This window comes from Phyllobates terribilis, unplaced genomic scaffold (assembly GCF_046119375.1).
Source record: "Phyllobates terribilis strain yellow unplaced genomic scaffold, ASM4611937v1 Scaffold_2__4_contigs__length_985480577, whole genome shotgun sequence".
Classification (NCBI taxonomy): domain Eukaryota; kingdom Metazoa; phylum Chordata; class Amphibia; order Anura; family Dendrobatidae; genus Phyllobates; species Phyllobates terribilis.
The window spans coordinates 28,967,955-29,112,133 of NW_027362762.1; the positions used below are offsets into that span (position 1 = coordinate 28,967,955).

General features: G+C 48.0%; 1 protein-coding gene across 1 annotated transcript; it reads left to right on the plus strand.

Annotated features, from left to right (window-relative positions):
- The first annotated feature begins 36,866 nt into the window (after window positions 1-36,866).
- Window positions 36,867-82,409, plus strand: LOC141249128 (olfactory receptor 56A4-like). Its single transcript, XM_073669540.1, has 2 exons — window positions 36,867-36,986; window positions 80,146-82,409. The coding sequence occupies exons 1-2, from the start codon at window positions 36,983-36,985 to the stop codon at window positions 81,120-81,122; spliced, it is 981 nt and encodes a 326-aa protein (XP_073525641.1). The 5' UTR covers window positions 36,867-36,982; the 3' UTR covers window positions 81,123-82,409.
- Window positions 82,410-144,179: the final 61,770 nt, after the last annotated feature.

The following is a 144,179-nucleotide window of genomic DNA, read 5'->3' on the forward strand; positions in this document are numbered from 1 at the left end:
TTGTGAGCTCTGGGGTCAGGGATGATGGGAGTAGTGATACACTGTGTGATAGGAGATTAGATTGTGAGCTCTGGGGTCAGGGATGATGGGAGTAGTGATACACTGTTTGATAGGAGATTAGATTGTGAGCTCCTGCGATCAGGGATGATGGGAGTAGTGATACACTGTGTGATAGGAGATTAGATTGTGAGCTCTGGGGTCAGGGATGATGGGAGTAGTGATACATTGTGTGATAGGAGATTAGATTGTGAGCTCTGGGGTCAGGGATGATGGGAGTAGTGATACATTGTGTGATAGGAGATTAGATTGTGAGCTCTGGGGTCAGGGATGATGGGAGTAGTGATACATTGTGTGATAGGAGATTAGATTGTGAGCTCCTGGGGTCAGGGATGATGGGAGTAGTGATACACTGTGTGATAGGAAATTAGATTGTGAGCTCTGGGGTCAGGGATGATGGGAGTAGTGATATACTGTGTGATAGGAGATTAGATTGTGAGCTCTGGGGTCAGGGATGATGGGAGTAGTGATATACTGTGTGATAGGAGATTAGATTGTGAGCTCTGGGGTCAGGGATGATGGTAGTAGTGATACACTGTGTGATAGGAGATTAGATTGTGAGCTCTGGGGTCAGGGATGATGGGAGTAGTGATACACTGTGTGATAGGAGATTAGATTGTGAGCTCTGGGGTCAGGGATGATGGGAGTAGTGACACATTATGTGATAGGAGATTAGATTGTGAGCTCTGGGGTCAGGGATGATGGGAGTAGTGATACATTATGTGATAGGAGATTAGATTATGAGCTCCGGGGTCAGGGATGATGGGAGTAGTGATACACTGTGTGATAGGAGATTAGATTGTGAGCTCTGGGGTCAGGGATGATGGGAGTAGTGATACATTTTGTGATAGGAGATTAGATTGTGAGCTCTGGGGTCAGGGATGATGGGAGTAGTGATACATTGTGTGATAGGAGATTAGATTGTGAGCTCTGGGGTCAGGGATGATGGGAGTAGTGATACACTGTGTGATAGGAGATTAGATTGTGAGCTCTGGGGTCAGGGATGATGGGAGTAGTGATACATTGTGTGATAGGAGATTAGATTGTGAGCTCTGGGGTCAGGGATGATGGGAGTAGTGATACATTGTGTGATAGGAGATTAGATTGTGAGCTCTGGGGTCAGGGATGATGGGAGTAGTGATACATTGTGTGATAGGAGATTAGATTGTGAGCTCCTGGGGTCAGGGATGATGGGAGTAGTGATACACTGTGTGATAGGAGATTAGATTGTGAGCTCTGGGGTCAGGGATGATGGGAGTAGTGATATACTGTGTGATAGGAGATTAGATTGTGAGCTCTGGGGTCAGGGTTGTTGGGAGTAGTGATACACTGTGTGATAGGAGATTAGATTGTGAGCTCTGGGGTCAGGGATGATGGGAGTAGTGATACACTGTGTGATAGATTAGATTGTGAGCTCTGGGGTCAGGGATGATGGGAGTAGTGATACACTGTGTGATAGGAGATTAGATTGTGAGCTCCTGCGATCAGGGATGATGGGAGTAGTGATACACTGTGTGATAGGAGATTAGATTGTGAGCTCTGGGGTCAGGGATGATGGGAGTAGTGATACATTATGTGATAGGAGATTAGATTGTGAGCTCTGGGGTCAGGGATGAAGGGAGTAGTGATACATTGTGTGATAGGAGATTAGATTGTGAGCTCTGGGGTCAGGGATGATGGGAGTAGTGATACACTGTGTGATAGGAGATTAGATTGTGAGCTCTGGGGTCAGGGATGATGGGAGTAGTGATACATAGTGTGATAGGAGATTAGATTGTGAGCTCTGGGGTCAGGGATGATGGGAGTAGTGATACATTGTGTGATAGGAGATTAGATTGTGAGCTCTGGGGTCAGGGATGATGGGAGTAGTGATACACTGTGTGATAGGAGATTAGATTGTGAGCTCTGGGGTCAGGGATGATGGGAGTAGTGATACATTGTGTGATAGGAGATTAGATTGTGAGCTCTGGGGTCAGGGATGATGGGAGTAGTGATACATTGTGTGATAGGAGATTAGATTGTGAGCTCTGGGGTCAGGGATGATGGGAGTAGTGATACACTGTGTGATAGGAGATTAGATTGTGAGCTCTGGGGTCAGGGATGATGGGAGTAGTGATACACTGTGTGATAGGAGATTAGATTGTGAGCTCCTGGGGTCAGGGATGATGGGAGTAGTGATACACTGTGTGATAGGAGATTAGATTGTGAGCTCTGGGGTCAGGGATGATGGGAGTAGTGATACACTGTGTGATAGGAGATTAGATTGTGAGCTCCGGGGTCAGGGATGATGGGAGTAGTGATACACTGTGTGATAGGAGATTAGATTGTGAGCTCTGGGGTCAGGGATGATGGGATTAGTGATACACTGTGTGATAGGAGATTAGATTGTGAGCTCCGGGGTCAGGGATGATGGGAGTAGTGATACACTGTGTGATAGGAGATTAGATTGTGAGCTCCGGGGTCAGGGATGATGGGAGTAGTGATACAGTGTGTGATAGGAGATTAGATTGTGAGCTCTGGGGTCAGGGATGATGGGAGTAGTGATACACTGTGTGATAGGAGATTAGATTGTGAGCTCTGGGGTCAGGGATGATGGGAGTTGTGATACACTGTGTGATAGGAGATTAGATTGTCAGCTCTGGGGTCAGGGATGATGGGAGTAGTGATACACTGTGTGATAGGAGATTAGATTGTGAGCTCCTGCGATCACGGATGATGGGAATAGAGATACACTGTGTGATAGGAGATTAGATTGTGAGTTCCGGGGTCAGGGATAATGGGAGTAGTGATACACTGTGTGATAGGAGATTAGATTGTGAGCTCCGGGGTCAGGGATGATGGGAGTAGTGATACACTGTGTGATAGGAGATTAGATTGTGAGCTCTGGGGTCAGGGATGATGGGAGTTGTGATACACTGTGTGATAGGAGATTAGATTGTCAGCTCTGGGGGTCAGGGATGATGGGAGTAGTGATACACTGTGTGATAGGAGATTAGATTGTGAGCTCCTGCGATCACGGATGATGGGAATAGAGATACACTGTGTGATAGGAGATTAGATTGTGAGCTCCGGGGTCAGGGATGATGGGAGTAGTGATACACTGTGTGATAGGAGATTAGATTGTGAGCTCCGGGGTCAGGGATGATGGGAGTAGTGATACACTGTGTGATAGGAGATTAGATTGTGAGCTCCGGGGTCAGGGATGATGGGAGTAGTGATGCACTGTGTGATAGGAGATTAGATTGTGAGCTCCGGGGTCAGGGATGATGGGAGTAGTGATACAGTGTGTGATAGGAGATTAGATTGTGAGCTCTGGGGTCAGGGATGATGGGAGTAGTGATACACTGTGTGATAGGAGATTAGATTGTGAGCTCTGGGGTCAGGGATGATGGGAGTAGTGATACACTGTGTGATAGGTGATTAGATTGTGAGCTCTGGGGTCAGGGATGATGGGAGTAGTGATACACTGTGTGATAGGTGATTAGATTGTGAGCTCTGGGGTCAGGGATGATGGGAGTAGTGATACACTGTGTGATAGGAGATTAGATTGTGAGCTCTGGGGTCAGGGATGATGGGAGTAGTGATACACTGTGTGATAGGAGATTAGATTGTCAGCTCTGGGGTCAGGGATGATGGGAGTAGTGATACACTGTGTGATAGGAGATTAGATTGTCAGCTCTGGGGTCAGGGATGATGGGAGTAGTGATACACTGTGTGATAGGAGATTAGATTGTGAGCTCTGGGGTCAGGGATGATGGGAGTAGTGATGCACTGTGTGATAGGAGATTAGATTGTGAGCTCTGGGGTCAGGGATGATGGGAGTAGTGATACATTGTGTGATAGGAGATTAGATTGTGAGCTCTGGGGTCAGGGATGATGGGAGTAGTGATACACTGTGTGATAGGAGATTAGATTGTGAGCTCTGGGTTCAGGGATGATGGGAGTAGTGATACATTGTGTGATAGGAGATTAGATTGTGAACACTGGGGTCAGGGATTATGGGAGTAGTGATACACTGTGTGATAGGAGATTAGATTGTGAGCTCCGGGGGTCAGGGATGATGGGAGTAGTGATACACTGTGTGATAGGAGATTAGATTGTGAGCTCCTGCGATCAGGGATGATGGGAGTAGTGATACACTGTGTGATAGGAGATGAGATTGTGAGCTCTGGGGTCAGGGATGATGGGAGTAGTGATACACTGTGTGATAGGAGATTAGATTGTGAGCTCCTGCGATCAGGGATGATGGGAGTAGTGATACACTGTGTGATAGGAGATTAGATTGTGAGCTCTGGGGTCAGGGATGATGGGAGTAGTGATACATTGTGTGATAGGAGATTAGATTGTGAGCTCTGGGGTCAGGGATGATGGGAGTAGTGATACACTGTGTGATAGGAGATTAGATTGTGAGCTCTGGGGTCAGGGATGATGGGAGTAGTGATACACTGTGTGATAGGAGATTAGATTGTGAGCTCTGGGGTCAGGGATGATGGGAGTAGTGATACATTGTGTGATAGGAGATTAGATTGTGAGCTCTGGGGTCATGGATGATGGGAGTAGTGATACACTGTGTGATAGGAGATTAGATTGTGAGCTCTGGGGTCAGGGATGATGGGAGTAGTGATACACTGTGTGATAGGAGATTAGATTGTGAGCTCTGGGATCAGGGATGATGAGAGTAGTGATACATTGTGTGATAGGAGATTAGATTGTGAGCTCTGGGGTCAGGGATGATGGGAGTAGTGATACATTGTGTGATAGGAGATTAGATTGTGAGCTCTGGGGTCAGGGATAATGGGAGTAGTGATACACTGTGTGATAGGAGATTAGATTGTGAGCTCTGGGGTCAGGGATGATGGGAGTAGTGATACACTGTGTGATAGGAGATTAGATTGTGAGCTCTGGGGTCAGGGATGATGGGAGTAGTGATACACTGTGTGATAGGAGATTAGATTGTGAGCTCTGGGGTCAGGGATGATGGGAGTAGTGATACACTGTGTGATAGGAGATTAGATTGTGAGCTCTGGGGTCAGGGATGATGGGAGTAGTGATACACTGTGTGATAGGAGATTAGATTGTGAGCTCTGGGGTCAGGGATGATGGGAGTAGTGATACATTGTGTGATAGGAGATTAGATTGTGAGCTCCTGCGATCAGGGATGATGGGAGTAGTGATACACTGTGTGATAGGAGATTAGATTTTGAGCTCCGGGGTCAGGGATGATGAGAGTAGTGATACACTGTGTGATAGGAGATTAGATTGTGAGCTCTGGGGTCAGGGATGATGGGAGTAGTGATACACTGTGTGATAGGAGATTAGATTGTGAGCTCCCGGGTCAGGGATGATGGGAGTAGTGATACACTGTGTGATAGGAGATTAGATTGTGAGCTCTGGGGTCAGGGATGATGGGAGTAGTGATACACTGTGTGATAGGAGATTAGATTGTGAGCTCTGGGGTCAGGGATGATGGGAGTAGTGATACACTGTGTGATAGGAGATTAGATTGTCAGCTCTGGGGTCAGGGATGATGGGAGTAGTGATACACTGTGTGATAGGAGATTAGATTGTGAGCTCCGGGGTCAGGGATGATGGGAGTAGTGATACACTGTGTGATAGGAGATTAGATTGTGAGCTCCGGGGTCAGGGATGATGGGAGTAGTGATACACTGTGTGATAGGAGATTAGATTGTGAGCTCTGGGGTCAGGGATGATGGGAGTTGTGATACACTGTGTGATAGGAGATTAGATTGTGAGCTCTGGGGTCAGGGATGATGGGAGTAGTGATACACTGTGTGATAGGAGATTAGATTGTGAGCTCCTGCGATCACGGATGATGGGAATAGTGATACACTGTGTGATAGGAGATTAGATTGTGAGCTCCGGGGTCAGGGATGATGGGAGTAGTGATACACTGTGTGATAGGAGATTAGATTGTGAGCTCCGGGGTCAGGGATGATGGGAGTAGTGATACACTGTGTGATAGGAGATTAGATTGTGAGCTCCGGGGTCAGGGATGATGGGAGTAGTGATACACTGTGTGATAGGAGATTAGATTGTGAGCTCCGGGGTCAGGGATGATGGGAGTAGTGATACACTGTGTGATAGGAGATTAGATTGTGAGCTCCGGGGTCAGGGATGATGGGAGTAGTGATACAGTGTGTGATAGGAGATTAGATTGTGAGCTCTGGGGTCAGGGATGATGGGAGTAGTGATACACTGTGTGATAGGAGATTAGATTGTGAGCTCTGGGGTCAGGGATGATGGGAGTAGTGATACACTGTGTGATAGGAGATTAGATTGTCAGCTCTGGGGTCAGGGATGATGGGAGTAGTGATACACTGTGTGATAGGAGATTAGATTGTCAGCTCTGGGGTCAGGGATGATGGGAGTAGTGATACACTGTGTGATAGGAGATTAGATTGTGAGCTCTGGGGTCAGGGATGATGGGAGTAGTGATACACTGTGTGATAGGAGACTAGATTGTGAGCTCTGGGGTCAGGGATGATGGGATTAGTGATACATTGTGTGATATGAGATTAGATTGTGAACTCTGGGGTCAGGGATGATGGGAGTAGTGATACACTGTGTGATAGGAGACTAGATTGTGAGCTCTGGGGTCAGGGATGATGGGATTAGTGATACATTGTGTGATATGAGATTAGATTGTGAACTCTGGGGTCAGGGATGATGGGAGTAGTGATACACTGTGTGATAGGAGATTAGATTGTGAGCTCCGGGGGTCAGGGATGATGGGAGTAATGATACACTGTGTGATAGGAGATTAGATTGTGAGCTCTGGGGTCAGGGATGATGGGAGTAGTGATACAAAGTGTGATTGGAGATTAGATTGTGAGCTCTGGGGTCAGGGATGATGGGAGTAGTGATACACTGTGTGATAGGAGATTAGATTGTGAGCTCTGGTGTCAGGGATGATGGGAGTAGTGATACACTGTGTGATAGGAGATTAGATTTTGAGCTCCGGGGTCAGGGATGATGGGAGTAGTGATACATTGTGTGATAGGAGATTAGATTGTGAGCTCTGGGGTCAGGGATGATGGGAGTAGTGACACATTGTGTGATAGGAGATTAGATTGTGAGCTCTGGGGTCAGGGATGATGGGAGTAGTGACACATTGTGTGATAGGAGATTAGATTGTGAGCTCCGGGGTCAGGGACGATGGGAGTAGTGATACACTGTGTGATAGGAGATTAGATTGTGAGCTCTGGCGTCAGGGATGATGGGAGTAGGGATACACTGTGTGATAGGAGATTAGATTGTGAGCTCTGGGGTCAGGGATGATGGGAGTAGTGATACACTGTGTGATAGGAGATTAGATTGTGAGCTCCGGGGGTCAGGGATGATGGGAGTAGTGATACACTGTGTGATAGGAGATTAGATTGTGAGCTCCGGGGTCAGGGATGATGGGAGTAGTGATACATTGTGTGATAGGAGATTAGATTGTGAGCTCCGGGGTCAGGGATGATGGGAGTAGTGATACATTGTGTGATAGGAGATTAGATTGTGAGCTCTGGGGTCAGGGATGATGGGAGTAGTGATATACTGTGTGATAGGAGATTAGATTGTGAGCTCCGGGGTCAGGGATGATGGGAGTAGTGATACATTGTGTGATAAGAGATTAGATTGTGAGCTCCGGAGTCAGGGATGATGGGAGTAGTGACACATTGTGTGATAGGAGATTAGATTGTGAGCTCCGGGGTCAGGGATGATGGGAGTAGTGATACACTGTGTGATAGGAGATTAGATTGTGAGCTCCGGGGTCAGGGATGATGGGAGTAGTGATACACTGTGTGATAGGAGATTAGATTGTGAGCTCTGGGGTCAGGGATGATGGGAGTAGTGATACACTGTGTGATAGGAGATTAGATTGTCAGCTCTGGGGTCAGGGATGATGGGAGTAGTGATACATTGTGTGATAGGAGATTAGATTGTGAGCTCTGGGGTTAGGGATGATGGGAGTAGTGATACATTGTGTGATAGGGGATTAAATTGTGAGCTCTGGGGTCAGGGATGATGGGAGTAGTGATACACTGTGTGATAGGAGATTAGATTGTCAGCTCTGGGGTCAGGGATGATGGGAGTAGTGATACATTGTGTGATAGGAGATTAGATTGTGAGCTCTGGGGTCAGGGATGATGGGAGTACTGATACACTGTGTGATAGGAGATTAGATTGTGAACTCTGGCGTCACGGATGATGGGAGTAGTGATATACTGTGTGATAGGAGATTAGATTGTGAGCTCCGGGGTCAGGGATGATGGGAGTAGTGATACACTGTGTGATAGGAGATTAGATTGTGAACTCTGGCGTCAGGGATGATGGGAGTAGTGATACACTGTGTGATAGGAGATTAGATTGTGAGCTCCGGGGTCAGGGATGATGGGAGTAGTGATACACTGTGTGATAGGAGATTAGATTGTGAACTCTGGCGTCAGGGATGATGGGAGTAGTGATACACTGTGTGATAGGAGATTAGATTGTGAGCTCCGGGGTCAGGGATGATGGGAGTAGTGATACACTGTGTGATAGGAGATTAGATTGTGAACTCTGGCGTCAGGGATGATGGGAGTAGTGATACACTGTGTGATAGGAGATTAGATTGTGAGCTCCGGGGTCAGGGATGATGGGAGTAGTGATACACTGTGTGATAGGAGATTAGATTGTGAACTCTGGCGTCAGGGATGATGGGAGTAGTGATACACTGTGTGATAGGAGATTAGATTGTGAGCTCCGGGGTCAGGGATGATGGGAGTAGTGATACACTGTGTGATAGGAGATTAGATTGTGAACTCTGGCGTCAGGGATGATGGGAGTAGTGATACACTGTGTGATAGGAGATTAGATTGTGAGCTCCGGTGTCAGGGATGATGGGAGTAGTGATACACTGTGTGATAGGAGATTAGATTGTGAGCTCTGGGGTCAGGGATGATGGGAGTAGTGATACACTGTGTGATAGGAGATTAGATTGTGAGCTCCGGGGTCAGGGATAATTGGAGTAGTGATACATTGTGTGATAGGAGATTAGATTGTGAGCTCCGGGGTCAGGGATGATGGGAGTAGTGATACATTGTGTGATAGGAGATTAGATTGTGAGCTCCGGGGTCAGGGATGATGGGAGTAGTGATACACTGTGTGATAGGAGATTAGATTGTGAGCTCTGGGGTCAGGGATGATGGGAGTAGTGATACATTGTGTGATAGGAGATTAGATTGTGAGCTCCGGGGTCAGGGATAATGGGAGTAGTGATACATTGTGTGATAGGAGATTAGATTGTGAGCTCTGGGGTCAGGGATGATGGGAGTAGTGATACATTCTGTGATAGGAGATTAGATTGTGAGCTCTGGGGTCAGGGATGATGGGAGTAGTGATACATTGTATGATAGGAGATTAGATTGTGAGCTCCGGGATCAGGGATGATGGGAGTAGTGATACATTGTGTGATAAGAGATTAGATTGTGAGCTCCGGGGGTCAGGGATGATGGGAGTAGTGATACATTGTGTGATAGGAGATTAGATTGTGAGCTCTGGGGTCAGGGATGATGGGAGTAGTGATACATTGTGTGATAGGAGATTAGATTGTGAGCTCTGGGGTCAGGGATGATAGGAGTAGTGATACATTGTGTGATAGGAGATTAGATTGTGAGCTCTGGGGTCAGGGATGATGGGAGTAGTGATACACTGTGTGATAGGAGATTAGATTGTGAGCTCAGGGGTCAGGGATGATGGGAGTAGTGATACATTGTGTGATAGGAGATTAGATTGTGAGCTCTGGGGTCAGGGATGATGGGAGTAGTGATACACTGTGTGATAGGAGATTAGATTGTGAGCTCTGGGGTCAGGGATGATGGGAGTAGTGATACATTGTGTGATAGCAGATTAGATTGTGAAATCTGAGGTCAGGGATGATGGGAGTAGTGATACATTGTGTGATAGGAGATTAGATTGTGAGCTCTGGGGTCAGGGATGATGGGAGTAGTGATACATTTTGTGATAGGAGATTAGATTGTGAGATCTGAGGTCAGGGATGATGGGAGTAGTGATACATTGTGTAATAGGAGATTAGATTGAGAGCTCTGGGGTCAGGGATGATGGGAGTAGTGATACACTGTGTGATAGGAGATTAGATTGTGAGTTCCGGGGTCAGGGATGATGGGAGTAGTGATACACTGTGTGATAGGAGATTAGATTGTGAGCTCTGGGGTCAGGGATGATGGGAGTAGTGATACACTGTGTGATAGGAGATTAGATTGTGAGCTCCGGGGTCAGGGATGATGGGAGTAGTGATACACTGTGTGATAGGAGATTAGATTGTGAGCTCTGGGGTCAGGGATGATGGGAGTAGTGATACATTGTGTGATAGCAGATTAGATTGTGAGATCTGAGGTCAGGGATGATGGGAGTAGTGATACATTGTGTGATAGGAGATTAGATTGTGAGCTCTGGGGTCAGGGATGATGGGAGTAGTGATACATTTTGTGATAGGAGATTAGATTGTGAGATCTGAGGTCAGGGATGATGGGAGTAGTGATACCTTGTGTAATAGGAGATTAGATTGAGAGTCTGGGGTCAGGGATGATGGGAGTAGTGATACACTGTGTGATAGGAGATTAGATTGTGAGTTCCGGGGTCAGGGATGATGGGAGTAGTGATACACTGTGTGATAGGAGATTAGATTGTGAGCTCTGGGGTCAGGGATGATGGGAGTAGTGATATACTGTGTGATAGGAGATTAGATTGTGAGCTCTGGGGTCAGGGATGATGGGAGTAGTGATACACTGTGTGATAGGAGATTAGATTGTGAGCTCCGGGGTCAGGGATGATGGGAGTAGTGATACACTGTGTGATAGGAGATTAGATTGTGAGCTCTGGGGTCAGGGATGATGGGAGTAGTGATACACTGTGTGATAGGAGATTAGATTGTAAGCTCCTGGGGTCAGGGATGATGGGAGTAGTGATACACTGTGTGATAGGAGATTAGATTGTGAGCTCCGGGGTCAGGGATGATGGGAGTAGTGATACACTGTGTGATAGGAGATTAGATTGTGAGCTCTGGGGTCAGGAATGATGGGAGTAGTGATACAGTGTGTGATAGGAGATTAGATTGTGAGCTCCGGGGTCAGGGATGATGGGAGTAGTGATACACTGTGTGATAGGAGATTAGATTGTGAGCTCTGGGGTCAGGGATGATGGGAGTAGTGATACATTGTGTAATAGGAGATTAGATTGTGAGCTCCGGGGGTCAGGGATGATGGGAGTAGTTATACACTGTGTGATAGGAGATTAGATTGTGAGCTCTGGGGTCAGGGATGATGGGAGTAGTGATACACTATGTGATAGGAGATTAGATTGTGAGTTCCGGGGTCAGGGATGATGGGAGTAATGATACACTGTGTGATAGGAGATTAGATTGTGAGCTCTGGGGTCAGGGATGATGGGAGTAGTGATACACTGTGTGATAGGAGATTAGATTGTGAGCTCCGGGATCAGCGATGATGGGAGTAGTGATACACTGTGTGATAGGAGATTAGATTGTGAGCTCCGGGATCAGCGATGATGGGAGTAGTGATACACTGTGTGATAGGAGATTAGATTGTGAGCTCTGGGGTCAGGGATGATGGGATTAGTGATGCACTGTGTGGTAGGAGATTAGATTGTGAGCTCTAGGGTCAGGGATGATGGGAGTAGTGATACACTGTGTGATAGGAGATTAGATTGTGAGCTCTGGGGTCAGGGATGATGGGAGTAGTGATACACTGTGTGATAGGAGATTAGATTGTGAGCTCCGGGATCAGCGATGATGGGAGTAGTGATACACTGTGTGATAGGAGATTAGATTGTGAGCTCCGGGGTCAGGGATGATGGGAGTAGTGATACATTGTGTGATAGGAGATTAGATTGTGAGCTCTGGGGTCAGGGATGATGGGAGTAGTGATACACTGTGTGATAGGAGATTAGATTGTGAGCTCCGGGGGTCAGGGATGATGGGAGTAGTGATACATTGTGTGATAGGAGATTAGATTGTGAGCTCCGGGGTCAGGGATGATGGGAGTAGTGATACATTGTGTGATAGGAGATTAGATTGTGAGCTCCGGGGTCAGGGATGATGGGAGTAGTGATACACTGTGTGATAGAAGATTAGATTGTGAGCTCTGGGGTCAGGGATGATGGGAGTAGTGATACATTGTGTGATAGGAGATTAGATTGTGAGCTCCGGGGTCAGGGATGATGGGAGTAGTGATACACTGTGTGATAGGAGATTAGATTGTGAGCTCTGGGGTCAGGGATGATGGGAGTAGTGATACATTGTGTGATAGGAGATTAGATTGTAAGCTCTGGGGTCAGGGATGATGGGAGTAGTGATACACTGTGTGATAGGAGATTAGATTGTGAGCTCTGGGGTCAGGGATGATGGGAGTAGTGATACATTGTGTGATAGGAGATTAGATTGTGAGCTCTGGGGTCAGGGATGATGGGAGTAGTGATACATTGTGTGATAGGAGATTAGATTGTGAGCTCTGAGGTCAGGGATGATGGGAGTAGTGATACATTGTGTGATAGGAGATTAGATTGTGAGCTCTGGGGTCAGGGATGATGGGAGTAGTGATACATTGTGTGATAGGAGATTAGATTGTGAGCTTCGGAGTCAGGGATGATGGGAGTAGTGATACACTGTGTGATAGGAGATTAGATTGTGAGCTCTGAGGTCAGGGATGATGGGAGTAGTGATACACCGTGTGATAGGAGATTAGATTGTGAGCTCTGGGGTCAGGGATGATGGGAGTAGTGATACATTGTGTGATAGGAGATTAGATTGTGAGCTCTGGGGTCAGGGATGATGGGAGTAGTGATACATTGTGTGATAGGAGATTAGATTGTGAGCTCCGGGGTCAGGGATGATGGGAGTAGTGATACACTGTGTGATAGGAGATTAGATTGTGAGCTCTGAGGTCAGGGATGATGGGAGTAGTGATACATTGTGTGATAGGAGATTAGATTGTGAGTTCCGGGGTCAGGGATGATGGGAGTAGTGATACATTGTGTGATAGGAGATTAGATTGTGAGCTCCGGGGTCAGGGATGATGGGAGTAGTGATACACTGTGTGATAGGAGATTAGATTGTGAGCTCTGGGGTCAGGAATGATGGGAGTCGTGATACATTGTGTGATAGGAGATTAGATTGTGAGTTCCGGGGTCAGGGATGATGGGAGTAGTGATACACAGTGTGATAGGAGATTAGATTGTGAGCTCTGGGGTCAGGGATGATGGGAGTAGTGATACACTGTGTGATAGGAGATTAGATTGTGAGCTCTGGGGTCAGGGATGATGGGAGTAGTGATACACTGTGTGATAGGAGATTAGATTGTGAGCTCTGGGGTCAGGGATGATGGGAGTAGTGATACATTGTGTGATAGGAGATTAGATTGTGAGTTCTGGGGTAAGGGATGATGGGAGTAGTGATACACTGTGTGATAGGAGATTAGATTGTGAGCTCTGGGGTCAGGGATGATGGGAGTAGTGATACACTGTGTGATAGGAGATTAGATTGTGAGCTCTGGGGTCAGGGATGATGGGAGTAGTGATACACTGTGTGATAGGAGATTAGATTGTGAGCTCCGGGGTCAGGGATGATGGGAGTAGTGATACACTGTGTGATAGGAGATTAGATTGTGAGCTCTGGGGTCAGGAATGATGGGAGCAGTGATACACTGTGTGATAGGAGATTAGATTGTGAGCTCTGGGGTCAGGGATGATGGGAGTAGTGATACACTGTAGTGCCGGCGTCCCTGCCCTCTGCTAGGCAGGGACGCTGCTCCTCTCACCGCTCTGCTCCGTGCCCGGCTTCCTCCCCCCGCTCTGCTGTCAGCGCGCGCTCCGTCCCGGCGTCCTCCTCCTGCTCTGCTCTCAGCGCGCGCTCCTTCCCGGCTCCTGTGCTTAGGGCGCGCGCGCGCTCCCCTCCTCTTAAAGGGGCCGTGCGCGCCGCCCTAAAGAGTCCCCGGCCAATGGCCGGAGGACTTCATCATATATAAGGCACCTCCTCCAAAATGGAGGTGCCCGAGCAATGTTGTTTGCACCTGTGTCTCACCTGTGCTTCAGCCCTCAGGTCACGTTGCCAGTTACCTGCCAGTTTCCTGCCAGTTTCCTGCTAGTTACCTGCCAGTACCTGCCAGTTACCTGCCTGATTCCTGCCTGAATACTTGTTACCTGTCTGCCAGTCTGAGGTCCGACGGTCTGCCTTACTACTCCTGTCAGTCTGTCTAAAGGACCAGCCTGCCCGCTCACCTGGGAGCGCATATCAGCTACCTGCCTGCTTGCCTGAGGTCCGACGGTCTGCCTTACTACTCCGGTCAGTCTGTCTATGGACCAGCTTGCCCGCTCACCTGGGAGCGCTTCTCCGTTATCTGCCTGCTTGCCAGCCCGGAGGCTCCGTTGTCACGTGCTGTGACCACCAGCTACTCCAGACTCTTGCCCGCTCACCTGGGAGCGCATCTCCGTTACCTGCCTGCTTGCCAGCCCGGAGGTCCCGTTGTCACGTGCGGTGACCATCAGCTATTCCAGAGACTCTTGCCCGCTCACCTGGGAGCGCTTCTCCGTTACCTACCTGCCTGCCAGCCCGGAGGTTCCGCCGTCACGTGCCGTGACCACCTGCTATTCCAGAGACTCTCGCTTGCTCACCTGGGAGCACACATCTACCACCTGCCTGCTAGCCTACCCGGAGGCTCTGCCATCACAGGTCGTACCTACCCCTTACCCAGAGACTGCCCTGATCACTTGCCGTAACTCCCTGTCCGTTCACCCAGAGACTGCCACCCGCTCCCTTACAAGGGCCGCCCCCTTGTATAGTAGCTCAGAGGTTCCGCCTCCCGGACCCGTTACAGTCCGCCTCCCGGACCCGTTACAGTCCGCCTCCCGGACCCGTTACAGTTTGCTCGGGCCATGGAACCCGGTGGCACCCAAGCTCCCTCGCTCTCGGACCTCGGTCTTGAACTGTCCCGTCAGAGGTCCCAACAGGAGGCCATCCTGGGTCACCTGCGGAATGTTAATACTCGCCTGAACACTCTGTCTGATCCACCAACAACCTCCGCCAGTGCCATATCTTGCAATCCGGCGGCTCCGCTGCTCACTAATACTATGGTATCCTACCCCGGACCCCGGCTTTCTGCACCTCCTCGCTTCGGAGGCGACCCCGTCCTGGCTCGGGGCTTCTTGAATCAGTGCACCCTGCATTTTGAACTTTTGTCCTACCAGTTTAACTCCGACCGGGCCAAAATTGCCTTCATCATGTCCCATCTCACCGGGGAGGCCCTGGCCTGGCTGAATCCTCTATGGGAGAGAGGAGACCCCCTGGTGTCCAACTTGCCTGCTTTTCTCACGGCTTTCCGGAAAGTCTTCGACGAACCCGGACGGAAGACCTCATCTGCATCATCGTTGCTACGCCTCCGTCAGGGGAGTCTCACCGTGGGCCAATATGCCATACGGTTCCGTACCCTTGCCTCGGAGCTGGCCTGGGATAACGACGCTCTGGTTTCCGTCTTCTGGGAGGGTCTGTCCGGCCGTATTAAAGATGAACTTGCCGGTCGGGACATTCCTACCACTCTCGATGACTTAATAACTCTTGCCACCCGAATTGACCTACGGTTTCAGGAGCGTGCCAAAGAGGTCACCCGTGAGAGAAGGATTCCACGTTTAGCTCCTACTTTCCAGAAACCCGTCATTCCCTCCATCTCTCCCCAGGTACACTCTCCTGAGCCTATGCAGGTCGACCAGACCAAGATGGTCAAAACCCGTCAGGACTCACGCCGTGCCGAGGGGAGCTGCTTCTACTGTGGCAGTAAGGAGCACCGGATCCGTGCCTGCCCGGAGAGGTCGGGAAACGCCTGTGTCTAGGTTCGCTCAGAGAGGTCCACCTAGACAAGAATAAATCCTCTCCATCCCTGCTGTTGTCAGTTTCGATCATCTACGGGGAGAACCGTTATTTCGAACTAGCCCAACTTGACTCTGGAGCAGCCGGGAACCTTATTTCACAGTCCCTGGTTGAGAAATACCGCATCCCCACCAAACCTCTGGCTGTACCCTTGTCTGTCGCTGCCGTGGATGGGGGCCTCTTACCTCGCCCCATTCAACTCATCACCGAATCCATTACCCTGCAGGTGGGAATGCTGCATTCTGAAAGTATCTCCTTTCATGTTCTGCCTGGACTCTCTCACGCCCTCTTGTTAGGTCTGCCCTGGCTCCAGAGACATGCACCCGTGCTAGACTGGCAAACCGGAGAGGTCCTTCGCTGGGGACAAGACTGTCATAAAACCTGCCTGGTTCCCGTCCATCCCGTCCGTCCCTCTCCTACCCCAGCTAATCTACCTGGACTTCCGATTCCTTATTGGTCTTATGCAGATGTCTTTAATAAAAAGGAGGCAGAGACATTACCACCACATAGACCATACGACTGTCCCATCGATCTGCTACCCGGTACTACTCCTCCCCGTGGGCGTATCTATCCTTTATCCGCTGCTGAGACCCGGTCAATGTCCGAATATATTGAGGAGAATCTGGCCAGAGGATTCATCCGGAAATCTACCTCCCCGGCGGGAGCAGGCTTCTTTTTCGTCAAAAAGAAGGACGGCTCTCTCCGTCCCTGTATAGACTATAGAGGCCTAAACCTGATCACGGTGAAGAATAAGTACCCCCTTCCGCTCATTCCAGAATTATTTGATCGTCTGAGGGGGGCTAGGATCTTCACCAAACTGGACCTTCGTGGGGCGTACAACCTGGTTCGTATTCGTCAGGGGGATGAATGGAAGACGGCATTCAACACCCGGGACGGCCACTATGAATACCTGGTAATGCCCTTTGGTCTCTGTAACGCTCCTGCCGTCTTTCAAGAGTTGGTCAATGACATCTTCCGGGACCTTCTCTACTCCTGCGTAGTGGTGTACCTGGACGACATCTTGGTCTTCTCTCCGGATCTCCAGACTCACCGGAGGGACGTTCGTCAGGTCCTGCTCAGGCTAAGGCAGAACCATCTCTACGCTAAATTTGAGAAGTGCCTCTTTGAGCAGACCTCGCTTCCGTTTCTGGGCTACATTATCTCTCAGACCGGCCTTCAAATGGATCCTGAGAAACTGTCTGCCATCGAGAAATGGCCCCGACCGGAGGGGTTGAAGGCCATTCAGCGTTTCCTGGGCTTCGCCAACTACTACCGCCTCTTCATACCACACTTCTCTTCCCGGACGGCCCCAATTTCTGCGCTCACCCGTAAAGGTACTAATCCCAAAGAGTGGCCACCCGAAGCAGAGGAGGCCTTTCTTTCCCTTAAACAGGCCTTCTCTTCCGCCCCGGTGCTGCATCGCCCAGATGGCAACAAGCAGTTCTTCCTGGAAGTTGACGCCTCCTCCTCTGGAGCCGGAGCGGTACTTACTCAAAAATCATCTTCCGGGAGGATGGTAACTTGTGGCTTCTTCTCTAAACTCTTCTCCTCCTCTGAGCGCAACTATTCCATAGGAGACCGAGAGTTATTGGCCATCAAACTGGCATTGGAGGAGTGGCGTTACCTGCTCGAGGGGGCTCTTCACCCGGTAATAATTTACACTGACCACAAGAACTTGGCTTACCTCCAGCATGCCCAGAGACTTAACCCGCGCCAAGCCCGGTGGTCCTTGTTTTTTGCTCGTTTTGATTTTGTCCTTCATTTTCGCCCGGCTGACAAAAACGTCAAGGCGGATGCCTTGTCTCGATCCTTTCTGGTGTCTGATCTCGAGGAGGATCCGAAACATATCATCGATCCCGCCAGAGTAATGCAGGTGGCTCCCGTGAATCTAAATCGTCTTCCTCCTGGTAAGACGTTCGTACCAGTACCTGATCGGGAGAAGATTCTACACTGGGGTCATTCGTCTAAACTAGCTGGCCACGCCGGTCAGAAAAAGACCCTCCAGCTTATTACCCGGCACTACTGGTGGCCTAACCTGCACAAGGATGTAATAGACTTTGTTTCTGCCTGTGTGTCCTGCGCCCGCAACAAAGTTCCGAGACACCTGCCGGCCGGCCGCCTCCTACCTCTGCCAGTACCTGCTGCCCCCTGGCAGCATATAGCGATGGACTTCATTACTGATCTGCCCGTCTCTGCCGGTTGTACGGTCATTTGGGTGGTCGCTGACGGCTTCTCCAAGATGGCTCACTTCATTCCACTGCCAGGTCTTCCGTCTGCACCCGAGCTGGCTAAAGACTTTATCCGCCACATCTTCCGTCTTCATGGCCTGCCCCGTCACATCGTGTCGGATCGTGGGGTACAGTTCACTTCCCGTTTCTGGAGAGCCACTTGTAAATTGCTGGACGTCACCCTGGACTTCTCCTCCGCTTACCACCCACAGTCTAATGGTCAAGTGGAGCGGATCAATCAGAACCTGACCAGTTACCTTCGGCACTTCGTTAATGCCCACCATTCTGACTGGGTGGATCTCCTGCCATGGGCCGAATTCTCGTACAACAATCACGAGAGCGAGTCTTCCTCCAAATCCCCGTTTTTTGTAGTCTACGGTCAGCATCCTCGGATCCCGTTTCCCGTCTCCACCTCGGCGGACAATCCGGCTGCGGAATCTCTTGTTAACAAATTTTCCTCCATATGGGAGAGTACCCGGTCCGCACTCCTTCTGTCATCCGAGCGTATGAAAAGACACGCTGACAAAAAACGTCTGGACCCTCCTCAATTCCGCCCTGGGGATAAAGTCTGGCTCTCGTCCAAATATGTCCGGCTCAAGATCCCTTCCTATAAGTTAGGGCCTCGGTTCATCGGCCCACTGGAGGTCATCAGTCAGATCAACCCGGTGGCCTATAAATTGAAACTCCCGGCCAACTTACGGATCCCTAACTCCTTCCATGTGTCTCTCCTCAAACCTGTGGTACTTAACTCTTTTTCCAAGTCTACAGGTACGCCTCCTGCTCCGGTTTCTGCTGAGGACGAGTTTGAGGTAGAGAACATTCTTGCCACCAAAAGGGAAAGAGGAAAGACCTTTTTCCTGGTAGATTGGAAGGGGTTTGGTCCTGAGGAGAGAACGTGGGAGCCCCGGGAGAACATCCATGCCCCTCTCATCCTAGCTAAATTTCTGTCTGGCCTAAAAAAGGGGGGGCCTAAAGGGGGGGGTACTGTAGTGCCGGCGTCCCTGCCCTCTGCTAGGCAGGGACGCTGCTCCTCTCACCGCTCTGCTCCGTGCCCGGCTTCCTCCCCCCGCTCTGCTGTCAGCGCGCGCTCCGTCCCGGCGTCCTCCTCCTGCTCTGCTCTCAGCGCGCGCTCCTTCCCGGCTCCTGTGCTTAGGGCGCGCGCGCGCGCGCTCCCCTCCTCTTAAAGGGGCCGCGCGCGCCGCCCTAAAGAGTCCCCGGCCAATGGCCGGAGGACTTCATCATATATAAGGCACCTCCTCCAAAATGGAGGTGCCCGAGCAATGTTGTTTGCACCTGTGTCTCACCTGTGCTTCAGCCCTCAGGTCCCGTTGCCAGTTACCTGCCAGTTTCCTGCCAGTTTCCTGCTAGTTACCTGCCAGTTACCTGCCTGATTCCTGCCTGAATACTTGTTACCTGTCTGCCAGTCTGAGGTCCGACGGTCTGCCTTACTACTCCTGTCAGTCTGTCTAAAGGACCAGCCTGCCCGCTCACCTGGGAGCGCATATCAGCTACCTGCCTGCTTGCCTGAGGTCCGACGGTCTGCCTTACTACTCCGGTCAGTCTGTCTATGGACCAGCTTGCCCGCTCACCTGGGAGCGCTTCTCCGTTATCTGCCTGCTTGCCAGCCCGGAGGCTCCGTTGTCACGTGCTGTGACCACCAGCTACTCCAGACTCTTGCCCGCTCACCTGGGAGCGCATCTCCGTTACCTGCCTGCTTGCCAGCCCGGAGGTCCCGTTGTCACGTGCGGTGACCATCAGCTATTCCAGAGACTCTTGCCCGCTCACCTGGGAGCTCTTCTCCGTTACCTACCTGCCTGCCAGCCCGGAGGTTCCGCCGTCACGTGCCGTGACCACCTGCTATTCCAGAGACTCTCGCTTGCTCACCTGGGAGCACACATCTACCACCTGCCTGCTAGCCTACCCCGAGGCTCTGCCATCACAGGTCGTACCTACCCCTTACCCAGAGACTGCCCTGATCACTTGCCGTAACTCCCTGTCCGTTCACCCAGAGACTGCCACCCGCTCCCTTACAAGGGCCGCCCCCTTGTATAGTAGCTCAGAGGTTCCGCCTCCCGGACCCGTTACAGTCCGCCTCCCGGACCCGTTACATACACTGTGTGATAGGAGATTAGATTGTGAGCTCTGGGGTCAGGGATGATGGGAGTAGTGATACATTGTGTGATAGGAGATTAGATTGTGAGCTCTGGGGTCAGGGATGATGGGAGTAGTGATACATTGTGTGATAGGAGATTAGATTGTGAGCTCTGGGGTCAGGGATGATGGGAGTAGTGATACATTGTGAGATAGGAGATTAGATTGTGAGCTCTGCGGTCAGGGATGATGGGAGTAGTGATACATTGTGTGATAGGAGATTAGATTGTGAGCTCTGGGGTCAGGGATGATGGGAGTAGTGATACATTGTGTGATAGGAGATTAGATTGTGAGCTCTGGGGTCAGGGATGATGGGAGTAGTGATACACTGTGTGATAGGAGATTAGATTGTGAGTTCCGGGGTCAGGGATGATGGGAGTAGTGATACATTGTGTGATAGGAGATTAGATTGTGAGCTCTGGGGTCAGGGATGATGGGAGTAGTGATACATTGTGTGATAGGAGATTAGATTGTGAGCTCCGGAGTCAGGGATGATGGGAGTAGTGATACACTGTGTGATAGGAGATTAGATTGTGAGCTCTGAGGTCAGGGATGATGGGAGTAGTGATACATTGTGTGATAGGAGATTAGATTGTGAGCTCTGGGGTCAGGGATGATGGGAGTAGTGATACACTGTGTGATAGGAGATTAGATTGTGAGCTCTGGGGTCAAGGATGATGGGAGTAGTGATACATTGTGTGATAGGAGATTAGATTGTGAGCTCCGGAGTCAGGGATGATGGGAGTAGTGATACACTGTGTGATAGGAGATTAGATTGTGAGCTCTGAGGTCAGGGATGATGGGAGTAGTGATACACTGTGTGATAGGAGATTAGATTGTGAGCTCTGGGGTCGGGATGATGGGAGTAGTGATACATTTTGTGATAGGAGATTAGACTGTGAGCTCCGGGGTCAGGGATGATGGGAGTAGTGATACATTGTGTGATAGGAGATTAGATTGTGAGCTCTGGGGTCAGGGATGATGGGAGTAGTGATACACTGTGTGATAGGAGATTAGATTGTGAGCTCCGGGGTCAGGGATGATGGGAGTAGTGATACATTGTGTGATAGGAGATTAGATTGTGAGCTCTGGGGTCAGGGATGATGGGAGTAGTGCTTACATTGTGTGATAGGAGATTAGATTGTGAGCTCTGGGGTCAGGGATGATGGGAGTAGTGATACACTGTGTGATAGGAGATTAGATTGTGAGCTCCGGGGTCAGGGATGATGGGAGTAGTGATACACTGTGTGATAGGAGATTAGATTGTGAGCTCCGGGGTCAGGGATGATGGGAGTAGTGATACACTGTGTGATAGGAGATTAGATTGTGAGCTCCGTGGTCAGGGATGATGGGAGTAGTGATACATTGTGTGATAGGAGATTAGATTGTGAGCTCTGGGGTCAGGGATGATGGGAGTAGTGATACATTGTGTGATAGGAGATTAGATTGTGAGCTCTGGGGTCAGGGATGATGGGAGTAGTGATACACTGTGTGATAGGAGATTAGATTGTGAGCTCTGGGGTCAGGGATGATGGGAGTAGTGATACAGTGTGTGATAGGAGATTAGATTGTGAGCTCCGGGGTCAGGGATGATGGGAGTAGTGATACATTGTGTGATAGGAGATTAGATTGTGAGCTCCGGGGTCAGGGATGATGGGAGTAGTAATACATTGTGTGATAGGAGGTTAGATTGTGAGCTCCGGGGGTCAGGGATGATGGGAGTAGTGATACACTGTGTGATAGGAGATTACATTGTGAGCTCTGGGGTCAGGGATGATGGGAGTAGTGATACACTGTGTGATAGGAGATTAGATTGTGAGCTCCGGGGTCAGGGATGATGGGAGTAGTGATACATTGTGTGATAGGAGATTAGATTGTGAGCTCTGGGGTCAGGGATGATGGGAGTAGTGATACATTGTGTGATAGGAGATTAGATTGTGAGCTCTGGGGTCAGGGATGATGGGAGTAGTGATACACTGTGTGATAGGAGATTAGATTGTGAGCTCTGGGGTCAGGGATAATGGGAGTAGTGATACACTGTGTGATAGGAGATTAGATTGTGAGCTCCGGGGTCAGGGATGATGTGAGTAGTGATACACTGTGTGATAATAGATTAGATTGTGAGCTCTGGGGTCAGGGATGATGGGAGTAGTGATACATTGTGTGATAGGAGATTAGATTGTGAGCTCTGGGGTCAGGGATGATGGGAGTAGTGATACATTGTGTGATAGGAGATTAGATTGTGAGCTCTGGGGTCAGGGATGATGGGAGTAGTGATACATTGTGTGATAGGAGATTAGATTGTGAGCTCTGGGGTCAGGGATGATGGGAGTAGTGATACACTGTGTGATAGGAGATTAGATTGTGAGCTCCGGGGTCAGGGATGATGGGAGTAGTGATACATTGTGTGATAGGAGATTAGATTGTGAGCTCTGGGGTCAGGGATGATGGGAGTAGTGATACATTGTGTGATAGGAGATTAGATTGTGAGCTCCGGGGGTCAGGGATGATGGGAGTAGTGATACACTGTGTGATAGGAGACTAGATTGTGAGCTCTGGGGTCAGGGATGATGGGAGAAGTGATACATTGTGTGATAGGAGATTAGATTGTGAGCTCTGGGGTCATGGATGATGGGAGTAGTGATACACTGTGTGATAGGAGATTAGATTGTGAGCTCCTGGGGTCAGGGATGATGGTAGTAGTAATACATTGTGTGATAGGAGATTAGATTGTGAGCTCTGGGGTCATGGATGATGGGAATAGTGATACACTGTGTGATAGGAGATTAGATTGTGAGCTCTGGGGTCAGGGATGATGGGAGTAGTGATACATTGTGTGATAGGAGATTAGATTGTGAGCTCCGGGGTCAGGGATGATGGGAGTAGTGATACACTGTGTGATAGGAGATTATATTGTGAGCTCCGGGGTCAGGGATGATGGGAGTAGTGATACACTGTGTGATAGGAGATTATATTGTGAGCTCCGGGGTCAGGGATGATGGGAGTAGTGATACATTGTGTGATAGGAGATTAGATTGTGAGCTCTGAGGTCAGGGATGATGGGAGTAGTGATACATTGTGTGATAGGAGATTAGATTGTGAGCTCTGGGGTCAGGGATGATGGGAGTAGTGATACATTGTGTGATAGGAGATTAGATTGTGAGCTCTGGGGTCAGGGATGATGGGAGTAGTGATACACTGTGTGATAGGAGATTATATTGTGAGCTCCGGGGTCAGGGATGATGGGAGTAGTGATACACTGTGTGATAGGAGATTATATTGTGAGCTCCGGGGTCAGGGATGATGGGAGTAGTGATATATTGTGTGATAGGAGATTAGATTGTGAGCTCTGGCGTCAGGGATGATGGGAGTAGTGATACATTGTGTGATAGGAGATTAGATTGTGAGCTCCGGGGTCAGGGATGATGGGAGTAGTGATACATTGTGTGATAGGAGATTAGATTGTGAGCTCTGGGGTCAGGGATGATGGGAGTAGTGATACACTGTGTGATAGGAGATTAGATTGTGAGCTCTGAGGTCAGGGATGATGGGAGTAGTGATACACCGTGTGATAGGAGATTAGATTGTGAGCTCTGGGGTCAGGGATGATGGGAGTAGTGATACATTGTGTGATAGGAGATTAGATTGTGAGCTCTGGGGTCAGGGATGATGGGAGTAGTGATACATTGTGTGATAGGAGATTAGATTGTGAGCTCCGGGGTCAGGGATGATGGGAGTAGTGATACACTGTGTGATAGGAGATTAGATTGTGAGCTCTGAGGTCAGGGATGATGGGAGTAGTGATACATTGTGTGATAGGAGATTAGATTGTGAGTTCCGGGGTCAGGGATGATGGGAGTAGTGATACATTGTGTGATAGGAGATTAGATTGTGAGCTCCGGGGTCAGGGATGATGGGAGTAGTGATACACTGTGTGATAGGAGATTAGATTGTGAGCTCTGGGGTCAGGAATGATGGGAGTCGTGATACATTGTGTGATAGGAGATTAGATTGTGAGTTCCGGGGTCAGGGATGATGGGAGTAGTGATACACAGTGTGATAGGAGATTAGATTGTGAGCTCTGGGGTCAGGGATGATGGGAGTAGTGATACACTGTGTGATAGGAGATTAGATTGTGAGCTCTGGGGTCAGGGATGATGGGAGTAGTGATACACTGTGTGATAGGAGATTAGATTGTGAGCTCTGGGGTCAGGGATGATGGGAGTAGTGATACATTGTGTGATAGGAGATTAGATTGTGAGTTCTGGGGTAAGGGATGATGGGAGTAGTGATACACTGTGTGATAGGAGATTAGATTGTGAGCTCTGGGGTCAGGGATGATGGGAGTAGTGATACACTGTGTGATAGGAGATTAGATTGTGAGCTCTGGGGTCAGGGATGATGGGAGTAGTGATACACTGTGTGATAGGAGATTAGATTGTGAGCTCCGGGGTCAGGGATGATGGGAGTAGTGATACACTGTGTGATAGGAGATTAGATTGTGAGCTCTGGGGTCAGGAATGATGGGAGCAGTGATACACTGTGTGATAGGAGATTAGATTGTGAGCTCTGGGGTCAGGGATGATGGGAGTAGTGATACACTGTAGTGCCGGCGTCCCTGCCCTCTGCTAGGCAGGGACGCTGCTCCTCTCACCGCTCTGCTCCGTGCCCGGCTTCCTCCCCCCGCTCTGCTGTCAGCGCGCGCTCCGTCCCGGCGTCCTCCTCCTGCTCTGCTCTCAGCGCGCGCTCCTTCCCGGCTCCTGTGCTTAGGGCGCGCGCGCGCTCCCCTCCTCTTAAAGGGGCCGTGCGCGCCGCCCTAAAGAGTCCCCGGCCAATGGCCGGAGGACTTCATCATATATAAGGCACCTCCTCCAAAATGGAGGTGCCCGAGCAATGTTGTTTGCACCTGTGTCTCACCTGTGCTTCAGCCCTCAGGTCACGTTGCCAGTTACCTGCCAGTTTCCTGCCAGTTTCCTGCTAGTTACCTGCCAGTACCTGCCAGTTACCTGCCTGATTCCTGCCTGAATACTTGTTACCTGTCTGCCAGTCTGAGGTCCGACGGTCTGCCTTACTACTCCTGTCAGTCTGTCTAAAGGACCAGCCTGCCCGCTCACCTGGGAGCGCATATCAGCTACCTGCCTGCTTGCCTGAGGTCCGACGGTCTGCCTTACTACTCCGGTCAGTCTGTCTATGGACCAGCTTGCCCGCTCACCTGGGAGCGCTTCTCCGTTATCTGCCTGCTTGCCAGCCCGGAGGCTCCGTTGTCACGTGCTGTGACCACCAGCTACTCCAGACTCTTGCCCGCTCACCTGGGAGCGCATCTCCGTTACCTGCCTGCTTGCCAGCCCGGAGGTCCCGTTGTCACGTGCGGTGACCATCAGCTATTCCAGAGACTCTTGCCCGCTCACCTGGGAGCGCTTCTCCGTTACCTACCTGCCTGCCAGCCCGGAGGTTCCGCCGTCACGTGCCGTGACCACCTGCTATTCCAGAGACTCTCGCTTGCTCACCTGGGAGCACACATCTACCACCTGCCTGCTAGCCTACCCGGAGGCTCTGCCATCACAGGTCGTACCTACCCCTTACCCAGAGACTGCCCTGATCACTTGCCGTAACTCCCTGTCCGTTCACCCAGAGACTGCCACCCGCTCCCTTACAAGGGCCGCCCCCTTGTATAGTAGCTCAGAGGTTCCGCCTCCCGGACCCGTTACAGTCCGCCTCCCGGACCCGTTACAGTTTGCTCGGGCCATGGAACCCGGTGGCACCCAAGCTCCCTCGCTCTCGGACCTCGGTCTTGAACTGTCCCGTCAGAGGTCCCAACAGGAGGCCATCCTGGGTCACCTGCGGAATGTTAATACTCGCCTGAACACTCTGTCTGATCCACCAACAACCTCCGCCAGTGCCATATCTTGCAATCCGGCGGCTCCGCTGCTCACTAATACTATGGTATCCTACCCCGGACCCCGGCTTTCTGCACCTCCTCGCTTCGGAGGCGACCCCGTCCTGGCTCGGGGCTTCTTGAATCAGTGCACCCTGCATTTTGAACTTTTGTCCTACCAGTTTAACTCCGACCGGGCCAAAATTGCCTTCATCATGTCCCATCTCACCGGGGAGGCCCTGGCCTGGCTGAATCCTCTATGGGAGAGAGGAGACCCCCTGGTGTCCAACTTGCCTGCTTTTCTCACGGCTTTCCGGAAAGTCTTCGACGAACCCGGACGGAAGACCTCATCTGCATCATCGTTGCTACGCCTCCGTCAGGGGAGTCTCACCGTGGGCCAATATGCCATACGGTTCCGTACCCTTGCCTCGGAGCTGGCCTGGGATAACGACGCTCTGGTTTCCGTCTTCTGGGAGGGTCTGTCCGGCCGTATTAAAGATGAACTTGCCGGTCGGGACATTCCTACCACTCTCGATGACTTAATAACTCTTGCCACCCGAATTGACCTACGGTTTCAGGAGCGTGCCAAAGAGGTCACCCGTGAGAGAAGGATTCCACGTTTAGCTCCTACTTTCCAGAAACCCGTCATTCCCTCCATCTCTCCCCAGGTACACTCTCCTGAGCCTATGCAGGTCGACCAGACCAAGATGGTCAAAACCCGTCAGGACTCACGCCGTGCCGAGGGGAGCTGCTTCTACTGTGGCAGTAAGGAGCACCGGATCCGTGCCTGCCCGGAGAGGTCGGGAAACGCCTGTGTCTAGGTTCGCTCAGAGAGGTCCACCTAGACAAGAATAAATCCTCTCCATCCCTGCTGTTGTCAGTTTCGATCATCTACGGGGAGAACCGTTATTTCGAACTAGCCCAACTTGACTCTGGAGCAGCCGGGAACCTTATTTCACAGTCCCTGGTTGAGAAATACCGCATCCCCACCAAACCTCTGGCTGTACCCTTGTCTGTCGCTGCCGTGGATGGGGGCCTCTTACCTCGCCCCATTCAACTCATCACCGAATCCATTACCCTGCAGGTGGGAATGCTGCATTCTGAAAGTATCTCCTTTCATGTTCTGCCTGGACTCTCTCACGCCCTCTTGTTAGGTCTGCCCTGGCTCCAGAGACATGCACCCGTGCTAGACTGGCAAACCGGAGAGGTCCTTCGCTGGGGACAAGACTGTCATAAAACCTGCCTGGTTCCCGTCCATCCCGTCCGTCCCTCTCCTACCCCAGCTAATCTACCTGGACTTCCGATTCCTTATTGGTCTTATGCAGATGTCTTTAATAAAAAGGAGGCAGAGACATTACCACCACATAGACCATACGACTGTCCCATCGATCTGCTACCCGGTACTACTCCTCCCCGTGGGCGTATCTATCCTTTATCCGCTGCTGAGACCCAGTCAATGTCCGAATATATTGAGGAGAATCTGGCCAGAGGATTCATCCGGAAATCTACCTCCCCGGCGGGAGCAGGCTTCTTTTTCGTCAAAAAGAAGGACGGCTCTCTCCGTCCCTGTATAGACTATAGAGGCCTAAACCTGATCACGGTGAAGAATAAGTACCCCCTTCCGCTCATTCCAGAATTATTTGATCGTCTGAGGGGGGCTAGGATCTTCACCAAACTGGACCTTCGTGGGGCGTACAACCTGGTTCGTATTCGTCAGGGGGATGAATGGAAGACGGCATTCAACACCCGGGACGGCCACTATGAATACCTGGTAATGCCCTTTGGTCTCTGTAACGCTCCTGCCGTCTTTCAAGAGTTGGTCAATGACATCTTCCGGGACCTTCTCTACTCCTGCGTAGTGGTGTACCTGGACGACATCTTGGTCTTCTCTCCGGATCTCCAGACTCACCGGAGGGACGTTCGTCAGGTCCTGCTCAGGCTAAGGCAGAACCATCTCTACGCTAAATTTGAGAAGTGCCTCTTTGAGCAGACCTCGCTTCCGTTTCTGGGCTACATTATCTCTCAGACCGGCCTTCAAATGGATCCTGAGAAACTGTCTGCCATCGAGAAATGGCCCCGACCGGAGGGGTTGAAGGCCATTCAGCGTTTCCTGGGCTTCGCCAACTACTACCGCCTCTTCATACCACACTTCTCTTCCCGGACGGCCCCAATTTCTGCGCTCACCCGTAAAGGTACTAATCCCAAAGAGTGGCCACCCGAAGCAGAGGAGGCCTTTCTTTCCCTTAAACAGGCCTTCTCTTCCGCCCCGGTGCTGCATCGCCCAGATGGCAACAAGCAGTTCTTCCTGGAAGTTGACGCCTCCTCCTCTGGAGCCGGAGCGGTACTTACTCAAAAATCATCTTCCGGGAGGATGGTAACTTGTGGCTTCTTCTCTAAACTCTTCTCCTCCTCTGAGCGCAACTATTCCATAGGAGACCGAGAGTTATTGGCCATCAAACTGGCATTGGAGGAGTGGCGTTACCTGCTCGAGGGGGCTCTTCACCCGGTAATAATTTACACTGACCACAAGAACTTGGCTTACCTCCAGCATGCCCAGAGACTTAACCCGCGCCAAGCCCGGTGGTCCTTGTTTTTTGCTCGTTTTGATTTTGTCCTTCATTTTCGCCCGGCTGACAAAAACGTCAAGGCGGATGCCTTGTCTCGATCCTTTCTGGTGTCTGATCTCGAGGAGGATCCGAAACATATCATCGATCCCGCCAGAGTAATGCAGGTGGCTCCCGTGAATCTAAATCGTCTTCCTCCTGGTAAGACGTTCGTACCAGTACCTGATCGGGAGAAGATTCTACACTGGGGTCATTCGTCTAAACTAGCTGGCCACGCCGGTCAGAAAAAGACCCTCCAGCTTATTACCCGGCACTACTGGTGGCCTAACCTGCACAAGGATGTAATAGACTTTGTTTCTGCCTGTGTGTCCTGCGCCCGCAACAAAGTTCCGAGACACCTGCCGGCCGGCCGCCTCCTACCTCTGCCAGTACCTGCTGCCCCCTGGCAGCATATAGCGATGGACTTCATTACTGATCTGCCCGTCTCTGCCGGTTGTACGGTCATTTGGGTGGTCGCTGACGGCTTCTCCAAGATGGCTCACTTCATTCCACTGCCAGGTCTTCCGTCTGCACCCGAGCTGGCTAAAGACTTTATCCGCCACATCTTCCGTCTTCATGGCCTGCCCCGTCACATCGTGTCGGATCGTGGGGTACAGTTCACTTCCCGTTTCTGGAGAGCCACTTGTAAATTGCTGGACGTCACCCTGGACTTCTCCTCCGCTTACCACCCACAGTCTAATGGTCAAGTGGAGCGGATCAATCAGAACCTGACCAGTTACCTTCGGCACTTCGTTAATGCCCACCATTCTGACTGGGTGGATCTCCTGCCATGGGCCGAATTCTCGTACAACAATCACGAGAGCGAGTCTTCCTCCAAATCCCCGTTTTTTGTAGTCTACGGTCAGCATCCTCGGATCCCGTTTCCCGTCTCCACCTCGGCGGACAATCCGGCTGCGGAATCTCTTGTTAACAAATTTTCCTCCATATGGGAGAGTACCCGGTCCGCACTCCTTCTGTCATCCGAGCGTATGAAAAGACACGCTGACAAAAAACGTCTGGACCCTCCTCAATTCCGCCCTGGGGATAAAGTCTGGCTCTCGTCCAAATATGTCCGGCTCAAGATCCCTTCCTATAAGTTAGGGCCTCGGTTCATCGGCCCACTGGAGGTCATCAGTCAGATCAACCCGGTGGCCTATAAATTGAAACTCCCGGCCAACTTACGGATCCCTAACTCCTTCCATGTGTCTCTCCTCAAACCTGTGGTACTTAACTCTTTTTCCAAGTCTACAGGTACGCCTCCTGCTCCGGTTTCTGCTGAGGACGAGTTTGAGGTAGAGAACATTCTTGCCACCAAAAGGGAAAGAGGAAAGACCTTTTTCCTGGTAGATTGGAAGGGGTTTGGTCCTGAGGAGAGAACGTGGGAGCCCCGGGAGAACATCCATGCCCCTCTCATCCTAGCTAAATTTCTGTCTGGCCTAAAAAAGGGGGGGCCTGAAGGGGGGGGTACTGTAGTGCCGGCGTCCCTGCCCTCTGCTAGGCAGGGACGCTGCTCCTCTCACCGCTCTGCTCCGTGCCCGGCTTCCTCCCCCCGCTCTGCTGTCAGCGCGCGCTCCGTCCCGGCGTCCTCCTCCTGCTCTGCTCTCAGCGCGCGCTCCTTCCCGGCTCCTGTGCTTAGGGCGCGCGCGCGCGCGCTCCCCTCCTCTTAAAGGGGCCGCGCGCGCCGCCCTAAAGAGTCCCCGGCCAATGGCCGGAGGACTTCATCATATATAAGGCACCTCCTCCAAAATGGAGGTGCCCGAGCAATGTTGTTTGCACCTGTGTCTCACCTGTGCTTCAGCCCTCAGGTCCCGTTGCCAGTTACCTGCCAGTTTCCTGCCAGTTTCCTGCTAGTTACCTGCCAGTACCTGCCAGTTACCTGCCTGATTCCTGCCTGAATACTTGTTACCTGTCTGCCAGTCTGAGGTCCGACGGTCTGCCTTACTACTCCTGTCAGTCTGTCTAAAGGACCAGCCTGCCCGCTCACCTGGGAGCGCATATCAGCTACCTGCCTGCTTGCCTGAGGTCCGACGGTCTGCCTTACTACTCCGGTCAGTCTGTCTATGGACCAGCTTGCCCGCTCACCTGGGAGCGCTTCTCTGTTATCTGCCTGCTTGCCAGCCCGGAGGCTCCGTTGTCACGTGCTGTGACCACCAGCTACTCCAGACTCTTGCCCGCTCACCTGGGAGCGCATCTCCGTTACCTGCCTGCTTGCCAGCCCGGAGGTCCCGTTGTCACGTGCGGTGACCATCAGCTATTCCAGAGACTCTTGCCCGCTCACCTGGGAGCGCTTCTCCGTTACCTACCTGCCTGCCAGCCCGGAGGTTCCGCCGTCACGTGCCGTGACCACCTGCTATTCCAGAGACTCTCGCTTGCTCACCTGGGAGCACACATCTACCACCTGCCTGCTAGCCTACCCCGAGGCTCTGCCATCACAGGTCGTACCTACCCCTTACCCAGAGACTGCCCTGATCACTTGCCGTAACTCCCTGTCCGTTCACCCAGAGACTGCCACCCGCTCCCTTACAAGGGCCGCCCCCTTGTATAGTAGCTCAGAGGTTCCGCCTCCCGGACCCGTTACAGTCCGCCTCCCGGACCCGTTACATACACTGTGTGATAGGAGATTAGATTGTGAGCTCTGGGGTCAGGGATGATGGGAGTAGTGATACATTGTGTGATAGGAGATTAGATTGTGAGCTCTGGGGTCAGGGATGATGGGAGTAGTGATACATTGTGTGATAGGAGATTAGATTGTGAGCTCTGGGGTCAGGGATGATGGGAGTAGTGATACATTGTGAGATAGGAGATTAGATTGTGAGCTCTGCGGTCAGGGATGATGGGAGTAGTGATACATTGTGTGATAGGAGATTAGATTGTGAGCTCTGGGGTCAGGGATGATGGGAGTAGTGATACATTGTGTGATAGGAGATTAGATTGTGAGCTCTGGGGTCAGGGATGATGGGAGTAGTGATACACTGTGTGATAGGAGATTAGATTGTGAGTTCCGGGGTCAGGGATGATGGGAGTAGTGATACATTGTGTGATAGGAGATTAGATTGTGAGCTCTGGGGTCAGGGATGATGGGAGTAGTGATACATTGTGTGATAGGAGATTAGATTGTGAGCTCCGGAGTCAGGGATGATGGGAGTAGTGATACACTGTGTGATAGGAGATTAGATTGTGAGCTCTGAGGTCAGGGATGATGGGAGTAGTGATACATTGTGTGATAGGAGATTAGATTGTGAGCTCTGGGGTCAGGGATGATGGGAGTAGTGATACACTGTGTGATAGGAGATTAGATTGTGAGCTCTGGGGTCAAGGATGATGGGAGTAGTGATACATTGTGTGATAGGAGATTAGATTGTGAGCTCCGGAGTCAGGGATGATGGGAGTAGTGATACACTGTGTGATAGGAGATTAGATTGTGAGCTCTGAGGTCAGGGATGATGGGAGTAGTGATACACTGTGTGATAGGAGATTAGATTGTGAGCTCTGGGGTCGGGATGATGGGAGTAGTGATACATTTTGTGATAGGAGATTAGACTGTGAGCTCCGGGGTCAGGGATGATGGGAGTAGTGATACATTGTGTGATAGGAGATTAGATTGTGAGCTCTGGGGTCAGGGATGATGGGAGTAGTGATACACTGTGTGATAGGAGATTAGATTGTGAGCTCTGGGGTCAGGGATGATGGGAGTAGTGATACATTGTGTGATAGGAGATTAGATTGTGAGCTCTGGGGTCAGGGATGATGGGAGTAGTGCTTACATTGTGTGATAGGAGATTAGATTGTGAGCTCTGGGGTCAGGGATGATGGGAGTAGTGATACACTGTGTGATAGGAGATTAGATTGTGAGCTCCGGGGTCAGGGATGATGGGAGTAGTGATACACTGTGTGATAGGAGATTAGATTGTGAGCTCCGGGGTCAGGGATGATGGGAGTAGTGATACACTGTGTGATAGGAGATTAGATTGTGAGCTCCGTGGTCAGGGATGATGGGAGTAGTGATACATTGTGTGATAGGAGATTAGATTGTGAGCTCTGGGGTCAGGGATGATGGGAGTAGTGATACATTGTGTGATAGGAGATTAGATTGTGAGCTCTGGGGTCAGGGATGATGGGAGTAGTGATACACTGTGTGATAGGAGATTAGATTGTGAGCTCTGGGGTCAGGGATGATGGGAGTAGTGATACAGTGTGTGATAGGAGATTAGATTGTGAGCTCCGGGGTCAGGGATGATGGGAGTAGTGATACATTGTGTGATAGGAGATTAGATTGTGAGCTCCGGGGTCAGGGATGATGGGAGTAGTAATACATTGTGTGATAGGAGGTTAGATTGTGAGCTCCGGGGGTCAGGGATGATGGGAGTAGTGATACACTGTGTGATAGGAGATTACATTGTGAGCTCTGGGGTCAGGGATGATGGGAGTAGTGATACACTGTGTGATAGGAGATTAGACTGTGAGCTCCGGGGTCAGGGATGATGGGAGTAGTGATACATTGTGTGATAGGAGATTAGATTGTGAGCTCTGGGGTCAGGGATGATGGGAGTAGTGATACATTGTGTGATAGGAGATTAGATTGTGAGCTCTGGGGTCAGGGATGATGGGAGTAGTGATACACTGTGTGATAGGAGATTAGATTGTGAGCTCTGGGGTCAGGGATAATGGGAGTAGTGATACACTGTGTGATAGGAGATTAGATTGTGAGCTCCGGGGTCAGGGATGATGTGAGTAGTGATACACTGTGTGATAATAGATTAGATTGTGAGCTCTGGGGTCAGGGATGATGGGAGTAGTGATACATTGTGTGATAGGAGATTAGATTGTGAGCTCTGGGGTCAGGGATGATGGGAGTAGTGATACATTGTGTGATAGGAGATTAGATTGTGAGCTCTGGGGTCAGGGATGATGGGAGTAGTGATACATTGTGTGATAGGAGATTAGATTGTGAGCTCTGGGGTCAGGGATGATGGGAGTAGTGATACACTGTGTGATAGGAGATTAGATTGTGAGCTCCGGGGTCAGGGATGATGGGAGTAGTGATACATTGTGTGATAGGAGATTAGATTGTGAGCTCTGGGGTCAGGGATGATGGGAGTAGTGATACATTGTGTGATAGGAGATTAGATTGTGAGCTCCGGGGGTCAGGGATGATGGGACTAGTGATACACTGTGTGATAGGAGACTAGATTGTGAGCTCTGGGGTCAGGGATGATGGGAGAAGTGATACATTGTGTGATAGGAGATTAGATTGTGAGCTCTGGGGTCATGGATGATGGGAGTAGTGATACACTGTGTGATAGGAGATTAGATTGTGAGCTCCTGGGGTCAGGGATGATGGGAGTAGTGATACATTGTGTGATAGGAGATTAGATTGTGAGCTCTGGGGTCATGGATGATGGGAATAGTGATACACTGTGTGATAGGAGATTAGATTGTGAGCTCTGGGGTCAGGGATGATGGGAGTAGTGATACATTGTGTGATAGGAGATTAGATTGTGAGCTCCGGGGTCAGGGATGATGGGAGTAGTGATACACTGTGTGATAGGAGATTATATTGTGAGCTCCGGGGTCAGGGATGATGGGAGTAGTGATACACTGTGTGATAGGAGATTATATTGTGAGCTCCGGGGTCAGGGATGATGGGAGTAGTGATACATTGTGTGATAGGAGATTAGATTGTGAGCTCTGAGGTCAGGGATGATGGGAGTAGTGATACATTGTGTGATAGGAGATTAGATTGTGAGCTCTGGGGTCAGGGATGATGGGAGTAGTGATACATTGTGTGATAGGAGATTAGATTGTGAGCTCTGGGGTCAGGGATGATGGGAGTAGTGATACACTGTGTGATAGGAGATTATATTGTGAGCTCCGGGGTCAGGGATGATGGGAGTAGTGATACACTGTGTGATAGGAGATTATATTGTGAGCTCCGGGGTCAGGGATGATGGGAGTAGTGATATATTGTGTGATAGGAGATTAGATTGTGAGCTCTGGCGTCAGGGATGATGGGAGTAGTGATACATTGTGTGATAGGAGATTAGATTGTGAGCTCCGGGGTCAGGGATGATGGGAGTAGTGATACATTGTGTGATAGGAGATTAGATTGTGAGCTCTGGGGTCAGGGATGATGGGAGTAGTGATACACTGTGTGATAGGAGATTAGATTGTGAGCTCCGGGGTCAGGGATGATGGGAGTAGTGATACATTGTGTGATAGGAGATTAGATTGTGAGTTCTGGGGTCAGGGATGATGGGAGTAGTGATACATTGTGTGATAGGAGATTAGATTGTGAGCTCCGGGGTCAGGGATGATGGGAGTAGTGATACATTGTGTGATAGGAGATTAGATTGTGAGCTCTGGGGTCAGGGATGATGGGAGTAGTGATACATTGTGTGATAGGAGATTAGATTGTGAGCTCTGGGGTCAGGGATGATGGGAGTAGTGATACACTGTGTGATAGGAGATTAGATTGTGAGCTCCGGGGTCAGGGATGATGGGAGCAGTGATACATTGTGTGATAGGAGATTAGATTGTGAGCTCTGGGGTCAGGGATGATGGGAGCAGTGATACATTGTGTGATAGGAGATTAGATTGTGAGCTCTGGGGTCAGGGATGATGGGAGTAGTGATACACTGTGTGATAGGAGATTAGATTGTGAGCTCTGGGGTCAGGGATGATGGGAGTAGTGATACACTGTGTGATAGGAGATTAGATTGTGAGCTCCGGGGTCAGGGATGATGGGAGCAGTGATACATTGTGTGATAGGAGATTAGATTGTGAGCTCTGGGGTCAGGGATGATGGGAGCAGTGATACACTGTGTGATAGGAGATTAGATTGTGAGCTCTGAGGTCAGGGATGATGGGAGTAGTGATACACTGTGTGATAGGAGATTAGATTGTGAGCTCTGGGGTCAGGGATGATGGGAGCAGTGATACATTGTGTGATAGGAGATTAGATTGTGAGCTCTGGGGTCAGGGATGATGGGAGTAGTGATACATTGTGTGATAGGAGATTAGATTGTGAGCTCCGGGGTCAGGGATGATGGGAGTAGTGATACATTGTGTGATAGGAGATTAGATTGTGAGCTCCGGGGTCAGGGATGATGGGAGTAGTGATACATTGTGTGATAGGAGATTAGATTGTGAGCTCTGGGGTCAGGGATGATGGGAGCAGTGATACATTGTGTGATAGGAGATTAGATTGTGAGCTCTGGGGTCAGGGATGATGGGAGTAGTGATACATTGTGTGATAGGAGATTAGATTGTGAGCTCTGGGGTCAGGGATGATGGGAGTAGTGATACATTGTGTGATAGGAGATTAGATTGTGAGCTCCGGGGTCAGGGATGATGGGAGTAGTGATACATTGTGTGATAGGAGATTAGATTGTGAGCTCTGGGGTCAGGGATGATGGGAGTAGTGATACACTGTGTGATAGGAGATTAGATTGTGAGCTCTGGGGTCAGGGATGATGGGAGTAGTGATACACTGTGTGATAGGAGATTAGATTGTGAGCTCTGGGGTCAGGGATGATGGGAGCAGTGATACATTGTGTGATAGGAGATTAGATTGTGAGCTCTGGGGTCAGGGATGATGGGAGCAGTGATACATTGTGTGATAGGAGATTAGATTGTGAGCTCTGGGGTCAGGGATGATGGGAGTAGTGATACACTGTGTGATAGGAGATTAGATTGTGAGCTCCGGGGTCAGGGATGATGGGAGCAGTGATACATTGTGTGATAGGAGATTAGATTGTGAGCTCTGGGGTCAGGGATGATGGGAGCAGTGATACATTGTGTGATAGGAGATTAGATTGTGAGCTCTGGGGTCAGGGATGATGGGAGTAGTGATACACTGTGTGATAGGAGATTAGATTGTGAGCTCTGGGGTCAGGGATGATGGGAGTGTTATGTCAGCTCTACAGACATATTGGTGTCTTTAGGAGGATGAGCGCGGGGGGGGGGGCAGGGTCTGTGATCCGTCTGTGGACCCCTCCTTCTCCTGTGCTCTCAGTGTTTCCTGGACTACTCGCATGTTCTCCTCATCATCCGCCCCGACCTGCTAATGAGCTGAGAGGAAATCACTAATCCTGACCTCAGTCATCGCAGGAGGAGCGGAGACACAGCCATGAGTGAGTACCCGGCAGCACTACTACATGACAGGGACACTGACCCCAGGAGCTGACAATCCAGCACACATCACATCATCTTCACCCTGCCGAGCTACAGCATAATCATATCATTCCTGGGAAATGTTCATTGATTTTACAGGATGAGGTGCTGCAACCAATGCTGCTCCACCTGTGACAGGCGCCCGACAATTCCATCAATAGGCACATAACATATCTGCCAGCGGAGTGATCTACCTTCTGCCTGAGGCTAGCTCTGTGTATAGCCTTAGCTGTCAGAGGTCCCAAGGAGAGAACTAAATGTCAAGGAGGATGGATACTGAAGAAGGATGAGTATGGAGGAGGATAAGTATGGAAGAAAATGAGTATGGAGGAGGATGAGTATGGAGAAGAATGAGGATGAGTATGGAGAAGATGAGTATGGAGGAGGATGAGTGTGGAGGAGGATGAGTATGGAGGAGGATGAGTATGGAGGAGGAGTGTGGAGGAGAATGAGTGTGGAGGAGGATAAGTATGGAGGAGGAAAAGTATGGATTCGAATGAGGATGAGTATGGAGAAGATGAGTATGGAGGAGGATGAGTTTTAAGGAGGATGAGTATAGAGGAGGATAAGTATGGAGAAGAATGAGGATGAGTATGGAGAACATGAGTATGTAGGAAAATGAGTATGGAGGAGGATGAGTGTGGAGGAGGATGAGTGTGGAGGAGGATAAGTATGAAGAAGAATGAGGATGAGTATGGAGAAGATGAGTATGGAGGAAAATGAGTATGGAGGAGGATGAGTATGGAGGAGGATAAGTATGAAGAAGAATGAGGATGAGTATGGAGAAGATAAGTATGGAGTAGATAAGTATGGAGGAGGATGAGTGTGGAGGAGGATGAGTGTGGAGGAGGATAAGTATGAAGAAGAATGAGGATGAGTATGGAGAAGATGAGTATGGAGGAAAATGAGTATGGAGGAGGATGAGTGTGGAGGAGGATAAGTATGAAGAAGAATGAGGATGAATATGGAGAAGATAAGTATGAGGAAGGAGGATAAGTATGAAGAAGAATGAGGATGAGTATGGAGAAGATGAGTATGGAGGAAAATGAGTATGGAGGAGGATGAGTGTGGAGGAGGATAAGTATGAAGAAGAATGAGGATGAATATGGAGAAGATAAGTATGAGGAAAATGAGTGTGGAGGAGGATGAGTGTGGAGGAGGATGAGTGTGGAGGAGGAAAAGTATGGATTCGAATGAGGATGAGTATGGAGAAGATGAGTATGGAGGAGGATGAGTTTTAAGGAGGATGAGTATAGAGGAGGATAAGTATGGAGAAGAATGAGGATGAGTATGGAGGAAGATGAGTATGAAGAGTGATTAGTATGAAATAAGGATGAGTATTGGAGAGGATGATTATGGAAGAAGGATGAGTATGAAGTAAGATGAGTATTGAAGAGGGATGAGCAAGGGCTAGGAATCAGTATAGAGGAGTATGAGAATGAAAGAAGGATGAGTATGTAGGAGGATGAGTATGAAAGAAGGACGAGTATGGAGGAAGGATGAGTATGGAGTAGGGATAAGTATAGATTAGGTTGGAGGAAGGATGGATATGGAGGAGGGATGAATATAGATAAGGATGAGTATGGAGGAAGGATGAGTTTGGAGGAAGGATGAGTATGGAGGAGGGATGGGTATGGAGGAGGGATGGGTATAGATGAGGATAAGAATGGAAGAAGGCTGGATATGGCAGGAGGGGATGAGTATGGAGGAAGGATGATAAGGAGGAGGGATGATTAGAAGGATGAGTATGAGAAGGATGAGTTAAGGATTGAGTATGGAGTAGGGATGGGTATGGAGGAGGGAATGTATAGAGTGGGTATAATGAGGTAAGGATGGAAGAAGGCTGGATATGGAGGAGAGATGAGTATGGAGGAAGGATGCATAAGGAGGAGGAATGAATATAGATAAGGATGAGTATGGAGGAAAGGATGAGTATGGAAGAGGGATGAGTATGAAGAGTGATGAGAATTACATCCTTATGGAGGAGGGATCTGATATGGAGGAGGGATGAGTATGGAGGAGGGATGAGTACAGATGAGGATGAGTTTGGAGGAGGGATGAGTAATGGAGGAGGGATGAGTATAGATGAGGATGAGTATGGAGAAGGAAGGAGTATAGTGGAGATGAGGATGAGTATGGAGGGATGGTGTATTGCCAAGTTTTCTAGCATAGTTCGTAATAGTTAATTGAAAAGATAAAATACAGAATCAAAGGAATAGTATGATATTATGATATTGCGTACACTTTTGTAGATTAAAGGTTACTAAGGTTAAATACTTATAAAGGTTACATACTTACTATTAGATAGAAGAAGAAAAAGATTTCCCTAGTAGCATATACATCATCTGTCCGGAAACTTCAGCTGGGGAAGCATTCAGCGATGGGCAGAGAATGCGTCCTAGGTTCTACACTGTAAAGAGCGTCCTCTTCACAGGTCCACAATGCTTCTGCCATAACTGAATTCTTCAACAGCTTTTATATTTAAAAAAAAGGCCTAATATTACGTAGGCATGAAAGTTCATAGGTTGTTGTCCAACATTCCAATCCTGTGACAGTGGCCAGCTATCACAGATAAGCAATGCCGGACAAGACCTGTTCACGGACCATTCTACTTCTGTCATAATGTTTACATATGATAAGAGTAAATCCTACACCAGGTTATAAATCAGAACAAGGTTTTCTTCCCAGACAGCATATTGTGTTAAGAAGCTATGTATCAGTGAGATACATTCACAGATAAAGTATACCTTAACACAGAATATATAATCAGAATATTGATTAAAGGTTGGATACATCATAATGGGTTTCAGATAGCCACTTATATTTTTGGTACTACAATAAGCTTCTCCATCTTAAAGGCCCCATCACACATAGCGACGCTATAGTGATCCCGACAACAATATGACCTGTCAGGGATCGTTGCTGCGTCGCTATGTGATCACTGGTGAGCTGTCAAACAGGCAGGCTCACCAGCGATCAGGGGAGCAGCGACATCGTGGAAAGAATCTTTCCACGATGTCCTGCTCCTGGTTACCAGCCTGCTGAAGCAGGAGCAGGCTGGTAACCATGATAAACAGTGCGTTACTAGGGGCACATGCGCACCTAGTAACCCGCTGTTTATCATGGTTACCACTCTGCTACGGTGAGCGGGAGGTTACCGCTCACCGTAGCAGAGTGGTAACCATGATAAACAGCGGGTTACTAGGTGCGCGTGTGCCCCTAGTAACGCGCTGTTTATCATGGTTACCAGCCTGATCGCTGGTCCCGCTGATCACACACAGCGATGTGTGCTGACCAGCGGGAGGGTAAAGACCAAAAAATGGTCCAGAACATTTTGCAGAGATCAGCGACCTCACAGCAGGGGCCTGATCGCTGCAAAGTGTCACACATAGCGACATCGCTGGTGATGTCGCTGTTGCGTCACCAAAACCGTGACTCAGCAGCGATCTCGCTAGCGATCTCGCTATGTGAGACGGGGGCTTAAGTCATATGCCTGTAGTCTTATTTACAATTTTGTGCAATCGTCTGTCTCTGGTTCTAGCAAACACAGTGTATACAAAAAGCTGATTCCCTTCAGTAATAAATATTAAACCTCAGACTGTTAGCAAACTTAAACTAAAACTATGTTTTAGTATGTCTGGACTAATGACCCCTAGTCTACTGAGGTAGGATACCTACAAATGCTGACATGTCTGGTTCCTATTTTATTTAAAAAATAGCCATTTTTCATGTTCATACTACAATCCACCCTTGATTATCTTGAAACCATATATTATTTATATCCAGCGCCATATCCCAAAAAAAATAACTTCAACAGATGCAATGTGTTGAGTCTTTATAGTGATCATATCTTCGGTAATAAAGTCTTCTCCAGTACAGTTTATACAAGTGTAATACGGGTTGTATGTATAATTCTGAAGCACATCTCCTTCTTCCACCTCCTCATCTTGGATAAATCCCCCTATCAATTTGGTCCACAGTTGTAAGGGGGTTGGTATAGCTACCATACAAGTTTCCAATTCATTTGTAGCCGTAGCAGTCTTTGCCATACAAAAATGTCTCATGTTTGTCAGTTGTGCCAAGTAACTCCATAAATTCTGCTTAATTTTCCATAAAGCCTCATTCTCCTCGTCCGGCGTTTCTCTTTCCCATCTGTATAACGATTGGGTAGTGACAGAGACCAAAAGGACCATGCCTGTAACACCGATCATCCACCATCTCCAATTTTGAATCTAAAATGGAAATCTATACATTAGTCTCTGAGATAAGACCTGTCTGCAGGAACATGTTCCCACTTCTCTTGTCCTGGCTTCATCACTAGTAACACATTGTCCGCCCCTTGGGCGATCACCTCTGCAGGTTCTGGAGGACCTTTATCTCCAGTTTGCTTCACCCAGATTTTTGCACCATCATTCAGAGAATGAGTGGAGCCAAAACCTCTGTCTCCTCCAGCTGTTATTATTGTAGGAGCTGTTCCCTTAATTATTTTCATTTTCTGGACAGACAGAATTAATAATTGAGCTATCCTGTCTCCATTTTGGATCAGCAAGTCCCTATCCCCACTATTCAACTGGAGCACCTTGATTTCCCCTTGATAATCCTGATCTATCACTCCTCCCATCACTTGAATTCCTCTCAGGGCCAAACCTGATCTTGGAGCTATAAAACCAAAATGCTCAGGGGGCATTTGTAATCCTATAGCAGTTCTGATTGCCTTTACCACCCCTATTTCTAATCTAATTTCCTCATGAGAGTGTAAATCTAGTCCTGCTGCCTGTGGGGTGGCCCTATAAGGTCCCCGAGCCCCTGGCTCTAGTTCCCAATAGAGGACTGTCTGTCCTGTGGTAGTAGCTTTTAAAGGCATGATCTGTAAATTGGGGGTAATCATCCTCATTAACGGTGTTTCCTGTTCTCCAACTGGTCTGTTATTGAGAATGTTAAGGGCTTCACTTAAATGTTTGCTCCACCCTTTGTAGGTTCCATTCCCCAATTTCTTCAACTGTTCTTTCAATAGCCCATTCATCCGCTCCACCAATCCTGCGGCTTGGGGATAATATGGGATATGAAAGATCCCATCAATATTATGTTCTGAGCAGAACTCTGCGACCTTCCTGCTATTGGAGTGACGACCATTGTCACTCTGAATTTGCAATGGAATACCGTAATATAATATTATGGTTTCCATGGTTTTAATCGTACTGTTAGCATTAGCCGTTTTACACGGACAAGCCATCATATACCCTGAGAATGTCTCCACGGCCGTGCATACATACACACACCCTCCATCTTATGGAAGGGGGCCGATGTAATCTACCTGCCAAATTTGTCCAGGTAGTTTACCTCGGGCTATTTGACCCCTAACAACATGGGGGACAGGCCATTGTTTTGAATGTTGGCATACTGGACATTTCATAATTGTTTCATTGATTACATCTAACCTGATGGGCACCCTCTGGTCTGTGCCCATTTAGTCAGTCCAAGCAGCTCCTCAGTGGTGTCAGTCCGAGCAGCTCCTCAGTGGTGTCAGTCCGAGCAGCTCCTCAGTGGTGTCAGTCCGAGCAGCTCCTCAGTGGTGTCAGGCCGAGCAGCTCCTCAGTGGTGTCAGGCCGAGCAGCTCCTCAGTGGTGTCAGGCCGAGCAGCTCCTCAGTGGTGTCAGTCCGAGCAGCTCCTCAGTGGTGTCGGTCCGAGCAGCTCCTCAGTGGTGTCGGTCCGAGCAGCTCCTCAGTGGTGTCAGTCCGAGCAGCTCCTCAGTGGTGTCGGTCCGAGCAGCTCTTCAGTGGTGTCGGTCCGAGCAGCTCCTCAGTGGTGTCGGTCTGTGCAGCTCCTCAGTGGTGTCAGTCCGAGCAGCTCCTCAGTGGTGTCAGTCCGAGCAGCTCCTCAGTGGTGTAAGCCCAAGCAGCTCCTCAGTGGTGTTGGCCCGAGCAGCTCCTCAGTGGTGTCGGCCCGAGCAGCTCCTCAGTGGTGTCGGCCCAAGCAGCTCCTCAGTGGTGTCGGCCCGAGCAGCTCCTCAGTGGTGTCGGCCCGAGCAGCTCCTCAGTGGTGTCGGCCCGAGCAGCTCCTCAGTGGTGTCGGTCCGAGCAGCTCCTCAGTGGTGTCGGTCCAAGCAGCTCCTCAGTGGTGTCGGTCCGAGCAGCTCCTCAGTGGTGTTGGTCCGAGCAGCTCCTCAGTGGTGTCGGTCCGAGCAGCTCCTCAGTGGTGTCGGTCCGTGCAGCTCCTCAGTGGTGTCGGTCCGGGCAGCTCCTCAGTGGTGTCAGTTCGAGCAGCTCCTCAGTGGTGTCAGTCTTTACTGGATTCAGTGACTGATATTTTGGACTGTTCGTCTGCTACCAAGTTGAAGAGTCTTTCCAGGGGATCTGAAGCACAATTAGCATCAACATGAAACACAGTCACTTTAATTATTTGTACAATTGCCCAGATATCTTGCCACAACTCTTTTCCCCATACTTCTTTGCTATGTACACTTGTAGTCTGATAGCCCATTGCGTTCCACACACGGTTGTTACCTTGGTAACTAGCTGACCCTTCTGTAAACCAGGCATGTTTCCTCTGCTCAGGAATCAATTGTTCAAAGGGTATCTCCTGCTCCTGAAGTCCCACAGAGACTTTGCTTACCTTCTCGTCCAATGTGGAGATTCCACTAACTCCTGGTTTTGCTCTGTCCTGAATTGCCTCTATTTGCTTTCCTCCTAGTCCTGTATCATAGAATCATAGAATCATAGAATGGTTGAGTTGGAAGGGACCTCCTGGGTCATCTGGTCCAACCCCCTGCTCAAAGCAGGATTCACTAGATCATCTCAGACAGATGTCTGTCCAGCCTCTGTTTGAAGACGTCCATTGAAGGGGAACTCACCACCTCTCGTGGCCGCCTGTTCCACTCATTAATCACCCTAACTGTCAAAAAGTTTTTTCTAATATCTAATCTGTGTCTCCTCCCATTTAGTTTCATCCCATTGCTTCTAGTCTTTCCTTGTGCAAATGAGAATAAAGATGATCCTTCTACAATGTGACAGCCCTTGACATATTTGTAGACAGCTATTAAGTCTCCTCTCAGTCTTCTTTTTTGCAAGCTAAACATTCCCAAATCCTGCAACCGTTCCTCATAGGACATGGTTTGCAGACCAGTGACCATTCTGGTCGCTCTTCTCTGAACTTGCTCCAGTTTGTCTATGTCTTTTTTAAAATGTGGCGCCCAAAACTGTACACAGTATTCCAGATGAGGTCTGACCAAAGAGGAGTAAAGACCGATAATGACTTCACGTGATCTAGACTGTATGCTTCTGTTAATACATCCCAGAATTGTATTTGCCTTTTTTGCTGCTGCATCACACTGTTGACTCATGTTTAGTCTATGATCTATTAGTATACCTAAGTCTTTTTCACATGTACTGTTGCTTAGCTCTATTCCTCCCATACTGTATATGCTTTTTTCATTTTTATTGCCCAGATGTAGTACTTTGCATTTTTCCCTGTTAAAAACCATTCTGTTGGTTGCTGTCCACTGCTCCAGTTTATTTAGGTCTTTTTGAATCCTCTCTCTCTCTTCTCTAGTATTAGCTATCCCTCCTAGCTTTGTGTCATCAGCAAATTTAATCAGTTTACCCTCAATTCCTTCATCTAAATCATTGATAAAGATGTTGAACAATACAGGTCCCAGGACGGAGCCCTGTGGTACCCCACTTGAGACATTCATCCAGCTGGATGTGAAGCCATTTACAACCACCCTTTGAGTCCGATCACTAAGCCAGTTATGAATCCACCTAACAGTTGCCTGGTCCATTGCATACTTGGTCATTTTTTCAATAAGGATGGTGTGAGATACTTTGTCAAATGCTTTGCTGAAGTCAAGATATACTATATCTACAGCATTTCCCTGATCCACCCAGTCAGTGATTCTGTCATAGAAGGAAATTAAGTTAGTCTGACATGACTTGTTAGTTACAAACCCATGCTGACTCTGGTTAATCACTTCATTCTTATCCATGTACTTACATACATGTTGTTTAATAATTTGTTCAAAGATCTTTCCTGGTATAGAAGTCAGACTCACCGGCCTATAGTTCCCTGCGTCCACCTTCTTCCCCTTTTTGAAGATAGGAACAACATTTGCTCTTCTCCAGTCTTCTGGGACTTCTCCTGTTCTCCAAGAATTTTCAAAGATTATGGAGAGTGGTTCTAAAATTTCTTCTACGATCTCCTTCAGTACTCTGGGGTGTAATTCATCTGGACCTGGAGACTTGAACTCATTTATGTTAGCTAAATGTTCCCTCACAATCTTTCTGTTTACAGATAACTTGGATTCCTCTATTCCTTTAAAAGGACAGTGAAGATCAGTTGATGTTACATTTTCTTTCTGAGAGAAAACAGATGCAAAATAGGAATTAAAAAGTTCGGCCTTCTCAACATCCTCTCTTACCATTTCTCCATTTTCATCCTGTAAAAATCCTATAGCATCTTTGACTTTTCTTTTACTTTTGACATACCCCCAAAATCCTTTTTTATTGCTTTTGACATCTCTTGCAAGCCTTAATTCATTGTCAGCTTTAGCTAACCTGATGCGTGCCCTGCAGGATCTGCAGACTGCATTATAATCTTCTTTAGATATGCCTCCCTCTTTCCATTTAATAAACATTTCTTTCTTTCTTTTTAGCATGTGTTTAAGTTCTGTGTTCATCCATCCTGGTTTCCTTAAATGCTTCCCATTCTTCCTACTTTTCGGGATTGTTAACGATTGTGCTTTGAGAATCTCATTTTTAAAAATTTCCCATCCTTCCTGGACATTTTTGTCCTTAAGGACATCCAGCCATTGGATCCCTCCTATTCTCTTTCTGAGTCTCTTAAAATCTGCCTTTCTAAAATCTAACCTTGAAGTTTGAGTCTTCACATGTCTTCCTCCTCTAGTTATCCAAAATTCTATAATAGCATGATCGCTGCCTCCTAGGGTCCCAGCCACCTTTACCTCCTCAACCATTTCCTCCCTGTTTATAAGGATTAGATCCAAAGTAGCAGATCCCCTTGTTTTCTCCCCTACCTTTTGGAAGATAAAGTTGTCAGCAAGAGAGGATAAGAATTTGCTTGACCTGTTAGTTTTACTTGAGAGAGATTCCCAACAAATGTCTGGATAGTTGAAATCTCCCATGACCACTACGTCATATTTTTTGGAGAACTTGGTCATTTGATACATAAAGAGTTCATCCATATCTTCAGCTTGCCCAGGTGGCCTGTAGTAAATGCCTACAATGGTGTCCTTTCCGTTGTTCTCTCCTTGTATTCTTACCCAGACAGTTCCCACAGAACTCCCAGTCTCTGAAGCTTCAATCTCTGTGCAGATATACGCTTTTCTAACATACAATGCGACACCTCCTCCTCGTTTATCAAGTCTGTTTCTTGCAGATAAGTTGTATCCTTTTAGCCTTTTATTCCAATCATGTGTATCGTCCCACCAAGTTTCAGCGATTCCAATGACATCATATTCCTTTTCCTGCATTAGTAGTTCCAATTCTCCTTGTTTGTTGCCCATGCTTTGTGCATTTGTATAAAAACATTTTAGTTTGTGATTGGCTTCTCTTCCTCCCATATTTTTATTATTTAGATTTTTTTGTCTTTGTTCTTCCTTTCCACTTCCAGTAGCAGAGATCTCAATAGTATTTGTCAGCTGTATGGCTTTTTCTGGCCTTTTGCTTCCCTTCCCACATTGTTCTAGTATAAAGCTCTCCTGATGAGTGTAGCAAGGCGACTTCCAAATACATGTTTTCCAGTCTTCGTAAGGTGCACCCCATCTCTAGCAAGTAGTCCATCGTATAGGTAATTCATTCCGTGATCCAGAAATCCAAATCCTTGTTGACGGCACCATCGACGTAGCCAGTTGTTCACCTGTAGAATCTTATTCCACCTCATTGTTCCATGGCCATCCACTGGGAGGATGGATGAGAAGACCACCTGCGCTCCCAATTCTTTCACTTTCTTGCCTAAGTCTTCAAAGTCACTGCAGATGGTTTCCAGGTCCTTTCTTGCGGTGTCATTTGTCCCCACATGTATTAGCAGGAATAGGTAGTGATCTGTAGGTCTGAAGAGTCTTGATATCCTGTCAGACACATCTTTAATTTTTGCTCCTGGAAGACAGCACATTTCTCTTGAGGTTATGTCTGGTCTGCAGATAGCGGCCTCTGTTCCTCTTAACAGGGAATCCCCCATGACCACCACTCTCCGTTTTTTCTTCACAACATTCTTCTTTCTCCATCCAGGAGGATTCTGAGGGCTTACAAGGTTATTCATTGCTGGCAAAGTCTTATTTTGCTGTATTTCTTCATGGTTCTCCTGCGTGAGAGCCTGGTACTGGTTCCTGAGCAGTATGGGTGCTGACTGCCTCTCGATCCTCCGGCTTCTGTGGGTCACAGGCTTCCATTCCTCTGTTTCGTCAGGTGCAGTTCGAATTTCTTCTCTTTCTGAATCATGAAGAGATAATTCTGCTCTGTCTAAGAACTCTTCACCTTCCTTAATGATTTTCAATGTAGTTAACCTCTCTTCTAGATTTCGCAACTTTTCCTCCAACAGGGACACAAGCTGCATTTCTGGCATGTGAAGTTTGGCTTTTCCACTGGCAAGTCTGTGAACATGTAGCAGGATATGCAGCTCACCAAATGGCTCCTGGACTCTTCCATGTTCTTATTGTTAATGTTCTGAAAACAGTGAAAAAAGCTTAAAAAAAAAGCTTCAAAATGCGCGCGCCGGTAGGCGCGCGGTTTACCGATGTCATCTTTTCAGCTCCAACAGCCAAAATCCAGTGTTCTTTGAGCTCGCGGAGACTCTTCACTTACCTCAAAATGCAGTAGGAATATGCAAATTATCTCCTCAGGACTCCTCCCCTGGTTTAGTTATAGTAGTTATAACCTTGTTATAACCTGTAGTTATAACCTTGCGCTCACTGAATCGTTTTGGAGTTCCCTTAATCAAAATGGCTTCCTCCCCTGTATCAACATTTGTGGGGCGTGGCCAGCATGTGAATCACTTTTATCTGTCTCCCTCCATCGATCCTCCATTTCAGATGAAGATATCATATTAGGAGAAAATGATGCCCCCTTCTGTTGGGCTTTGAATTCCTGTATCAAGGATTTAACTTCAGCATAAAGATCCTCAAACCCCGATGCTGTGGGCTTTGCTGTTGACGAGGAGGGAGTGGGCTCTCTATGTCCCCGTGTCCTGCCCGGCCCCATGCTGTGGGCTTTGCTGGTGATGAGGAGGGAGTGGGCCCTCTCTCTCTCTGTGTCCTGCCTGGCCCCTGCTGTGGGCTTTGCTGGTGACGAGGAGGGAGTGGGCCCTCTATGTCCGCTTGTCCTGCCCCACCACCACTGTGGACTTTGCTGGTGACGAGGAGGGAGTGGGCCTTCTATGTCCCCGTGTCCTACCCCACCACCGCTGTGGGCTTTGCTGGCGATGAGGAGGGAGTGGGCCCTCTCTCTCCTCGTGTCCTGCCCCACCACCACTGTGGACTTTGCTGGTGACGACGAGGGAGTGGGCCTTCTATGTCCCGTGTCCTGCCCGGCTCCTGCTGTCGGCTTTGCTGGTGACGAGGAGGGAGTGGGCCCTCTCTCTCCCCTTGTCCTGCCCCACCACCGCTGTGGACTTTGCTGGTGACGAGGAGGGAGTGGGCCTTCTATGTCCCCGTGTCCTGCCCGGCCCCTGCTGTGGGCTTTGCTGGTGATGAGGAGGGAGTGGGCCCTCTATGTCCCCGTGTCCTGCCCCACCACCGCTGTGGGCTTTGCTGGTGACGAGGAGGGAGTGGGCCCTCTATGTCACCGTGTCCTGCCCCACCACCACTGTGGGCTTTGCTGGTGACGAGGAGGAAGTGGGCCCTCTCTCTCTCCGTGTCCTGCCCGGCCCCTGCTGTGGGCTTTGATGGTGACGAGGAGGGAGTGGGCCCTCTCTCTCCCCATGCCCTGCCCCACCACCACTATGGAGTTTGCTGGTGATGAGGCGGGAGAGGGCCTCCAACACATTGCGACCACTCTTTGGCCAAAATATGGTAAGGAGCCTGCTCCCATCCTGGCATTTCTACAGAAACACTTACAACCTCTTTTTTCTTAAAGAGAGGCATGTTGTACGCAATATCATATTATCACACAGAGTCCCTTCTACTTTCCAATAAAAAGAACTTCTGAGCCTTCTGCGTATCCTGCCGACTACGCCAAATTATGTATTGCCAAGTTTTTAGCAATAAGGTTCGGATACGGCTTTAAAGAAGGCAACCACTTGTAATATAACGCAATTTTATTTCTAATAGTTAATTTGAAAGATAAAATACAGAATCAAAGGAATAGTATGATATTATGATATTGCGTACACTTTTGTAGATTAAAGGTTACTAAGGTTAAATACTTATAAAGGTTACATACTTACTATTAGATAGAAGAAGAAAAAGATTTCCCTAGTAGCATGTGCATCATCTGTCCAGAAACTTCAGCTGGTGAAGCGCTCAGCGATGGGCAGAGAATGCGTACTAGGTCCTACACTGTAAAGAGCGTCCTCTTCACAGGTCCACAATGCTTCTGCCATAACTGAATTCTTCAACAGCTTTTATATTTAAAAAAAAAAGGCCTACCCAACCTAATATTATGTAAGCATGAATGTTCATAGGTTGTTGTCCAGTATTCCAATCCTGTGACAGTGGCCAGCTATCACAGATAAGCAATGCCGGACAAGACCTGTTCATGGACCATTCTACTTCTGTCATAATGGTTACATATGATAGGAGTAAATCCTACACCGGGTTATAAATCAGAACAAGGTTTTCTTCCCAGACAGCATATTGTGTTACGAAGCTATGTATCAGTGAGATACATTCACAGATAAAGTATACCTTAACACAGAATATATAATCAGAATATTAATTAAAGATTGGATACATCATAATGGGTTTCAGATAGCCACTTATATTTTTGGTACTGCAATAAGCTTTTCCATCTTAAGCCATATGCCTGTAGTCTTATTTACAATTTTGTGCAATCGTCTGTCTCTGGTTCTAGCAAACACAGTGTATACAAAGTCTAATTCCCTTCAGTAATAAAGATTAAACCTCAGACTGTTAGCAAACTTAACCTAATGCTATGTTTTAGTATGTCTGGACTAATGACCCCTAGTCTACTGAGGTAGGATACCTACAAATGCTGACATGTCTGGTTCCTATTTTATTTAAGAAAATAGCCATTTTTCATGTTCATACTACAGATGGGTATGGAGAAGGGATAAGTATGGAGGAGGGATGAGTATAGATGAGGATGAGTACCGACGAGGGACGAGTATGGAGGAGGGATGAGTATAGATGAGGATGAGGATGGAGGAAGGATGAGTATGGAGGAGGGATGAGTATGGAAGAGTGATGAGTATAGAGGAAGATGAGTATGGAAGAGGGATGAGTATGGAGTAGGGATGAGTATAGATGAGGATGAGTATGGAGGAGGGATGAGTATGGAGAGGAAGTCTAGTTTGATGGGTACTGGTGAATGCTACACACAGTTGTCACCTGGATGGAGGAGCCTCTACGCTGTTCTGAATTCGCTCACATTTGCATTTATTTCAGTTTTAGTTGTAGGACATTCAAGTTGCAGTGAATAAAGCTAATAACAAGGTCTACATCACACAAATGCTTCTGCCTCTACTGATGGGGGTGAATAGTAATTGGATTGAAATATCAGATTTCCCTTCATGACGTGATTTGTGGCTGGTCTCTAGTTTATTTACACTCTAGTACATAGTCCGTTTCTGTCAGGTGATGATATCGTTCCTCCAGTCACTCACATACCTTTATTGACCCACATCTACCATTTTCCTGATTCTGACTTTTGTGAGGCTGCTGTGGTTGGTGTATCGGTCAGCATGGGTTTGAATGAACTGTCCCGGGGGCCTGGTTTGGGTAAGCTACTTTGGGTTCCCTGGTTCGAATGAGCTGTTCAGGGGCCCTGACTTGGGTGGGCTGTTACAGGAAACCTGGTTTGGAAGAGATGTATCAGGAGCTTGATTTGGATGAGCTGTTCCAGGCATCCTGGTTTCGATGAACTGTTCTGGGGGTCCAGGTTCACGTGGACCATCTACATATAGCAGGGCTTTATGGTGATGGAGCTTGAACAGCTACTATGTAGGTGATCCTGTAATGAGAGTCCTCTTCAGGACTGCTAGGTGTAGGAGGAATCTGCCCAGCTCCACCTGACAGGTACTATTGAAGGGGCTCCAATAGACCTGGAGAAAGTGCTTACAGAATTCCAGGTGGAACATTTCTGTTGGGCTGGAATTCCACCTTGACCAATCTGGGTATGAGATTGTGTAAGAATCCCAGATTTTACTGCCATACAGGAGGATTGAGGTGATGATGGAATCAAAGATTTGTAGTCAGACCCTCATGGGCTACTTCAGGTGGTAGATTTTCCTCCAGATGGAATAGAACATCTGTGTTCAACCCACAACCTAGGATGGCTAATAATTAGTGTTGAGCGATACCTTCCGATATCGGGAAATATCGGATCGGATTGGATCGGACCGATACCGAAAAAGTATCGGATATCGCCGATTCCGATACCGGAAACCAATGCAAGTCAATGGGACATAAATATCGGAATTAAAATAAACCCTTTCTTTCCTTGTAGGTTATTTCTACATGAAGGAAAACAACTAAGAATAATGTAGAATGTATTGGGGGAGGTGGGGGAGACAATAAAGGCATAGAGGTTTAGCCCAGTCAAATGGAATAGCAGGAATTAATATTTTTTTATTATGTTCTGAGTTACGGAAATATTAACTATGTTAAGTATTTTTATATTTTGTCAGATATTTATGTTTCACTACTTCCATGCTCTTCACCTTCTTTTTTACTTCTCCCACACTTTCTCCTTCATCATCCTCAGCATCTTTTTCATCCACTTCTTCTTCACCTTCTTCTTCTTCACCTTCTTCGTATTATTCTTTTTTTTACATTCTTCATATTCTACTTCTTCATCTTCTTCATATTCTTCTTCTTCATCATATTCTTATTTGTGACAGGCATTCCTGTAGTTGTTATCTATAAAAGGTTGGACATTACACCTTTCGTTCTGCCCGTCACAAAAGATTTACAACAGGATTTGTCCGCGTTCAGTTTGGCCTGCAGCAGCAGGTCTTTTCCAGGGGCACCACGAGGAGGAACGGACTCACCCCCATACACTGCTTAGTCATCTTCTGCTTATAATTTAGATATTATCTTTTGCTCTGATTTTTAGTCTTATGCTTAATGTTCTTCCGCTTTTTGTTCTGCAGCTTCTTGTATTTCTGCTTCTTGGTTTTCTGTCTCTTGTTTTTCTGTATCTTGGTGCTTGTCTTCTCTTCTTTGTCTTCTTGGTCAACTTCTTCAGGGTCATCTTCTTGGTCTTCTTCGGGGTGGTCTTCAGGGTCGTCGTCTTCGGGGGTCCTCGTCTTCGGGGTCCTCGTCTTCTTCGGGTTGGTCTTCTGGGTCCTCGTCTTCGGGGTCCTCGTCTTCTTCGGGGTGGTCTTCAGGGTCCTCGTCTTCTTCGGGGTGGTCTTCAGGGTCCTCGTCTTCTTCGGGGTGGTCTTCAGGGTCCTCGTCTTCAGGGTCATTGTCTTCGGGGTCCTCGTCTTCTTAGGGTTGGTCTTCAGGGTCCTCGTCTTCAGGGTCCTCGTCAGGGAGATCCAGAGTGATTACCAAGAACCATTTCAAAAAGCTTGAACTTGGAAATGTAGCAGAAGGTACAAGAAAGCTGAGGAACTACCGAGGACCAGCTGACGGTACTGGAACCCGGATGGATAGCAGAAGGTACAAGAGCCAATGGAACTACCGAGGACCAGCTGATGTTACTGGAACTCGGTTACTAAGCAGGAGGTACCTGTGCCAGAAAGCACTACCAAGGACCAGCAGACGTTGGTGGAACTTGGATACCGAGAAGGAGGCACCTAATCCAAAGGCACTGCCGAGAACCAGCTGACGGTACTGGAACCCGGATGGGTAGCAGAAGGTACAAGAGCCAATGGAACTACCGAGGACCAGCTGATGTTACTGGAACCCGGATGGGTAGCAGAAGGTACAAGAGCCAATGGAACTACCGAGGACCAGCTGATGTTACTGGAACTCGGTTACTAAGCAGGAGGTACCTGTGCCAGAAAGCACTACCAAGGACCAGCAGACGTTGGTGGAACTTGGATACCGAGAAGGAGGCACCTAATCCAAAGGCACTGCCGAGAACCAGCTGACGGTACTGGAACCCGGATGGGTAGCAGAAGGTACCCATGTAAAAAAAAAGTTCAAGGCCGCGAGCCGGCCGCAGTTACCAAAACCCACAGTCCTACAGAGGGTGCTTGTCCTATTGGCACTATGGAACCAGCCTTCATTGCCAGATCCCGCAGCCCACATAGGAGTCACCTAAACTGCAGGCACCATAGAGTCGGCTAACCCGACCGCAACACGACAGGACAACGCATTGGAGGCAAAGTGACGTTGACACTACCCGGAAACAGCTGGCGTGCTGGAACCAGGCTGGGCAGGAGGGAGTACCCGTGCCAAAGACACTGCCGAGAACCAGCTGACGGTACTGGAACCCGGATGGGTAGCAGAAGATACAAGAGCAAATGGAACTACCGAGGACCAGCTGACGGTACTGGAACCCGGATGGGTAGCAGAAGGTACAAGAGCCAATGGAACTACCGAGGACCAGCTGATGTTACTGGAACTCGGTTACTAAGCAGGAGGTACCTGTGCCAGAAAGCACTACCAAGGACCAGCAGACGTTGGTGGAACTTGGATACCGAGAAGGAGGCACCTAATCCAAAGGCACTGCCGAGAACCAGCTGACGGTACTGGAACCCGGATGGGTAGCAGAAGGTACCCATGTAAAAAAAAAGTTCAAGGCCGCGAGCCGGCCGCAGTTACCAAAACCCACAGTCCTACAGAGGGTGCTTGTCCTATTGGCACTATGGAACCAGCCTTCATTGCCAGATCCCGCAGCCCACATAGGAGTCACCTAAACTGCAGGCACCATAGAGTCGGCTAACCCGACCGCAACACGACAGGACAACGCATTGGAGGCAAAGTGACGTTGACACTACCCGGAAACAGCTGGCGTGCTGGAACCAGGCTGGGCAGGAGGGAGTACCCGTGCCAAAGACACTGCCGAGAACCAGCTGACGGTACTGGAACCCGGATGGGTAGCAGAAGATACAAGAGCAAATGGAACTACCGAGGACCAGCTGACGGTACTGGAACCCGGATGGGTAGCAGAAGGTACAAGAGCCAATGGAACTACCGAGGACCAGCTGATGTTACTGGAACTCGGTTACTAAGCAGGAGGTACCTGTGCCAGAAAGCACTACCAAGGACCAGCAGACGTTGGTGGAACTTGGATACCGAGAAGGAGGCACCTAATCCAAAGGCACTGCCGAGAACCAGCTGACGGTACTGGAACCCGGATGGGTAGCAGAAGGTACCCATGTAAAAAAAAAGTTCAAGGCCGCGAGCCGGCCGCAGTTACCAAAACCCACAGTCCTACAGAGGGTGCTTGTCCTATTGGCACTATGGAACCAGCCTTCATTGCCAGATCCCGCAGCCCACATAGGAGTCACCTAAACTGCAGGCACCATAGAGTCGGCTAACCCGACCGCAACACGACAGGACAACGCATTGGCGGCAAAGTGACGTTGACACTACCCGGAAACAGCTGGCGTGCTGGAACCAGGCTGGGCAGGAGGGAGTACCCGTGCCAAAGACACTGCCGAGAACCAGCTGACGGTACTGGAACCCGGATGGGTAGCAGAAGATACAAGAGCAAATGGAACTACCGAGGACCAGCTGACGGTACTGGAACCCAGATGGGTAGCAGAAGGTACAAGAGCCAATGGAACTACCGAGGACCATCTGATGTTACTGGAACTCGGTTACTAAGCAGGAGGTACCTGTGCCAGAAAGCACTACCAAGGACCAGCAGACGTTGGTGGAACTTGGATACCGAGAAGGAGGCACCTAATCCAAAGGCACTGCCGAGAACCAGCTGACGGTACTGGAACCCGGATGGGTAGCAGAAGATACAAGAGCAAATGGAACTACCGAGGACCAGCTGACGGTACTGGAACCCGGATGGGTAGCAGAAGGTACAAGAGCCAATGGAACTACCGAGGACCAGCTGATGTTACTGGAACTCGGTTACTAAGCAGGAGGTACCTGTGCCAGAAAGCACTACCAAGGACCAGCAGACGTTGGTGGAACTTGGATACCGAGAAGGAGGCACCTAATCCAAAGGCACTGCCGAGAACCAGCTGACGGTACTGGAACCCGGATGGGTAGCAGAAGATACAAGAGCAAATGGAACTACCGAGGACCAGCTGACGGTACTGGAACCCGGTTGGGTAGCAGAAGATACAAGAGCAAATGGAACTACCGAGGACCAGCTGACGGTACTGGAACCCGGATGGGTAGCAGAAGGTACAAGAGCCAATGGAACTGCCGAGAACCAGCTGGCGGTGCTGGAGCCCAGGGTAAATACTAAAAACAGAAGAGCCAGAGGTGTATTTGGAGGAGGTTTTAAATCCGTACTACAGTGGATGTGGACAAAGCAGGAGAATTTGCCGGACACACAGCTGGGGATCAGCTGACGTTACTGAATCCCAATAACACTGGAGCAAGCGTTGACTGTGCAGACGGCACTTCTGAGCAGCAACTAGCGGTATTGGAGCCCAGGGTAAATACTAAAAACGGAGGAGCCAGAGGTGTAATTGGAGCAAGTTTTAAATAAGTAGCACAGTGAATATGGACAGAGCAGGAGAAATTGCCGTGAACACAGCAGGGGAACAGCTGACGTTACCGAACCCCAATAACACCGCAGCAAGTGTTGACTGTGCAGACGGCACTTCCGAGCGCCAACTGGCGGTGCTGGAGCCCAGGGATAAGAATGAAAACAGAGGAGCCAGAGGTGTAATTGGAGCAACTTTAAAATCTGTAGTAGTGAGAATGTGGACAGAGCAGGAGAAATTGCCATCCGCACAGCAGGGGAACAGCTGACGTTACTGAACCCCAATAACACGGCAGCAAGTGTTGACTGTGCAGACGGCACTTCCGAGCGCCAACTGGCGGTGCTGGAGCCCAGGGATAAGAATGAAAACAGAGGAGCCAGAGGTGTAATTCGAGCAACTTTAAAATGTGTAGTACAGTGGATTTGGACAAAGCAGGAGAAATTGCCGTCCGCACAGCAGGAGAACAGCTGACGTTACTGAACCCCAATAACACGGCAGCAAGTGTTGACTGTGCAGACGGCACTTCCGTGCGCCAACTGGCGGTGTTGGAGCTCAGGGATAATACTGAAAACAGAGGAGCCAGAGGTGTAATTGGAGCAACTTTAAAATCTGTAGTAGTGAGAATGTGGACAGAGCAGGAGCAATTGCCGTCCGCACAGCAGGGGAACAGCTGACGTTACTGAACCCCAATAACATGGTAGCAAGTGTTGACTGTGCAGACAGCACTTCCGAGCGCCAACTGGCGGTGCTGGAGCCCAGGGATAAGAATGAAAACAGAGGAGCCAGAGGAGTAATTGGAGCAACTTTAAAATGTGTAGTACAGTGGATGTGGACAAATCAGGAGAAATTGCCGTCCGCACAGCAGGAGAACAGCTGACGTTACTGAACCCCAATAACACGGCAGCAAGTGTTGACTGTGCAGACGGCACTTCCGAGCGCCAACTGGCGGTGCTGGAGCCCAGGGATAAGAATGAAAACAGAGGAGCCAGAGGTGTAATTGGAGCAACTTTAAAATGTGTAGTACAGTGGATGTGGACAAATCAGGAGAAAATGCCGTCCGCACAGCAGGAGAACAGCTGACGTTACTGAACCCCAATAACACGGCAGCAAGTGTTGACTGTGCAGACGGCACTTCCGAGCGCCAACTGGCGGTGCTGGAGCCCAGGGATAAGAATGAAAACAGAGGAGCCAGAGGTGTAATTGGAGCAACTTTAAAATCTGTAGTAGTGAGAATGTGGACAGAGCAGGAGAAATTGCCGTCCGCACAGCAGGGGAACAGCTGACGTTACTGAACCCCAATAACATGGTAGCAAGTGTTGACTGTGCAGACAGCACTTCCGAGCGCCAACTGGCGGTGCTGGAGCCCAGGGATAAGAATGAAAACAGAGGAGCCAGAGGTGTAATTGGAGCAACTTTAAAATCTGTAGTAGTGAGAATGTGGACAGAGCAGGAGAAATTGCCGTCCGCACAGCAGGGGAACAGCTGACGTTACTGAACCCCAATAACACGGCAGCAAGTGTTGACTGTGCAGACGGCACTTCCGAGCGCCAACTGGCGGTGCTGGAGCCCAGGGATAAGAATGAAAACAGAGGAGCCAGAGGTGTAATTCGAGCAACTTTAAAATGTGTAGTACAGTGGATTTGGACAAAGCAGGAGAAATTGCCGTCCGCACAGCAGGAGAACAGCTGACGTTACTGAACCCCAATAACACGGCAGCAAGTGTTGACTGTGCAGACGGCACTTCCGTGCGCCAACTGGCGGTGTTGGAGCTCAGGGATAATACTGAAAACAGAGGAGCCAGAGGTGTAATTGGAGCAACTTTAAAATCTGTAGTAGTGAGAATGTGGACAGAGCAGGAGAAATTGCCGTCCGCACAGCAGGGGAACAGCTGACGTTACTGAACCCCAATAACATGGTAGCAAGTGTTGACTGTGCAGACAGCACTTCCGAGCGCCAACTGGCGGTGCTGGAGCCCAGGGATAAGAATGAAAACAGAGGAGCCAGAGGAGTAATTGGAGCAACTTTAAAATGTGTAGTACAGTGGATGTGGACAAATCAGGAGAAATTGCCGTCCGCACAGCAGGAGAACAGCTGACGTTACTGAACCCCAATAACACGGCAGCAAGTGTTGACTGTGCAGACGGCACTTCCGAGCGCCAACTGGCGGTGTTGGAGCTCAGGGATTACAGTTCAGGTGGTAGAAACATGAACAGAACAGGAGACCTGGATACTGTTGCCAACCAATTATTTATTCTGGAAGAGGACTGGAAAATTCATGAGAGATCCAGGCCTTGTTCATTTTGAGAAAAGTAAGCCGGTCAACGTTATCGGAGGATAGTCGCATGCGACGGTCTGTTAGTACACCACCTGCGGCACTAAAGACGCGTTCCGATAATACACTAGCAGCAGGGCAAGCTAGCACCTCCAGTGCATACTGACTAAGCTCTGGCCATGTATCCAGCTTACAGACCCAAAACTTGAAGGGAGAAGAGCCGTCTGGGAGTACACTAAGAGGGCAAGACATGTAGTCTGTCACCATCTGACGGAAACGTTGCCTCCTGCTGACTGGAGCTGTCTGTGATGGTGTAGACATTTGTGGCGGCGGGGACACAAAACTTTGCCACATTTCGGCCATACTGGTCTTGCCTTGTGCTGAGGCGCTGCTTCTGCTCCCTCTTTGTGCAGAGCTTCCTCCACTGCCTCGACGCACTGAGCTGCTTTGTAAAGCACTAGCAGCACTGCTCTCGGTTGGAATGGAGAACATGATGGAATGCACCAGTGCGTCTTGGTACTCCCGCATTTTACGCTCCCGGTTCAATGGTGTTATGAGGCTTTGTAAGTTGTCCCGGTAGCGAGGATCTAGGAGGGTGGACACCCAATAATCAGCCGTGTTGAGAATGTGGGCGATGCGGCGGTCGTTTCTGAGGCACTGCAGCATGAAATCAACCATGTGCTGCAGACTGCCAACTGGCCAAGAAACGCTGTCCCCTGCTTGAGGCGTGATCTCTGCCTGCTCTGCATCACCCCACCCTCGCTCTAGATACTGACTACTAGAGCATTGTGTACCTCCCTCCTCTGGACAGATGTCTTCCTCATCCATTGACTCCTCCTCATCCTCCTCACAAAGTGTCCCCTGCCTAGGCCTTTGTGAGGAACCACATTGCGCAGACTGTAGAGAAGCAGATGGCATTTGTGACTCCTCATCCTCCACCTCTTCCAAAACCTCGTCCCTTAGTGCTTGCAGTGTTTTTTCAAGCAGGCAGATAAGGGGGATAGTCATGCTGACTAGTGCATCATCTGCACTCGCCATCCGCGTGGAATAATCGAAGGCACGCAAAACGTGGCAAATGTCCTTCATAGAGGCCCACTCAGTGGTGGTGAAGTGTGAACGGCGCGCACTGCGACTTGTTTGCGCCTGCTGCAGCTGGTACTCCATTACTGCTGCCTGCTGCTCACACAACCTCTCCAACATATGTAACGTTGAATTCCACCTGGTGGGTAGGTCACATATGATGCGATGTTCCGGAAGACATAATCGGCGCTGCAGAGCTGCAATGCGTGATCTTGCATTGCTGGAACGCCGCAAGTGAGCGCACTCTATGCGGACCTTGTGAAGCAGTGCATCAAGATCCGGATAGTCCCTCAAAAAACTCTGCACGACCAAGTTGAGCACATGTGCCAGACATGGGATGTGAGTGAGGTTGCCTAGGCCCAGAGCTGCCACCAGATTTCGGCCATTGTCACACACTACCATGCCTGGCTGGAGATTCGCTGGCACAAACCACACGTCACTCTGCTGCTTGATGGCATTCCAGAGCTCCTGCGCTGTGTGGCTTCGATTCCCCAAAGAAATTAATTTTAATACGGCCTGTTGACGTTTGGCCACGGCTGTGCTCATATCGGTCATCATAACAGGTAACCGTTCACGGGTCGATGTGGAGGTAGACCGTGACGGCTCCTGCAGCGCTGATTCAGAGGAACTGGAGTATGAGGAGGAGTCAATGTGTACAGACTGGATTCCTGCAATCCTTGGAGTTGGCAGAACACGTACAGCGCCACTCTCAAGATCTGTACCCGGCTCCACAACATTTACCCAATGGGCAGTGAGGGAAAGGTATCGTCCCTGTCCATGCTTACTGGTCCACGCATCAGTGGTCAGGTGGAACTTGCTACTGACGGCGTTTTGTAGCGCATGTTTAATTTTTCCCTCCACATGATGTTGCAGGGCAGGGACGGCTTGCCTGCTGAAATAAAAGCGGCTGGGCACGTTGTATTGTGGGACTGCCAATGCCATAAAGTTACGGAATGTGTCAGTCTCCACCAGCCTGAATGATAGCATTTCAAGGGCCAGTAGTTTAGCAATGCCAGCATTCAGAGCCTGTGCTCGGGGGTGGTTTGCCGAGTATGGGCGCCTTTTCTCCCATGCCTGTGCTAACGATGGCTGTAGACTGGCCTGGGAGTGTGAGGATGACTGGGAAAGTGGTGCTGTGGGTGGAATTACACTGTGTCTCTGTACAACAGTGCCAGAGATTCTTCCATGGCGATCCTGTGAGGAAGCCGAACCAGCTGTGTGTGAGCTGGAGGAAGAGGCTACAACACGAGCTGAAGAGGTGGTAGGTGGCGCTGTAGGTTGGCCTAGGTCTTCAGTGTGTTTGTGTAACTCCACCACGTGCTTGGTCCGCACATGTTTCCACATATTTGTGGTATTGAGGTTGCTGACACTTTTCCCTCTTTTCACCTTCTGATTACACAGCTTGCATTTGACAAAGCAAATGTCATCTGCAACTGTGTCAAAAAAGGACCAGGCACTGCAAGTCTTGGGAGCGCCCGCTTTGGATTTTGGAAGAGCCATGCTCCTAATGGGTGCCGAAGTGGAGGCTACAGGCAACCAAGTCTGCCCCCTCCCTCTCCCTCCTTTTTGGGCCGTTCGGGGAATCTCTTCCTCAGAGCTGCTCCCACCACCTTCCTGTCCCTCACGCCATGATGGGTCAAGGACCTCATCATCTACACCACCCTCTTCAAACAACTGCTTCTCCTGGGTAGTCTCGACAGCACAGTACGCACCAGAAAGTGGCACCTGAGTCTCATCATCAGATGCGTACTGAGGTGTGCTGCTGACCATAGGCACTGGCCCACCCGCCTCTTCAGATTCAGAGAGACAAAACGGTTGCGCATCACTGCATACTACCTCTTCTTCAAATTCTCGAATTCTGCTTGGCTGGCCCCCTCTTTCCAAGCCAAGAGATTCAGAGAACAGAAGTAGAGATGGCTCCTGTCCAGGGCTCTCTGACTGCCTGGGCAATTTGGCAGGTGGTGAAGAGACAGATGGGTGCTCTTCAGTGCTCAGGACCTGAGAGGATCTGGAACTAATTGAAGTCGATGCGTTAGCTGCCATCCATCCGACAACGGCTTCAATTTGGTCCTCGCGCAGCAGTGGGGTACGGCTAGCTCCTACAAAGCTGCGCATAAAGGACTGTTCCCTGGTAAAACTGGGGGATGCTGAGTCACTGGTGCCCGCAGCAGGCACAGAATCCCCACGTCCTCTCCCTGCAGGCACAGAATCCTCACGTCCTCTCCCTGCAGAAACTCCACGCCCACGCCCACGACCACGACCACATGCCTTACTCCCTGCCTTCTTCATCTTGGTAGACTGATAAAGATAGGCAGAAAAGTACTAAGGGCTTAGTGTGCTTATTCCTGAACAGCTGCTAACAGGTATAAGAAACACTAATTTTATAAAGTGTGGACTAGACTTTAATATGAGCTAATGTGGCCTACACAACTGTAAAGTGGAGTGTTTGGTGAACTTTATTTAGGTTTTTTTTGTCACAAAAAGACACTGGATGTGCCTAAAGATGTAATAACGATAGTATCACAAACTTTTTGTAGCTATTACAATGTAGGAAGGTAACCTACAATGCAATAGATGAGGCTGCAAAAAATAGGCTAATACTAATCTGGCTGGGGCTGCAGGGCCCAATGCTGCAGAAAGGCTCCTCTATCTACTCCTATATAGTGTGTTTGGAATCAATTTAGCTGAATATGGATGGAACCACCACACTAATAGGAGATATCAGGAAAAATTATGAATTGGCAATAAAGGACAATGTATGAGGCAGTGACACACACTGAGTGCACTACAACCAGACGGGGTTGAAGCACACACTACAGGGTGAGCTGCACTCACACACCAGACCTTGCAGACAGCGGTGAACAGTACAGATGCAGAGCACTGTGCACTAGTGCTGCAAGACGGAAAAAAATTTCTCTATCTACTCCTATATAGTGTGTTTGGAACCAATTTAGCTGAATACAGATGGAACCACCACACTAATAGGAGATATCAGGAAAAATTATGAATTGGCAATAAAGGACAATGTATGAGGCAGTGACACACACTGAGTGCACTACAACCAGACGGGGTTGAAGCACACACTACAGGGTGAGCTGCACTCACACACCAGACCTTGCAGACAGCGGTGAACAGTACAGATGCAGAGCACTGTGCACTAGTGCTGCAAGACGGAAAAAAATTTCTCTATCTACTCCTATATAGTGTGTTTGGAACCAATTTAGCTGAATACAGATGGAACCACCACACTAATAGGAGATATCAGGAAAAATTATGAATTGGCAAAAAAGGACAATGTATGAGGCAGTGACACACACTGAGTGCACTACAACCAGACTTGGCTGAAGCACACACTACAGGGTGAGCTGCACTCACACACACAGACCTTGCAGATAGCGGTGAACAGCACAGGGAACTGTGCACTAGCACTGCAAGGCACAGTGATTTAGAAAGTAGCTTGGGTAAAGCAGTATAGAGCAAATAGGTAGCTAAAACTGTCCCTCAGAACAACAGCGTCCTATCCCTAACTGAATTCACAGCAGAGTGAGCTCAAAATGGCGGCGGTGGCTTTTATAGTGCATCATGACATCATTTCAGCAGCCAATCACAGCCATGCCATTAGTTAAGATGCCTACATGCCTAACAGGATGTGCCCACACTTCTTAGGATCCTCATTGGCTGAATAAAATGAAAATGTCTCATTGCATTATGGGAACTTCCGATTCCGGTATACGATATTGCAATAGTATCGGAATTAAGTATCGGAATTCCGATACCGCGAATATCGGCCGATACCCGATATTTCAGTATCGGAATGCTCAACACTACTAATAATGCAGCCCAATACAGATTTTCAGTGAACTTCAGTGCTTAAATGCTTAGTAACCCTTTCATTTTTATGCAGGAAACTGTGCATGTGCACACTGTGTTCTGTACTGAAACTGCAGCGACATACACAAGACTGGATTGAGTCTGACACTAGCCAGTGCTAGTGACGCGCCCCTGGACCTGTGTCGCGCTGCGTTGCGCACGCGGGAGCTTACCCGGAGCCGGATCTGTTGAGGGTTGTAGTCTCGTGGCGGTGACCCGGTCCGTGCCCAGGGAGTCAAACTGAGCGGCGATGTATCAGCGGTAGATGTTGGACGACTACGCCACCCGTTGAGTACAGCTAAGGAGCTGCTGCTGCAGGGCAGACCGCTGAGGCCGGTGGTAGGATTGTGCAGCGTGATAGTATAACCCCCAACGGGAGGGGTATGGCCTCAGGGCAGCCGACGTGGATGATGGGGGTAGCAGGAACCACTCGGAGACGGTACGGTGTAGTTCAGGGTCTTTACTGGTGACAAAGATAGACCCTCCCGGAGTACTGGCTAGCGATTGGGGCCTGGTCAGTCTTTGAGCAGATGGGATCTCCCCTGGCCAGGCGGAGTTGTAGGCCTCCCAAACTAACTGTACTCTTCTGGCTACCTTGCTAGAGGCGGGTATAAGTAGCCCACGTCCCTCAGTGTACCGTGTGGTGCTCACCCGTATGGCCGGTGACTCGGGGCCTTCGGGTTTCTTGGCCAGAGGACCTGGAATCCCCTGCCTGACGGATTCTGCTGCTGGGTAGGAGTTAGTCCCCACAGCCTCGGACTCCGGGTCCGGTAAGAAATCTTCTCAGTCAGGGCGAGCTCTGCAGCTGCCAGCCCCTGACTCCTTGTAACACTGCTCCCACAGAGCTCCTGATGTTCTGTTCCTATATTTGCTTCTTTTCTCTGTCTCTACTTCTTCTCTACTCACTAACCCTGCCTCAGCCCTAGGTTTATATAGGGGAAGTTCTTCCCCTCCCAGGACTGGGCAGGAGGTGTGGCATGCATAGGATTCCTGACCAAGAGACCTCCCACCTGCTCTCAGACGTAATATCTCTATCACTGTGGCAACCAGACCCCTGGGGTGTCACATTCCCCCCTAGTGAAATTTAGTACTCCGGGACTAAACATATTTTAGAAAAACATAACAAGATATAACAATAACAATACAATAAAGAAACACATAAAGGTGGTCACGGCATGTCCGTAACCGGGTGCAGTCTTTGAAGAAAGCAAGGTGTCCATTTCACCAAAACAGGGAGACGTAACCAGGTAGGGGTCTGTCCTGCCCCGAGTCCTTAACAGTCTTTAGTCCGTCCTGGGTTACGCTCCAACTATGTACACAGGATTCCCGGTAAATCCACCAAAGACTCCTATAAACAACTAGAAACACATAATTATACACAAGCAACAAGAAAAACAGGTAACCACAAATAAAACAACTTATACACTTCAAATCCTCCAACGTGCGGGTAACTGGCCTCTAGTGGCCCTAGTGGACCTACGGAGCTGACTGTCTGGCCCTGAACTACAGGGTGTAGGAGCTGTCAAGGGTAAACTGGGCAGCTGTTTACGGGCTCTTTGGCTCACTAGGGATATGGCAGGCTCACTGCAAGCAGAGGGTTGATCCTCCTGATCTGCTGGTGTGGGGTCTTCTGCCTCCTGGACCGGCTGTTCTTCCAGCTCTACCTGTTGCTCCGTAGGTGCTTGGGATGCTGGTTGGAGGAAGGTGAGTACGGGTACCACAACTGCACCATTGACTTGAGTCCAAGACCGAGGGAAGTCTCCGAGCACAGTACTAACCATATCTTCCCTTTCCTCTACGGGTCGATGGTCTTCTTGTTCCTCTTCAGGGTTCCGTAGCTGTTCAGGACACTTCTTCAGGTGATCCCGGGATACAATGGCTGTGGTCTCCCCTCCGTCTTTACTGATGGTACAGACCTTCGGGTTCTCGTGGCTTGAGGGCAGTACGGTGTACGGGTCCTTCTCCCACTGGTCGTCCAACTTGTGGAGCCGTCTTTTCCTCTTCAAGACCTGCTCTCCGGGTACCAGGGGAACAGCGGGAGCATACTGGTTGTAAGTTTTCTCTTGTCTCTCCCTAGCCTGACAGAGACTTCGCTCCACGCTCTCCTGTACTTTCCGGTACTGCTGCTGCCTCTCTGTGTCCCAGTCTGCTTCTGGTGAAGTGTCCTCGGGTGTCAGGACTCCCATTTCCAGGTCAACAGGTAACTTACCAGGTCTTGCCCTCATTAGGTAAGCCGGGGTACAGTTGGTGGAACCTACCGGGATGTGGTTGTATAGGTCCACCAGATCGGGCAGCTTCTCAGGCCACAGACTGCGTTCTTCCAGGGGCAACGTTTTCAGAAGATCCATTACCACCTGGTTCATTTTCTCACAAAGTCCATTAGTTTGCGGATGATAGGGTGTCGTCCTTATCTTCCGGCAGCCATACAGATTGCAGAATTCCTGGAAGACCTCCGCTTCAAAGGCAGGTCCCTGGTCCGTCAGCACTCGGTCCGGGTACCCGTGTGGATGGCAGAAGTGCTGCTGGAAGGCTCTAGCTGCTGTTTGAGCCGTTAAGTCCTTGACGGGGACGACAACCAAGAACCGGGAGTAATGATCCACGATGGTTAACGCGTAGACGTAGCCACTTCTGCTTGGGGTCAGTTTTACATGATCCAAGGCTACCAGTTCCAACGGCTGCCGGGTGACGATGGACTGCAGGGGAGTCTTCTGGCTGGCACGGTCCTTCCTTCTTAGGTTGCACGGGCCACAGTCTCTGCACCACCTCTCGATGGTTCCCCTCATGCCTACCCAGTGGAACCGCCCGCGCAGCAGGAACTCCAACTTCTTCCATCCGAAGTGTCCAGCCCCGTCGTGGTATGCCTCCATCACCATGGCTGCATCTACTTGCCAGATTAGTTCATGCGTCCGGGAGTTAACCATTCTGCGGCACAACTTCCCCTTGTAAAGGAACAGTCGACTCTTCTCAGCCCACAGTTGTTTGGCTTCCTCCGGAGCGTCTGGGTCAAGGCGAGCCTCTGGCCGAGTCAGCATCTCCTTCACCAGTCGGACGGCAGGGTCACTGTCTTGCGTTTCCTCCCAGTTGTAGTGAGGCAAGGGGTTAAATGTAGCGGCTTGCTTACTCCTTACCCAATGGGAATACTGGATAGTCCCATGACGGTGGAACGCGGGGAGTTCGACTTCTTCCAGTCCCTCTGGATCTTCTCCTACGTCCGGTAGGTTTGGCATCCTGGACAGGGCGTCCGCGTTGGTATTGGAGCGTCCTGCCCGGTATTTGATGGTGAACTCGTAGTTGGACAGGCGGGCCATCCATCTCTGCTCTAGGGCACCGAGTCTTGCCGTGTCCAGGTGTGTCAACGGGTTGTTATCCGTGTACACGACGAACCGGGAAGAAGCGAGGTAGTGCTTAAAGCGTTCGGTGACTGCCCACACCACTGCCAGGAACTCTAGCTTAAATGAGCTGTAATTCTCAGGGTTTCTTTCGGTGGGTCGCAGTTTTCGGCTGGCGTAAGCGATTACTCGCTCTTTCCCCTGCTGGATCTGGGACAGCACGGCTCCTAGCCCGATGTTACTTGCGTCGGTGAAGAGGATAAAGGGCTGGCTGTAATCCGGGTACGCCAGGATTTCATCCCCAGTGAGGGCCATCTTCAGCTGGCGGAAGGACTCTTCTTCCAACTTCTCCCATCTGAAGGGCGGCTTCTGGTTCTTGGCCTTCCGGGACTGGCCTATCAGGAGGTCCTGCATAGGAGCTGCCTTTTTGGTGAAACCGGGGATGAACCTGCGGTAGTAGCCTACCAACCCGAGGAACTGCCGCACTTCCTTTACACTGGAGGGACTTGGCCATTCCTTAATTGCGGTGATCTTATCAGGGTCGGGAGCCACTCCGTCAGCGCTCACCACGTGTCCCAGGTACTGCACCTTTGGTTTCAGGAGGTGACACTTGGAGGGTTTCACCTTTAGGCCGTAGCTTGCCAGAGCTTCGAACACTTCCGCCAGGTGTTTCAGGTGGTCCTCATAAGTCTTAGAATATACGATGACATCGTCCAGGTACAACAGGACCGTCTCGAAGTTTCTGTGGCCCAGACAGCACTCCATTAATCGTTGGAAGGTTCCTGGTGCGTTGCAGAGTCCGAACGGCATACAGGTAAACTCGCTAAGTCCCATCGGGGTGGTGAATGCGGTCTTCTCCCGGTCCGCCTCTGCTACAGGAACCTGCCAGTACCCACTAGTGAGATCCAAGGTAGAGAAGAAGTTAGCAGATCTTAAAGCAGCCAAAGACTCTATCCTTGGTAAGGGGTACGCATCCTTGTGTGTGATACGGTTGATTTTCCGGTAATCTACACACATCCTCATGGTGTTGTCTTTCTTTTTGACTAAGACTAGTGGAGCTGCCCAGGGGCTACAGCTATCCCTGATCACCCCAGCCTCCTTCATGTCTCTAAGCATCCCCTTGGCGTGTTGGTAGTGTGCAGGGGGTACGGGTCGATACCTCTCTTTTATGGGAGGATGGTCTCCCGTGGGGATGTGGTGTTCTACCCCCTTGACTCGCCCGAAGTCTAACGGGTGTTTACTAAACACTCTCTCGTACTCTTGAACCACCCGATAGACTCCCTGTTTCTGGTGTGAGGGAGTGGAGTCAGTACCCAAATGTAGTTGCTGACACCAGTCCTCCATTGTTTTCTTAGAGCCGTTACCTTCCTCCGGGTGAGATGGAGGCAAGGGTTCCACAGATTGTATAGCATTTTGGTTAATGGTATATAATTTGGCTAGCGTGGCATACCGGGGCAGGTACACTTCCCTCTTCCCGATATTGATTATGCGAACGGGCACCCTCCCATGGCGTACATTAACCACCCCCCGTGCTGTCAAGATGGTGGGCCTACTGTCTGAGTAAACTGGTTCTACCATTGCCTGGTAATCTCTACCTCTCAGACCAATAGCTGCCCGGCACCAAATCATCATTTCACTTTTTGGGGGCATGGCAATAGGGAAAGGGTCACACATTCTCACGCTACCAATCTCACCGCCGGAGAGTTCCACCTGTTGCCGTCGCATCAGTGCCCGGATCTCTTTTTGGAGCACTCGCTGCTCGCCGGAGCTGGCGTTCTTGGCAACCTGCTGTAAAAGGAAAATCACCTCTGCAAGACAATTTTCAATTACATTAGTTCCTAGAGTTATCTTTGGGTGACTCTCGCGCTTGTCAATGTCTACAATGATCAATCCCTGTGCTGCCAGTTCGACTCTACCGATTTTAATGGTCACCTCTTTAAATCCAATCTGTGGCACGGGCTGACCATTGCTGGCGATGATACTCAAGTCGTCGTCAGGGTAGCGGGTGATATCCGAGTCATTCCAGTACTGCTTGAAGAGCACGTACGGGATGGTGGTGACCTGTGACCCGGTGTCCAGTAGGGCACTCATAGGAATGCCATCCAGTACCACGCGTAAGACTGGACGTCCTCCCACATATTTGTCTCGCCAGTTCGATGGGCCTGGTGATCTTTTTCCTGGGGGTTGGCCCTCTACCCCAGGTTGTGCCAGTTTAAAGGACAGTACCTTGCCATATGTCCGGGTTGATTGCAGCGGCGGCAGATGGGTCGTCCGTCCTCGTTGTATCGGTCGCTGGGTCTCCCTCTGGCCGGTGGGGTCCTCCTTGGTCGACGCCACGGGATGTCCTCCGGTCCTGATGCCAGCTGGATCTTCCCTGGAGTGGAAACCTGTAAAGACTGCACAGTTCGGGTTAGCGCAGCAACACTTTTAGCTAGCTCTTGGACCTGATGGTGCAGGTCTGGAGCCGGGTCATTGTTCAAAGCCTGCGCATCAGCTCCCACAGGCCCTGCCGACAAGGGTGCCGCCTCCTGGTGGTAAGTGGTAGTGGGGCGTCTGTGGTTCACAACGCCACCTGGTGCCGGTTCTCGGAGCACCCGGATGGCTCTGTCCTTGAACTGTGCAAATCCCAGATGAGGGTCCTGTAAGGCCATTGCCCGCAACTGGGTTCGGTGGGCATTGCAATATAAACCCTCTATAAATTGTTCAGTCAACAGCCTGTCCTCGTCTCCCACGCCGTCAGGGTCGGTCTGCTTAATGGCTCTCAGGGCCTCTTGTAGGTTCAGGGCATAGTCCCTTATACTCTCGTGTGCTCGCTGCTTGCACCCGTAGAATCTAAGCTTGATCTCGGCTGAGGTGCGGGTATCAAAGGTGTCCCTCAGCCGGGTTAGTATCCCTGCGACAGTCCTCCCCCCAGGTGGCCAGGACTTTACCTCCCTTCGGGCTGCCCCAGTTAATTGGGCCACCAGGATGCTCACTTTTTGCTCTTCTGTGAGGGGGTACACCTGGAAGAGGCTATCCAGCTTTTCTCTAAAGTCATGCAGGGTATGTGACTCCCCTGAGTACTGGGGTAGCCAGGCCGCTCCCGGGATATAGGGCATGGTGAAAGGCATGACTGCAGCAGCGGTGGCGCTGGCGGGGGTTGAGGCAGTGAAGCTCTCCTCCATGTCCGACATCCTCCTCCCCCCTAGTGGACCGTGGCCTACCTTGCGATGATCCTCTTCCGTAGGCCGCGGCTCCGCAGTAGATCGTCAGGGTTGAGGACCTTCCGTCGCGCTCCTGTGATGTCGGCGTCTGCTGGGCTCCTTCCAGGACCTTACGCGACGTCCGGACGTGAGGCGGGGCTTCAGTTCTCGCGCGCTTTCGGAGTCCACGCCCCTCTTCTTCCCGCGCGACGTCTTCAAGATGGCGTCCAACGGCGGGAAAACTCCACGGAAGGCGGGAAGAAGGCTGAAAATGGCGCCGGATGGCGGGAATCTTCACCGATGGCGGGAAGAAGGCTGAAGATGGCGCCGGATGGCGGGAATCTTCACCACAGGTAAGTTTGAACAGTCTTTTTCAGGCACCCAGTACCCGGTGGTTGCGGGCACGATATCCTGCCGACTACGCCAAAAGTTGACGCGCCCCTGGGCCTGTGTCGCGCTGCGTTGCGCACGCGGGAGCTTACCCGGAGCCGGATCTGTTGAGGGTTGTAGTCTCGTGGCGGTGACCCGGTCCGTGCCCAGGGAGTCAAACTGAGCGGCGATGTATCAGCGGTAGATGTTGGACGACTACGCCACCCGTTGAGTACAGCTAAGGAGCTGCTGCTGCAGGGCAGACCGCTGAGGCCGGTGGTAGGATTGTGCAGCGTGATAGTATAACCCCCAACGGGAGGGGTATGGCCTCAGGGCAGCCGACGTGGATGATGGGGGTAGCAGGAACCACTCGGAGACGGTACGGTGTAGTTCAGGGTCTTTACTGGTGACAAAGATAGACCCTCCCGGAGTACTGGCTAGCGATTGGGGCCTGGTCAGTCATTGAGCAGATGGGATCTCCCCTGGCCAGGCGGAGTTGTAGGCCTCCCAAACTAACTGTACTCTTCTGGCTACCTTGCTAGAGGCGGGTATAAGTAGCCCACGTCCCTCAGTGTACCGTGTGGTGCTCACCCGTATGGCCGGTGACTCGGGGCCTTCGGGTTTCTTGGCCAGAGGACCTGGAATCCCCTGCCTGACGGATTCTGCTGCTGGGTAGGAGTTAGTCCCCACAGCCTCGGACTCCGGGTCCGGTAAGAAATCTTCTCAGTCAGGGCGAGCTCTGCAGCTGCCAGCCCCTGACTCCTTGTAACACTGCTCCCACAGAGCTCCTGATGTTCTGTTCCTATATTTGCTTCTTTTCTCTGTCTCTACTTCTTCTCTACTCACTAACCCTGCCTCAGCCCTAGGTTTATATAGGGGAAGTTCTTCCCCTCCCAGGACTGGGCAGGAGGTGTGGCATGCATAGGATTCCTGACCAAGAGACCTCCCACCTGCTCTCAGACGTAATATCTCTATCACTGTGGCAACCAGACCCCTGGGGTGTCACACTAGCATCAAGACGTCATTTGTGGACAGAGTTAGCGAGCTCTGCTGTCATGTCCCACTTCTGTTATCACAGCTTTGTAGCTCCATAGGGTCTATGTGAGTCTTTGCACAGCAGAGACTTAGTGTCTCCTATGTGATGTATACAGCAGTCTTAACATTTCCTTTATGATGTGTATACAGCAGAGTCTCAGTGTATCCTATGTAATGTATACACAGCAGTTTCTATGTCTCGTAAGTGATGTGTATGTACAGCAGTCCGTGTCTCTTATATGAAATATATACAGTAGTATCAAAGTATATTTTGTGATGCATATACAGCAGTCTCAGTGTCTCCTATGTGATGTATATACAGAAGTCTCAGTGTATTCTTTGTTATCTAATCTATATACAGCAGTCTCAGTGTCTCCTATGTGGTGTATATACAGCCGTTTCAGTGTCTCCTATGTGATGTTTACAGCAGTCTCTGTATCGTATGTCATGTACATACAGCAGTCTCAGTGTATCATATGTGATGTATATACAGCAGCCTCAGTGTATCCTATATGATGTATATGCAGCGGTCTCAGTGTATCCTATGTGATGTATATGCAGCAGTATCAGTGTCTCCTATGTGATGTATACAGCAGTCTCTGTATCATATGTGATGTACAACAGTCTGTGTCTCCCATGTGATGTATGTACAGCAGTCTCAGTGTATCCTATGTGATGTATAGTATATACAGCAGTCTTAGTGTATCATATATGATGTATATACAGCAGCCACAGTGTATTCTATATGATGTATATGCAGCGGTATCAGTGTATCCTATGTGATGTATATACAGCAGTCTCGGTGTCTCCTATGTGATTATATACAGCAGTATCAGTGTTTCCTATGTGATGAATAGAGCAGTCTCTGTATCATAGGTGAAGTATATAGAGCAGTCTCAGTGTCTCCCATGTGATGTATGTACAGCAGTCTCAGTGTCTCCTATGTGTTGTATAGTATATACAGCAGTATCAGTGTCTCCTATGTGATGTATACAGCAGTCTCTATCATATGTGAGGTATATACAGCAGTCTCAGTGTATCATATGTGATGTACGTACAGCAGTCTCGGTGTCTCCTATGTGATGTATGTACAGCAGTCTCAGTGTATCCTATGTGATGTATATAAAGCAGTATCAGTGTATCCTATGTGATGTATTCAGCAGTATCAGTGTATCCTATGTGATGTATTCAGCAGTCTCTGTATCATATGTGATGTATATACAGCAGTCTCAGTGTATCATACATGCCTATGTGATGTACTGTATATACAGCAGTATCAGTGTATCCTATGTGATGTATTCAGCAGTCTCTGTATCATATGTGATGTATATACAGCAGTCTCAGTGTATCATACATGATGACAAAACAGCAGTCTCAGTGTATCCTGTGTGATGTATTCAGTAGTCTCTGTATTAAATGTCATGTATATACAGCAGTCTCAGTGTTTCTCATGTGAAGTACAGTTATATGAAAAAGTTTGGGCACCCCTATTAATCTTAAGCTTAATGTTTTATAAAAATTGGTGTTTCTGCAACAGCTATTTCAGTTTGATATATGTAATAACTGTTGGACACAGTAATGTTTCTGCCTTGAAATGAGGTTTATTGTACTAACAGAAAATGTGCAATCTGCCGGCCGCGACCAATCAGCACAGCGGTGTTTACATTTGGCGCCAAAATCGCTGATTAGTCGCGGCTGACGGCCGCGACTAATCAGCAGAGCGTTGTTTAAATTTTGCGCCAATACTGCTGATTGATCTCGGCCAGCGACCGCGATCAATCAGCAGAGCGTTGTTTAAATTTGGCGTCAATCTCGCTGATTGGACGCGTCTGGCGTCCGCGACCAATCAGCAAAGCGTTGTTTAAATTTGGCGCCAAGCTCGCTGATTGGTCGCGGCTGGCGTCCGCGACCAATTAGCACAGCAGTGTTTAAATGTGGCGGCAAGATCGGTGATTGGTCGCGGCCGCTATTTAAATGTGGCGCTCAAATCGGTGATTTTTCGCGGGCAGCGGCCACGACCAATCAGCAGAGCGGTGTTTAACTTTAGCGCCAAGATCACTGATTGGTCGTGTGCGGAGAGCGCGACTAATCAGCGAATCGTATTGGTGAGGAGCGGGGAGTGGAATCGTATTAGTGGGGACCGGGGAGCGCCGCTGCCTGTGCGGCTACTTCCGCTGCGAGAACCCGGGACATGAGCGCCCGCTCATGTCCCTGGTTCTCGCAGCAGAAGTATCCCGACCCGCAGCGCAGCTCCCCGGTCCTCCCTTCACACCCTAGCCGCTGATGTCCCCTCAGTATCCGCATGGTGTTACAAAGGTCCGGACATTTGTGTTAAAAATCGCTGATTGGTCGCTGGCGCTGCCTGCGACCAATCACCAATTTGGGCGCTAAATTTAAATATCGAACGCGACCAATCACCGATCTTGGCTCCAGATTTAAACACCGCTGTGCTGATTGGTCGCGGCCGATATTTAAATTTGGCGCCCAAATCGGTGATTGGTCGCGGGCAGCATCCGCGACCAATCAGCACAGCGGTATTTAACTTTTGCGCTAAGATCAGTGATTGGTCGGGTCCGAAGACCGCGACCAATCATCAAATCGTCTTGGTGAGGATCGGGGAGCGGCGCTGCCTGTGCGGCTACTTCCGCTGCGAGAACCCGGGACATGAGCGGGCGCTCGCAGCAGAAGTATCCCGACCCGCAGCGCCGCTCCCCGGTCCTCCCTTCCGCATGGATGTCAGCGACGCCGGCGGTTCTTCCGCTGCTACCGGCCGGGACATGAGCGCCTCGCGCCGCTCATCTCCCGGCTGCATCTCCGTCCCGCAGATGGGTCCGGCGGTCGGGGTCCTTCTGCTGGTACCGGCCGGGACATGAGCGCCTCGCGCCGCTCATCTCCCGGCTGCATCTCCGTCCCGCAGATGGGTCCGGCGGTCGGGGTCCTTCTGCTGGTACCGGCCGGGACATGAGCGCCTCGCGCCGCTCATCTCCCGGCTGCATCTCCGTCCCGCAGATGGGTCCGGCGGTCGGGGTCCTTCTGCTGGTACCGGCCGGGACATGAGCACCTCGCGCCGCTCATCTCCCGGCTGCATCTCCGTCCCGCAGATGGGTCCGGCGGTCGGGGTCCTTCTGCTGGTACTGGCCGGGAGATGAGCGCCTCGCGGCGCTCATCTCCCGGCTGCAACGCCGCTGAGCTCCGTCCCGCAGATGAGCCGCTAACGGCCGCCATCTTTTTTCTGAAATCCCGTGGCGCTGATTGGCCGCTGCCGGACCAATGAGCGACGCGGGATTTCATGGACAGACAGACAGACAGACAGACGGGATGAGACAATTATATAGTAGATAGCAGTGTTTTTTCTCCTTTGAACTACAATTTGTCTGCCTTTGCCGATGGGCTTTCTGTGTCTCTGCACGTCTACAGGCCGTGGTGGAGACATCTAGCTGGTGAGTTGTAATCTCCTGGCATAGAAGGTTCTGCAGGCCTGGCTATTTAGGATCTCCATGGTGTGTTTGCAGTTTCCTGATGATGGATTTCCAGGTTGGTGCATCTGCCCATTCCTGTAAGTGGCACTCCCCCATGATGCTGGTTTTCATTGGGTTGAGTTGGGTAGTGCCAATGTAGAGTTAAATTTCTCCAGGGTTTGCAGGTTGTCTTGAGGCCTCGGAGTTATTTCCCTCTTCCTGTCTCTCTTTCACTCTCTATTTCTTTCTCCTCTTCTATTTTTCCCTTTCTTTCTATCTTACTCTCCTGCTCTCTTTATTTTTCTTTTTTTCCTCCTCTCTTTTTCTTCCCTATCTCACTCTATTTCTTTCTCCTCTCTTTTTCCTCTACTTTATTTCTGTTCCACTTATTGCTATTTTTCCTACTCTTTCTCTTCCTTTTCTCTGTTTTTTTCCTCTTTCTCCTTTATCTCTGTTGTACTTTTCTCTATTTTCTTTCTTCTCTCTATATGCCACTCTTTGGTGTTGTGTCTTTGTGTTGAGTTTACAGAACGGCCGCTGCCTGGAATCAGTGATTGATAATATTTGATTTCTTTATACAAATGGCTTTATCAGAATACCTCTGACCTCCCAGCTTCTCTCTTTTTCTTTCTCCCTCTTTCCACCTCATTATTTCTCCCTCCCCCAGTCCTGCTTGGCACAATCCTCTATTCCTGCCTGTGGCCGCTCTTGTCTTTGTACAGATGTGTCCTGAGTTTACACAAGATAAAGCCTCTGCGGCAGGACGAGGATCAGGATGTTATTTCATTACTATATATAGACTATGGCCCCATTCATCAGTTTTTGCTCAAATTCAGGATAAATGAAAATGTAAATTTTAAAGTAAATTATCACAAAAATGTTGTGACTTTTGGCATTTTTACGACATTCTCAGCCAGATCCACCAAGCTTTTGAAAAGTGGTCAGAACTTAGTCGGGAGGGTCGGCAGTGGATGCTTGGATAGCAAATCATTGTCACGAAAATCCACCATAATGTACAGCACAAAAGTGGCATCAATTGTCACAGAAATGTATTGAGGTCCCTGGAGTCCAAGGACTCGCCATCAAGGCTGGAGTACAAAATCTATTATCTTTCTCTTTCTTTATTTCTTCATTCCTTGCTATTCCAAATAGAAAACTCTCTTTGTGTTCTTGTCTCTTTCTCTCTTTCCTTTTTTCCCTTTCTTGGTTTCCTTCACTCTTTCCCTCTTGTCCTCTTTGTGTTCTTGTCTCTTTCTCTCTTTCCTTCTTTCCTCCCTTTCTTGGTTTCCTTCATTCTTTCTCTCTTGGTCACTCTATGTTCCTGTCTTGTTCTCTCTTTCCTTCTTTCCTCCCTTTCTTGGTTTCCTTCACTCTTTCCCTCTTGTCCTCTTTGTGTTCTTGTCTCTTTCTCTCTTTCCTTCTTTTTTCCCTTTCTTGGTTTCCTTCATTCTTTCTCTCTTGTCCTCTCTATGTTCCTGTCTTGTTCTCTCTTTCCTTCTTTTTTTCCTCTCTTGGTTTTTTCTCTCTTTCCCTCTTGTCCTCTCTGTGTTCTTTTCTCTTTTTCTCTTTCCTTCTTTTTTCCTCTTTCTTTGTTTCTTTCACTCTTTCTCTCTTGTTCTCTTTGTGTTCCTGTCTCTTTCTCTCTTTTCTTCTATTTTTCCATTTCTTGGTTTCCTTCATTCTTTCTCTCTTGTCCTCTTTGTGTTCCTGTCTCTTTCTCTCTTTCCTTCTGTTTTTCCATTTCTTGGTTTCCTTTGCTCGTTCTCTCTTGTCCTCTTTGTGTTCTTGTCTCTTTCTCTCTTTCCTTTTTTCCCTTTCTTGGTTTCCTTCACTCTTTCCCTCTTGTCCGCTTTGTGTTCTTGTCTCTTTCTCTCTTTCCTTCTTTCCTCCCTTTCTTGGTTTCCTTCATTCTTTCTCTCTTGTCCTCTTTGTGTTCTTGTCTCTTTCTCTCTTTCTTTCTTTCCTCCCTTTCTTGGTTTCCTTCATTCTTTCTCTCTTGTCCTCTTTGTGTTCTTGTCTCTTTCTCTCTTTCCTTTTTTCCCTTTCTTGGTTTCCTTCACTCTTTCCCTCTTGTCCTCTTTGTGTTCTTGTCTCTTTCTCTCTTTCCTTCTTTCCTCCCTTTCTTGGTTTCCTTCATTCTTTCTCTCTTGGTCACTCTATGTTCCTGTCTTGTTCTCTCTTTCCTTCTTTCCTCCCTTTCTTGGTTTCCTTCACTCTTTCCCTCTTGTCCTCTTTGTGTTCTTGTCTCTTTCTCTCTTTCCTTTTTTCCCTTTCTTGGTTTCCTTCACTCTTTCCCTCTTGTCCTCTTTGTGTTCTTGTCTCTTTCTCTCTTTCCTTCTTTCCTCCCTTTCTTGGTTTCCTTCATTCTTTCTCTCTTGTCCTCTTTGTGTTCTTGTCTCTTTCTCTCTTTCTTTCTTTCCCCCCTTTCTTGGTTTCCTTCATTCTTTCTCTCTTGTCCTCTTTGTGTTCTTGTCTCTTTCTCTCTTTCCTTCTTTTTTCCTTTTCTTGGTTTCCTTCATTCTTTCTCTCTTGTCCTCTTTGTGTTCCTGTCTCAGTCTCTCTTTCCTTCTTTTTTCCTTTTCTTGGTTTCCTTCGCTCTTTCTCTCTTGTCCTCTTTGTGTTCCTGTCTCTTTCTCTGTGTCCTTCTTTTTTTCCTCTCTTGTTTTCCTTCACTCTCTCTTGTTCTCTCTTTGTTCCTGTCTCTTTCACTGTTTCCCTTCGCCAGTCTGTCTTGCCTGGTTCAGTGTTTCTTGTCGTTGTGGACACTGAGACTCTATGATCATATTGCTGGATGTATGGTCCTGCAGAGTTTAAACAAGATAAGGCCTCGGTGGCAGGACGAGGATCAGGACGTTGTTTGATGACTATATATAGACAATGTTATCAGCAGAAGTGAGATGAAATATTATTGTATAGTAGTGACTATTGACTATGTGATTAGTGAGGACAGCAATCATCACTATGCAGACATTGAGTCAATATGGGACCTCGAGACTGATGACAACGCTTCATGCCATGAGTCCCGTCATGTGCAGTTTGGTCTGGAATCTAAACCACCATGAAGAGGTCCACACTACAATGTAGAGGTCCACACTGTCACATAGAGGTCTACACCACAATGTAAAAGGTCCACAGTGACACATAGAAGTCCAAACCTCTATATAGAGATCTACTCTACCACATAGGGGTCCACACAACTATGTAAATATTGACAGCCACATAGATGTCCATACTGTTATGTTGAGGTCCACACTACCATATAGAGGCCCACATTGCCACATAGAAGCCCATACTGCCACAAGTAGTCCCCATTACCATGTAGAGGCTGATACAGCCACATGGAGTGCCACACTGGGAGATAGAGGTCCACACCATCACATGGAGGTCCATATGACCACATAAAGGTCTACACAGCCACTAGTGGTCCACACCACCATCTAGGAGGTTCACAACTCCACACTGAAGTCCATACTGCCAGAAAGAGGTCCACACTGTCATATTGAGGCAAATACTGCCACATAGAGGTCTACATCACCATGCAGATATTGTAATTGATGATATCCCGAAGCTCACACTGCACCAGTCAGTAGAACATGGCAGCGTCTCCTCAGACATAGGCTTTAGGTCAATAACACAGACACAGCTTACCATAGACATGTGAAAGCTGATTGTCCAGCCATCATTCTGGGGCACCTATAATTAGACATAGACAGAAGCCTACATGAAGGGGATTGTCATGTCTCTCCTGGTGAGGTGGATCCTTGAATCACTCAGTGGTGTAATGAAGATGTGGGCGCAGCAGGAGGCTCACTGAAGTGATGATGCAGAGTCCGGAGATGTAGCATTGTCTGAGTAGGTCAGATGTGCATCAGTAGAGCGATGTAGCAGAGTCTAGTCTACAATAACAGCTGAGTTTATACATCTGTAGGTACAATGTAGCAGAGCTATGCATGTCCAAAGACAAAGTAGCAGAGCCCAGCAACATAGCAGAGTTGGGTGGCATCAGGAGGCACAGAATGGCTGGTGAACAGTGGCAGTAGTCACAGATGCCAACCACCTAAACTCTAAGGTGGCATCTCACCAGTTGATCTGGGCTAAATGCCGGTGAGTGACTACACAAGATCTCACCATGTGTCACGGCATCCCGGCGAGCAGAACAGCGGAGACATTCTTATTGGAATGAGACGTTCAGATTTGATTTAATCCAACAGATCTCAAGAGATTCTGGTTCCTCTCAGACTCCAAACAGAAAATTCAGACTGATGCCACAATTGTCTGACATATCTCCTACGTCTCAGCGCTCTGGTCCCACCACAAAAAAAATCCAACCTGGCCCCTCATTCCTTTCAGCAGAGCTTCGAAGATCCCCAACTGCCCGCACCGGGGAAAAATATATAAATCCCGCAGGAGAGCAGGTGCCATACATAATGCTGCCCTGTGCGGCGTCATAGTGGCTGGACATACTCCCGTATTAACCTTTCACTATGGCGGATATAGATTTTAAACGTTATTAAAAATCACAAGCTGAAACAAAACCAAAACCCATGTCAAGTTGACCCTCCATTGTTAGGACATTTTGTGGGATTCTATTTCCACCTTTGCCTTAGCCGCAGCATGTGAATTCAACCCTGACCCAACATTGAAGGCTCGGCCACTGACTGTCTCTTGAGACATCTTTCAGGATTCCCTCCGTGGTGATTGTGACAAGACTTACTGTATATCCATTGGGAATATACGGGCTGCGTATCTCAGTCTAAGGTCGTGTTCACACGGTCAGTATGTGGTCAGTATTTTACATCAGTATTTGTAGCCAAAACCAGGAGTGGAACAATCAGAGGAGACGTATAATAGAAACACGTCACCACTTCTGTATTTATCACCCACTTCTGGTTTTGGCTTACAAATATTGATGTAAAATACTGACCAAATACTGAACGTGTGAACGTGGCCTTAAGGCTTGGGGATTGCAGATTTTTTAGCAAAAAGAATACAAAAAAACTTGAATATTCTAACATCAATGGCACAAACAATGAAGACAGGCACATAATGTCCTCCCTCCTGCCAAACCCTCACAACAGAGGTCACCATCCAAGAGAAAGCATGACATGTCTCGGTAGACGAGACTTTCTCGGGTATAACATGATCATCAGTGCATAAAGGAGAGAATTTTTGATTACAAAAGGGGTTGTCCTGCAGGGACAGATTTTTGGCAAATGACTAGAACTGACTTAAGAAAATGAATGAATGAATTAACATCACTGATCTACTCCCGTTCACTTTCCAGCTGAGTTCCTGCTGGTCTCTAGTTCATGTGTCAGTGCCGAAGTGTCGAGACCAGACAAACAAAGTAGAGACCAGCGGGGACCCAGTAAGCAGTGGAGTATCAGTGACCGGAGTACTGCTTGGTTTATTTCTTAAAATCGTTTAGTCGAAATTCTTTCCTGATGGTACAACCCATTTAAGACGTCATGGTTTGTAGACTCTTTAACTTCTTTCTTTCTTTCTTTCTTTCTTTCTTTCTTTCTTTCTTTCTTTCTTTCTTTCTTTCTTTCTTTCTTTCTTTCTTTCTTTCTTTCTTTCTTTCTCTCTCTCTCTCACTCTTTCTTTCTTTTTTTCTTCCCAGAGTCTGGGAGCAAATGTAAATGAACTGGGTGGGACATTGGATAATATCATGATATTGTCAGACCCCATACTTATAGACCCATTTGTTCTGTATCCCCAATACTTGAAAGGGTAAAACTTAACCATAGTATGTGATTTCTTCCAGGTGGTCCGTTAATGGTAAATTACACAAATAGCAGGAATGAGACAAATGGCGCCAATATCTCAACTCTGGAGTTCACCTTCATCTGTTTTCCTGAAGTCCACACCTGGGACATCTCTGGCCTTCTCCTGTTCTTCCTTTTGGTTGCCCTGATATCCAATACGATGATCTTTGCAGTGATTGTCATTGAGCCAAGACTCCATCATCCTATGTACTACTTTCTGGGAATGCTCTCGGTGACTGATATTTGTCTCAGCACGGTTGCCACTCCCAAGATTCTGGTTATGCTTTGGACAGACTCTACAACTGTGACTGCCAGTGCTTGCTTTAGTCAAATGTTCTTCTCCATCATGTGGTCAGCCTCAGAATCCTCCATACTTCTGATCATGGCTTATGACCGCTATGTGGCCATCTGTGATCCTCTTCACTATTCTTCCATCATCACAAAACAATTTGTAGCCAAAGCTTGTGTCTTCATTCTGGTCAGAAACATGGCTGTGGCCTTGCCCATGCCTCTGCTAGCAGTAAATCTAGATTATTGCTCCAACCGAGAAATTCTTCATTGTTATTGTGAGAACATGTCTGTAGAAAAACTGGCCTGCAGTGACAATACTTCCAGCAGCATCTACGGACTGGTAATCTTCATTGTTGTGGGTGGCAGTGATGTACTGCTCATCATCATATCATATTTTGTCATTCTACGAACAGTGGTGGTGGCTCGTTCCTTCAGCGCTGCCTCCAAAGCTTTCCGTACCTGTGGCTCTCACTTCATCGTTATGTCCATGTTCTATATCACAATCGCGACCACTATAGTATCTAATCGATCAGTCAAGGAGATCCCCCGACAAGTGCATGTTGTCCTTTCTCTTCTCCATCACCTTCTGTCTCCAGCTCTGAATCCAGTGGTGTATGGTGTGCTGACCAAGGAGATCCGACATGCTATACATAGAACTGTTGGGAAGATTAAAATTCAGCCATGAGGACAAATCTACCACACTTAAATAAGAAGACGTGGAGAAGTACAAGAAACTCAAGAACTTTTTACTATTGATTTAAAAAACAATTGTGAAAATTATCCCATCATGTTATCCAAAACCAATGTAAAGCCTGTTTTTGTTGCCCTCAACCCCCACAAGTTACAACAGCTTTTGGTGCACATACATGTCTAATATGTCTAGGAACTGTCCTCATTTTCATGCTCTGTAATTTGCTAGCCAATCACATTGCTGATAAAAATGGACCGATTTTCCCCTTACATTCAGCATGAATTCATCCTGGCCTTAACTTAAAGCCTGTGTCTGTGTTATGCCTGTGTGAGCTTTAGTAGAAAGAAAAGTAGAAATAGAGACAAAGACCTGTCCACAATTCCTATAGAGAGTCAGACCTGCCCCAAATTCATATAAAGACAAAGACTCAATCCCACTTCCTGTAGAGAGATATAAACCTGCCCCTATTTCCTGCAGACAAACATAAAGCCGCCCCCAGTTACTGAAGAGAGACGTAAACCACCCCCGCTTCCTGAAGAGACATAAAACCACCCCCCCTTCCTGAAGAAAGACGTAATCCACCCCTACTTCCTAAAGAGAGATGTAAGGCACCCCCACTTCCTGACGAGCGATATATACCACCCCCACTTCCTGAAGAGAGACGTAAACCACCCCCACTTCCTGAAGAGAGACATAAACCACCCCCACTGCCTGAAGAGAGACATAAAACCACCCCACTTCCATACCCACTTCCTGAAGAGAGATGTAAACCATCCCCACTTCCTGAAGAGAGATGTAAACCATCCCCACTTCCTGAAGAGAGATGTAAGGCACCCCCACTTCCTGACGAGCGATGTATACCACCCCCACTTCCTGAAGAGAGACATAAACCACCCCCACTTCCTGAAGAGAAACGTAAACCACCCCCACTGCCTGAAGAGAGACATAAAACCACCCCCCCCTTCCTGAAGAAAGACGTAATCCACCCCCACTTCCCGAAGAGAGACGTACTCCACCCCTACTTCATGGAGAGACGTAATCCACTCCACTTCCTGACGAGAGACATGATCCACCCCCACTTCCTGATGAGAGATGTAATCGATCCCCACTTCCTGAAGAAAGACGTAATCCATACCCACTTCCTGATGAGAGATGTAAACCACCCCCACTTCCTGAAGAGAGATGTAATCCATCCCCACTTCCTGAAGAGAAACAGAATCCACCCCCACTTCCTGAAAAGAGACGGAATCCACCCCCACTTCCTGACGAGAAATGTAAACCATCCCCACTTCCTGAAGAAAGACGTAAACCACCCCCACTTCCTGCAGAGAGACGTAATCCATCCCCAGTTCCTGAAGAGAGACATAAACCACCCTCACTTCCTGAAGGGAGCTAAAATTCACTCTCACTTTTCTTAGAAAGAAAAGACCCACTCCCACCTCCTTTGGAGAGGCAATGACCCACCGCTGCTTCCTGTAGAAAGATAATTTGCCTTGTGCTGTCCAAATTCCAGTAGAGTGAAAAAGACCCCTCCTCACTTTCTGTAGAGACAACCTAACCTGCTTTCTATACAGAGACCATGACACACTCCCACTTTCTTAAATTAGATAATTTATCCATTTTCCAAAATGTAACAAAACACAAACACTAAAAAGGAATACAGTAATACTAAATGCACACTCCATATAACACAATTAAAAGGATGCATATTTCTTATGACGATATCGGGAGTCGAGCTGATCATCAAACTAGACCCCTAAATATCAGTATTATCTATTTTTAAGCAAGGAAAAATTGTAAATCCCTTCCCCCATTAGTGTATGTTTATATTCAAAAACCAAATGCCGCCTCCATCAATATTCATTCAGATATGTACATTATATAATCTGAAAACATCGGCATCAGCCGTTTCTTACTAAAATATTAGAGGGCAATCACGGAATATTCAACCATTTTTCCAAAATTTTTTTGAATTTGTGTAGTGTTTTTCTTTTTGATACTCTGGTTTTTCAAGTCTCATTGTATTATTTATTGTATTTATTAATTCAGCAGTAATAGGGGTGTTGAGGGAGGGCAATAACCCTTCACGGTTGACCAAGTGAGTGTCAAATTATTATGTTGATTGTGCAATCCACAGAAAACCAAACGGAGGCAATGCTCTGTATGGGAGGATTCAAAGAATCTCTGATCCCGTTTATTTTGCTTAGCATTTTATATTGTTTTGAGTTTATTAATGTCCAATCATCTACTGCCGTACTACAGTACTACAGGCTTGAGCCAATGTTAGTACAATTATTACGGAAACACATATATGGTCATATTATCATCGTTAGTTCGAAGCACGATGGAAATGTACAAGGTCAATCCTGGCCTAGACTAGTTAGATAACAGGAGCGGGGTGTCTGACAAAATGTTCTTGAGATAAAAAGTTAGTGTGAGAAAGTTCCATGTAAAGCATGAGAAAAGCAGGAAAGAAGTATGTCATGCAAGGAGTGATAATAACATGATTTTGAAACAAGCAGACAAAATGGAGTTGCTCTAGCATGAATATCAATATGTCCTTTACAGGGGGACTGGAATCAACACAGTGTAAGGCAGGAAATGTGCGAGCTTGGAATAAAATATGAAGCATACCTATTAGGGTCCATCTCCTCTTCTAGTATCCCAAAATATACACTCATACACTCATCTCTCCAAATCCTGGTCCTACGCACCAAATCCTCACAGTCACTTCCACCTACTATCTATGATCTATCACAAACTCTCGCAGCCTTTCTAACCTCATACCCATTCACCAAGTTCCCGCTTCCCCAGTCGGACTAACAGTAGCTCTCTGGAACGCTCGCTCTGTCTGCAACAAACTTTCCTACATCTATGTTTTTTTCATTACTAACAAACTTTCCTTCCTCGCCATCACCAAAACCTGGCTTACCCCCTCTAACAAAGCCTCTCCAGCTGTCAGCCACCACTTTCTTCGACCACTTCACCACCTGGCTACTTCACTTCCTTTCTGCTAACATCCCCACTATCATCATGGGCGATTTCTACATCCCCATTGACACTTCCCTCTCATCTGTCTCTAAGCTTCTATCCCTGAGTTCCTCCTTTGGCCTTGCTCAATCTTCCGCAGCGACTCATAAAGATGGCCACACACTGGACCTCATCTTCACCCGTCTCTGTTCCCTATCTAACCTCTCTAACTCACCTCTCCCTCTCTCTGACCACAACCTACTTACATTCTCTTCCCTCTCCAGGTGCACAATCTCCACTTCACAAACTTGCACACCCTCGCAGAAATCTCAAACACCTTGATTACACTCGCTCTCTGAATCCCTCCTCCCTCTTACAGACATAAGTTCCTTACAAAATGCAGATGTTGCTGCCGCTTTATACAACACCACAACAGCTACAGCGCTTGATTTGGTCGCCCACCTCACACATAGCAAAGCTCGCACAATCAAGAGGCAACCCTGGCATACCAACCTGACTAAAGAACTGCGACGGGCCTCCAGGGTTGCTGAGCATAGATGGAAAAGGACCCACTCCAACGAGCACTTCATTTCATTCAAACAATCCCTCACTATTTTTGAGTCCACACTTACTGCAGCAAAACAAACCTACTTCTCATCTTTCATATCCTCCCTGTCTCACAACCCTAAACAGCTATTCAACACTTTTAATTCTTTCCTTCATCCCCCACCGCCTCCCCCCTCTCCTCTCATCTCAGCTGAAAGCTTTGCCTCATTCTTCAAGCAGAAGATTGACAACATCAGACAAAGCTTTTACCTAAAGTCCCCAAAGTCCCTCCTCATATTTACTCAACCTTCCTCCTCCAAAACCAACTTCTCCACCATTACAGAAGATCAGGTTTTCTCTTTACTCTCCAAAACACACCTCACCACCTGTGAACTTGACCCAATCCCGTCCCACCTCATCCCTAACCTTATCACAGCCTTCATCCCAACCCTAACTCACCTCTTAAACCTGTCACTAACAACTGGTGTTTTCCCCTCATGTTTCAAACACGCCTCAATCACACCCATCCTCAAAAAGCCCTCCCTTGACCAATCCTCTGTGTCCCTACTTCTCACCTATGCCTCAAATCAACAACACATCCACTTTGAACTGTTATCCCACCTCTCCTCCTGTTCCCTATTCGACTGCTTACAATGTGGCTTCTGACAACACCATTACACTGAAACTGCCTAGACTAAAGTCACCAATGACCTACTAACCGCCAAATCCAAGCGACACTACTCTGTCCTCCTCCTCCTGTACCTGTCTTCCTCCTCCTGGACCTGTCTTCTGTCTTCGACACAGTGGACCATTCCCTCTTACTACAGACTCTCTCATCTCTTTACATCACAGACTTGGCACTATTTTGAATCTCTTCATATCTAACAGACCGAACATTCAGCGTCTCCCACTCACACACCATCTCCTCATCTCGCCCCCTATATGTCGGTGTCCCCCAAGGTTCAGTTCTAGGACCCCTTCTCTTCTCCATCTACACCTTCGGCCTGGGACAGCTCAGTCTCACGGCTTTCATTATCACCTCTATGCTGATGACACACAGATCCACCTCTCTGGACCTGATATCTCCTCCCTACTAACCAGAATCCCACAATGTCTGTTCTCTATTTCATCCTTCTTTTCTGACAGATTTCTAAAACTTAACATGGATAAAACTGAATTCATCAGCTTTCCACCGTCTCACTCAACCCCCCCATCTGACCTATCCATCAAAGTCAATGGCTGCCCACTCTCCCCAGTCCCACAAGCTCGCAGCCTTGGGGTAACCCTGGACTCTGATCTCTCCTTCAAACCACATATCCAAGCCCTTTCCACTTCCTGACGAATCCAACTCAAAAATATCTCCGGGATCCGCACATTCCTCAGCATAGAATCTGCAAAAACACTAGTGCACGCCCTCATCATCTCCCACTTTGACTACTGAAACTTCCTGCTCTGTGGCCTCCTTTCTAACAGTCTCACACCCCTCCAACCTATCCTAAACTCTGCTACCCGACTAATCCACCTGTCCCCCCGCTATTCTCCGGCCTCTCCCCTCTGTCAATCTCTTCACTGGCTCCCCATTGCTCAGAGACTCCAGTTCAAAACCCTAACCATGGCATACAAAGCCATCCACAACCTGTCTCCTCCATACATCTGTGACTTAGCCTCCCGGTACGTACCTGCACGCAACCTCCGGTCCTCACAAGATCTCCTTCTCTACTCCCCTCTTATCTCCTCTTCCCACAATCACATACAAGATTTCTCCCGTGCTTCCTCCCTACTCTGGAACTCTCTACCCCAACACATCAGACTCTTGCCTACCGTGGAAACCTTCAAAAGGAACCTGAAGACCCACCTCTTCCGACAAGCCTACAACCTGCAGTAACCACGGCTCCACCATACCGCTCCACGACCAGCTCTACCCTCACCTACTGTATCCTCACCCATCCCTTGTAGATTGTGAGCCCTCGCGGGCAGGGTCCTCGCTCCATCATACCGCTGCACGACCAGCTCTACCCTCACCTACTGTATCCTCACCCATCCCTTGTAGATTGTGAGCCCTCGTGGGCAGGGTCCTCGCTCCACCATACCCCTGCACGACCAGCTCTACCCTCACCTACTGTATCCTCACCCATCCCCTGTAGACTGTGAGCCCCCGCGGGCAGGGTCCTCGCTCCACCATACCGCTGCACGACCAGCTCTACCCTCACCTACTGTATCCTCACCCATCCCCTGTAGACTGTGAGTCCTCGCGGGCAGGGTCCTCGCTCCACCATACCACTGCACAACCAGCTCTACCCTCACCTACTGTATCCTCATCCTTCCCTTGTAGATTGTGAGCCCTCGCGGGCAGGGTCCTCGCTCCACCATACTGCTGCACGACCAGCTCTACCCTCACCTACTGTATCCTCACCCATCCCCTGTAGACTGTGAGCCCTCGCGGGCAGGGTCCTCGCTCCACCACACCGCTGCACGACCAGCTCTACACTCACATACTGTATCCTCACCCATCCCTTCTAGAATGTGAGCCCTCGCGGGCAGGGTCCTCACTCCTCCTGTACCAGTCGCCGACTCGTTTTGTTCAAGATTATTGTACTTGTTTTTACTATGTATAGCCCTATCACATGTAAAGCGCCATGGAATAAATGGCGCTATAATAATTATAATCTAACCGAAGGTTTATAATAGCCTGGTTCTATCAGAGATACGGCCTCTGTCCACAATGCTCCAATCAGGGGTAGATTAAGAGTAGCCAGGACCCCGGGCAGTTTAGAAGGCGTTGGCCCCCACCAGTACCTGATGTCACATGATCCCCATTGATAAATCATGTGATAGGTCATGTGAGCAACACACAGGTGGATTGGTACATATCTATAGATGGAAAAAGACAGAAAGCGGAATTGTTCCCTTATGTACAGCGCTACCCATAACATAGCGCTAAACAAAATAGAGCAGGGTGGAAGATCAATTTTCCCAAGGGGCCACATGAGAGACCGTGACTGCTGTGCAGGCCGAACCAATAGACTGAGATTAATTCTGCTCAATATTAATATAAACATATTAATTAGAATTAATTGTATGACTTAATATTTAGCAGAATTAAATATGCTGACATTCCACTGTATACAGTATGAGCCCCAACATAGCCCCTACATACAGTATGAGCCCCCATATAGCCCCCTACGTACAATATGAGCTCCCACATAATCCCCCTATATACAGTATAAGCCCCCACATAGCTCCCATACAGAATAAGCCCCCACATACAGTAGAGACCAAAAGTTTGGACACACCTTCTCATTTAAAGATTTTTCTGTATTTTCATGACTGTGAAAATTGTACATTCACACTGAAGGCATCAAAACTATGAATTACCACATGTGGAATTATATACTTAACAAAAAAGTGTGAAACAACTGAAAATATGTCTTATATTCTAGGATCTTCACAGTAGCCACCTTTTGCTTTGATGACTGCTTTGCACACTCTTGGCATTCTCTTGATGAGCTTCAAGAGGTAGTCACCGGAAATGGTCTTCACTTCACAGGTGTGCCCTGTCAGGTTTAATAAGTGGGATTTCTTGCCTTATAAATGGGGTTGGGACCATCAGTCGTGTTGTGCAGAAGTCTGGTGGATACACAGCTGATAGTCCTACTGAATAGACTGTTAGAATTTATATTATGGCAAGAAAAAAGCAGCTAAGTAAAGAAAAACGAGTGGCCATCATTACTTTAAGAAATTAAGGTCAGTCAGTCTGAAAAATTGGGAAAACTTTGAAAGGGTCCCCAAGTGCAGTTGCAAAAACCATCAAGCGCTACAAAGAAACTGGCTCACATGAGGACCGCCCCAGGAAAGGAAGACCAAGAGTCACCTCTGCTTCTGAGGATAAGTTTATCCGAGTCACCAGGCTCAGAAATCGCAGGTTAACAGCAGCTCAGATTAGAGACCAGGTCAATGCCACACAGAGTTCTAGCAGCAGACACAGCTCTACAACAACTGTTAAGAGGAGACTTTGTGCAGCAGGCCTTCATGGTAAAATAGCTGCTAGGAAACCACTGCTAAGGACAGGCAACAAGCTGAAGAAACTTGTTTGGGCTAAAGAGCACAATGAATGGACATTAGACCAGTGAAAATCTGTGCTTTGGTCTGATGAGTCCAAATTTGAGATCTTTGGTTCCAGCCACCGTGTCTTTGTTGGACGCAGAAAAGGTGAATGGATGGACTCTACATGCCTGGTTCCCACCGTGAAGCATGGAGGAGGAGGTGTGATGGTGTGGGGGTGCTTTGCTGGTGACACTTGTTGGAACCTTGCTCTTAGGTTTTTTCCTTTGCTGGTCACATGACCTTGTTGGCCTATTTAATCCTGCTCCGCCCTTCTGGCTTTGCTGGACTTCATTGTATAACTACTTTCTAGCTAGCCTGTGCTCTGTATCTAACTCTGTTAGTTTGCTTGGTCTACGGACCTCTATGTTCTATTTATTTTGTTTGTTCGTCTGTCTGCTACTATTTCTGTTAGGAGGTGTCCATTTTCCTCCCAGTCCTTAGTACTTGTAGGGATTCCTTCCCCACATCTATAGGTCTCCGTACAGACTAGCTTAGGACTTTAGCAGGTCTGATCGCAGGATCAGGTCCCCTGTTACATCGTAGGGATTAAGCTGAGTTCTATCGTAGGGACAGATCTCCTCTCTTTCCTTAGCTCTGGTAGCAGAACATAACAGTAAGTCCAGCCCGCAAATTCTCTAAGGAAAGATTTTTCTGTTCCATCATGGTGTCGGTTCTGGATTTGGCTAAACGCCTGCAGGGACTCTCTCTGGAGGTGGCCGAGCTCCGTCAGCACGTGAGTAACTGTCCTGGAGCACATTTCTTGGAGCCTAAGGTACGTTTGCCGGATTTATTTTTTGGTGAACACCGAGAATTTTTTTCATTTAAAAATGCTTGCTTATTGTATTTTCGTTTGAGACCCAAGTCCTCTGGGGATGATTCCCAGCGCATAGGGTTTATAATGTCACTTTTGCGCAAAGAGCCTCAGGAGTGGGCCTTTTCTTTGCAACCTAGTGATACATGCTTTAGATCAGTGGATAGTTTCTTTTCTGCTTTGGGACTATTATATGATGATCCTGACCGTGTCTCATCAGCTGAGACAGAGTTAAGACGTTTGAGACAGGGATCAGGTAATGTGGAAAAATATTGTACTCATTTCCGTCGTTGGTCTACTCAAACAGGGTGGAACGATTCTGCTCTGAAAAGTCTATTTCTTGCTGGGCTCAGTGAAAGGGTTAAAGACCTGCTAATTGCTTATCCTACACCTGAAGATTTGCAACAGGCTATGCAATTAGCTATACGGGTGGATAGGAGACTGCGTGCAAGGGTTAATGAGAGCAAATCCTCTGCTATGTCAGTTTCTGGTTATGAGAATGTGTGTACTAACAGTGGTGAACCGATGGAGATTGGATCGGTGGCACCTCGCTCTCAAGAAAAAGACCGTAGATTTTCTGAAGGTTTGTGTTTCTATTGCGGAAAATGTGGTCATTTGATTAAAGACTGTGAGCTTCGTATGAAGAAAGAAAAAAAAATGGTCAGTCATGCCCGTATTGCCTGTTTAAATTCCAAGGGTGTATTTTTAGCTGCTTCCACGATTGCTCAGGAAAAATTAATGGAATTTCGGGTGTTTGTTGATTGTGGGTCTACTCTGAATGTAATTGATGGGGGATTCTTGGAAAGACTCAATTTAAAACCCGAACCTTTATCATCCCCCATTGCTGTGGTCTCTGTGGATGGTTCCCCTTTGAAGAATATTACTCTCAAGGTCTGTGAATTTCCTCTCACTATTAATGGTGTTCACCATGAGAAATTGGATTTGGTAGTGTTGAATAACTTGCCTTCTCCAGTAATATTGGGATTGCCCTGGTTAAAATTGCACAATCCTGTACTGGATTGGTCTACCAATGAAATTAAATCCTGGAGCCATAAATGTTATGACAAGTGTTGTAACGGGCGTATTGCAGCTTTGGATAGGGGGGAATTGCCTGTTCCTATTCAGGATTTTTGGAGAGTTTTTTCTGAGAAGGAATCGCAGGTTTTGCCTCCCCATAGAGACTATGATTGTTCTATTGAATTTGTCCCTGGAGCGACTCTTCCTAAAAGTCGTTTATTTAACCTTACTATTCCTGAGAGGAAGGCTTTGGAGGAATACATACAGACAAGTTTGGCCGCCGGTCACATTAGGCCTTCTAAGTCTCCTGTGGCGGTTGGATTTTTTTTGTAAAAAAAAAGGACGGCGGTTTACGTCCTTGTCTGGATTTTCGTGAGATTAACAAAATTACTGTACGCAATCCTTACCCACTGCCATTGATTCCTGATCTGTTTAACCAGTTAATGGGGGCCAAGTGGTTCTCTAAAATTGATCTCCGGGGGGCATACAATCTGTTGCGCATGAAGGAGGGTGACGAATGGAAGACTGCTTTTAACACTCCTGTGGGTCATTTTGAGAATCTGGTTATGCCTTTTGGTCTTACTAATGCTCCAGCATTTTTTCAGAATCTTATTAATGACATCCTTAGACCTTTGATCGGCAAAAATGTGGTTGTGTATTTGGATGACATTTTGATTTATTCGCCGGATCTGGAGTCTCATTGGCGGAGCGTACGTGAGGTATTACAGTTATTAATGGACAATTCGCTTTTTGCTAAGCTGGAGAAATGTGAGTTCGCTGTACAGAGAATTAGTTTTTTGGGCTACATTATCTCCAGCGAAGGTTTTGAGATGGACCCGGTTAAAGTTCAAGCTGTACAGGAATGGCCTAGGCCTATTGGTTTGAAATCGATACAGAGGTTTTTGGGTTTCGCCAATTATTACAGAAAATTCATAAAAAAATTTTCTAGTATTGTCAAACCTCTGACCGATCTCACCAGGAACGGTGCTGATGCGGTTCAGTGGTCTTCTGAGGCCATTGAAGCTTTTGTGTATCTTAAGGAGAGGTTCACCTCTGCTCCCATCCTTATGCAGCCTGATGTGACTAAACCGTTTTTGGTTGAGGTTGATGCTTCCTCTGTGGGGGTTGGCGCAGTATTGTCTCAGGATAACGGGGATGGAGTACATCCCTGTGCCTTTTTTTCAAAAAAATTTTCGGAGACTGAACTGAATTACGATATTGGTAATCGGGAATTATTGGCTATTAAACTCGCATTTGAACACTGGCGCCACTTCTTGGAAGGTGCGGAATTTCCCGTTCAGGTTCTTACGGATCATAAAAATCTGATCTATCTTGATGCTGCCAAGCGCCTGAATGCCCGTCAGGCTAGGTGGGCACTGTTTTTCTCGCGGTTTAATTTCTCCGTTACTTACATCCCTGGTACTAAGAATGTTAAGGCGGATGCCTTGTCTCGCAGTTGTTCTCCCATAGTCGGTGCTGAGAAAGAGGAGAACATTTTACAAGAAGGTGTTGTGATAGCTGCTTTGGACTCCGTTTTGGAAGATGAGATTCTTAAAGCACAGGAGAATGCCCCATCTAACACTCCTCATGGGAGGTTGTTTGTGCCTGGGACCTTTAGGAGAGATTTGTTTGTTGAGTGTCACGAATCTCGGTTGGCAGGTCATCCCGGAATCTCTGAGACCAAGAGACTGGTGGGTCGCAGTTTTTGGTGGCCTGGATGGCAGAAGGAAGTCATTAAGTGGGTGCGCCAATGTACTATATGTGCTAGATCTAAGTCCTCACATACTCCTGCTGTGGGGTTGCTTTGTCCTTTGGAGGTTCCCAGTGCTCCTTGGACACATTTGGCTATGGACTTTATAACTGACCTTCCCCCCTCTGAGGGTTTTACTGTCATCTGGGTGGTCGTGGACCATTTTAGCAAGATGTGTCACTTGGTTCCCTTCGTCAAACTGCCCTGCGCTAAAACTCTCGCTAAGGCCTTTGTCAAGGAAATTGTCAGACTTCATGGCGTTCCTACTGACATTGTTTCTGATAGGGGTCCTCAGTTCGTGGCTCGTTTTTGGCGTGCCTTTTGTGACAGGCTGGGAGTTCATTTGTCGTTCTCGTCCGGATATCATCCTGAATCTAATGGCCAGACAGAAAGGAAAAACCAGGATGTTGAGCAGTTCTTGCGTTGTTTTGTGGCAGACAATCAAGAGGGGTGGTCTGAGTTTCTGCCACTTGCTGAATTTGCTCTGAACAATCATATATCTTCTTCTGCTGGTTGTTCGCCTTTTTTTTGTTGCTCTGGGAGACATCCGTCGTTTCGGTCGTTCTCCAAGTTGGGATCTGCCGTGCCTGAGGAGGAGAATTTTTCCGGTGATTTGGAGAGAGTTTGGACGGATGTGCGTGGTAATCTTCAGGAGGCCAACAGAAAATCTAAAGACTACTTTGATAGGAAACGACAGGAGGTTTTGTTCGCTGTTGGTGACATGGTTTGGTTGTCCTCTAGGAATCTGCGGTTGAGGATTCCTTCTAAGAAATTGGGTCCCAAGTTTGTAGGGCCCTTTAAGGTGCTTCAGGTTGTCAACCAATCTGCTGTTAGGTTGGAGGTTCCTACCTCCTGGAGAATTAATCCGGTATTTCATGTCTCTCTGTTGAAAAAAGCTGTTGTATCGGATTGTGACGCCTCTGCCTCTGTTCCTCCGGTGGTGGAGGACGGGGAATATGAAATTTCTCGCATCCTTAACTCATAGAATCATAGAATCATAGAATGGTAGAGTTGGAAGGGACCTCCTGGGTCATCTGGTCCAACCCCCTGCTCAAAGCAGGATTCACTAAATCATCTCAGACAGATGTCTGTCCAGCCTCTGTTTGAAGACGTCCATTGAAGGGGAACTCACCACCTCTCGTGGCAGCCTGTTCCACTCATTAATCACCCTAACTGTCATACACTGTCTTCTAATATCTAATCTGTGTCTCCTCCCATTTAGTTTCATCCCATTGCTTCTAGTCTTTCCTTGTGCAAATGAGAATAAAGATGATCCTTCTACAATGTGACAGCCCTTGACATATTTGTAGACAGCTATTAAGTCTCCTCTCAGTCTTCTTTTTTGCAAGCTAAACATTCCCAAATCCTGCAACCGTTCCTCATAGGACATGGTTTGCAGACCAGTCACCATTCTGGTCGCTCTTCTCTGAACTTGCTCCAGTTTGTCTATGTCTTTTTTAAAATGTGGTGCCCAAAACTGTACACAGTATTCCAGATGAGGTCTGACCAAAGAGGAGTAAAGACCGATAATGACTTCACGTGATCTAGACTGTATGCTTCTGTTAATACATCCCAGAATTGTATTTGCCTTTTTTGCTGCTGCATCACACTGTTGACTCATGTTCAGTCTATGATCTATTAGTATACCTAAGTCTTTTTCACATGTACTGTTGCTTAGCTCTATTCCTCCCATTCTGTATATGCTTTTTTCATTTTTATTGCCCAGATGTAGTACTTTGCATTTTTCCCTGTTAAAAACCATTCTGTTGGTTGCTGTCCACTGCTCCAGTTTATTTAGGTCTTTTTGAATCCTCTCTCTCTCTTCTCTAGTATTAGCTATCCCTCCTAGCTTTGTGTCATCGGCAAATTTAATCAGTTTACCCTCAATTCCTTCATCTAAATCATTGATAAAGATGTTGAACAATACAGGTCCCAGGACGGAGCCCTGTGGTACCCCACTTGAGACATTCATCCAGCTGGATGTGAAGCCAAACTCTAGACAGTATAGAGGTAGTTTGCAGTATCTTGTGGCCTGGAAAGGTTTCGGACCCGAGGATAACTCTTGGGTGAGGTCGGATGATGTTTCCGCGTCCAGACTTATCAGAGCGTTTCACAGGAGATTTCCTGATAAGCCTGGTCCTAGGGGATCCGGAGGATCCTCTTAGAAGGGGGGGTACTGTTAGAACCTTGCTCTTAGGTTTTTTCCTTTGCTGGTCACATGACCTTGTTGGCCTATTTAATCCTGCTCCGCCCTTCTGGCTTTGCTGGACTTCATTGTATAACTACTTTCTAGCTAGCCTGTGCTCTGTATCTAACTCTGTTAGTTTGCTTGGTCTACGGACCTCTATGTTCTATTTATTTTGTTTGTTCGTCTGTCTGCTACTATTTCTGTTAGGAGGTGTCCATTTTCCTCCCAGTCCTTAGTACTTGTAGGGATTCCTTCCCCACATCTATAGGTCTCCGTACAGACTAGTTTAGGACTTTAGCAGGTCTGATCGCAGGATCAGGTCCCCTGTTACATCGTAGGGATTAAGCTGAGTTCTATCGTAGGGACAGATCTCCTCTCTTTCCTTAGCTCTGGTAGCAGAACATAACAACACTGTTGGGGATTTATTGAAAATTGAAGGCATACTGAACCAGCATGGCTACCACAGCATCTTGCAGCGGCATGCTATTCCATCCGGTTTGCGTTTAGTTGGACCATAATTTATTTTTCAACAGGACAATGACCCCAAACACATCTCCAGGCTGTGTAAGGGCTATTTGACCAAGAAGGAGAGTGATGGGGTGCTACGCCAGATGACCTGGCCTCCACAGTCACCAGACCTGAACCCAATTGAGATGGTTTGGGGTGAGCTGGACCGCAGAGTGAAGGCAAAAGGGCCAACAAGTGCTAAGCATCTCTGGGAACTCCTTCAAGATTGTTGGAAGACCATTTCCGGTGAATACCTCTTGAAGCTCATCAAGAGAATGCCAAGAGTGTGCAAAGCAGTCATCAAAGCAAAAGGTGGCTACTGTGAAGAACCTAGAATATAAGACATATTTTCAGTTGTTTCACACTTTTTTGTTAAGTATATAATTCCACATGTGTTAATTCATAGTTTTGATGCCTTCAGTGTGAATGTACAATTTTTATAGTCATGAAAATACAGAAAAATCTTTAAATGAGAAGGCGTGTCCAAACTTTTGGTCTGTACTGTAGCTCCCATACAGTATGAACCCCACATATCTGGGTGCAGTACGGGGCCACACGTAGCTCCCTGGGTGCAGTACGGGGCCGCACGTAGCTCCCTGGGCGCAGTACGGGGCTGCATGTAGCTCCCTGGGCGCAGTACAGGGCTGCACGTAGCTCCCTGGGTGCAGTACGGGGCCGCACGTAGCTCCCTGGGCGCAGTACGGGGCTGCATGTAGCTCCCTGGGCGCAGTACAGGGCTGCACGTAGCTCCCTGGGCGCAGTACGGGGCCGCACGTAGCTCCCTGGGCACAGTACGGGGCTGCACGTAGCTCCCTGGACGCAGTACGGGGCCGTACGTAGCTCCCTGGGTGCAGTAAGGGGCCGCACGTAGCTCCCTGGGTGCAGTACGGGGCCGCACGTAGCTCCCTGGGTGCAGTAAGGGGCCGCACGTAGCTCCCTGGGTGCAGTATGGGGCCGCACGTAGCTCCCTGGGTGCAGTACGGGGTCGCACGTAGCTCCCTAGGTGCAGTACGGGGCCGCACGTAGCTCCCTGGGTGCAGTACGGAGCCGCACGTAGCTCCCTGGGTGCAGTACATACATGCAGTCACACATGTAGTCAAGTATAAACATGCAGACTTGCACATATACGGGTCGCAGAAATGTGCACACACATACAGACACATATACAGACATATACAAAGACACATTACAGGCCTAAACACATTTGAAGATTTGCAGAAAAATACATACCCCCCAATACAGGGGGTACATTGGGAAGCAGTCACTCACCATTCCCCGGCTTGTCTCCGGTCCCCATCCCCCGGCTTGTCTCCGGTCCAGGTCCTTTCTGGTGGCAAGCACACAGCAGTGCAGGCCGGGCGCACACTGCATGATGTCACTTCAGCAGACACGAGCACGCACAGGGCCGTGTCTCCTATCTGTGGATAGCTGCTGGGGGAGTGGCCTAGGAGCTGCTGGGGGAGTGGCCAAGGGCTCTCCGGGCTGGGGGAGCGGCCTAGGAGCTGCTGGGGGAGCGGCCTAGGAGCTGCCGAGGGAGTGGCCAAGGGCTCTCCATGCTGGGGGAGCGGCCTAGGAGCTGCTGGGGGAGAGGCCTAGGAGCTGCTGGGGGGGTGGCCAAGGGTTCTCCGGGCTGGGGGAGCGGCCAAGGGTTCTCCGGGCTGGGGGAGCGGCCTAGGATACCTCCCAACTGTTGAAGAACAGAAAGAGGGACATATCATGCGCCGCACAAATATTGGCCACGCCCTTGGCCACACCAAAATCCACGCCCATGTTCCATTTCTTTCTCCCCTGGCAGGTGGAGTTGTCAGAGGGGTGCTGGTAATAAGGGGGCATTCAGCAGACTGCAGGGCATAGAGCCAAATCCAGGACTGTCCGCTGTATCCGGGACGGTTGGGACTAGAGATGAGCGGATGGATTCCCGGGTCTCTGGTCCAGGTCAGTGGTACCGGGCGGATGGACAGGAGGTTGTGAATTTCTTATGTGAAGCCCAGCTGTGCTTGGTATCACAAATCCTAGAAGGGTGTATTGAAGGATTCCTCCACAAGAGGCCCCCATAACCATTCACACATCTCCACCTTCCACCTCAGACCACCAGAGGGAGCCCGTTAGGGATAGATAAAAAGGGAAGGTGGAGCCAGGCAGCAGTTAGTTGGAGTCAGAGTTCAGTCTGGTTTAGCAGTGAGTCCAGTGCAGTCTGAGAAGAGTTACCTCAGAGGACAAAAGCCTGTTCCAGCTCCTGCAATTGCTATCCTGCAGTGGAGCTTATGCAGATCAAGACTCCGGGTAGCTCAGAGAGGTGAGCTTTAGGTGTGCCGGCACCATAAGATCGGTGAAGAGCGGCAAGCTGCCGTTAGTGTGAGTAGCCTATTGAGGGTCCGAGTAGGCCGAAGGCGAAGAGTAGAGAGAGTTAGTTCATTGGGGGCAAAGGAGCTTAACTAGCTCACCCCGAAGAAGCAGTTACCGGACACCGGGTCCGAAGCTTACCGGGATCTCCACGACCCAGTAAGATAAACCGGAATCCCTGGAGAACTACAAATCCCAGGATCGCTAAAGTGCTGATACGTACCAGAGCCAGGAGACACATAGGCCCCGTGAGTCGGGAGCGTGCACTCCAAGAGAAGGCCCTACCACCAGGTCAGCCAGCGCAGGACAGAGACAAAGTTAGGCCTAGCTCCAGGCAGGTCAGAAACTTACTATGCTGAGGCAAGAAACAGGAGGCCCAAAACCCGCTCATTGGGGAGGATCCGGACATGCACCCTTCACCCTACAGTGCTCCAGGACGTGCCTGAATTTCCATCAGTAAAAGGTACTGAAGAGACTATTGTGTCCGTCCCTGTTCTTGCTCTGACCCGGCGGGGTCTCTTCGTCCTGCATACCCCGTCCGTACCCTGCCCTGAGGCCCAGCTCCACCTGTGGGGAGCTTTACCATCAAGCTGCCTTATCATCAGCCTCAGTGGACTGCCGCGGCGCTGGTGATCCTCACCAGAAGCTACAGGTGGCGTCACGAACTCTTATAAACTTGATATCTATCAACGCCTTTTTAAAGAGAGACCCCAGAGTACGGGCCCGGGAGCCGACCTCCGCGACCTCCTTAAGGCTAAAGGCCCGGGTAACCGAGTCATCCCCCATCCCCTGGGCTAGTCACTTACCTCCCGGCATCCCCGGCGGCTTTTGATCACCCCGGGCAGCGCGACATCACCTGTGCGTCCTGCTCATCTCTAGTTGTGGATTATTTCTTGTTCCTCATTCACAGTCGGAGCCTCCAGAAGTTTCTCATCTTTCTGTAGCTTCACTATGTGAGTGGGGTGGTAGAGAATTTCCACTTCCCTCTAAAGCTGTTGGAATATTTTTTAGTAGTAAAGGCAATTATAAAATACGTCCATTGGATGGCAGCAGAGGTACTGGTTGATACTGGATTACCCTTATGTCAGTGGGACACAGGGTTAACTAGTTTGGGGGCTGCCCTTAGTGAGCGAGAGAGCACTGGGAGTTTTGGTGTCGGCCATGTTTCAGTTAGTCAGTGAATAGTGAAGGACGTGTCAGGAGGACGCAGGAACAAGTAGAACAGAAGGGTGTGCCTGTCACCTACGGGGAGATTGTGGACAGCCTTATCTGGAAGGTGATCCGAGCAGTCTAGACAGCGGAGACAACAAGAACAGATGTACATGGAGAGGTCAACGTGCGAACTTCACCTTACGCGCCAAGACAGGACAGCCTCATCAGAGAGGTGGATCCAAGCAGGTCAGGCAGTGGGACAGAGAATGGAGTCACCCCTAGTGCTGGCGCATTCGGCGTTAATCTTCATATCCAGGTCTATGTCTTCCATCACTGGTAAAGTGCCGCTGTATGTGAAGAGATCACAAAGAGACTGTATCACTAGTTACTCCTTGTATGTGGCCATTACTATTAGTAAAGAGGATTTTACATTTTTAGGTTGGTCCGGTTTCCTCCTTCTGCGCCCAGGATGGCGGGTCAGGAGTGAGTATGGAGGTCTCCTCCATGGAGGCCCCACAGCGCACACACACCCAGGGGTTCTCAGGGTCCCCTATTTCTGTAGCGGGCCGGGGTGAAGAGAAAGTCACTGAAACAGACGTGCCACTGGCCCATGACTACCACCCTGAGCCCCGTTACAACTATGCGACATCCGGCTTCTGGTGTCTGTAAGGCCGTGTTCACACGCTGCAGAAATCCTGTGTTTTTTGTTTTCTGCAGCTCCACAATAAGAATCAAAGCTTTTCTGTATTATTAAAAAGCGTTAAAAACTCGGCTTCATATCTGCCCCAAAATCGCATCAAATACGCGGGAAAACGCATAAAAGAAACGCAGCAAAGACGCCATAATGAGAGGAGGTCGTTACTGCGTCGTCTGGTGCTGACACCGCAGGAAAAAAGCAGCAGAAAGAACGCAGCGTTAACGCTACGTGTGAACACGGCCTCAGCGTTACCGTTTTGTTACATTTTTATGGCTTTAATAAAGAAAAACATAAATCACGCCATTTTTTTTACATCCTTTACCGATCCCCGTAAATATTCTGGTCGTGTGTTGTGCGGTCGTTACGATTACAGGGACACAAATATGTCCGTGTTATTCGCTGATTTGTGATGTTTATTATTTAAAAATAAACGCATTAAAAATAATGTTTTTTTCATTATAAAGTGTTTTTCATTATTATTTTTTTAGCAATTTTATAAGATGAAAAAATCTCTTAGGGTCCGTGCACCCGATCCGGAGCTGCTGCGGGTTTGATGCTGCGGGTTTATGCAGCGTGCGGATGTGACAGCACTGGATGGATTTCTAGAAATCCCAGGTCCGCTATGCGTCTCTGCACACCCGCAGACACGGACATGAGATGCGTCTTCCCAGACGGCAGCATGTCAATGTCTCTTGAGGATCCGCATGCGGGCTTTCTCCATAGACCTAACGTCTATGACAAAAGTCTGCAGGTGAAAAAAAGAAAAAATGGCGCCGCTCATTTGCATATTCAGCGGAAGTCGCAGCGCCGCGGCCGCAGGCTGGCACACATCGTGCGCACATACCCTGATGCTCCCTGTAGAATAAAAATCCATTCATTGTACACAGCAGTGTATTCCTATCAGTACCATCAGCCTATAGTCATAGTCCGCAGTACAGATCAAGTCCATGAAATCCTCCTCATTACAGCTCTGGAGCTTGTGGCTCAGTACACTAAAGCTCCATCTATCTGTAATGTGAAGGTTGTGGGTTCAAGACCTGAGTACACTAAAGCTCCATCTATCTGTAATGTGAGGGTTGTGGGTTCAAGACCTGAGTACACTAAAGCTCCATCTATCTGAAATGTGAAGGTTGTGGGTTCAAGACCTGAGTACACTAAAGCTCCATCTATCTGTAATGTGAAGGTTGTGGGTTCAAGACCTGAGTACACTAAAGCTCCATCTATCTGTAATGTGAGGGTTGTGGGTTCAAGACCTGAGTACACTAAAGCTCCATCTATCTGAAATGTGAAGGTTGTGGGTTCAAGACCTGAGTACACTAAAGCTCCATCTATCTGTAATGTGAAGGTTGTGGGTTCAAGACCTGAGTACACTAAAGCTCCATCTATCTGTAATGTGAGGGTTGTGGGTTCAAGACCTGAGTACACTAAAGCTCCATCTATCTGAAATGTGAAGGTTGTGGGTTCAAGACCTGAGTACACTAAAGCTCCATCTATCTGTAATGTGAAGGTTGTGGGTTCAAGACCTGAGTACACTAAAGCTCCATCTATCTGTAATGTGAAGGTTGTGGGTTCAAGACCTGAGTACACTAAAGCTCCATCTATCTGTAATGTGAAGGTTGTGGGTTCAAGACCTGAGTACACTAAAGCTCCATCTATCTGTAATGTGAGGGTTGTGGGTTCAAGACCTGAGTACACTAAAGCTCCATCTATCTGTAATGTGAAGGTTGTGGGTTCAAGACCTGAGTACACTAAAGCTCCATCTATCTGTAATGTGAAGGTTGTGGGTTCAAGACCTGAGTAGACACTAAAAAAAAATTGCTTATTATTATTTTTAGTACTTTTAGGCTACATTACCACGATCAGGAACAACAGTGCTTTGGACGCAGCGTATTCTAATCACGCAGGTAAATCCGCATGTGTTCACTGAACCATGTGGAGTTACCGCATCCAATATGATTCTATTGTGGAAACTCCATAGTGGAGACCAGCGTCACTGCAACAGAAATTGTTGGCGAGTTTACGCAGTGTCAGACAGAAGCACAGTGGGTGTGGGATTTCTATAAATCCATCCACTGTGCTTCTAATGTAGAACGCAGCGTTTTGGATGCAGCATCTTAAACGCTGCCATTACGGAGCGTCGGCTGATAGCCTCATAGGAACAAGATAAATATTTGTCTTCACCTCAATATACAGCCACCATAAAAATACATTGTTATATATACAACCCTTGGCAAAAATTATGGAATCACCGGGCTCGGAGGATGTTCATTCAGTTGTTTAATGTTGTTGAGAAAAAAGCAGATCACAGACATGGCACAAAACTAAAGTCATTTCAAATGGCAACTTTATGGCTTTAAGAAACACTAAAAGAAATCAAGATAAAAATGTGGTGCTCAGTAAGGGTAATTTTTTTCAGACCAAGCAGAGGGAAAAAATTATGGAATCACTCAATTCTGAGGAAAAAATTATGGAATCATGAAAAACAAACACACAAAAGAACACTCCAATGCATCACTAGCATTTTGTTGCACCACCTCTGGCTTTAATAACAGCTCGCAGTCTCTGAGGCATGGACTTAATGAGTGACAAACAGTACTCTTCATCAATCTGGCTCCAATTTTCTCTGATTGCTGTTGCCAGATCAGCTTTGCAGGTTGGAGCCTTGTCATGGACCATTTTCTTCAACTTCCACCAAAGATTTTCAATTGGATTGAGCTCCGGACTATTTTCAGGCCATGACATTGACCTTATGTGTCTTCTTTCAGGGAATGTTTTCACAGTTTTTGCTCTATGGCAGGATGCATTATCATCTTGAAAAATGATGTCATCATCCCCAAACATCCTTTCAATTGATGGGATAAGAAAACTGTCCAAAATATCAATGTAGACTTGGGCATTTATTGAAGATGTAATGACAGCCATCTCCCCAGTGCCTTTACCTGACATGCTGCCCCATATCATCAATGACTGTGGGAATTTGCATGTCCTCTTCATGCCGTCATCTTTATAAATCTCATTGGAACGGCACCAAACAAAAGTTCCAGCATCATCACCATGCCCAATGCAGATTCACGATTCATCACTGAATATGACTTTCATCCAGTGATCCACAGTCCACGATTGCTTTTCCTTAGCCCATTGTAACCTTGTTTTTTTCTGTTTAGGTGTTAATGATGGCTTATGTTTAGCTTTTCTGTATGTAAATCCCATTTCCTCTAGGCGGTTTCTTAAAGTTCGGTCACAGACATTGACCCCTGTTTCCTCCCATTCGTTCCTCATTTGTGTTGTTGTGCATTTCCTGTTTTGGAGACATATTGCTTTAAGTTTCCGGTCTTGACGCTTTGATGTCTTCCTTGGTCTACCAGTATATTTGCCTTTAACAACCTTCCCATGTTGTTTGTATTTGGTCCAGATTTTAGACACAGCTGACTGTGAACAACCAACATCTTTTGCAACATTGCAAGATGATTTACCTTCTTTTAAGAGTTTGATAATCCTCTCCTTTGTTTCAATTGACATCTCTTGTGTTGAAGCCATGATTCATGTCAGTCCACTTGGTGCAACAGCTCTCCAAGGTGTGATCTCTCCTTTTTAGATGCAGACTAACGAGCAGATCTAATTTGATGCAGGTGTTAGTTTTGGAAATGAAAATTTTCAGGGTGATTCCATAATTTTTTCCTTAGAATTGAGTGATTCCATAATTTTTTCCCTCTGCTTGGTCTGAAAAAAATTACCCTTACTGAGTACCACATTTTTAATCTTGATTTCTTTTAGTGTTTCTTAAAGCCATAAAGTTGCCATTTGAAATGACTTTAATTTTGTGCCATGTCTGTGATCTGCTTTTTTTCAACAACATTAAACAACTGAATGAACATTCTCCGAGCCCGGTGATTCCATAATTTTTGCCATGGGTTGTACAATGTATTTCTATGGAGCTGTATACTCTGCTATTGGACTCATTGCAATGTACAGTCAAGATAACCAAAGTCTCCTATCTTTATCATGAGCTATAGCTCAGTGGTTAGAGCACACAGCCTGTGAGCATTGGGAAGAATGGTGGGACACTGGGATTTATGAGTTCAAGTCCCAGGTGAGACAGCTTTCAGGAGTGAGAGGAGGTATATATGTATAATTTATGCACTAAGAAATGATTGGCCCTGCCCCCCAAGGAGGAGGAGCTTCAGAGCAATGAGAACGTCGGAAAGAGGTGAGGGAAGTAGAGATGCCGGGAAAACAGCTGAGCTGTGATGGGAAGCGGGACAGCCCCGTGGAAACCGGGACAGTTGGGAGCTATGTAGAAGCTGCTGGGGGAGCGGCCAAGGGCTTCCCCACCCCAGCCCCCCCGCCAGTTGCCGAGATATGTGTGCCGCATCGGCTGCACGGCACATAAAACATTATAATGAGGGCAATCTGGTTATGGCCCCCCCCCGGAGCCTCAGGCCCCGGGCGGTAGCCCAGATTGCCTCATTATAATCCGCCTATGGCTTCAATTCTTCTGCATTCCCAGAGCAGATGCATTACATGAGCTCCATCCTTCGCACACTGAGTACAGGGAATTGGGTCTAATTCCCATTTTGTGGAGTAATCTAGGGGTCCGTAGACCCTGTAAATGCAGTATAGTTGAGAGAGATGCTGAGACTCAGTGACAGCCTGGGGCGGACTCCAGGACGTTTTTCCAATTTTAATCTGATATTGGCCCAACGTCTGCTTCTCATCTGGATAAAATGCATTTATTGGGGATCTAGATGGATACGATACTATTAGCTGTTTATATCTGCTGGGAATTAAATGTATGTAATTATATCTATAATAAAATTATTATCTATCTACAGGTTTGATTTGTACTGTAGAAGCATGGCGCCGCTGCAGGGATTTATACAAGAAACTGCAGTGTGATAAATTCCAAATGTAGAGGTTCAAAACTCTTAAAGAAGCCAATCAAGGCTTTTATCCTCATATACTGCAGTCATCAGATTATACAGCGCTGGTCACTTACAGTTGCTCGTTTTACCCTTCTACCCAGCGAATACCCAGGGACAAGAGACCTCCTGTCTCTACACGGAGCTTAGAAGGATTCAGCTCCTCAGCCTTCAATCACGTGATGCCATCGACCTGATGGAAGAGAGAAGAATTATCTGGGTAGAAAGGAAAATGAGCAATTGTAAGTGCACAGCGCAGAATAATATGGTGACTGTGATATAGTAAGAGGATGAAGACTGCGATGGGAGGAGGAGGAGGAGGAGGAGGAGGACGAGCGCTGCTTTAAATAACCTCCTGATGGGATATCAGTCTCAATAAATAGGGCAGCAGGTTGTCAGAGTGGTTAGTACTGTATATAGGGTAGCATGGTGGCTCAGTGGTTAGCCTGTACTGTATATAGGGTAGCATGGTGGCTCACTGGTTAGCCCTGTACTGTATATAGGGTAGCATGGTGGCTCAGTGGTTAGCCTGTACTGTATATAGGGTAGCATGGTGGCTCACTGGTTAGCCCTGTACTGTATATTGGGTAGCATGGTGGCTCACTGGTTAGCCCTGTACTGTATATAGGGTAGCATGGTGGCTCAGTGGTTAGCCTGTACTGTATATAGGGTAGCACGGTGGCTCAGTGGTTAGTCTGTACTGTATATAGGGTAGCACGGTGGCTCAGTGGTTAGCCCTGTACTGTATATAGGGTAGCATGGTGGCTCACTGGTTAGCCCTGTACTGTATATAGGGTAGCATGGTGGCTCAATAGTTAGCCCTATACTGTATATAGGGTAGCACGGTGGCTCAGTGGTTAGCCTGTACTGTATATAGGGTAGCACGGTGGCTCAGTGGTTAGCCTGTACTGTATATAGGGTAGCACGGTGGCTCAGTGGTTAGCCTGTACTGTATATAGGGTAGCACGGTGGCTCACTGGTTAGCCCTCTACTGTATATAGGGTAGCACAGTGGCTCAGTGGTTAGCCTGTACTGTATATAGGGTAGCACGGTGGCTCACTAGTTAGCCCTGTACTGTATATAGCTTAGCACGGTGGCTCAGTGGTTAGCCCTGTACTGTATATAGGGTAGCATGGTGGCTCTGTGGTTAGTCCTGTACTGTACATAGGTTAGCACGGTGGCTCACTGGTTAGCTCTGTACTGTATATAGGGTAGCACGGTGGCTCAGTGGTTAGCCTGTACTGTATATAGGGTAGCACGGTGGCTCACTGGTTAGCCCTGTACTGTATATAGGGTAGCACAGTGGCTCAGTGGTGAGCCTGTACTGTATATAGGGTAGCACGGTGGCTCAGTGGTTAGCCCTATACTGTATATAGGGTAGCACGGTGGCTCTGTGGTTAGCCCTGTACTGTACATAGGTTAGCATGGTGGCTCAGTGGTTAGCCCTGTACTGTATATAGGGTATCACATTGGCTCAGTGGTTAGCCCTGAACTGTACATAGGTTAGCACGGTGGTTCAGTGGTTAGCTCTGTACTGTATATAGGGTAGCACGGTGGCTCATTGGTTAGCCTGTGCTGTATATAGGGTAGCACGGTGGCTTACTGGTTAGCCTTGTACTGTATATAGGGTAGCACAGTGGCTCAGTGGTTAGCCTGTACTGTATATAGGGTAGCATGGTGGCTCACTGGTTAGCCCTGTACTGTATATAGGGTAGCATGGTGGCTCAGTGGTTAGTCTGTACTGTATATAGGGTAGCACGGTGGCTCAGTGGTTAGCCCTGTACTGTATATAGGGTAGCATGGTGGCTCACTGGTTAGCCCTGTACTGTATATAGGGTAGCATGGTGGCTCACTAGTTAGCCCTATACTGTATATAGGGTAGCACGGTGGCTCAGTGGTTAGCCTGTACTGTATATAGGGTAGCACGGTGGCTCAGTGGTTAGCCTGTACTGTATATAGGGTAGCACGGTGGCTCACTGGTTAGCCCTGTACTGTATATAGGGTAGCACAGTGGCTCAGTGGTTAGCCTGTACTGTATATAGGGTAGCACGGTGGCTCAGTGGTTAGCCTGTACTGTATATAGCATAGCACGGTGGCTCAGTGGTTAGCCCTGTACTGTATATAGGGTAGCATGGTGGCTCTGTGGTTAGTCCTGTACTGTACATAGGTTAGCACGGTGGCTCACTGGTTAGCTCTGTACTGTATATAGGGCAGCACGGTGGCTCAGTGGTTAGCCTGTACTGTATATAGGGTAGCACGGTGGCTCAGTGGTTAGCCTGTACTGTATATAGGGTAGCACGGTGGCTCATTGGTTAGCCTGTACTGTATATAGGGTAGCACGGTGGCTTACTGTTTAGTCTTGTACTGTATATAGGGTAGCACAGTGGCTCATTGGTTAGCCTGTACTGTATATAGGGTAGCATGGTGGCTCACTGGTTAGCCCTGTACTGTATATAGGGTAGCATGGTGGCTCAGTGGTTAGCCTGTACTGTATATAGGGTAGCACGGTGGCTCAGTGGTTAGTCTGTACTGTATATAGGGTAGCACGGTGGCTCAGTGGTTAGCCCTGTACTGTATATAGGGTAGCATGGTGGCTCACTGGTTAGCCCTGTACTGTATATAGGGTAGCATGGTGGCTCACTAGTTAGCCCTATACTGTATATAGGGTAGCACGGTGGCTCAGTGGTTAGCCTGTACTGTATATAGGGTAGCACGGTGGCTCAGTGGTTAGCCTGTACTGTATATAGGGTAGCACGGTGGCTCAGTGGTTAGCCGGTACTGTATATAGGGTAGCACGGTGGCTCACTGATTAGCCCTGTACTGTATATAGGGTAGCACAGTGGCTCAGTGGTTAGCCTGTACTGTATATAGGGTAGCACGGTGGCTCACTAGTTAGCCCTGTACTGTATATAGCGTAGCACGGTGGCTCAGTGGTAAGCCCTGTACTGTATATAGGGTAGCATGGTGGCTCTGTGGTTAGTCCTGTACTGTACATAGGTTAGCACGGTGGCTTACTGGTTAGCTCTGTACTGTATATAGGGTAGCACGGTGGCTCAGTGGTTAGCCTGTACTGTATATAGGGTAGCACGGTGGCTCAGTGGTTAGCCTGTACTGTATATAGGGTAGCACGGTGGCTCACTGGTTAGCCCTGTACTGTATATAGGGTAGCACAGTGGCTCAGTGGTTAGCCTGTACTGTATATAGGGTGGCTCAGTGGTTAGCCCTATACTGTATATAGGGTAGCACGGTGGCTCTGTGGTTAGCCCTGTACTGTACATAGGTTAGCACGGTGGCTCAGTGGTTAGCCCTGTACTGTATATAGGGTGTCACATTGGCTCAGTGGTTAGCCCTGAACTGTACATAGGTTAGCACGGTGGCTCAGTGGTTAGCTCTGTACTGTATATAGGGTAGCACGGTGGCTCATTGGTTAGCCTGTACTGTATATAGGGTAGCACGGTGGCTTACTGGTTAGCCTTGTACTGTATATAGGGTAGCACAGTGGCTCAGTGGTTAGCCTGTACTGTATATAGGGTAGCACGGTGGCTCACTAGTTAGCCCTGTACTGTATATAGGGTAGCACGGTGGCTCAGTGGTTAGTCTGTACTGTATATAGGGTATCACGGTGGCTCTGTGGTTAGCCTTGTACTGTACATAGGTTAGCACGGTGGCTCAGTGGTTAGCTCTGTACTGTATATAGGGTAGCACGGTGGCTCAGTGGTTAGCCTGTACTGTATATAGGGTAGCACGGTGGCTCAGTGGTTAGCCTGTACTGTATATAGGGTAGCACGGTGGCTCACTGGTTAGCCCTGTACTGTATATAGGGTAGCACGGTGGCTCAGTGGTTAGTCTGTACTGTATATAGGGTATCACGGTGGCTCTGTGGTTAGCCTTGTACTGTACATAGGTTAGCACGGTGGCTCAGTGGTTAGCTCTGTACTGTATATAGGGTAGCACGGTGGCTCAGTGGTTAGCCTGTACTGTATATAGGGTAGCACGGTGGCTCAGTGGTTAGCCTGTACTGTATATAGGGTAGCACGGTGGCTCACTGGTTAGCCCTGTACTGTATATAGGGTAGCACAGTGGCTCAGTGGTTAGCCTGTACTGTATATAGGGTAGCACGGTGGCTCACTAGTTAGCCCTGTACTGTATATAGGGTATCACGGTGGCTCTGTGGTTAGCCCTGTACTGTACATAGGTTAACACGGTGGCTCAGTGGTTAGCTCTGTACTGTATATAGGGTATCACATTGGCTCAGTGGTTAGCCCTGAACTGTACATAGGATAGCATGGTGGCTCAGTGGTTAGCTCTGTACTGTATATAGGGTAGCACGGTGGCTCAGTGGTTAGCCTGTACTGTATATAGGGTAGCACGGTGGCTCAGTAGTTAGCCTGTACTGTATATAGGGTAGCACGGTGGCTCACTGGTTAGCCCTGTACTGTATATAGGGTAGCACAGTGGCTCAGTGGTTAGCCTGTACTGTATATAGGGTAGCACGGTGGCTCAGTGGTTAGCCCTGTAATGTATATAGGGTAGCACGGTGGCTCAGTGGTTAGCCCTGTACTGTATATAGGGTAGCACGGTGGCTCTGTGGTTAGCCCTGTACTGTACATAGGGTATCACATTGGCTCAGTGGTTAGCCCTGAACTGTATATAGGGTAGCACGGTGGCTCAGTGGTTAGCTCTGTACTGTATATAGGGTATCACATTGGCTCAGTGGTTAGCTCTGTACTGTATATAGGGTATCACGGTGGCTCTGTGGTTAGCCCTGTACAGTACATAGGTTAGCACGGTGGCTCAGTGGTTAGCTCTTTACTGTATATAGGGTATCACATTGGCTCAGTGGTTAGCCCTGAACTGTACATAGGTTAGCACGGTGGCTCAGTGGTTAGCTCTGTACTGTATATAGGGTAGCACGGTGGCTCAGTGGTTAGCCTGTACTGTATATAGGGTTGCACGGTGGCTCAGTAGTTAGCCTGTACTGTATATAGGGTAGCACGGTGGCTCACTGGTTAGCGCTGTACTGTATATAGGGTAGCACAGTGGCTCAGTGGTTAGCCTGTACTGTATATAGGGTAGCACGTTGGCTCACTAGTTAGCCCTGTACTGTATATAGGGTAGCACGGTGGCTCAGTGGTTAGCCCTGTAATGTATATAGGGTAGCACGGTGGCTCAGTGGTTAGCCCTGTACTGTATATAGGGTAGCACGGTGGCTCAGTGGTTAGCTCTGTACTGTATATAGGGTATCACATTGGCTCAGTGGTTAGCCCTGAACTGTACATAGGGTAGCACGGTGGCTCAGTGGTTAGCTCTGTACTGTATATAGGGTATCACATTGGCTCAGTGGTTAGCCCTGAACTGTACATAGGTTAGCACGGTGGCTCAGTGGTTAGCTCTGTACTGTATATAGGGTATCACATTGGCTCAGTGTTTAGTCCTGAACTGTACATAGGTTAGTACTGTGGCTCAGTGGTTAGCTCTGTACTGTATATAGGGTATCACATTGGCTCAGTGGTTAGTCCTGAACTGTGCATAGGGTAGCACGGTGGCTCAGTAGTTAGCACTGTTGCTTTGCAGCTCTTTGTTCTCCCCGTGTTTGTGCGGGTTTTCTCTGGTTTCCTCCCACACTCCATAGACTGATAGGGAATGTAGATTACGAGCCCCAATGGGGACAGTGGTGATGATGTCTGTACAGCGCTGTGGAATTAATGGTGCTATATAAGTGAGTAAAATAAATATCTGCCCTTATTCTCCCAAATAGAGAAGCCGGCTTGTGCGGCTCCGGCAGGAGTGGGTTTTGCCATATTGGATGACGTTAGTGCGGTTTCTATTACCTGGTAGTTCTTTCCTCCTGTCACAAACCTTCTATATTAAAGCAAGAGTGGGGATTGTTCTTTCTCCATCTATCCCCATACTACCTGATGGCCCCCAACCATGAAGATGTTGTAGCTGAGAGCCCAGAACGTATCGCCAATCCCACTACATCCTTGTCTCGTTGTAAAAATTCCAAATTAATCCTTTATCATTTACACCAGATCAAATCCCTAATTATAAAGCTCTGTAGGAGCCCACGGGAAATGTATCCTGGCAGCCACACAGCACTCAAAGACAATGTCACATCCCGATTCCTGTAGTTACACAAAGACACCGACGCACTTCCTTTAGAGACAAAGACCCCCACTTCCCACTTTCTGTAGGGAAACAACAACCCACCCCTACTTCCTGTACAGAGACAATGACTCACCCCGTTTCTTACAGAGAGATAAAGACCTATCCCAACTTCCTGGGCAAACACAATGTCCAGTCCCAATCCCTGAGGAACCAAAGATCCACCGCCACTTTGGGATGAGAGTTAATGACCCCCACTTCCTATAGAGACAATGACCTTCCTCCACTTTCTATAGAGACAATGACCATCCCTCACTTTCTATAGAGACAATGACCCTCACCCACTTCCTGTAAAGACAATGACCCTCGCTCACTTCCTATAGAGACAATGACCTTCCTCCACTTTCTATAGAGACAATGACCCTCACCCACTTCCTGTAAAGACAATGACCCTCGCTCACTTCCTGTAGAGACAATGACTCTCCCCACTTCCTATACAGACAATGACCCTCCCTCACTTTCTATAGAAACAATGACCTTCCTCCACTTTCTATATAGACAATGACCCTCACCCACTTCCTGTAGAGACAATGACCCTCGCTCACTTCCTGTAGAGACAATGACTCTCCCCACTTGCTATAGAGACAATGACCCTCCCTCACTTTCTATAGAAACAATGACCCTCACCCAATTCCTGTAGAGACAATGACTTGCTGCCACTTCCCATAGAGACAATAAGCCTCGCCCACTTCCTGTAGAGACAATGACTCTCCCCACTTCCTATAGAGATGATGACCCTCCCCCACTTTCTATAGAGACAATCACCCTCGTCCACTTCCTGTAGAGACAATGACTCTCCCCACTTTCTATAGAGACAATCACCCTCGCTCACTTCCTGTAGAGACAATGACTCTCCCCACTTTCTATAGAGACGATGACCTTCGCCCACTTTCTGTAGAGACAATGATTCTCCCCACTTCCTATAGAGACGATGACCTTCGCCCACTTTCTGTAGAGACAATGATTCTCCCCACTTCCTATAGAGACAATGAGCCTCGCCCACCTCCTATAGAGACAATGACCTTCCTCCACTTTCTATAGAGACAATGACCCTTCCCCACTTCCTGTAGAGACAATGACTCTCCCCACTTTCTATAGAGACAATGAGCCTCGCCCACTTCCTACTATAGAGACAATGAGCTTCCCTCCCTTTCTATAGAGAAAATGACCCTCCCCCACTTACTGTAGAGACAATGACCTTCCTCCACTTTCTATAGAGACAATGACCCTCCCCCACTTTCTATAGAGACAATGAGCCTCGCCCACTTTCTATAGAGACAATGACCCTCACCCACTTACTGTAGAGACAATGACCTTCCTCCACTTTCTATACTGACAATGACCCTCCCCCACTTTCTATAGAGAAAATGACCCTCCCCCACTTCCTGTAGAGACGATGGCCGTCTTTTTTCTTCTATTTTTTTTCTTTTTTTGATCTTTTCTGTTTTTCTTCATGATTTTCTCTTTGTTTTTTTTCTCTTTTTTTCCTTTTTCCTCCATGTTTTTCTTGTTTTGTTCTTTTCTCTCTGTGCTTCTCCATGATTTTCTCTTTTTGTCCTTTTCTGTTTTGCTCTGTTTGTGCTTTTATCTTTTTTCCTCCATATTTTTTTTCTTCTTTTCGTTTCTTCTTCCTCCATTTTTTTGTTCTTTTCTCTCTTTTTTCCTCCATGATTTTCTCTTTTTCTTCTTTTCTCTTTTTTCCTCCATGATTTTCTCTTTTTCTTCTTTTCTCTTTTTTCCTCCATGATTTTCTCTTTTTGTTCTTTTCTCTCTTTCTATCTCTTTGTTCTTTTCTCTTTTTTGCTCCATTTTTTTTCTTCTTTACTTTTTTTTTCCTCCATGATTTTGTCTCTTTGTTCTTTTCTCTTTTTTGCTCCATTTTTTTTTCTTCTTTACTTTTTTTTCCTCCATGATTTTGTCTCTTTGTTCTTTTCTCTTTTTTCCTCCATGATTTTCTCTTTTTCTTCTTTTCTCTTTTTTCCTCCATGATTTTCTCTTTTTGTTCTTTTCTCTCTTTCTATCTCTTTGTTCTTTTCTCTTTTTTCCTCCATTTTTTTTTCTTTCTTACTTTTTTTTTCCTCCATGATTTTCTCTTACGTTCTCACTTTCCATTAATAGTTCTTCTCATTAATATTTCAGATGTTGTTTTGCAGCAGGGTTATCTCTGATCCATCACAAACACATCAGTATGAAGTCCTGACCCCGGGCCGGCGCTGGTCTCACCGCAGAGTCCAGACTGTTCTCTTCTCCTCCCATACACATTACTAATGCTGACACTAGGGGGCGCTGACATTCACGTGTCACTGTGCACTGAGTATACGGTAATACAGTAATAATCCGCAGAGAGACTCCACTGACAGATACGGTGCAGCTACAGAGGGGTAAACCTGTGCTCCGTCCCCCGAGGAGCAGGCAATTCCACCAGCAGAGGTGCAACAACTCCCCAATGTATCAGTACTGATAGTTTGGCTCAGTGGTCAGTACTGTTAGTTTGGCTCAGTGGCCAGAACTGTTAGTTTGGCTCAGTGGTCAGTACTGTTAGTTTGGCTCAGTGGCCAGTACTGTTAGTTTGCCTCAGTGGTCAGTACTGTTAGTTTGGCTCAGTGGCCAGAACTGTTAGTTTGGCTCAGTGGTCAGTACTGTTAGTTTGGCTCAGTGGCCAGAACTGTTAGTTTGGCTCAGTGGCCAGTACTGTTAGTTTGGCTCAGTGGTCAGTACTGATAGTTTGGCTCAGTGGTCAGTACTGATAGTTGGGCTCAGTGGTCAGTACTGTTTGGCTCAGTGGCCAGTACTGTTAGTTTGGCTCAGTGGTCAGTATTGTTAGTTTGGCTCAGTGGTCAGTATTGTTAGTTTGGCTCAGTGGCCAGTACTGTTAGTTTGGCTCAGTGGTCAGTACTGTTAGTTTGGCTCAGTGGTCAGTACTGATAGTTTGGCTCAGTGGTCAGTACTGATAGTTTGGCTCAGTGGTCAGTACTAATAGTTTGGCTCAGTGGTCAGTATTGTTAGTTTGGCTCAGTGGCCAGTACTGTTAGTTTGGCTCAGTGGTCAGTACTGTTAGTTTGGCTCAGTGGTCAGTACTGATAGTTTGGCTCAGTGGTCAGTACAGTTAGTTTGGCTCCGTGGTCAGTCTTCTATGGCTCAGTGGTCAGTAGTGTTAGTTTGGCTCAGTGGTCAGTACTGATAGTTTGGCTCAGTGGTCAGTACTGTTAGTTTGGCTCAGTGGTCAGTACTGAGAGTTTGGCTCCATGGTCAGAACTGTTTGGCTCAGTGGTCAGTACTGTTAGTTTGGCTCAGTGGTCAGTACTGATAGTTTGGCTCCATGGTCAGAACTGTTTGGCTCAGTGGTCAGTACTGTTAGTTTGGCTCAGTGGTCAGTACTGATAGTTTGGCTCAGTGGTCAGTACTGTTAGTTTGGGACCGTGGTCAGTATTGTAAGGCTCAGTGGTCAGTAGTGTTAGTTTAGCTCCACGGTCAGTACTGTTAGTTTGGCTCAGTGGTCAATACTGTTAGTTTGGATACGTGGTCAGTACTGTTTGGCTCAGTGGTCAGTACTGTTAGTTTGGCTCAGTGGTCAGTACTGATAGTTTGGCTCAGTGGTCAGTACTGTTAGTTTGGCTCAGTGGCCAGAACTGTTAGTTTGGCTCAGTGGTCAGTACTGATAGTTTGGCTCAGTGGTCAGTACTGATAGTTTGGCTCAGTGGTCAGTACTGTTAGTTTGGCTCAGTGGCCAGTACTGTTAGTTTGGCTCAGTGGTCAGTACTGTTAGTTTGGCTCAGTGGTCAGTACTGATAGTTTGGCTCAGTGGTCAGTACTGATAGTTTGGCTCAGTGGTCAGTACTGTTAGTTTGGCTCAGTGGTCAGTATTGTTAGTTTGGCTCAGTGGCCAGTACTGTTAGTTTGGCTCAGTGGTCAGTACTGTTAGTTTGGCTCAGTGGTCAGTACTGATAGTTTGGCTCCGTGGTCAGAACTGTTTGGCTCAGTGGTCAGTACTGTTAGTTTGGCTCAGTGGTCAGTACTGTTAGTTTGGCTCAGTGGTCAGTACTGATAGTTTGGCTCAGTGGTCAGTACTGTTAGTTTGGCTCCGTGGTCAGTCTTCTATGGCTCAGTGGTCAGTAGTGTTAGTTTGGCTCAGTGGTCAGTACTGATAGTTTGGCTCAGTGGTCAGTACTGTTAGTTTGGCTCAGTGGTCAGTACTGATAGTTTGGCTCCATGGTCAGAACTGTTTGGCTCAGTGGTCAGTACTGTTAGTTTGGCTCAGTGGTCAGTACTGATAGTTTGGCTCCATGGTCAGAACTGTTTGGCTCAGTGGTCAGTACTGTTAGTTTGGCTCAGTGGTCAGTACTGATAGTTTGGCTCAGTGGTCAGTACTGTTAGTTTGGCACCGTGGTCAGTATTGTAAAGCTCAGTGGTCAGTAGTGTTAGTTTAGCTCCATGGTCAGTACTGTTAGTTTGGCTCAGTGGTCAATACTGTTAGTTTGGATACGTGGTCAGTACTGTTTGGCTCAGTGGTCAGTACTGTTAGTTTGGCTCAGTGGTCAGTACTGATAGTTTGGCTCAGTGGTCAGTACTGTTAGTTTGGATCCGTGGTCAGTATTGTATGGCTCCGTGGTCAGTACTGTTAATTTGGCTCAGTGGTCAGTACTGATAGTTTGGCTCAGTGGTCAGTACTGATAGTTTGGCTTAGTTGTGAGTACTGATAGTTTGGCTCAGTGGTCAGTACGGTTAGTTTGGCTCAGTGGTCAGTACTGGTAGTTTGGCTCAGTGGTCAGTACTGTTAGTTTGGCTCAGTGGTCAGTACTGTTAGTTTGGCTCAGTGGTCAGTACTGTTAGTTTGGCTCCATGGTTAGTATGGTTAGTTTGGCTCAGTGGCCATTCCTGTTAGTTTGGCTCAGTGGTCAGTACTGTTAGGTTGACTCAGTGATCAGTACTGATAGTTTGGCTCAGTGGTCAGTACTGATAGTTAGTCTCAGTGGTCAGTACTGTTAGTTTGGCTTAGTGGTCAGTACTGTTTGTTTGGCTCAGTGGTCAGTCCTGCTAGTTTGGCTCAGTGGTCAGTACTGATAGATTGGCTCAGTGGTCAGTACTGTTAGTTTGGCTTAGTGGTCAGTACTGTTAGTTTGGCTCAGTGGTCAGTACTGTTAGTTTTGCTCAGTGGTCAGTACTGATAGTTTGGCTCCATGGTCAGTACTGATAGTTTGGCTCAGTGGTCAGTACTGTTAGTTTGGCTCAGTGGTCAGTACTGTTAGTTTGGCTCAGTGGTCAGTACTAATAGTTTGGCTCAGTGGTCAGTACTGATAGTTTGGTTCAGTGGTCAGTACTGATAGTTTGGCTTAGTGGTCAGTAGTGTTAGTTTGGCTCAGTGGTCAGTACTGATAGTTTGGCTCAGTGGTCAGTACTGATAGTTTGGATCAGTGGTCAGTACTGTTACTTTGGCTCAGTGGTCAGTACTTATAGTTTGGCTCAGTGGTCAGTACTGTTAATTTGGCTCCGTGTTCAGTACTGATAGTTTGGCTCAGTGGTCAGTACTGATAGTTTGGCTCCATGATCAGTACTGATAGTTTTGCTCCATGGTCAGTACTGTTAGTTTGGCTCAGTTGTCAGTACTGATAGTTTGGCTCGATGGTCAGTTCTGTTTGGCTCAGTGGTCAGTACTGTCAGTTTGGCTCAGTGGTCAGTACTGATAGTTTGGCTCAGTGGTCAGTACTGTCAGTTTGGCTCAGTGGTCAGTACTGATAGTTTGGCTCAGTGGTCAGTACTGATAGCTTGGCTCTGTGGTCAGTACTGATAGTTTGGCTCAGTTGTCAGTACTGATAGTTTGGCTCGATGGTCAGTTCTGTTTGGCTCAGTGGTCAGTACTGTCAGTTTGGCTCAGTGGTCAGTACTGATAGTTTGGCTGAGTGGTCAGTACTGTTAGTTTGGCTCCGTGGTCAGTACTGATAGTTTGGCTCTGTGGTCAGTAGTTAGTTTTGCTCAGTGGTCAGTACTGTTAGTTTGGCTCAGTGGTCAGTAGTGATAGTTTGGCTCAGTGGTCAGTACTGGTAGTTTGGCTCAGTGGTCAGTACTGTTTGGCTCAGTGGTCAGTACTGTTAGTTTGGCTCAGTGGTCAATACTGATAGTTTTGCTCCGTGGTCAGTACTGTTAGTTTGGCTCCGTTGTCAGTATTGTTTGGCTCAGTGGTCAATGCTATTAGTTTTGCTCAGTTGTCAGTACTGATAGTTTGGTTCAGTGGTCAGTACTGTTAGTTTGGCTCCGTGGTCAGTACTGTTAGTTTGGCTCAGTGGTCAGTACTGATAGCTTGGCTCAGTGGTCAGTACTGATAGTTTGGATCAGTGGTCAGTACTGTTAGTTTTGCTCCGTGGTCAGTACTGTTTGGCTCAGTGGTCAGTACTGTTAGTTTGGCTCAGTGGTGAGTACTGCTAGTTTGGCTCAGTAGCCAGTAATGTTAGTTTGGCTCAGTGGTCAGTACTGATTGTTTGGCTCAGTGGTCAGTACTGATAGTTTGGATCAGAGGTCAGTACAGTTACTTTAGCTCAGTGGTCTGTACTGATAGTTTGGATCAGAGGTCAGTACAGTTACTTTAGCTCAGTGGCCAGTACTGTTAGTTTGGCTCAGTGGTGAGTACTGCTAGTTTGGCTCAGTAGCCAGTAATGTTAGTTTGGCTCAGTGGTCAGTACTGATAGTTTGGCTCAGTGGTCAGTACTGTTAGTTTTGCTCCGTGGTCAGTACTGTTTGGCTCAGTGGTCAGTACTATTAGATTGGCTCAGTGGTCAGTACTGATAGTTTGGCTCAGTGGTCAGTACTGGTAGCTTGGCTCCGTGGTCAGTACTGTTTGGCTCAGTGGTCAGCACTGTTAGTTTGGCTCAGTGGTCAATACTGATAGTTTGGCTCCGTGGTCAGTACTGTTAGTTTGGCTCTGTGGTCAGTATTGTTTGGCTCAGTGGTCAGTGCTATTAGTTTGGCTCAGTGGTCAGTACTGATAGTTTGGTTCAGTGGTCAGTACTGTTAGTTTGGCTCCATGGTCAGTACTGTTAGTGTGGCTCAGTGGTCAGTACTGATAGTTTGGCTCAGTGGTCAGTACTGTTAGTTTGGCTCCGTGGTCAGTAATGTTTGGCTCAGTGGTCAGTACTGTTAGTTTGGCTCAGTGGTGAGTACTGCTAGTTTGGCTCAGTGGTGAGTACTGCTAGTTTGGCTCAGTAGTCAGTACTGTTAGTTTGGATCAGTGGTCAGTACAGTTACTTTGGCTCAGTGGTCAGTACTTATAGTTTGGCTCAATGGTCAGTACTGTTAATTTGGCTTAATGTTCAGTACTGATAGTTTGGCTCAGTGGTCAGTACTGATAGTTTGGCTCAGTGGTCAGTGCTGATAGTTTGGCTCCGTGGTCAGTACTGATAGTTTGGCTCCGTGGTCAGTACTGATAGTTTGGCTCAGTGGTCAGTACTGATAGTTTGGCTCAGTGTTCAGTACTGATAGTTTGGATCAGTGGTCTACTGTTATTTTGATACAGAAGTCAGTACTGATAGTTTGGCTCAGTGGTCAGTACTGTTAGTTTGGCTCAGTGGTCAGTACTAATAGTTTGGCTCAGTGGTCAGTACTGATAGTTTGGCTCAGTGGTCAGTACTGTTAGTTTGGCTCAGTGGTCAGTACTGTTTGTTTGGTTCAGTGGTCAGTACTGTTAGATTGGCTCAGTGGTCAGTATTGATAGTTTGGCTCCGTGGTCAGTACTGTTAGTTTGGCTCAGTGGTCAGTACTTTTAGTTTGGCTCAGTGGTCAGTACTGATAGTTTGGCTCGATGGTCAGTACTGTTTGGATCAGTGGTCAGTACTGTCAGTTTGGCTCAGTTGTCAGTACTGTTAGTTTGGCTCAGTGGTCAGTACTGATAGTTTGGCTCAGTGGTCAGTACTGATAGTTTGGCTCAGTGGTCAGTACTGTTAGTTTGGCTCGATGGTCAGTACTGTTTGGCTCAGTGGTCAGTACTGTCAGTTTGGCTGAGTGGTCAGTACTGTTAGTTTGGCTCAGTGGTCAGTACTGATAGTTTGGCTCAGTGGTCAGTACTGTTAGTTTGGCTCCGTGGTCAGTTCTGTTTGGATCAGTGGTCAGTACTGTTAGTTTGGCTCAGTGGTCAGTACTGATAGTTTGGCTCAGTGGTCAGTACTGTGAGCTTGGCTCAGTGGCCAGTACTGAGAGTTTGGCTCAGTGGTCAGTACTGATAGTTTGGCTCAGTGGTCAGTACTGTTAGTTTGGCTCAGTGGTCAGTACTGTTTGTTTGATTCAGTGGTCAGTCCTGTTCGATTGGCTTAGTGGTCAGTATTGATAGTTTGGCTCCGTGGTCAGTACTGTTAGTTTGGCTCAGTGGTCAGTACTGATAGTTTGGCTCCGTGGTCAGTACTGATAGTTTGGCTCCATGGTCAGTACTGATAGTTGGGCTCAGTAGTCAGTACTGATAGTTTGGCTCCGTGGTCAGTACTGTTTGTCTCAGTGGTCAGTACTGTTAGTTTGGCTCAGTGGTCAGTACTGTTTGTTTGGTTCAGTGGTCAGTACTGTTAGATTGGCTCAGTGGTCAGTATTGATAGTTTGGCTCCGTGGTCAGTATTGTTTGTTTGGCTCAGTGGTCAGTACTTTTAGTTTGGCTCAGTGGTCAGTACTGATAGTTTGGCTCGATGGTCAGTACTGTTTGGCTCAGTGGTCAGTACTGTCAGTTTGGCTCAGTGGTCAGTACTGTTAGTTTGGCTCAGTGGTCAGTACTGATAGTTTGGCTCAGTGGTCAGTACTGTTAGTTTGGCTCGATGGTCAGTACTGTTTGGCTCAGTGGTCAGTACTGTCAGTTTGGCTGAGTGGTCAGTACTGTTAGTTTGGCTCAGTGGTCAGTACTGATAGTTTGGCTCAGTGGTCAGTACTGTTAGTTTGGCTCCGTGGTCAGTTCTGTTTGGATCAGTGGTCAGTATTGTTAGTTTGGCTCAGTGGTCAGTACTGATAGTTTGGCTCAGTGGTCAGTACTGTTAGTTTGGCTCAGTGGTCAGTACTGTTTGTTTGATTCAGTGGTCAGTACTGTTAGATTGGCTTAGTGGTCAGTATTGATAGTTTGGCTCCGTGGTCAGTACTGTTAGTTTGGCTCAGTGGTCAGTACTGATAGTTTGGCTCCGTGGTCAGTACTGATAGTTTGGCTCCGTGGTCAGTACTGATAGTTGGGCTCAGTAGTCAGTACAGATAGTTTGGCTCCGTGGTCAGTACTGTTTGTCTCAGTGGTCAGTACTGTTAGTTTGGCTCAGTGGTCAGTACTTTTAATTTGGCTCAGTGGTCAGTACTGATAGTTTGGCTCAGTGGTCATTACTGTTAGTTTGGCTCAGTTGTCAGTACTGTTAGTTTGGCTCAGTTGTCAGTTCTGTTTGGGTCAGTGGTCAGTACTGTTAGTTTGGCTCAGTGGTCAGTACTGATAGTTTGGCTCAGTGGTCAGTACTGTTAGTTTGGCTCAGTGGTCAGTACTTTTAGTTTGGCTCAGTGGTCAGTACTGATAGTTTGGCCCAGTGGTCAGTACTGTTAGTTAGGCTCAGTGGTCAGTACTGATAGTTTGGCTCAGTGGTCAGTACTGTTAGTTTGGCTCAGTGGTCAGTTCTGTTTGGGTCAGTGGTCAGTACTGTTAGTTTGGCTCAGTGGTCAGTACTGATAGTTTGGCTCAGTGGTCAGTACTGATAATTTGGCTCAGTGGTCAGTACTGTTTGTTTGATTCAGTGGTCAGTCCTGTTCGATTGGCTTAGTGGTCAGTATTGATAGTTTGGCTCAGTGGTCAGTACTGTTAATTTGGCTCCGTGTTCAGTACTGATAGTTTGGCTCAGTGGTCAGTACTGATAGTTTGGCTCCATGATCAGTACTGATAGTTTTGCTCCATGGTCAGTACTGTTAGTTTGGCTCAGTTGTCAGTACTGATAGTTTGGCTCGATGGTCAGTTCTGTTTGGCTCAGTGGTCAGTACTGTCAGTTTGGCTCAGTGGTCAGTACTGATAGTTTGGCTCAGTGGTCAGTACTGTCAGTTTGGCTCAGTGGTCAGTACTGATAGTTTGGCTCAGTGGTCAGTACTGATAGCTTGGCTCTGTGGTCAGTACTGATAGTTTGGCTCAGTTGTCAGTACTGATAGTTTGGCTCGATGGTCAGTTCTGTTTGGCTCAGTGGTCAGTACTGTCAGTTTGGCTCAGTGGTCAGTACTGATAGTTTGGCTGAGTGGTCAGTACTGTTAGTTTGGCTCCGTGGTCAGTACTGATAGTTTGGCTCTGTGGTCAGTAGTTAGTTTTGCTCAGTGGTCAGTACTGTTAGTTTGGCTCAGTGGTCAGTAGTGATAGTTTGGCTCAGTGGTCAGTACTGGTAGTTTGGCTCAGTGGTCAGTACTGTTTGGCTCAGTGGTCAGTACTGTTAGTTTGGCTCAGTGGTCAATACTGATAGTTTTGCTCCGTGGTCAGTACTGTTAGTTTGGCTCCGTTGTCAGTATTGTTTGGCTCAGTGGTCAATGCTATTAGTTTTGCTCAGTTGTCAGTACTGATAGTTTGGTTCAGTGGTCAGTACTGTTAGTTTGGCTCCGTGGTCAGTACTGTTAGTTTGGCTCAGTGGTCAGTACTGATAGCTTGGCTCAGTGGTCAGTACTGATAGTTTGGATCAGTGGTCAGTACTGTTAGTTTTGCTCCGTGGTCAGTACTGTTTGGCTCAGTGGTCAGTACTGTTAGTTTGGCTCAGTGGTGAGTACTGCTAGTTTGGCTCAGTAGCCAGTAATGTTAGTTTGGCTCAGTGGTCAGTACTGATTGTTTGGCTCAGTGGTCAGTACTGATAGTTTGGATCAGAGGTCAGTACAGTTACTTTAGCTCAGTGGTCTGTACTGATAGTTTGGATCAGAGGTCAGTACAGTTACTTTAGCTCAGTGGCCAGTACTGTTAGTTTGGCTCAGTGGTGAGTACTGCTAGTTTGGCTCAGTAGCCAGTAATGTTAGTTTGGCTCAGTGGTCAGTACTGATAGTTTGGCTCAGTGGTCAGTACTGTTAGTTTTGCTCCGTGGTCAGTACTGTTTGGCTCAGTGGTCAGTACTATTAGATTGGCTCAGTGGTCAGTACTGATAGTTTGGCTCAGTGGTCAGTACTGGTAGCTTGGCTCCGTGGTCAGTACTGTTTGGCTCAGTGGTCAGCACTGTTAGTTTGGCTCAGTGGTCAATACTGATAGTTTGGCTCCGTGGTCAGTACTGTTAGTTTGGCTCTGTGGTCAGTATTGTTTGGCTCAGTGGTCAGTGCTATTAGTTTGGCTCAGTGGTCAGTACTGATAGTTTGGTTCAGTGGTCAGTACTGTTAGTTTGGCTCCATGGTCAGTACTGTTAGTGTGGCTCAGTGGTCAGTACTGATAGTTTGGCTCAGTGGTCAGTACTGTTAGTTTGGCTCCGTGGTCAGTAATGTTTGGCTCAGTGGTCAGTACTGTTAGTTTGGCTCAGTGGTGAGTACTGCTAGTTTGGCTCAGTGGTGAGTACTGCTAGTTTGGCTCAGTAGTCAGTACTGTTAGTTTGGATCAGTGGTCAGTACAGTTACTTTGGCTCAGTGGTCAGTACTTATAGTTTGGCTCAATGGTCAGTACTGTTAATTTGGCTTCATGTTCAGTACTGATAGTTTGGCTCAGTGGTCAGTACTGATAGTTTGGCTCAGTGGTCAGTGCTGATAGTTTGGCTCCGTGGTCAGTACTGATAGTTTGGCTCCGTGGTCAGTACTGATAGTTTGGCTCAGTGGTCAGTACTGATAGTTTGGCTCAGTGTTCAGTACTGATAGTTTGGATCAGTGGTCTACTGTTATTTTGATACAGAAGTCAGTACTGATAGTTTGGCTCAGTGGTCAGTACTGTTAGTTTGGCTCAGTGGTCAGTACTAATAGTTTGGCTCAGTGGTCAGTACTGATAGTTTGGCTCAGTGGTCAGTACTGTTAGTTTGGCTCAGTGGTCAGTACTGTTTGTTTGGTTCAGTGGTCAGTACTGTTAGATTGGCTCAGTGGTCAGTATTGATAGTTTGGCTCCGTGGTCAGTACTGTTAGTTTGGCTCAGTGGTCAGTACTTTTAGTTTGGCTCAGTGGTCAGTACTGATAGTTTGGCTCGATGGTCAGTACTGTTTGGATCAGTGGTCAGTACTGTCAGTTTGGCTCAGTTGTCAGTACTGTTAGTTTGGCTCAGTGGTCAGTACTGATAGTTTGGCTCAGTGGTCAGTACTGATAGTTTGGCTCAGTGGTCAGTACTGTTAGTTTGGCTTGATGGTCAGTACTGTTTGGCTCAGTGGTCAGTACTGTCAGTTTGGCTGAGTGGTCAGTACTGTTAGTTTGGCTCAGTGGTCAGTACTGATAGTTTGGCTCAGTGGTCAGTACTGTTAGTTTGGCTCCGTGGTCAGTTCTGTTTGGATCAGTGGTCAGTACTGTTAGTTTGGCTCAGTGGTCAGTACTGATAGTTTGGCTCAGTGGTCAGTACTGTGAGCTTGGCTCAGTGGCCAGTACTGAGAGTTTGGCTCAGTGGTCAGTACTGATAGTTTGGCTCAGTGGTCAGTACTGTTAGTTTGGCTCAGTGGTCAGTACTGTTTGTTTGATTCAGTGGTCAGTCCTGTTCGATTGGCTTAGTGGTCAGTATTGATAGTTTGGCTCCGTGGTCAGTACTGTTAGTTTGGCTCAGTGGTCAGTACTGATAGTTTGGCTCCGTGGTCAGTACTGATAGTTTGGCTCCATGGTCAGTACTGATAGTTGGGCTCAGTAGTCAGTACTGATAGTTTGGCTCCGTGGTCAGTACTGTTTGTCTCAGTGGTCAGTACTGTTAGTTTGGCTCAGTGGTCAGTACTGTTTGTTTGGTTCAGTGGTCAGTACTGTTAGATTGGCTCAGTGGTCAGTATTGATAGTTTGGCTCCGTGGTCAGTATTGTTTGTTTGGCTCAGTGGTCAGTACTTTTAGTTTGGCTCAGTGGTCAGTACTGATAGTTTGGCTCGATGGTCAGTACTGTTTGGCTCAGTGGTCAGTACTGTCAGTTTGGCTCAGTGGTCAGTACTGTTAGTTTGGCTCAGTGGTCAGTACTGATAGTTTGGCTCAGTGGTCAGTACTGTTAGTTTGGCTCGATGGTCAGTACTGTTTGGCTCAGTGGTCAGTACTGTCAGTTTGGCTGAGTGGTCAGTACTGTTAGTTTGGCTCAGTGGTCAGTACTGATAGTTTGGCTCAGTGGTCAGTACTGTTAGTTTGGCTCCGTGGTCAGTTCTGTTTGGATCAGTGGTCAGTACTGTTAGTTTGGCTCAGTGGTCAGTACTGATAGTTTGGCTCAGTGGTCAGTACTGTTGGTTTGGCTCAGTGGTCAGTACTGTTTGTTTGATTCAGTGGTCAGTACTGTTAGATTGGCTTAGTGGTCAGTATTGATAGTTTGGCTCCGTGGTCAGTACTGTTAGTTTGGCTCAGTGGTCAGTACTGATAGTTTGGCTCCGTGGTCAGTACTGATAGTTTGGCTCCGTGGTCAGTACTGATAGTTGGGCTCAGTAGTCAGTACAGATAGTTTGGCTCCGTGGTCAGTACTGTTTGTCTCAGTGGTCAGTACTGTTAGTTTGGCTCAGTGGTCAGTACTTTTAATTTGGCTCAGTGGTCAGTACTGATAGTTTGGCTCAGTGGTCATTACTGTTAGTTTGGCTCAGTTGTCAGTACTGTTAGTTTGGCTCAGTTGTCAGTTCTGTTTGGGTCAGTGGTCAGTACTGTTAGTTTGGCTCAGTGGTCAGTACTGATAGTTTGGCTCAGTGGTCAGTACTGTTAGTTTGGCTCAGTGGTCAGTACTTTTAGTTTGGCTCAGTGGTCAGTACTGATAGTTTGGCCCAGTGGTCAGTACTGTTAGTTAGGCTCAGTGGTCAGTACTGATAGTTTGGCTCAGTGGTCAGTACTGTTAGTTTGGCTCAGTGGTCAGTTCTGTTTGGGTCAGTGGTCAGTACTGTTAGTTTGGCTCAGTGGTCAGTACTGATAGTTTGGCTCAGTGGTCAGTACTGATAATTTGGCTCAGTGGTCAGTACTGTTAGTTTGGCTCAGTGGTCAGTACTGTTTGTTTGGTTCAGTGGTCCGTACTGTTAGATTGGCTCAGTGGTCAGTATTGATAGTTTGGCTCCGTGGTCAGTACTGATAGTTGGGCTCAGTAGTCAGTACTGATAGTTTGGCTCCGTGGTCAGTACTGTTTGTCTCAGTGGTCAGTACTGTTAGTTTGGCTCAGTGGTCAGTACTTTTAGTTTGGCTCAGTGGTCAGTAGTGATAGTTTGGCTCAGTGATCAGTACTGTTAGTTTGGCTCAGTGGTCAGTACTGTTAGTTTGGCTCAGTGGTCAGTTCTGTTTGGGTCAGTGGTCAGTACTGTTAGTTTGGCTCAGTGGTCAGTACTGATAGTTTGGCTCAGTGGTCAGTACTGTTAGTTTGGCTCAGTGGTCAGTACTTTTAGTTTGGCTCAGTGGTCAGTACTGATAGTTTGGCCCAGTGGTCAGTACTGTTAGTTAGGCTCAGTGGTCAGTACTGATAGTTTGGCTCAGTGGTCAGAACTGTTAGTTTGGCTCAGTGGTCAGTTCTGTTTGCGTCAGTGGTCAGTACTGTTAGTTTTTCTCAGTGGTCAGTACTGATAGTTTGGCTCAGTGGTCAGTACTGTTAGTTTGGCTCAGTGGTCAGTACTGTTTGTTTGGTTCAGTGGTCCGTACTGTTAGATTGGCTCAGTGGTCAGTATTGATAGTTTGGCTCCGTGGTCAGTACTGTTAGTTTGGCTCAGTGGTCAGTACTTTTTGTTTGGCTCAGTGGTCAGTACTGATAGTTTGGCTCGATGGTCAGTACTGTTTGGCTCAGTGGTCAGTACTTTCAGTTTGGCTCAGTGGTCAGTACTGTTAGTTTGGCTCAGTGGTCAGTACTGATAGCTTGGCTCAGTGGTCAGTACTGTTAGTTTGGCTCAGTGGTCAGTTCTGTTTGGGTCAGTGGTCAGTACTGTTAGTTTGGCTCAGTGGTCAGTACTGATAGTTTGGCTCAGTGGTCAGTACTGATAGTTTGTCTCATTGGTCAGTACTGTTAGTTTGGATGAGTGGTCAGTACTGATAGTTTGGCTCCGTGGTCAGTACTGTTAGTTTGGCTCAGTGGTCAGTACTTTTAGTTTGGCTCAGTGGTCAGTACTGATTGTTTGGCTCAGTGTTCAGTACTCATAGTTTGGAGCAGTGGTCAGTACTGTTATTTTGATTCAGAAGTCAGGACTGATAGTTTGGCTCAGGGGTCAGTACTGTTAGTTTGGCTCAGTGGTCAGTACTGATAGTTTGGCTCAGTGGTCAGTACTTTTAGTTTGGCTCAGTGGTCAGTACTGTTAGTTTGGCTCAGTGGTCAGTACTGTTAGTTTGGCTCAGTGGTCAGTTCTGTTTGGGTCAGTGGTCAGTACTGTTAGTTTGGCTCAGTGGTCAGTACTGATAGTTTGGCTCAGTGGTCAGTACTGTTAGTTTGGCTCAGTGGTCAGTACTTTTAGTTTGGCTCAGTGGTCAGTACTGATAGTTTGGCTCAGTGGTCAGTACTGTTAGTTAGGCTCAGTGGTCAGTACTGATAGTTTGGCTCAGTGGTCAGTACTGTTAGTTTGGCTCAGTGGTCAGTTCTGTTTGGGTCAGTGGTCAGTACTGTTAGTTTGGCTCAGTGGTCAGTACTGATAGTTTGGCTCAGTGGTCAGTACTGTTAGTTTGGATCAGTGGTCAGTACTGTTTATTTGGTTCAGTGGTCAGTACTGTTAGATTGGCTCAGTGGTCAGTATTGATAGTTTGGCTCCGTGGTCAGTACTGTTAGTTTGGCTCAGTGGTCAGTACATTTAGTTTGGCTCAGTGGTCAGTACTGATTGTTTGGCTCAGTGTTCAGTACTCATAGTTTGGATCAGTGGTCAGTACTGTTATTTTGATTCAGAAGTCAGGACTGATAGTTTGGCTCAGTGGTCAGTACTGTTAGTTTTGCTCAGTGGCCAGTACTGATAGTTTGGCTCAGTGGTCAGTACTGTTAGTTTGGCTCGATGGTTAGTACTGTTTGGCTCAGTGGTCAGTACTGTCAGTTTGACTCAGTGGTCAGTACTGTTAGTTTGGCTCAGTTGTCAGTACTGATAGTTTGGCTCAGTGGTCAGTACTGTTAGTTTGACTCCGTGGTCAGTTCTGTTTGGATCAGTGGTCAGTACTGTTAGTTTGGCTCAGTGGTCAGTACTGATAGTTTGGCTCAGTGGTCAGTACTGTTAGTTTGGCTCAGTGGTCAGTACTGTTTGTTTGGTTCAGTGGTCAGTACTGTTAGATTGGCTCAGTGGTCAGTATTGATATTTTGGCTCCGTGGTCAGTACTGTTAGTTTGGCTCAGTGGTCAGTACTGATAGTTTGGCTCCGTGGTCAGTACTGATAGTTTGGCTCCGTAGTCAGTACTGATAGTTGGGCTCAGTGGTCAGTACTGATAGTTTGGCTCCGTGATCAGTACTTTTAGTTTGGCTCAGTGGTCAGTACTGATTGTTTGGCTCAGTGTTCAGTACTGATAGTTTGGATCAGTGGTCAGTACTGATAGTTTGACTCAGTGGTCAGTACTGTTTGTTTGGTTCAGTGGTCAGTACTGTTAGATTGGCTCAGTGGTCAGTACTGATAGTTTGGCTCAGTGGTCAGTGCTGATAGTTTGGCTCCGTGGTCAGTACTGATAGTTTGGCTCAGTGGTCAGTACTGATAGTTTGGATCAGTGGTCAGTACTGTTATTTTGATTCAGTAGTCAGTACTGATAGTTTGGCTCCGTGGTCAGTACTGTTAGTTTGGCTCAGTGGTCAGTACTGATAGTTTGGCTCAGTGGTCAGTACTGTTAGTTTGGCTCGATGGTTAGTACTGTTTGGCTCAGTAGTCAGTACTGTCAGTTTGGCTCAGTGGTCAGTAGTGTTAGTTTGGCTCAGTGGTCAGTACTGATAGTTTGGCTCAATGGTCAGTACTGTTAGTTTGGCTCCATGGTCTGTTCTGTTTGGATCAGTGGTCAGTACTGTTAGTTTGTCTCAGTGGTCAGTACTGATAGTTTGGCTCAGTGGTCAGTACTGTTAGGTTTGCTCAGTGGTCATTACTGATAGTTTGGCTCAGTGGTCAGTACTGATAGTTTGGCTCAGTGGTCAGTATTGTTAGTTTGGCTCAGTGGTCAGTACTGTTTGTTTGGTTCAGTGGTGAGTACTGTTAGATTGGCTCAGTGTTCAGTAATGATAGTTTGGCTCCGTGGTCAATACTGTTTGTTTGGTTCAGTGGTCAGTACTGTTAGATTGGCTCAGTGGTCAGTAATGATAGTTTGGCTCCGTGGTCAGCACTGATAGTTTGGCTCAGTGGTCATTACTAGAGATGAGCGGTGTTCGACTAGAACTGTTCGCCAATCTCAAATTCGAGCTGTTTTGGGCGGTGTTCGAGTTGTTCGACGAACCCGAACGATTTGCAAAAAATTCGGCTGTTCGAGGTTATGTTCGATAACTGTTTGTGCACCAAAAGCGTGTCCTGCATGTCTGGCGCTATTTAGAGCACCAATCATGCAGGGATTGTCTGCCACTCACTGTAATGCCACAGCCATGGTGGTTGTGGCTTTACAGTGATTGCCCAAATCGATGGGAACAGTGCCCACAGTGAAACATGAAAAGCCGGCAATTCAGCAGCGGCATACACCGGTACCCGACAATTTAGAACCGAAAGAATAGAGAATCACACATAGATTAGATAGATATAAACATGTCAGTCACATATATATGAAGTACAGTGACAGTGTTGCTTACTGTACTTGTCATTTAGTGTAAAGGATTTATCAAAAAAAATAATAGTGTTTTCATGCACTGTCTCTTTAAAAAAGCCGGCCGGCAATTCAGCATCTGTACCCGACAATTTATAACAGAAAGAATAGAGCTTCACACATAGATTAGATAGATAGAAACATGTCAGTCACATATATATGAAGTACAGCGATAGTGTTGGTTACTGTACTTGTCATTTAGTATTAAAATAAAGGATTTATTATTAAAAAAATTGGCGTGGGGTTCCCTGTAATATTAGTCTCTAGCGGAGGTTAAGCAGACGGCTGGGGCAGATGTTTGAAGCCTGGGAAGGGGGTAAAACCCACGGAGCTTCCCAGACTACTAATATCAGCCCCCAGCTGAATACATAGCCTTTACTAGCTATTAAAATGGGGGACCCCCCCAAAAAAATGACGTGGGGTCCCCCCTAATTTAATAGCTAGCAAAGGCTAGGCAGACAGCTGGGGGCTGATATTAATAGCCCAGGAAGGGAGCCATGAATATTGGCCCCCTGCCAGGCTATAATATCAGCTCTCAGCCGCCCCAGATTTGGCGCATCATATTTGTGCGCCAATTCTGGCACTTAGCCTCGCTCTTCCACGCTGCCCTGGTGCGGTGGCAGGGGGTAATAGGGTTGGGGTTGATGTCAGCTTATAATGCCAGCTGACATCAAGCCCAGGTTAGTAATGGAGAGGCGTCTATAAGACACCCCCATTACTAACCCCATAGTCAAAGTTAAAAAAAACACAAACACCCAGAATAAAGTCCTTTAATTGAAATAAAGACACAATTCTTTATTGTTCTAAATTAAACCATACTTACCGTCACGCCCATTCCAGCTGAAGCCAACGATCTCCTGCAATAAAAGAAAAATAATAAAGCAACCTCATCCTTACCTTTCCATGGTTCCCACGACAGCTTCAGCTCTGCTACATCGAGATGACAGGCTGGACCGCAGCAGAACGCTGCCATCCAGCCTGTCATCCCGCAGACACTGAGAAGCGCAGGCATGCTTGCGCTGCTCAGCGTCTCTCTGTGACGACATCCAGATGAGCCGAGTTCATGTCCAATGAACTCGGCTCACCTCATGCACGTCACTGACAGAGTGGGAAAATTCTCACGCTGAAGTGCTGAGTGCAGGAGAATTCTCCCACGCTGTCAGTGATGTGCATGAGGTGAGCTCATGTCCAATGAACTCAGCTCACCTCCTGCACGTCACTGACAGCGTGGGAAAATTCTCCTGCAATCAGCGCTTCAGCGTGAGAATTTTCCCACGCTGTCAGTGACGTGCATGAGGTGAGCCGAGTTCATTGGACATGAACTCGGCTCATCTGGATGTCGTCACAGAGAGACGCTGAGCAGCGCAAGCATGCCTGCGCTTCTCAGTGTCTGCGGGATGACAGGCTGGATGGCAGCGTTCTGCTGCGGTCCAGCCTGTCATCTCGATGTAGCAGAGCTGAAGCTGTCGTGGGAACCATGGAAAGGTAAGGATGAGGTTGCTTTATTATTTTTCTTTTATTGCAGGAGATCGTTGGCTTCAGCTGGAATGGGCGTGATGGTAAGTATGGTTTAATTTAGAACAATAAAGGATTGTGTCTTTATTTCAATTAAAGGACTTTATTCTGGGTGTTTGTGTTTTTTTTAACTTTGACTATGGGGTTAGTAATGGGGGTGTCTTATAGACGCCTCTCCATTACTAACCTGGGCTTGATGTCAGCTGGCATTATAAGCTGACATCAACCCCAACCCTATTACCCCCTGCCACCGCACCAGGGCAGCGTGGAAGAGCGAGGCTAAGTGCCAGAATTGGCGCATCCTATGAATGCGCCATTTCTGGGGCGGCTGACGGCTGGTGTTTCTAGCCTGGGAGGGGGCCAATATTCATGGCTCCCTTCCTGGGCTATTAATATCAGCCCCCAGCTGTCTGCCTAGCCTTTGCTAGCTATTAAATTAGGGGGGACCCCACGTCATTTTTTTTGGGGGGTCCCCCATTTTAATAGCTAGTAAAGGCTATGTATTCAGCTGGGGGCTGATATTAGTAGCCTGGGAAGCTCCGTGGGTATTACCCCCTTCCCAGGCTTCAAACATCTGCCCCAGCCGTCTGCTTAACCTCCGCTAGAGCCTAAAATTAAGGGGAACCCCACGCCAATTTTTTTAATAATAAATCCTTTATTTTAATACTAAATGACAAGTACAGTAACCAACACTATCACTGTACTTCATATATATGTGACTGACATGTTTCTATCTATCTAATCTATGTGTGATGCTCTATTCTGTCTGTTATAAATTGTCGGGTACAGATGCTGAATTGCCGGCCGGCTTTTTTAAAGAGACGGTGCATGAAAACACTATTATTTTTTTAAATAAATCCTTTACACTAAATGACAAGTACAGTAAGCAACACTATCACTGTACTTCATATATATGTGACTGACATGTTTCTATCTATCTAATCTATGTGTGATGCTCTATTCTTTCTGTTCTAAATTGTCGTGTACCGCTGCTGAATTGCCGGCCGGCTTTTTTAAAGAGACAGTGCATGAAAACACTATTATTTTTTTAAATAAATCCTTTACACTTAATGACAAGTACAGTAAGCAACACTATCACTGTACTTATTATATATGTGACTGACATGTTTCTATCTATCTAATCTATGTGTGAAGCTCTATTCTTTCTGTTATAAATTGTCGGGTACAGATGCTGAATTGCCGGCCGGCTTTTTTAAAGAGACGGTGCATGAAAACACTAATATTTTTTTTAATAAATCCTTTACACTAAATGACAAGTGCAGTAACCAACACTGTCACTGTGCTTCTTATATGTGTGACTGACATGTTTCTATCTATCTAATCTATGTGTGATGCTCTATTCCTTCTTGTCTAAATTGTCGGGTACCGGTGTATGCCGCTGCTGAATTTGCCGGCCGGCTTTTTTAAAGAGAGTGTCTTCTGAGCAGTTTGTCAGCTTTTGGACACCTTTGCAGGTGTTTTCTATGTGTTTCTATGTGTTTTTGTTTGCCTGCCATTGGTTTTAACGGTGTTCGACGGTGTTCTAAGGTGTTCGACGAACAGTTCGACGAACAGTTCCTCGAACATCCCGGTGTTCGACGAACCGAACCGAACCCGAACACTACGGGGGTGGCTCAACACTAGTCATTACTAGTGTTGAGTGAGCACTAAAATGCTCGGGTGCTCGAAGCTCGGGCCTAGCTCTCCGTGATACTCGGGTGCTCGACCCGAGCAACGAGGCCAATGTTAGTATATGGGAGACCCGAGCATTTTTGCGGCGGCACCCCCGGCAGTTTTTTAAAAGCCTAACAAGTGCCCAAAACGATAGTGACAGTGCTCAAATGACATGGGGACAGCATGGGGATCGCCCCAGGAAGCATTTCTGACCCCCAGGTCACTGCTGTCAACAATGTGGTCAGAGGTATTAAGCCACTTTTACGGGCTCACAATAAAACATTCAAAAAACAAAACTGAAACTGCTTTCCTGTGAAATATGTTAAGGAAGTTCCTTTCCAGGGTAAAGACTTGTGTATAAGATAAAATAAATAACCAAAAACAAAAATACTCCTCTACACCTTGGGCTATGTTCACAAGTAGCATTTTTTATGCTTTTTTGCACTTTTGTATTGCTTTCAACCGTGACAAATGCATTCACCGGGAAATGTCATTTTAACATTTTACAACCTTATCTGGCAATGTGCTGTGTGACACATGCATACAGTGCTGAAAAGACATGGGAACAGCATGGGGAAGACCCCTGGAAGCATCTCTGACTCCCAGGTCACTGCCTAAAAGTGTGCCCATCAGAAGTGATCCTTTCCGCATCAGAAGATGCAGACTTTCAACTATCCCCGTGCAAGTCCTTGTCCCAGGGCAGTGTTCAATTGTACCTCCCCCATTCCTTGCATTGCAAGCGCAAGTATGCAGCCTGCCACCCACCCACCCCCAGGCTGCAATACCATACTGCTTGCTTGCTTGCACTTGAAATTGGCCTTTTAGGCATGTGGAGGCGGAATCTGGCCACCACGTCATGGCTGCGTTGGCGGCCTGGTATCCATGCTCAGTCCCCAGCCGCCCAGCGGCCGGGTGTCCACACGCGGTCCCCAGCCGCCAGAGGGTGGCCAGGTGTCCATACATGGTCCCCAGCCGCCCCGCGGCCGGGTGTCCATGTTAGAACCTTGCTCTTAGGTTTTTTCCTTTGCTGGTCACATGACCTCGTTGGCCTATTTAATCCTGCTCCGCCCTTCTGGCTTTGCTGGACTTCATTGTATAACTACTTTCTAGCTAGCCTGTGCTCTGTATCTAACTCTGTTAGTTTGCTTGGTCTACGGACCTCTTTGTTCTTTATATTTTGTTTGTTTGTCTGTCTGCTACTATTTCTGTTAGGAGGTGTCCCATTTTCCTCCCAGTCCTTAGTACTTGTAGGGATTCCTTCCCCACATCTATAGGTCTCCGTACAGACTAGCTTAGGACTTTAGCAGGTCTGATCGCAGGATCAGGTTCCCTGTTACATCGTAGGGATTCAGCTGAGTTCTATCGTAGGGACAGATCTCCTCTCTTTCCTTAGCTCTGGTAGCATAACATAACAGTAAGTCCAGCCTGCAAATTCTCTAAGGAAAGATTTTTCTGTTCCATCATGGTGTCGGTTCAGGATTTGGCTCATCGCCTGCAGGGACTCTCTCTGGAGGTGGCCGAGCTCCGTCAGCACGTGAGTAACTATCCTGGAGCACATTTCTTGGAGCCTAAGGTATGTTTGCCGGATTTATTTTTTGGTGAACACCGAGAATTTTTTTCATTTAAAAATGCTTGCTTATTGTATTTTCGTTTGAGACCCATGTCCTCTGGGGATGAATCCCAGCGCATAGGGTTCATAATGTCACTTTTGCGCAAAGAGCCTCAGGAGTGGGCCTTTTCTTTGCAACCTAGTGATACATGCTTCAGATCAGTGGATAGTTTTTTTTCTGCTTTGGGACTATTATATGATGATCCTGACCGTGTCGCATCAGCTGAGACTGAGTTAAGACGTTTGAGACAGGGATCAGGTAATGTGGAAAAATATTGTACTCATTTCCGTCGTTGGTCTACTCAAACAGGGTGGAACGATTCTGCTCTGAAAAGTCTATTTCTTGCTGGGCTCAATGAAAGAGTTAAAGACCTGCTAATTGCTTATCCTACACCTGAAGATTTGCAACAGGCTATGCAATTAGCTATACGGGTGGATAGGAGACTGCGTGCAAGGGTTAATGAGAGCAAATCCTCTGCTATGTCAGTTTCTGGTTATGAGAATGTGTGTACTAACAGTGGTGAACCGATGGAGATTGGATCGGTGGCACCTCGCTCTCAAGAAAAAGACCGTCGTTTTTCTGAAGGCTTGTGTTTCTATTGCGGAAAATCTGGTCATTTGATTAAAGGCTGTGAGCTTCGTATGAAGAAAGAAAAAAAAATGGTCAGTCATGCCCGTATTGCCTGTTTAAATTCCAAGGGTGTATTTTTAGCTGCTTCCACGATTGCTCAGGAAAAATTAATGGAATTTCGGGTGTTTGTTGATTGTGGGTCTACTCTGAATGTAATTGATGGGGGATTCTTGGAAAGACTCAATTTAAAACCCGAACCTTTATCAGCCCCCATTGCTGTGGTTTCTGTGGATGGTTCCCCTTTGAAGAATATTACTCTCAAGGTCTGTGAATTTCCTCTCACTATTAATGGTGTTCACCATGAGAAATTGGATTTGGTAGTTTTGAATAACTTGCCTTCTCCAGTAATATTGGGATTGCCCTGGTTAAAATTTCACAATCCTGTACTGGATTGGTCTACCAGTGAAATTAAATCCTGGAGCCATAAATGTTATGACAAGTGTTGTAACGGGCGTATTGCAGCTGTGGATAGGGGAGAATTGCCTGTTCCTATTCAGGATTTTTGGAGAGTTTTTTCTGAGAAGGAATCGCAGGTTTTGCCTCCCCATAGAGACTATGATTGTTCTATTGAATTTGTCCCTGGAGCGACTCTTCCTAAAAGTCGTTTATTTAACCTTACTAATCCTGAGAGGAAGGCTTTGGAGGAATACATACAGACAAGTTTGGCCGCCGGTCACATTAGGCCCTCTAAGTCTCCTGTGGCGGTTGGATTTTTTTTTGTAAAAAAAAAGGACGGCGGTTTACGTCCTTGTCTGGATTTTCGTGAGATTAACAAAATTACTGTACGCAATCCTTACCCACTGCCATTGATTCCTGATCTGTTTAACCAGTTAATGGGGGCCAAGTGGTTCTCTAAAATTGACCTTAAGGGGGCATACAATCTGTTGCGCATGAAGGAGGGTGATGAATGGAAGACTGCTTTTAACACTCCTGTGGGTCATTTTAAGAATCTGGTTATGCCTTTTGGTCTTACTAATGCTCCTGCATTTTTTCAGAATCTTATTAATGACATCCTTAGACCTTTGATCGGTAAAAATGTGGTTGTGTATTTGGATGACATTTTGATTTATTCGCCGGATCTGGAGTCTCATTGGCGGAGCGTACGTGAGGTATTACAGTTATTAATGGACAATTCGCTTTTTGCTAAGCTGGAGAAATGTGAGTTCGCTGTACAGAGAATTAGTTTTTTGGGTTACATTATCTCCAGCGAAGGTTTTGAGATGGACCCGGTTAAAGTTCAAGCTGTACAGGAATGGCCTAGGCCTATTGGTTTGAAATCGATACAGAGGTTTTTAGGTTTCGCCAATTATTACAGAAAATTCATAAAAAAATTTTCTAGTATTGTCAAACCTCTGACCGATCTCACCAGGAAAGGTGCTGATGCGGTTCAGTGGACTTCTGAGGCCATTGAAGCTTTTGTGTATCTCAAGGAGAGGTTCACCTCTGCTCCCATCCTTATGCAGCCTGATGTGACTAAGCCGTTTTTTGTTGAGGTTGATGCTTCTTCGGTGGGGGTTGGCGCAGTATTGTCTCAGGATAACGGGGATGGATTACATCCCTGTGCCTTTTTTTCAAAAAAATTTTCGGAGACTGAACTGAATTACGATATTGGTAATCGGGAATTATTGGCTATTAAACTCGCATTTGAACACTGGCGCCACTTCTTGGAAGGTGCGGAATTTCCTGTTCAGGTTCTTACGGATCATAAAAATCTGATCTATCTTGATGCTGCCAAGCGCCTGAATGCCCGTCAGGCTAGGTGGGCACTGTTTTTCTCGCGGTTTAATTTCTCCGTTACTTACATCCCTGGTACTAAGAATGTTAAGGCGGATGCCTTGTCTCGCAGTTTTTCTCCCATAGTCGGTGCTGAGAAAGAGGACAACATTTTACAAGAAGGTGTTGTGATAGCTGCTTTGGACTCCGTTTTGGAAGATGAGATTCTTAAAGCACAGGAGAATGCCCCTTCTAACACTCCTCATGGGAGGTTGTTTGTGCCTGGGACCTTTAGGAGAGATTTGTTTATTGAGTGTCACGAATCTCGGTTGGCAGGTCATCCCGGAATCTCTGAGACCAAGAGACTGGTGGGTCGCAGTTTTTGGTGGCCTGGATGGCAGAAGGAAGTCCTTAAGTGGGTGCGTCAATGTACTATATGTGCTAGATCTAAGTCCTCACATACTCCTGCTGCGGGGTTGCTTTGTCCTTTGGAGGTTCCTAGTGCTCCTTGGACACATTTGGCTATGGACTTTATAACTGACCTTCCCCCCTCTGAGGGTTTTACTGTCATCTGGGTGGTCGTGGACCGTTTTAGCAAGATGTGTCACTTGGTTCCCTTCGTCAAACTGCCCTGCGCTAAAACTCTCGCTAAGGCCTTTGTCAAGGAAATTGTCAGACTTCATGGCGTTCCTACTGACATTGTTTCTGATAGGGGTCCTCAGTTCGTGGCTCGTTTTTGGCGTGCCTTTTGTGACAGGTTGGGAGTTCATCTGTCGGTCTCGTCCGGATATCATCCTGAATCTAATGGCCAGACAGAAAGGAAAAACCAGGATGTTGAGCAGTTCTTGCGTTGTTTTGTGGCAGACAATCAAGAGGGGTGGTCTGAGTTTCTGCCACTTGCTGAATTTGCTCTGAACAATCATACATCTTCTTCTGCTGGTTGTTCGCCTTTTTTTTGTTGTTCTGGGAGACATCCGTCGTTTGGGTCGTTCTCCAAGTTGGGATCTGCCGTGCCTGAGGAGGAGAATTTTTCCGGTGATTTGGAGAGAGTTTGGACGGATGTGCATGGTAATCTTCAGGAGGCCAACAGAAAATCTAAAGACTACTTTGATAGGAAACGACAGGAGGTTTTGTTCGCTGTTGGTGACATGGTTTGGTTGTCCTCTAGGAATCTGCGGTTGAGGATTCCTTCTAAGAAATTGGGTCCCAAGTTTGTAGGGCCCTTTAAGGTGCTTCAGGTTGTCAACCAATCTGCTGTTAGGTTGGAGGTTCCTACCTCCTGGAGAATTAATCCGGTATTTCATGTCTCTCTGTTAAAAAAAGCTGTTGTGTCGGATGGTGACGCCTCTGCCTCTGTTCCTCCGGTGGTGGAGGACGGGGAATATGAAATTTCTCGCATCCTTAACTCTAGACGGTATAGAGGTAGTTTGCAGTATCTGGTGGCCTGGAAAGGTTTCGGACCCGAGGATAACTCTTGGGTGAGGTCAGATGATGTTTCCGCGTCCAGACTTATCAGAGCGTTTCACAGGAGATTTCCTGATAAGCCTGGTCCTAGGGGATCCGGAGGATCCTCTTAGAAGGGGGGGTACTGTTAGAACCTTGCTCTTAGGTTTTTTCCTTTGCTGGTCACATGACCTCGTTGGCCTATTTAATCCTGCTCCGCCCTTCTGGCTTTGCTGGACTTCATTGTATAACTACTTTCTAGCTAGCCTGTGCTCTGTATCTAACTCTGTTAGTTTGCTTGGTCTACGGACCTCTTTGTTCTTTATATTTTGTTTGTTTGTCTGTCTGCTACTATTTCTGTTAGGAGGTGTCCCATTTTCCTCCCAGTCCTTAGTACTTGTAGGGATTCCTTCCCCACATCTATAGGTCTCCGTACAGACTAGCTTAGGACTTTAGCAGGTCTGATCGCAGGATCAGGTTCCCTGTTACATCGTAGGGATTCAGCTGAGTTCTATCGTAGGGACAGATCTCCTCTCTTTCCTTAGCTCTGGTAGCAGAACATAACAGTCCACACACGGTCCCCAGCCGCCTGGGGGCAGTCAGGTGTCCATAAACGGTCCCCAGCCGCCCCTATTTCTCCTTGGAACATCCCCCCACACACTTTTCTTAGCCTGGCCTGCTTTAGGGCAGCATTGGACGAGCCCACCAGAGAACCAGACTCTTCCGGTGCGCCCTGGCTTCTCCATCAGGGGAGTTGAGAGTGCCAAGGTGAGGAGCATGATGATGATGATAGAAGTTAGCATCTGCTTTGTTTTCTTGGAATGCAAGTGTAAGTGTGCAGCCTGCCACCCACCCACCCCCAGGCTGCAATACCATACTGCTTCCTTGCTTGCACTTGAAATTGGGCCTTTTAGGCATGTGGAGGCGGAATCTGGCCACCACGTCATGGCTGCATTGGCGGCCTGGTATCCATACTCAGTCCCCAGCCGCCCGGCAGCCGGGTGTCCACACTCGGTCCCCAGCCGCCAGGGGGTGGCCGGGTGTCCATACTCGGTCCACAGCCGCCCCGCGGCCGGGTGTCCACACACGGTCCCCAGCCACCTGGGGGCAGCCGGGTGTCCATAAACGGTCCCCAGCCTCCCCTATTTCTCCTTGGAACATCCCCCCACACACTTTTCTTAGCCCGGCCTGCTTTAGGGCAGCATTGAACGAGCCCACCAGTCAACCAGACTCCTCCAGTGGGCCCTGGTTTCTCCATCAGGGGAGTTGAGAGTGCCAAGGTGAGGAGCATGATGATGATGATAGAAGTTAGCATCTGCTTTGTTTTCTTGGAATTCAAGCGCATGTATGTAGTAGCGGCTAGGCCTGAGGTGGTCAGCGTTTTGGCGCATATCCTACCTCCTCCGAGGATTGCTGGATGTTTTCCTGCTGCTATCCCAGTTCTATGACTCTATGACTCCCGTGAAAACAAAGCTTCAGGTGATGAATGATGGATGAGGTGGTGGCAAAGGAGAAAGAGCAGGAGGAACAGGGACCATTCACATCAATATCAGGCCAGTCAACCACACATGTCTTGTAGGATATGTTTCTGTACCAAAAGGAGCGGATCGGCTACACAGTTATAGGGCATACAGTGAGTGCAATGCCTACCAAAAATTTCGAGGCACTCCAATGCCCCTTGGAAATGACATGGAGGTCAGAGGGCCTTAACTAAACCGTTTTTTCCATTTATAGCAACTGGGTCTCCTGTGCACTGTTGGCCTAAGCAGTGAATGGAAGGCTTTCCAAAAATTATGAGGAACTGCAATGCCCCTTGAAACAGACGTGGATTACAGCATACTAAAAACCTTCTACCCATTATTGGGGAGTGGGTCTCCGTTAGTTTACGCCTTTGCAATTGAAAAGCAAAAGCTGACTAAAATTAGGAGGAAATGCAATGCCCGTTGGAAGAGTCATGGAGGTTAGAGGTAATTAAAAACAACATTGCAATGCCCCTTTGAAGAGACGTGGAGGTCCCAGTAGCTTAACAAGACGGTTCTAATGCCCCTCGGAAGAGACGTGGAGGTCACAGTAGCTTAACAAGACCATTTTAATGCCCCTTACAAGAGCCATACAGTACAGCATATTACAAACATTATTCCCATTATTGGGGAGTGTGTCTCCCATAGTATTTGCTTATGCCTTCCAAGCAAAAGCTGCCAAAAATTAGGACGGAGGAACTTGCAATGCCCCTTACAAGAGCCATGCAGTACAGCGTATTACAAACATTATTCCCATTATTGGGGAATGGGTCTCCCATAGTCTTTGCCTATGCCTTCCAAGCAAAAGCTACCAAAAATTAGGGCGGAGGAACATGCAATGCACCTTACAAGACCCATGCAGTACAGCATATTACAAACATTATTCCCATTATTGGGGAGTGGGTCTCCCATAGTCTTTGCTTATGCCTTCCAAGCAAAAGCTGCCAAAAATTAGTAGGAAATGCAATGCCCGTTCGAAGAGTCGTGAAGGTTAGAGATTAATTAAAAACAACATTTTAACCCCTTCCCGACCCGTGTCACAGCGTCTGTGACATGGAAATCAGTTTGTTCCTGACCCGTGTCACAGCGTCTGTGACATGGAGGGATCGCGCCCCTGCAGCGCGTGCGAGCGGGGTCACTCAGGTGTCACAGTTGCTACTGCCTAAAACCCCCCCGATTGGCAGTTTCACTTTCACTTTAGTGAAACTGCCAATCGGAATGAATTAAATATTTCACCAATGGAAATTGGTGAAATATTTACTATCTGGGCATGGCTTGATGCATATAGCATCAGCCATTGGCTGGGGGAGTGTCACCTCTGTCCCCCCCTCCCCTCAGATCTGATTGGGGGGCTAGTGTCACATGGACACTAGCCCCAATCAGATGTGGAAGGAGTTGTTCACGATGGCTGAAATTCCTCAGCTCCATCCCGTCCCTGGATCTTCTGCTGCCGCCGTGGATCATCTTGCTGCCGCCGTGGATCGTCTGCTGCTGCCGCCGTGGATCGTCTGCTGCCGCCGCCGTGGATCGTCTGCTGCTGCCGCCGTGGATCGTCTACCGCCGCCACCGCTGATCCGTCGCCGCTGATCCGCAGCAGGTAGTATTGCCCCCACTTCCCCCCGACACCCCCCCTCTACCCCCCTCCCAATTTCTTACCTGCACCCCGACCTCCGCTCCATCCATCTTCCACGTCTTGATCCACCGGCTGCTGCTCTCCTTCTGACAGCCGGTGGACTGTGATCACAGGCAGCAGCAGGCTCAGTGTAAATGCCCTGCGCCTGTGATCACACCCACCATCCCCCAGTCCCAGTGATCTCACCCACCTTCCCCCCTTCCCAGTGATAACCCCCCCTCCCAGTGATCACCCCCCCTCCCAATGATCACCCCCTCCCAATGATCACCCCCTACCCCCAGTGATCACCCCCAACCTCCCAATGATCACCCCCTCCCCCCTGAGATCACCCCCCCTCCCAATGATCACCCCCTCCCAATGATCACCCCCTCCCCCCAGAGATCACCCCCCACCTCCCAATGATCACCCCCTGTGATCACCCCCCCTCCCAATGATAACATGACACCATGTTGCGCTTGGAGAGCCCCTGTGTGCCTAAACATTGGAGCTCCCCCATAAGTGACCCTATTTTGGAAACTAGACCCCCCAGGGAACTTATCTAGATGCATAGTCAGCACTTTAAACCCCCAGGTGCTTCACAAATTGATCTGTGAAAACGAAAAAGTACTTTTTTTTCACAAAAATTTTCTTTTAGCCTAAATTTTTTAATTTTCACATGGGTAACAGGATAAAATGCATCCTAAAATTTGTTGGGCAATTTCTCCTGAGTACACCGATACCTCATATGTGGTCATAAATCACTGTTTGGGCACATGGCAGGGCTCAGAAGGGAAGGAGCGCAATTTGACTTTAGGAGCTAATTTTCCATTCAAAAAGTGAAATGTCACTCCTTCCCTTCTGAGCCCAGATGTGCAACCAAACAGTGGTTTATGACCACATATGAGGTATCGGTCTTCTCAGGAGAAATTGCCCAACAAATTTTGGGATGCATTTTATCCTGTTACCCATGTGAAAATTAAAAAATTTAGTCTAAAAGAAAATTTTTGTTAGAAAAATTAAAATGTTCATTTTTTTCTTCCATGTTGCTTTAGTTCCTGTGATGCACCTGAAGGGTTAATAATCTTCTTGAAAGTAGTTTTGAGTAGCTTGAGGGGTGCAGTTTTTGGAATGGTGTCATTTTTGGGTGTTTTCTGTCATGTACACCCCTCAAAGGGACTTCAAATGTGGTGTGGTCACAAAAAAAAATGGTTTTGTAAATTTTGCTGGAAAAAAGAAAATTTGCTGATGAATTTTGAACCCTTCAAACTTCCTACCAAAAAAATTTTTTTTTACAAAATTGTGCTAATGTAAAGTAGACATGCGGGAAATGTTATTTATTAACTATTTTGTGTGACATATCTCTCTGCTTTAGCAGAATAAAAATTCAAAATTTGAAAATTGCAAAATTTTCAAAAATTTTTCCAAATTTTTGATTTTTTCACAAATAAACGCAAATATTATTGACCTAAATTTAATACTAACATGAAGCCCAATATGTCACGAAAAAACAATCTCAGAATCGCTAGGATCTGTTGAAGTGTTCCAGAGTTTTTACCTCGTAAAGGGACACTGGTCAGAATTGACAAAAATGCCAAGGTCTTTGGGGTCAAAATAGGCTGGGTCCTGAAGGGGTTAATGCCCCTCAGAAGAGACGTGGAGGTCCCAGTAGCTTAACAAGATGTTTTTTTGTGCCCCTCGGAAAAGTGGTGGAGGTCCCAGTAGCTTAACAAGATGCTTTTTAATGCCCCTCAGAAGAGACGTGGAGGTCCCAGTAGCTTAACAAGATGCTTTTAATGCCCCTCAGAAGAGACGTGGAGGTCCCAGTAGCTTAACAAGACGGTTTTAATGCCCCTCAGAAGAGACGTGGAGGTCCCAGTAGCTTAACAAGACACTTTTAATGCCCCTCAGAAGAGATGTGGAGGTCCCAGTAGCTTAACAAGAAGCTTTTAATGCCCCTCGGAAAAGTGGTGGAGGTCACAGTAGCTTAACAAGACGCTTTTAATGCCCCTCAGAAGAGACGTGGAGGTCCCAGTAGCTTAGCAAGACGCTTTTAATGCCCCTCAGAAGAGACGTGGAGGTCGCAGTAGCTTAACAAGACAGTTTTAATGCCCCTCAGAAGAGACGTGGAGGTCCCAGTAGCTTAACAAGATGCTTTTAATGCCCCTCAGAAGAGACGTGGAGGTCCCAGTAGCTTAACAAAACACTTTTAATGCCCCTCGGAAAAGTGGTGGAGGTCGCAGTAGCTTAACAAGACACTTTTAATGCCCCTCGGAAAAGTGGTGGAGGTCGCAGTAGCTTAACAAGACGCTTTTAATGCCCCTTACAAGAGCCATACAGTACAGCATCTTAAAAATATTATTCCCATTATTGGGGAGTGGGTCTCCCACAGTCTTTGCTTATGCCTTCCAAGCAAAAGCTGACAAAAATAAGGACGGAGGAACTTTCAATAATGGCAACGCGGACCACAGTCACCCTGGTGGTATAGTGGTGGTGGAGGCTGAGGATAAGGAGAAGAACATAAAACAGCCGAAATGAGGAAGCATATACCCATGTGTGGGTGTGAAGCGGTGCATGTGAATACACCTCCCGAAAAAACACAGTGGATTTAACTTTATGTTACTCTGCTGTCATTTGCTGGTGATGAGAAGTCTGGCCCAATCCAGCCCTTGTTCATTTTGATAAGGGTCAGCTTGTCAGCATTGTCAGTTGACAGGCGAGTGCACTTATCAGTTATAATTCCCTCAGCTGCACTAAAAACACGCTCCGATAACACGCTAGCGGCAGGGCAGGCCAGGACCTCCAAGGCGTACAGAGCGAGTTCATTCCAAGTGTCCAGCTTAGATACCCAATAATTAAAAGGCACAGCGGAATCATGGAGGACGCTGGTACGGTCGGCAAGGTACTCCCTCACCATCTTTTGAAACTTTCCACTCCTTGTGAGAGTACCCCGCGCCTCAGGGTCTGTAAGCTGGGCGGGTCTCAGAAAAATGTCCCAGAACGATGACAGTGTTCCCCTGCCTCTTCTGGATTGGAGTTGCGTCTCTCTCGCATGTACGCCTTGGTTGGTCAACGAACTGTGACCTCTGCCACTAGCGTGTTCAGATGGGAACTTTTTTAACAGCTCTGCAGAAAGGGCCTTCTGGTACTGCCACATTTTTGTAGACCTCTCCTCCTCAGGAATAAGAGAGTGAAAGTTCTCCTTGTAGCGGGGGTCTAAAAGTGTCACCAACCAGTATTGACTGTCACCCAACATTTTGAAAACGCGAGGGTCACAGTTAAGGCAGCGTAACATAAAGTGAGCCATGCATGCCAGACTGGTAACGGGCAAGACTTCCGTGTCCTCATCAAGATGACGACTAACAATGCTCTCCTCCTCCTCCTCCTCCCCCCTGGCCTCAGGCCACCCACGCTGAACCGACGGTATGACAGTTGTACAGGTACTACCGTCTACAGCGCATAATACAAGCTCCTGTTCTTCCTCCTCCTCCTCCTCCTCTCCCTCATTGTCCCCCAATGCACGTTGGGATGAGATGAGGCTGGACTGTGTGTAAACGACCACTACTGCTTCTTGATCCATCTCATCATACTCTGGCTACAATGCCTCCTCTTTAATTCTCTGTCGAGTGCGTTGCAAAAGACAGACAAGTGGAATGCTGACGCTAATGATGGCGTCATCGCCACTCACCATCTGGGTGGAGTCCTCAAAGTTTGTCAAGATGGTACAGATGTCAGACATCCAGGTCCACTCCTGATGTCTTATGTGTGGAGTCTGACCTGAATATCGACGGCCTTGTTGCAGCTGGTACTCTACAACTGCTCTCTGCTGCTCACAAATCCTTTGAAACATGTGGAGGGAAGAGTTCCAATGTGTGGGGACATCACACACCAGTCGGTGTGCTGGAAGCTGCAAACGCTGTTGCAACACAGCAAGGGCGGCGGAAGCTGTAGCCGACTTGCGAAAATGAGCTAATAGGCGGCGTACTTTGAGGAGCAGATCTGGCAACTCAGGGTACGATTTAAGAAACCGCTGAACCACGAGGTTAAGCACATGAGCCAGGCATGGTACGTGTGTGATCTCGCCTCGCCTCAGAGCCGCCACCAGGTTACGGCCTTTGTCACACACGACCATGCCTGGATGTAGGTTCAGCGGTCTCAGCCACAGATCTGCCTGCTCTTTCACAGCTGTCCACAACTCACAAGCAGTGTGAGGTTTATCACCTAAGCTTATGAGTTTCAGCACAGCCTGTTGCCGCTTGGCGGAGGCAGTACTGCAATGCTTCCAGCTTATAACTGATGTGGTGATATCTGAGATGGAGGCTGAACATGAGAAGGAGGATGATGCGCAGGAGCTGTACACTGTGGGGGCAACTCTGACTGACATAGGGCCCGC